This window comes from Ascaphus truei, chromosome 1, assembly GCF_040206685.1.
Source record: "Ascaphus truei isolate aAscTru1 chromosome 1, aAscTru1.hap1, whole genome shotgun sequence".
Taxonomy (NCBI): domain Eukaryota; kingdom Metazoa; phylum Chordata; class Amphibia; order Anura; family Ascaphidae; genus Ascaphus; species Ascaphus truei.
Window position 1 is genome coordinate 149723945 of NC_134483.1, and position 144179 is coordinate 149868123.

Consider the following 144179-nt stretch of genomic DNA (forward strand, 5'->3'; position numbering starts at 1 on the left):
AAGATTGCTCACCTACTGCTCCTGCAGCATTCGTGAAGCATTTTAAGTCCTGATTCAAACCTGACCTAACTGACACAGTGCCCTCCCATTGTATCTCCCCAGAAATGCACCCCCAAACTGTAAATCCAGTCAAGGACATTTGACAGCGACAAATCTCTACCGGCCCTACGCCACCAGGACTACTCACCGCATGACACCGTCTGCAACCAGGACATATTGCCGTCTGCAACCAGGACATATTTTGACATATTCCACAGACAGCATCAAATGTAAAAATGTGCCCTTGCTGCTGGCGGCCCCGCAGAGTATTGTGCCATTTGGTCCCATTCAGCTATAAATCATCTCTAATATCGCTCGACACCTTCTTGAACTGGCCCCTTCCACGAGGGCAGCAATTTTGCGCAGATAAAGGTGAAGCTAACAACCCATCTCAACTACTTTAACTGGAGTTGTCATCCTTCTGAGCAGTTTCCTGCGACACCTCCCTTAATAACTCTTCCTTTCTTAAAACCTCTAGATGCATTGTGACCTTCCCATGAGCAGGCCAAGCACTTGTGCTTGAAATGGCAGGATTTTTCCCACTTGTCCTTTCCTTCCTTAAATGACCAAAACACTCCTTGGCTAAGCACGGTGGACTGTCCTAAGAGTCCTGTGCTGCCGTTGCACATAAGAAGGGTAACTATAAAAAAAATCACAGGATACTTATCAGTCGGTGCTCCATATCATTAGGATATCCTGAGGTTCCAAAGAAATCAACAGCAGAGATTTGGACTGAAACAGGCACACAGACTTGCTAATCAGAAAAGATTAATTGTGCTAAAAGAAACCCTCACCTTGATAAAGGCTGATATATGCAGACAACATTTCTTTTTTTTTTTAATAGTTTTTTTATTGGGTTCATAAATATTTAACATTAAATTACAACATTACAATACAGAAAACAAAAACAAATAAGTAACAGAAAAATATACTTTTACGCAAAATTGTTTTTAGTATTGCTCATCAAACTTATGATCTCAAAATTCAACACATTGACACAAATAATAATAAAAAAAAAACATAATAGCATTTTCAAAGATTAACATCGAAGCTATCACCACACTTCCTCCTAACAAAATCTGTCAGAAGATTCCCCATTCACCATCTACCCCATCAACAATATACTATCATATTTCCGCAAGGGCGAAATTATCTGTGACCCATCATAATCAGTCTCTGGAGACCCCAAGGGGTATGCTCAAATGTCTGTATGATTGAATCCCTATCTTGTTGCGACATAGTATCAATAAACATTTACCATTTTTTAAAATAATTCTCGGTTCTTGATTCTTTATTCGTCTCAGGTTGTAATTTGTCCATCATCATTAATGTATTCAGATAATCGTTTAAAATTTCTAAAGTAGGGGGTTCAGGCTTTATCCATTTCACCATCACTGTTTTCCTTGCTGTACACAAGACAATCTCAGCTAGCCTTGGGACATTGTTCCTTACATTAACCTCTTTCCAACTTTCCATATTTCCAAACAGCAAGACTAAGGGCTCTTTTATTGTAGTTACCCCAATAACTTCTTGTATAATAGCAATAAGAGGAATAAACCTCAGTGTGTGGCGCTACTAGCCCAGTAGACACGCGTGCATCACGCGGAGGCATCCACATTAACCCTTGATGTACCGGAGTCCTGAGTATAAAGTGGAGACCTGTAGCGAATGAAGCCCATAAGCAATCACATAGGTATAGGGAAAAGCTGACCACGGCGATCATGAGGTCACCCGACGGGAACCAGCAGACACCCGCAATGCCAGGCCAAATCCCCTAGTGACAGACAATAGCGCAGCATACAGTTCAATGATTGGGGTGCTCACAAAATCAACCGCTGGTGAATCGAAGACATCCGGTAGCAGCAGCAGCGTGCATCCACAACTTCTTGTATATACTGCAGAATTTTATCCCAAAAATCAGAAATAACCAGATAATCAAACAAACAGTGTTTTAAATCTGCTCTTTCCTGGGAACACTTGGGGCACTTATTTTTAGATTTCTCAATCCCCTTATAATTGATATCGAAAGCATAGTAGGGCCTATGCAGTATCTTATATTGCATCTCTCTACACTCCTCAGAAATTATAGTTTTCCTAACCCGAGTTAAAACCCTTCGAGTTACAGATCAATGCCTTCAATTCCTGGGAAATCTTTTTCCCACCTAATGAACATTTTTCTTAGATCCTTCCCATAGTCCTTGTCCCTAATCCAATCATTTAAATCTGATATAGAATATTTGGTACTATAAGCATCCTTAAAAAAAGCATCAATAACATCTATTCCCAATAGATCTGATTTATTGCTTTCCATACTCTTGCAATAATGCATTACTTGTATATAAGGGGAGACACGTGTTTGAGGCAGTCCCATTTGTTCTTTCAGTTCTTGGAACGTCAAGAACCTACCATTGTTCACATCCATTAACTGGCCCAGAGTACTAATCCCCTTGTCTCTCCATATCTGAAAAGAGGTCTGCATCTTTCCCAGGAAAAAAAGTAAATTTCCTTGTATAGTTAAACATTTTGAGCAAGTATATGAAAGCCTAAATTGTTTTCTCAATAGTCTCCAAGTAGCCCATGTATCCTTAATTAGCGGGTTTAATTTGGCTTCCATTGGTATTTCTCTCCATTTTATATGTAAAATCCCCGGGAGACTCACTGAGGATAACAACTGCTCCTCTAATTCTAGGCATGAGTAATAGCTGTTTCCAGTTATCCAATCTCCTACATGTCTTGTTGCACAGGCCAGATTATATTTTCTGATATTAGGCAAATTAAGACCCCCCCCACTCTTTCTTCAGATAAAATTTATTAATAGCGATTCTATTTCTCCCTTTCCTCCAGATAAAACTAGAAATTGCTTCGAAGTTTCTTTTGGCACAATAAATCTTTTCTGATTAGCAAGTCCATGTGCCTGTTTCACTCCAAATCTTAGTCATGTGCTGCCGCCGTGAAAGAGAGATGGGTGCTGCAGCATCATTTTGATCACCACAAGTCCATATCTTTTAGATCCCACGTCCCAGGCTTAACTGCTATCTGTGCCCTGAAACCCTCATCTTATTTTCACAAAGGGCCCCCCATAAATCGTATATGCTTCCCAAATACTCTCAAAGTACTTGAAGAGCACTGAACAAATATGTGGAGCCTTCTCTCCCACTACACTTACTAAGACTACAAATGCCTCCAACTAATTTTCAAAAGTCTTGGTACCTGCTTCTTCTCCTCATTCCTACTATCCTTTCCTTACCACTTTCTCCATGAAATCCTCATACACTAGCAACAAAGTCCATATCTCAAAGTATTCTCCTGCCCCAATTCTTCTTTAGCTGCCAGTGGCAAATTAAAATCTAGCTGGCTTGCCAAACATAAGTATCACTTTTTTACGTTTTTATTAACAAATATCTAAAACCACCTTATCCTTTGCCCTTGCTGTCAGCTCAGCTGTATCTGCACCTAGCAAACTAGGCCCCAGTCCAGCTGCCACTGCACTGGCCTCAACCGATCGTTGGGCCACTCTGACATCCATTATGCTTTACACTGAGCTGCTCGGACCCTACTCTGCAGATCGTTGGACCTCCTCAGACCATCTTCTCTGCCACCAATGCTTCTCCCTATCCTCAGGGGTCCTACTCTCGCTGCACTGTCCTCACTTCTCCCATGTTCCCAGGGGGGACTTCATCAAGGGCATAAACCCTGTCTAACTCCCACTATCTTCCTGGTCAGCCACCCAGACTACATATTCCTCTCTGGTGCCTGCTAGGATCCTTGTTCTCCAGGCTCCTGCTGGTGCCTTCCTCTTCATGCAGAATTCTGGAGCCTTTTTATGGCCTATTGGAGACCCTGTCTTATTGATGCCTGCTGTGGCCTCTCCCTCCCTCTGGCTTTCTGGAGCCTCCACATCTTTGGGGCCTGCTGGGACAATAAGCCATAGGGTCTGCTGGGGCCCAACATATGTTTGGAGCTTGCTGGTGGCACTAAGACCATGGGGCTGCTGTGGCCTCCCCTGCCTTGGGAAATGCAGAGGCAATACACAAATGGGGAAATGGGTAAAAGAGGGGGAAGCTCCCGCATCAGCTTCAATCTCAATGAAGTGGTAAATGACAGTGAATATGATGTAAAAGAAATCATAAGGTGCAAATAGGGATATGGAGACTACTGACAAAACAAACAAAAAGATTCCCTAATGAATGCACTCAAATGAAAAAGTAGGCAATAGTGAATGATTTAAAATAACTATTTATTAAAAAAATGTAGTATAAAATATTTTGTACAGAGGGATGTGGTAAAACTATCCGAAACCACTCCCTTTTGACACACCAATTATTAATTCCAGATAATAAGTGAATTATTAGGAAAAGGACCTTAGGGAGACACTAATCTCTAAAGTGCCTAATAGCAAGTTGGCTATCAATAGAAGGAATACATCCTAAGGAAATAGATATAGCAATCAATATTGCGATACTATTTACTAAAATAACTGGTAAGGTATTGTAATACCCGATACCAGTGCTGAATCCTTAGAGATATAATTAGCTGCATATAGTATATGTCAATAATAGCCAATATGAAATGAGAGACTGCTGTGTCTTGAAAGGTACAAGTATAATGCGACGTAGAGTCACTATGCGAACACAGACTGGTGAAATATAATCACCTAAAAAATAAATAGCAAGCTGATTAGTGGGTGGAAACAATCTGCAAAATGGATCCTATAAAAGGGTTAGCACAAAATGTGCAGAGAAAAAGCCCTGAGGCACGGTTCAAGGACCGTATCCCGTTATAGCCTCCTATCTATTATATACAATATGTGATTTACAATAGACATGAATCAAACTAAATGCAGTCAGAGATAAAGTGCAGTTTAAGTATGTATATCACACCGCTCAGTGAGTCCCAAGGTGGATCTGCATATAATTAAATCAATGCAGACAGATATATATCCAGGGACAATCAGTCTTGCTATACAATCTGTATATCAATAAAGTATCTCCTCAGCTTAGTGAAATGTAGCTCACTAGCCGAACAGCCAGAGGAAAAGCTAAAGATAAAAATAGCACCTTGGTGTGATAGTATTAGCCTAAGGATACTATTAAAAGATAGATGTGTCAAATAAGTTCACCTAATCAGTGTTACCCACAATAAATGTAATTTTACTAGGTCTGAACTTGACTTTGTAATGATACATGTATTTGAAAACCTGCAACAATGTTGCTTAGTATTGCTTAGTGAGTATATACTAATAAAGCCAGCGTCACCTTAATGTTCCACACATATATAATGGTGACACAATTATTCTGTTTAGGGGAAGCATAGGCTAAGTCAACTCATCTGTATGCAGGCATATTGTAGCTTGACGCTCCGTCAGATGTAAGGTGCAGCTCCAACTTTAGTTTGAGAAGTGAGTGTGTCTGCTGGTGTGTGTGTGTCTACTTTTGCCACCCCAAAATGTTGCCACTCTAGGCCCGGGCTTAATGGGAAATCTAACACTGGGTACAGGGGGTTGAGAAGGTTGCTGTGTTTTAGATAGCTGCTTGTTAATTGAAGGAGTTGGCATTGGGGAAGCAGAAAGTGGAATTATGCGGAGAAAGAGCTGAGAGAGCAGTTAATGTGTGAAGATTTAAATGCTTCAATATACATGTGAAATATTTTACCAAAGACCAATAACAGAGCAGCTGTAACATCAGCAAATGTCGGACACCCTTTTGCTGCCCTTCGGCTGCCACTCAGGTGTTATTTCTAAGAGTCTGAGGTGAAGTGAAATCAGCTGCACAGCAAACAGACACCTACAGTTGAGATGAAGGGGGAGGTGGGAGGATAAGGTGACGATCTTCATTTATCTGACTTTTAATCAAATGCACATTTCATCAATTATATCAATTGATGACTGATGAAGCGTCAACAGAACAACTGTTTTCATAGATACGGATGAATTAAGAAATGATTGCGCCGACTTGAATTTAACTTTTACGTCAAGAAAAATGTAACCGATAATTTTGACACATATATGATACACCACAGTGGTGCATGTTGGTAGTTTAATATTACATATCATCTCCATATGTGCACCATAGATGTCATCTAAACTCTACCTCTATTTCTGCCCCCAATGTCGTTTTCTTCTTTTTGAAAAAGACGTTGACAGTGACACACACAACTTGGTTTCATACATTAGGGTTATTCTTCAGTGCATCTGCTTAACGACAAAAGTGACGCATGAAACATAGCTGCCTTTGGAACATAACTCACTATTGGGGCAGATTCATAAAAGTCCATTATGAGTTAATGCATCTGAACGTGCGTTAACTGCCATTGGCATGAACAGGAATTTACTTCCTTTCGTGTGCGTTTGTCCGTAACGGACGTTAAAGAATAACCCACTGTGAAATATACATATATATTACTAGCTTTAAAAGTGGGGCAAAAAGTGCATAAGATTTATTAACAAAAAACCTCTCCATTACTTTCAGTAGGATTTCTTCCATTTGATCAATCTGGTACCAATTCTTGCACAACTTTATTGCAGCCATCCAACTTTGGAGGTGATATATCAAGGCAAATTTGGAGCAATATGTACGCAAATTGGCTAATTTTTATCTCGTGTCACTTTTAATGTATGAAGGTGTTTGCTCCAATTTTTGCTCCATGTGCATCATTTTGTGATTTAGGAAGAAATATAGGAGTTAGGCAGGAGTTACATGGCGAACAGATTATAATGAGATGTATCAAACTCTGTTTCTGATAGTAGTATATTGCATTTGTTTTGTTTTTTAAATCACACTGTATGCTCATTTGCATGTGTAACATGGTAAGTCCATTCTACCTGTCTTTCCCCCTGTTACATAAGCCCCTAGTACGTTCAGGGCAGTAACAGGTTAATCAGTGGGCTTTCGTCCCCATGCAGACTCCTCTGTGATGGATAGAGGTAAGGTGGTGACTCATAGCCTGTGTAGGCCCATCAATATAGGTCTAGACTATGAGCCCGCCCCCTCTGAACCCTAATCAGGGGAGTATCCACAATTTAGTTAGTTTTGCTCTGGAGAGAAAGGAGAGAGCATGGGCTGTCAGTGTATCCCATTACGAGGATGAGCTGGCCCACCCCTGTGCGCAGGACTCATTACCCCTACTACCAGGGTAGGAACCCTCCAGAAGTCTGGGACTTCAAAGACTTTACAGCACTGTAGGAGGAATTGCAGTGGCTGTTTATCAGGATGCACAATAAAGATCCTTGTTCACTTTCAACTGCCTGAGTGTCAGTTCCTGGGCAGAGTGGAATAAGTATGCAGTGGGGGTGTTACGGTTGTGCTCGCCACAAACCGGGGCCGGACTGCGTGGCTGAGGCTGGGTTATGAAATCACCGACCTTACACCGTGCAGACTGGTCTGGAGTGCGAAGTTCATAGTCAAACAGGCCGGGCTCAGGATTGGAGAGGACAGAGTAATTGTTGGATGAGCCAGAGTCGGGATAGGAGATATCCGGGTAGTCGTAGTCCAAGCAGGGAGTCGGCAACAGGAAATCAAGCAGGTCCTCCTGATTCAGTGTATTCGCTGCAGGAAGTGAACAGGGTTTGTGCGAGTGGCATCCACGTCCCATGACGCCGGTCTAAAAGAGGGAAGGCAGACCAGAGTGGGGACACCGCCAGGCAGCACTGGTAAACCACTGCTTCAGCGCAAGAGTTCAAGCTGGCCTCTGCGAAGGGAGAAAGAGCAGCAGGCCACGGGGTCCAAACAGCAACCTCTGCTAAGGGTAGAAGCAGCAGGTTGCAAGGAAAGCAGGAACTAATGCTGGAACACATCCACAGGATTAGTCACGAGAAAAACAAGCAACGGCTTGTGGCTGAACACAGGAACGTCCAAGAAGGATTATGCTCGGCAGAGAGGGATTGTGGGAATGCAGTATTTAAAGGCCAGCGGGCCAATCCCTGGAGGAGGGTGTGAGGTCACTGCTCCAATGACTGAGTACAAGGCTAGGTTGCAGTGATAGCCACACAGCTGCTGTTGATTGCAAAGAGGGAATTAGTGAGAACAACAGCACCCTGCAAGGCTACGAGAAAAGCCAGGAGTGGATTCCTGAAAGTACCCCCCCAGGTGAGACCTCCGGGCGAACATGACCACTCATAGAGTTGGGGGACCTGGAATTGTTCCTGAACTGTCTAGGATTGGGGGTAGAGTCGTTGTCCAGCGACTCGTGGGCACTCCTTTGCGTACCCCCACCCCCCGGTGAGAACTGCGGCCAGACAGGGCCATCCATGGGTCTTGGGGACATTGAGTTGTTCCTAAAGTGCTTTAGGCCGGAAGGGGATCCGTAAACAAGCAGTTCATTGGTGAGTATTGTTCTAGGATATGAGAGTGGTGGCACAGACATCTTTGGTACGGGGCTCGCCACGCGAAATGACTTGTAAATTCAGAGCTGTGGAGAAGGAGGCGTTTTCAGAATAGAAACAGCAGAGGGATCCCAGCTGGGTGCCCAGTCCCTTGTAATCGTACCAGAGTGCGGGCCAAGAGGCACCGATAATTGATCGGGTATAACAGGGAGACCCTCCGGACAGGCAAAGTTTTTGCTGACATCTGCACGTAGGAATTTGAGAGGGTCTTCTCCCCCAGAGGTTTTCTGGGTAGTGGTCAGCGAGGGTATAGGGTGGGTGGGTGCATTGCCAGGTATTGGTATAGTAGATGACAAGACGAACAGTAAACCAGGCTTAGGGACCGAAATCTTGGGGTGCGAAATGAGTATTTCCAACACAAAGGAAACAGGCACAACAGAAGGTTCCGAGAGGGATAACCATGGGTTCGCTGAGGCAGAGAAGCAATTAGTAGTGGAGCTCCCAAATACTGTAGAACGCTCAGAGAGAGACAGTATAATCTGTGATCTCCACTTCCCAAAGTCCAAGCCAGAAACAATAGGGAGAGAAACCCTATAGTTAAAGTCATACTGAGGTACTTCAGGGGCCACAGAACGGTCAGTGAAAAGAAACTGCCCTCCTGCACCGGGAATTTGGAGCGCGGCAAGGGTTACATCAGATATGGCACCAGAGTCCGGGGAAGGTATACAGGTCCTTGCAGAGATTTGAACAACCGCATGGGGTGGACTGCGTACTGCGATGAACTCCAAGGGCATCGTACTTGTCATAGGAGTGGGAGTAGGAATAGGCTCTGGAGCTTTAATATCTGGAACTTGAGAATCAGGCAGTGCAGGGGAAGCGGAGGGAGGGGAGCTAGTGTTTGAAGCTGGTGCCTGGGAATCAGTGACAGACACTGGGGGAGTAATGGTAGGAGTTAGAGAGTCAATAAGCGGTAAGTTGGAACCGGGGAAACTCTTAAGAGCAGAAACCTTAGAAGAAAAAATAGTTTTATCTAAAACTACAAGGGCCCTAACAACAGGGGTACTTGTCATGACAAAATCAGAAATAGGTATGTTTACTAGTGTGAAAATTCTGATAACGGAACTGCTAGTCAGTGATGTGGGTGTCTTGGTTTGAATAGTGAGAAAATCAGATACAGTGGTAACTGACTTAGAATCAATCACGAAAGTTCTAGGTTTGCTGGACATGTGTGAGAAAGTACCCTTTAATACAGGAGTTTTCATTTTAGCCCCGAGTAACCCAACGAGTGCTGTAGCACATTTAGATGCAGTGCTAAGGGACTGAGATTTAGCAAGGGAAGGAAAACTCAATAGCTCAGATTTAAACACCTGAATTTGTAATGTAGGCAGGGTGGTCTCTGATTGTACTAAGGGGGTGATGACAGATACGCTGATCTCTGGAGGGGTTGCTTGGGCAGATACATCAGGGGGACCAAAAGCAAGAACGGCCTCTATGGAAAGGGATTCCGAATCTGAAGGAAGGATTTTACCTCTCTGAGTAGCGGGACCGACAAGGCAAATTTCAGAGAGGGGGGAAACTTTGTACAGGCTTCTAGCTAGCACATATGAAAAGGCATCACTTTTGAGTGGGAGCAGTGTGTCAGCAAAAATTCCTGGGAACTCAACAACTTGAGCCTCAGGAGGGGCATAAAGACCACTGTTCGCTTTTAACCCTAGGGTTTGAGAAGAGGAGAACACAGACAGTACAAGGGGGGCAACCACAACTGTGCTGGTCTCTGAAGTGGTTACTTGGGAAGGAGTGTCTGGGAACCCAGAAACACCTACAGATTCCATGACAAGGGGACTATTCGCTGAAGCAGGGATCTCAGCTCTCTGAGTGACAGACTGGGTCAGCGAAATACCTGGGAGTGGGGATTCTGCGAACAGGCTTAGGGAAACACCTGGTTCCTGAATACATTTAACTGGAATCATTATTTTAGCAGGTTTCAGGGGACACGGCAGCAGAAACGTGAGCTGAAGCAGGGGGATTATAGCAAAGAATATCCAAGGACTCCGCAACCTTAGGGAGTCATTCAGTGCAACCTCTGCTGTCAGACTTGGGGATTCATTCTCTGATGCAAGAAAGGACGCATTAGCCTGGGGGCAGCAAGGATTTACAGGGGTTAATGCAGATAGTACCTGAGAGTCAAAAAGAGGGAGATTTGCCTCTGAAATTGGGGACACAAGGAGGTCCTCCTCTGGAGCCAAGGACGTGACCTTGGCTGACGAACAACAGGAAATTACCAAAGGAGACTCATAGGGCTGCCCCGCAGGTGTTAATACAGGAATGACTTTGGGAACAGAACTTAGGGATTCGAACTTAGAAAATGGAAGTAGAAGGAGTTCCTTCTCTGACGGGGGGAGCACACAGAGCTGCCTAGCAGGGGTTAAAGCAGAAAAAACCTCAAGGGCAGGAATTGGAGATTCTGAGTTAGAAAGTGAGGGCAAAAAGGGTTCACACTCTGGTGCTGGGAAAGACACACTGACCTGGGAAATGCAGGGATTTACAGTGGGGAACTCATAGGCCTGACTAGCAGGGGTTAAGACAGGAATAACCTCAAGGGCAGGAGTTAGGGATTCCGAGTTAGAAATTGAGGGTAGAAGGGGTTCATTCTCAGACACTAAAGCCATAGCGTTGGCTTAGGAAATACACGTATACTTCACGGGAACCTCACAGGGCTGATTGGCAGGAGTTAACGCAGACATATCCTTGGGGTCTAAGCAATAGGAGGTGCAATTAGGGCTAGAAATCGTGGCAGCTTTTACCTTAGGGGGCAGTGATAGTGGGGTGGCTTGGCCATTTTTAGGAGAGGGAGGTACCCTCACATTTTTAGCGACAGGACTGACAGAAAAGGGTTTGTGAATCGTCCATGCGTAGGCGGCGAGGAGAGGTTCACACTCACTTATGTTCCTGTCAAATTCTAAGAATAATTTGTGTGGTGTCCATGGCCTGAGACGGTAGCCCAAAATCCGCAGTTTCTAGACCCGTAGTGGACATAAGAAGGAGCAGTTGGGAGTACTGGGCTTGTAACATCTTCTTTACCTCTCTACATTCCTGAGATTTGGTAGGATTTCTTTACGAGTCAGTCTTTCTGCAGGGGTTAACCCTTCATACATACAAGCAAGATTAGGTGGAGGCAGTCTTTCAAACAGATACTATTCTTCAAACAGGGACCGGTCCGCAGCCTGGGACGTAGGTTCTGTTACACATTTACCAACCCCCGCCACGGTGCAGTCTGGTTATGTGGGGCCGAGCATACTGTCACGGTTGTGCTCGCCACAAACCGGGGCCGGACCGCGAGGCTGAGGCTGGGTTATGAAATGACCGACCTTAGACCGCGCAGACTGGTCCGGAGTGCGAAGTTCATAGTCAAACAGGCCGGGTTCAGGATTGAAGAGGACAGCGTAATCGTTGGACGAGCCAGAGTCGGGGTAGGAGATATCCGGGTAGTCGTAGTCCAAGCAGGGAGTCGGCAACAGGAAATCAAGCAGGTCCTCCTGATTCAGCGTAATCGCTGCTGATCGGGAACGGGGTTTGCGCGAGTGGCGTCCACGTCCCATGGCGCCGGTCTAGGAGAGGGAAGGCAGTCCAGATTGGGGACACCGCCAGGCAGCACCGGTAAACCACTGCTTCAGCGCGGGAGTTTAAGCTGGCCTCTGTGAAGGGAGAAAGAGCAGCAGGCCACGGGGTCCAAACAGCAACCTCTGCTAAGGGTAGAAGCAGCAGGTTGCAAGGATAGCAGAATAGGAAGAGAAGATCGATGTCGCAGCCACCCAGACACAGGGACTCACCAGGAAAATATTAAATAGTATATTTATTGGAGTTACATTAAACAAGAGAAGACACTCAGGACGGACAAAAATAGAAGGACCTCCTCCTGGATTTCATTGCAAACTTTTAGCAGGGTAGTTACAGTGGAGTGTTTGGGGCGAAAGCCAGATTGGAATTGGCTAGGAATTGTTATTATTACTGCTCCAGTTTACTGCATGACCAAGGCAGGGGTTATTTACAACATCTACCAGCTGCAAAACTGGGGCACTGAAAAACAATCCACTGCTTTCAGGAGATTTTTTTTTAAATATACTTAATATTAATATTTTAAATATATATTTTTTTGGTGCTAGTTTTTTTTACACCTGTTTTACGGCCAGGAGACTTTGATAAATAGCCCACCAAGTGAATGAGTCAGAAAAGTAAAGACCAGTTTACCAAAGATAAAGAGATAAGGAGAGTCATCTAGATGTTAATTAGGTCAGGAGGGCACAATGATCTTCTCAATCTGTTCTAGAAGAGTGGCTACTATTTTCTAACACAGATCTACTTGAATACATTTTATCAGATCTCTCATATCGTCTATCACAATTTCCCACCGTTTACCTTCGAGGCAGCTTGCTTCAAAATAAATTAAGGGATTAGGCATCATGCAGAATTTTTTTTTTTTTTGTGACATTTTGCAAAATGTGTGACATTTTACTGGCGTTTCTAAGCTCTTTTTACCATTAATAAAATACATAAAACGAAATTGTGAATTCTCTATCAGTGTGCTATCAGCTTCAAAATTGCATGCTATATCAGGTTTTATGCAGACTTAAATATTCTCTTCTGATTCAGCAACTAAAAGTCAGTCAGTAATAAAGATGGGGAAAGTTTTTATTTTGTCATGGCCCCGAACACTGGGTGCATTTTAATTAGAAGTAGATGGTCAAACAGCAGTGATTCACTATCAGAAGGGAAAATCAAATCTTCCTAAAATTGCGGCAAACTTCCAAAACAGTTAAAGGGGAAATAATGGGCAGGATTCTTTTTAAGTAAAGTGTTAAATAATTTGAGGGTCATTTATCAGTCTCCCAGCTGCAAAGCTGAAGAAAAAGTCATGCATTCATTTCAATTTAAAATGATTGTGTGCCAATCATTATTTTAACCACAAACACTTAAAAAATACAAACATATCTCTGGAGTGACAGCATAAAAATAATAATTGCTGCAAGGTATAGAAATGGTTCTTTAACATTGCATCAGTTACAGATTTTATTAAGTGCTCTCTAACTGGCAAAAATAACTGTATTTGATTATATTATGTATTATTTATATTTAAATAAATGAGTACTTCAGAATTAGATGATACCTTTTTTATTTGGACTAACAATTGATATTTTAAGACAAGCATTCAAGAGTTCTCTCTCTACCTCAGGTCAGCAATTCTGATTTAAAGAGATACCATGAGCTTAGCACAGATGCAAAAAAAACCTAAGATAACACTCAATTATTTAAATAAATGAACTTTCTGAACATAAATAGAGATTGCTGTTTATGTTTTTCTCATATGTAGGCATTAACCATAGTACTACAGAAATATGTTCCCCATTTAAATGAAAACAAGAGGAAGTCATAGAAAATGGTTCCTGTAACCTGCTTACACAGAAGGATTTTCCAGTAAAACACCGGTGATAACACCAGGCTTCTACTCGGAAACAGAGGAAGCACATCAGACAGAGAACTAACAAATGACGTCAATGTGAATATTCCAGCAAGATCAAAAGTTCAACATATGCATAACATATCAAAAGAATACATCTTTAGGTGTCAACATTTTTCCGGAGAATTACCACACAAGTATGAAAATGTGAGTAAAGGGCAGTCTTTCGTTTCGAGAGCAGACAAGAACTGAACTGATACTTTGATATTAAATCCTAAAGTGGGCTCCAGTACAATCAGATAGATGGAAAAACGTAGAGAGTCTCAGAATAAGCCACAAATATAATAGCGTAAACAAATAGATATACGAAATTTGAAATGCTAACCGACTAATTATGCAAAGTATACAGCTCTAATTATCACACAAGGGGGGAGAGATACAAAGGGAAGGGAAGTGTGAAGTACAAATGAGGGTATGGGGAAAGGAAAACAAATAAACATATAAAGACGCTGGGGTAGGCTAAGAGGGGCAACGTTTCAGGGTAGAAACCCTTTCTTCTGGCCCGTTCCCTTGGTCCACAGGAACCTCAAGGTACTTCCCTTGACCCTTGTCCCCCCTGTAAGACACACAAATGAAAGCTAAGTGTAACCATGCTGTAAAAGGGATTACAGTCATCTCTCCTGCTGACAATAAGGCCTGGTAAGTTATGGGCATGCCAGCAGTAATTATGGAGGTTTGACCTCACACCCTGGTGAGGTGCCCTATGTATGGATGGGAGTGGCCACATACTCTGAATCCATAGTTAGTGATGTCAGAGTTGTGCCTGCCCCCAGAGTATACATAAGGCACAGCACTGCTAAAAGTTAGTTGTTGGAAAGTTGTTGGTGGGAGTTCAGTTGGTAGTTGTAGAAGGAGCAAGTCTGAGTACAGACTTGGGAGAATGCAGCTCATAAGACTGTGACCAGGGACCTGGCACAGGGAATATCTTCCTAAGGGGAGATAGGGAATCCACCAATTTGGGAAAGGACACCTTTCAAAGGGAAGTGCGGTGAACATGAGCGGCTGAGTACAACCGCTGTGAGGGGCAGCTGGCCCGCCGCAAGTCAATAAAGATGATCTTGTTAACTCATACCCTCATGTGTAAGTGTGCAGTGATTACACAGAGGAGTGCACCACAGAGGAGTTCCTCACCAGGACCATCCACAAGCGGACGCTGGGATCCTGATGAGGTGAAGGCGCTGCACTGGATATAGGTAGGACTCATGCACACTACCTCAGCTGCCTGTCTTGGTTGGCAATCCCCACAAAACATCATGCGGGAGACTCAGGAGTCCTGTTGCCAACAGGTGCACCACCAGACACTACACTGTAATGGGGGCTGGTTAGACAACAGGGGCCAATATGAGATTGGGTGGGTCAGGCCAGGCCAGAAAATCCGTTACATAAGCAAAGTCACAGAGTAATGCAATCATATAATTCTGCCGTGAACAGCCATCCGCAGTAAAGGTAAGTATATAGGGTAAAGCAAACCGTCCTTATTCTCAGTGTTCACAGGCTACTGGCAAGGGCTACAGGCAATCTTCTTGTCTCTAACTGCAGCTGCAGTTACTTTACCCCTATATACTTAAACTCAGAGAGTCTATACCAGATATTATTGGTCTTCCTGGTGGGTGGGAAATGCATTTATGCAGTTTTGGGGAGGAAATAGAATAATGTAAGTTTGGGATTTTCTTTCATCAGGTATTTAAATTCATTATTGTTAAGGACCTGAAGTTCTTCCCACCTTTCTAACAAAGCCTTCAGCTCTCTTTGAAAATCATGTGTGGGATTTTTATCTAATATTTTATAAGTGTCCTTTTCTCCCAATAATGTATTTGCTTCCTCCATATAATAACTTTTATTTAAGATTACCACTCCCCCCCCCCTTTGTCTGCCTGCTTGATAACAATGTCTTCTCTATCCTGTAATTCTTTAAGTGCATCTGGTATAGACTCTCTGACAAGCAACCTTTCAGAATACATAGATCATTTCTTACAGAAATATGTTAAAAATCTAAAATCCCATATTAGGGATTCAGCAGACATAATTCAGGTTTTGGATACCATTGAGTGGCAAGAGAATTTCTTACTGGCCACTGCTGATGTCACCTCTCTCTACACCTCAATATCACATGATGATGGGTGTAGTGCAGTGGAATTTTATTTAAGGAATGATGATGCTTTATTGACGGAGCAGGTAGACTTTCTTTTAAAGTCCATTAGATTTATTTTGGAAAAAAATTATTTCAGCTTTAATGATATAAACTATTTGCAGTTGTGTGGGACCGCCATGGGGACCAGATTTGCCCCTAGCTATGCTAATTTATTTATGGGCCATTGGGAACATAATTCCATTTGGCCCCAGCATGAGCTCGGGGCAAATCTGGTCCTCTGGCGGCGCTTTATTGATGACGTGGTTATTGTCTGGCAAGGGAGACCAACTATCCCTTGATTCCTTTCTTATTGGGTTAAATGAAAATGACCTGAAAATTAAATTTACCTCAGTCACTAGTTCCCAAGAAATTGTGTTTCTTGATTTGGTAATATATGTAGAAGAACGGAGACTAAATACGAAAACACACTTTAAACCGGTTGATGCAAACCATTTTATTTTGGAAACAAGCTGTCACAATAAGAACTGGATACATAATATCCCATATGGTCAGCTGAGACGTATTAAACAGAACTGTACCAATGAAAATACATATCTGGAACAATCAGAAATATTAATTGAAAAATTTAGAGAACGGAAATATGGAGAAATATTATTAGTAGAGCTGTACAGAAATTAGATCTGGTACCAAGAGGTGATATCATTCAGCCCAAAATTGTGACAAAAAAGAGAAAAAATGGAACCAACAATATCAAATATGGTATGTCCTTTATTACGGAATTTAATCGAGAGTCAGAACAGATTCAAAAAATAATATCCAAACATTGGCATGTACTTATGAACGACCCTATATTGCGTGGTCATATTCCAGAAAAACCTAGCATCATTTTTTAAAAAGCGCCTAATCTGAAAAGTCTGCTTGCCCCAACTGCCATGAAAAGAAAAACTGACAGTAGTTCATGGTTAAACAAACCCAGTGGTTTTTATGGTGGCATTTCATGCAAAGCCTGTGTCCAAAAAAGTGTGGAGAAATGTTCCTTCAAATCAAATGTAACGAATGAAATGTTCAAAATTAAACAGTATATAAATTGTAAATATTCCTATGTGGTATATATATAGGAGTGCCCTTGTGGCCTCCAATATGTGGGGAGAACGTCACGACCCCTAAGAGTACGTATATTAGAACACATGGGGTACATTAAGAAAAATGTATTAACCCATTGTGTTTCTAAACATTTTGGTATTTACCATCATTCAGATCCCACATTGGTAACATATAAAGGAATTGAACATGTCCCTGTTCACTGGAGAGGTGGTGACAGATTAACCTTTCTGGCCCAGCGTGAAACATACTGGATTCACAAACTTCAAACGCTGGTTCCAGAGGGGTTAAATGTCAGTATTGATATAGGAGCCTTCTTTTGATAAGCATCTCTTTCTTTCTTATACTACATTGAATTATAATAGATTGTTTGCATTATTATTGGAAGCCACTCATTTTGTTTTTTCCTATCTCCCCCCTAGGATCAAATTATTAGGTTAGTTTAGCAATGTATGTCATTATTAGATTAATCCAATTGGATCATTAGTAATGTGTATTTTCTATAAAAAATTTTTTAAATATAATGTTTATGTTTATTAAATTGATTGTCATTTTTTATATTATTATATGTTACATCTTTGGAGCACTACTATGTAATGAGTAGATGCGTAATAATTACCAATTTTATTATATAATTACCATATGGACTGCAATTAAGTGATTAATTCACAAATTCTGTGCCTATAAATATGCTAAGAAATGATAGGGCATTTAGATTCCTGAAGAAGTCGTACCGACGAAACGCGTAGAATCTTTGTTCAGTATTCAGCCTGTGCAAGTCTTTGACGCAAAGTCCTGGCAGTCGGAGATCCTCCCTACAGCACTTCTGCCCTTAACCCTGTGTCAACCGGAAGTGACATTGATGGGAGCAGAGACGCGGAGGGGAACAACACATTGTGTACCGGTGAATTGTGCTTACCTTATCGGGATTTCGTACGACTGTACTTATAGACCTTATGTGAGTGCATATCCATATGTTTTATTTATGATGATCTCCAATACATTTTAAGACGTTATTGCGCTATTTGGTGTTTCTTATTATTCCTGGGTATTCGTGTAATGGTGGAGAGGAAGTGAAAGGGGTCTGTACCTGTGGATATCCAGTTTCATTGCTCTAATCAGAGAGAGGAGTGGCTCTGTAATGCCTTACTAATGAGAAGAAAATTGTGAGTGGATTACCTTTACACTTGAAAGAAAGTCACACAGAGTTGAAATTATACCATACTACAGGCATACCCCGCATTAACGTACGCAATGGGACCGGAGCATGTATGTAAAGCGAAAATGTACTTAAAGTGAAGCACTACCTTTTCCCACTTATCGATGCATGTACTGTACGGCAATCGTTAAATACGTGCATAACTGATGTAAATAACGCATTTGTAACAGGCTCTATAGTCTCCCCGCTTGCGCACAGCTTCGGTACAGGTAGGGAGCCGGTATTGCTGTTCAGGACGTGATGACAGGCGCATGCGTGAGCTGCCGTTTGCCTATTGGGCGATATGTACTTACTCGCGAGTGTACTTAAAGTGAGTGTACTTAAAGCGGGGTATGCCTGTATGTTGCTTTTATTATTCTCTTACATATGACTACGTGAACACTGGCGCTCCCCTGAATCTTTGAGGGACACTGGGTAGCCCTGGTGTAATTCACCCCACGTACCGGCAAATCATGCCTGCTCGCCGAGGAGAATTAAACGACTACCGGTAACTTTGGGCCCCGAACTCCTGCAAACAAAATAATTGCATTTCCACACAAATATCCCACCTAAAACCTGTCACACAAGAAATCTCACAGTTCTAGGGCTAAGGGAACATGAAAACAGGAAAAAGCAGGGATCACTTTATTTTACACATGTATTATGCCTGGTACTTTGCTTATGGAGGACCCGGGACCCCACGGTTTCAGGGATAACCAGAGGGCTTAACCTTTATTGTATAGCCTGGTTACCCCTAACCGTCACAGGTGTGAAGTCTTCCCCATGCAGAAGTTTGGCTCCATTTCAATGGCACTGATCTCTCCCCCTGGAGGGGGAAGACAGCTACATACTGTAGTATACTGATTGCAGGGCAAAGTTAAGTCATCTTAAATGTACTGAATCTTCAATAAGCACAACATGCTTTCCTCAACAAATGTGTGGGTTTTCTTTAGGAAACGGTATTGTGATCTATCCTTACACGACAAAGTATAATGGGGGAATTTATAGCAGTCATTTATTAGGGGAATCATTGAACCATAATTATCACTATAAGGTAACCTTTGGCATGGCCGTTGTTGACATGTTACAACAGTCATGAATGAACTGTGTATTGTGTGTTGCTTCCGTCGAATACCATGGCTTTATCCAAGTGCATAAAAAGAGTACATAATAACAGCTAATGTCATGCTCTTGCACGTCAGTTGCAATGTAATTACATGCTTCTAGGCCACATGCTTATTTTGTATGAAGAGCTCAATACGGGTTTCGTGTTGAACAGAAAAATAGTGGTAAAGGGATTTTCTATATCCTTACAAAGACGTAAAAAGGTCGCTTTAGGTGCATCCAAAAGATCGTTTCACGAGATATACACAAACCAGTCATCTATAAGCCTACAGTACATACTAACAATTTACTGTAGTCTGAAATCAGTTTTTTTGACAATCCTTGTTTGAATGTTTTATTATTTACCCCAAAAAATGAAAAATTGATGATGTGTTTATTTTTGAGGGCCGAACTCATGAAGTTCTTTTGCACAAAACCAGGTTGTTATTTTTTTTTTTTTTTTTTTAATTCTCCTATTCCCACACCACAACTATCTTCACAAATACTGGTTGCCTTGCATCTACCATTTTTAAAATGTTTGCATATGCAGATGCTGGAATATGTGTACTAGCTTGAAAACTCATGTTATAATGTGTCTTTTTTCCAAGTTTGCAAGCAGGCTTCTTGTTTTTACAAAATCTATAATGTTATATAGCATATTACAATATAATGTTATAATTGAATATTTTTTGTTTATGTTAAACTCCATTTTCAGACATTCATAATATTGGACAACTTATTATGGCGAAATGTAGTTGACATTGGAGAAGTAAATGGATAGATATATTTTTTAGTTTTACTGAATTAATATGGGGCAGATTCATCAAGCTATAATGTGGGGTATCGTACCTGATCAAGCATTAACTGCCATTAACTTGCAATTCCCTATATTGGAGCTTGATAAATCCTGGCATATATAAAAAAAATTGGTAGATTCATAGACGTATTTAGGGTGGGTACGTTCATGTTCCAAACTTTTACCATTTTTAAGATATTTCATATCTTCTCCTCACTTTTAAAGCTTTACACTCTTCTGCCCCTCCTTACATCTCAGCCCTAATTTCTCATTATGCACCATCCAGACTCTTGCGTTCTTCTCAAGGATGTCTTCTTTCTACCCCCTTTGTATCTAAAGCCCTCTCCCGCCTTAAACCTTTTTCACTGACTGCCCCACACCTCTGGAATGCCCTTCCCCTCAGTACCCGACAAGCACTCTCTCTATACACCTTTAAGACCCACCTTAAGACACACTTGCTTAAAGAAGCATATGAATAGCACTGTGGATATTCTGAACACATGATACATAAAGCTTGGCCCCCTGCAGACGCACTTACCAGAACTCCCTCCTACTGTCTCTGTACGTTCTCCCTACCTACCAATTAGACTGTAAGCTCCTCGGAGCAGGGACCCCTCATCCTTAATGTTACTTTTATGTCTAAAGCACTTATTCCCATGATCTGTTATTTATATTATCTGTTATTTATTTGATTACCACATGTATTACTACTGTGAAGCGCTATGTACATTAATGGCGCTATATAAATAAAGACATACAATACAATACAATAAAAAATAGCATTTAGTGAATCAGCATTCGCAACCATCTTTAATTGCCCTTTTTGAATGGCATAACAGTAATAAGACAGCTGTTAATCAGTTCAAATGAGATTATTCATTAAACTGTGATAGTGCCTGTGAGAGATATGTGCAGAGGTATGCAATGGAGACCGTTTCTAGGGTTAAATTAAAATAAGGCTTTATTGCACCTGTTCCTTTAACACTGCAAAACATTCAAAATAAATCAAATAAAGGCCTACTCCGCTTTGGAGAATATCTACACCAGTGGTTCCCAATCTGTGCGCCGCGGCGCCCTGGTGCGCCGCGGCTTGCCTAGAGGGGCGCCGCAATTATCCTCCCCACCATCCCTCCGATTATCCTCCCCACCATCACTGCTTCATGCCGACCAGGCCGCAGGGGATTGGCTGCAGGCAGAGAGGAAGCTGAGGGCGGGGCTTTGTGCAGAGCACACGGTGAGTGTGTCCCCTTCTGCCCCGGGTGATAGGAGAAGGTAGGGGGGTGATAGGAGAAGGGAGAGGGAGGGGAGAGTTGTACATTTGCCTGCCCAGTGACTGTATGCAGGGAGCTGCCTGCACGGATCTCCTCTCCCCCTAACCCCCCCACCCTCATCTCTGTCGCTGCCTCTGCTCTCCACTGCTCTTCAATGTGTGTATCTGTGTGTGTATTTATTTGTGTGTGTGTGTATTTGTGTGTGTGTGTGTGTGTATTTGTGTGTGTGTGTATGTGTGTATTTGTGTGTGTGTGTGTGTGTGTGTGTGTATTTGTGTGTGTGTGTATTTGTGTGTGTGTGTATTTATGTGTGTGTGTGTGTGTGTGTGTGTATTTATTTGTGTGTGTATTTATTTGTGTGTGTGTGTATTTATTTGTCTCCTTCTCTAGCTGTCTGCATACAGTCCTTCTGTGTGCATCAAGACATCTTTTCCTCTGATCTGCCCAGTGGTGTTTCTTAGTTCAGGCTTTTACTAACAGTCCTAATCGGCCAGGGGGAGTCTGGTTGATTACCTGTGCAATTAACCAGCACACTGCTGGATTTAGAGACAGTTTTTTCTCAACAGTGATAAGTCCCTGTTACAGTGCCATTTAGGGCACTATCACACGGAAACTCCCATTGAAGTTAATGTAAAGAAAACATTAATAAGAGCACTAGCACTTCAAAATTAAGGTAGCAAAGATATGGGTGAACTGCTGTTCAGAAAAAAAGGGATATTAACTGTCACAGGAGACTAGTACTTTTAACACTTTTTACCATTCAGGATTAATTCACTAGGCAGAACAAGGTAGTGGAATAAAATTAGCTTTATTTTGGTGAGACCAGCAGACATACAAATGAAACACAAAATACAGGAATACACACTTAACTGGGGGTATGGGGGGGGAGACTCTAGCCTAACTAGGTGCAGGGCGCCAGCTTCAGAAGGCTTACTCTGTCCGATCCTTGTCCAGAAACTTCACAGTACCTTCCTCCGGGAAGATACCTGGCTGTACCCGCTAAACACGAGCAAAGCACAAATTAAAACTTGACCACAAATTCAGAACTTGGTCTCAGCTAGGCAGGCTTCTCTGACTAAAAACAAAGCCGTTTGCTCTGCTATTCACAACAGAGCAACTTTGAAAAGCCGGCAGCGTCTCACCAACCCAAGTCTGAGACTGTCTGCTTCTCTGATCAGCCAGTCCCCTTACATAGACTTTGGTGTTCTATGTATAACATGGAGCAGAGGCTTGCCACCAATCAGAGGATGGATTGTAACTCACCCAGCCAATCAGAATGGTGAATCGTCTGGCTGCTGACATCAGAGGAGGGGGGGTGTCAAGCCGGCTCAAAAAGCCGTGTGAGCGGGAAATATGAATTGGCCAATTGGAATCGTGCCTACAAGCAGTGGCTTGCCCCAGCCAGCCCATTGCCTCCCACTGGGAAGGCTCCACTAGGTCTGAAAAAGGAGAAAATAAAAGTGTGCAGCTAAATTTCAACCATAAAGTGATAAAACCAATATTTTGTGATCAATAACTAAACCATCAATTGCCCTGGTTGTCTAACACATAGTGATAAAATTACATAAATTGAAAAGCATACATAACCATGTTAAATAACAAGAGCGTCTGCAGCTGATGAAAATGGAGGGTGGCTCAGCACCCTCAAATCACTAAGGAAACGAAGACAAAAAACAGACAAAAAACAGTGCAAAGACGCAAGTCGTTAAGTATATCAAAATATTATTGATTAAAAAGGTAAGGTAAGTATTCTGCGTACATCAAATTGAAAGGATAAACACATTGTATGGTTATAACACAAAGGTTACCACACGGCACGAAAGGAACTGCAGGCAGGATCAGATCTCTCTGTTGGACCTCCCAGGCTGTATCCGGACGGCGTTCAACCTCCTTGCGACTAATGGCTGACTGCACAATCACTCAGTCTTGTGGTGCACGTCTCGTCAGGAAAAATTGTCCGCCCCAGCAGATGGTATAATAGCCGGGTATAGAGAGAACTCTCCTCTTAAGTGCCACAGTCCAGTCTTACACCCGATAAGGTGATAGTATACCGGCAGAGAGTAAACTCACTCACAGGAAGTGGTCACTGTCCACCATGGCTCTGCTATGGAAAGCCGCTCCTCCGCAATGAATCACGTTGGGGGAGTGACTCACCGGATATATTACCAGGAACATTGCGATATTACGGGAACAGTGTTAAAGAGGCAAATAATCAGCAAGTTGCTAAAATCACATAATAATCCTACGTGTTTTGTAGCTAAGATGCTACTTCATCAGGGAATAATTAAACATTAGTTCCCGAAGGCACTATATACATGCCCGGCCTCCCTCATTGGCTGGCTAACACAGCACCAATAGCCAATCGGGTTTGCCGCGGCAGCAATCATGTCAGCTGCGAACTAATGCTTAAATGACACACAAAAAATTTATGTTACCTAAATTAGGTTATACATATTACATCAAATTTATACATAAAAAATATGAAAGCTGAAAATAGAAAAAACCTTTGTTAGTACAAAATAAAATACGTATGAAATAACTCCTAATATGAGAAGTGAAGAAACATCTGCTCAACTATAAATACCCCATCCCAGCAAAGATCATAAATGCGCTGCAATTTGACAGGATAACTTTCCTTATAAAATGGAATAATAAAAACAATAAAAATACAATATTTATTGTATTCCAAGGTCTAAGGCAAACTTTCTGATTGAGGGCATACAATTTATACTCAGCCATAATTAATTTTGGTTTAATGGGAATTTCTTCCTCCAAAAATGTGGAACCGCCATGGGTTCCAAGTTCGCGTCGAGTTACGCCAACCTATTTATGGGGCTATGGGAGGACGAAGGACTCAGGCGCGAACTTGATACTCTGGCGGAGGTATATAGATGATGTTCTGTTTGTGGGGAGGGGAGATGATGCCAGTCTGGAGGAATTGATAGTGTATATTAATAATAATAATCTAAATCTTAGATTTACATGAAATCATAGTAAAAAAATAATTAGATTTCCTAGACCTGGCAATCTTTATCCAGGACAACAGGGTTAAAACAAAAACGTATTTCAAGCCGGATGACAGTAACAATTTTATTCTGCAATCCAGTTGCCACCACCCAAGGTGGATTAACAATGTACCTTATGGACAATTCAGAAGAATAAAAAGAAATTGTACTGAGAACAATGAATTTGAAGATCAATCCCATTTGCTAAAAATAATATTTCTAGAGAGAAATTATCAACCAAACAATGTAGAAGAAGCCCTGGATAAAGTATGTGGTATTGATAGAAAATAACTAATCAAAGTGAAGAAGATACAAGAGACTGCCAAGATAGGACATAACAACAATATGGCTTTTATGAGCAATTATAATAGGGATGCTGAAAAAATAAAAAAACATCATGACCTTTGGCACATAGTTAAAAAATGACCCAATATTAAAAGATGTTGTTCCAGATAAATCTAGTGTCATTTTCAATCAAGCCAATTAAAAACAACAAAAAAAAAGGATTAGCACCAAGTACACTACCAATTGTAAAAGAGCCAAGAAACAACTGGTAGCCCAAGTCAAGGTTTTTATTGGCTGCAAAATCTGCAAAGCATGCCAATTTAGAACAAAGGATAAAATCAATTGTGTATCCTATGATACAAAAAGCTAGTTATGTGATTGAAAAGCATATAAGTTGTAAAACAGACTACGTAGTATATTTATTGGAGTGCTCTTGTGGCCTCCAATATGTGGGTAAGACCACCAGGCCTGTTAAAGTTAGGATTTTAGAACATCGTCAGGACGAAGCACGTAGTGTGAACCGCGTAGAGGTTACGACAGGTCACTCTGCGCGTATGCTGTTAGGCTGAGGTGACACTTGCAGGAAGTCCGTGCGGTGGCAACATCTCTGCGGTGGCGTGGTCCGGACCTCCTTACGTTCACCAGCGGGACCTGTTCGGCACTTCAGTGTAAGTTTCCGCCTCCCCCTTTCAGACTTAGGCATATGTTTAGCCTTGCTACTAGCATTATCTGAGTTACTACCATCCACGATTTTGAGCATTCATGTCTTTTTATTCATTTGTAATTATAGTGTTTTTAGATCTATTCCAATAGTTAGATAGATCCACTCATGATTTTGTGTGGGAATTATATTGATTGTGTGTGTATACTGAGGTGGGGTATGATACCTCAGTTGATACTCCTTTTTCATTTTGTTCTATAAATATATATATATTTTTACTTATTCTAATCCTTGGTGCGTATTGTGTGCATTCTTTTCTTGTTTTCACAAGGTATCCCCTATCCTAGGGGTTACCTTGTTATAGGAGTTAGTTGGAGAGACGCTCCCCATATATGCTGCAAGGGGATTAGTGCTTCCAGCAAACTACACATCTGCAGCACGAGCACTGAATTTCAAATTTCTATCGTTTTGAAGATAAATATTATGCAAGATGTATAATTTACTGTTCTCCTTCCCCATTGGTTAATATATGGAAAGTTATCCCATCAAATTACAGCGCATTTATGATCTTTGCTGGGATGGGGTTTATATAGTAGAGCAGACGTGGGTGGGGGCTATCGACTCCTGACGAAGCTGCATCCCAGCGAAACGCGTAAGTCATCACAGCCCTGTCGGAGACTCGGAGAATAGGACCAGTGCCAGGGAAAGCATCCTCGTGGTTGCCAAGCGGCTGCTACCGGATCCGGAAATGACGTCACCGGAAGAGATGGTCACGTAGAGTGAGGTGAGAGTGTGACTCACCCGACCCGCGGGAGTCACGGCTGAACCTATGTCATTATTGTTTTAAAGATTTGCATGGGGCCATGGTTTATGTATGAGGTGTTAATTATCAGCCATGGAGCTACTCATATACTTTCTTAAACAGGTGTGTTTAGAGGTGGGTCTTAAATGTTGATAGAGAGGATGCTAGTTGGATATTGAGGGAAGGGCATTCCAGATGTGTGGGGCAGTCAGTGAGAAAGGTTTAAAGTGGGAGAGGGCTTTAGATACAAAAGGGGTAGAGAGAAGACATCCTTGAGCAGAACGCAAGAATCGGGATGGTGTATAGCGAGAAATTAGGGCTGATATGTAAAATAGCCTTTTTTCAGTACAATCTGCACCATTAGGATTTTTCTTCTCTGAGATCACCGGAACGAGTGTACACCATTCCCATCCACCACATCTACCACAGTTTTGGATATGCCCTATTACTCCTCGGGTTTGTGAGTATAATATTTGAAGGCCTAATATCTACTGACCCTCCAGTTATCAATGCAATACTGTTCTATGTCAGTTTCTGTAAGGATTCTGCCCAATCCGTGCCGGAGTTTGCTGCAGTTTGTGTGTTCCAGCTTGCCTGCCCTTTCTCCTCATTTCGGCCATTTTGGTTACTGGCAGCCTGCTACCTAAGGCTACAGTTCCCAGTGGGAGTAGCCGAGCAAAGTTCTGTTTGCTCCAGCTCCGGTTGGCCATCACTGTCACACATTACCCGTTCGCCTATTTGGAATCCCTGTTGCTGACCCCGGACTGTGACCCCGAGCTTGCTGCCTTCCGCCTGCCCTGATCTTTTGCCTGTCACTTGGATTCTGCACCACTGCCGCCTGCCCTGACCCTTTGCCTGCTTATCAATTACGGATACTCTAAGAGGACTCTGTCCCTTGGCTCTGGTCGGTTAATTTGCATCCCTACCTTAGCCCTGCGGGTCAGCTTCCTGATCGGAGACGAGCATCATCACAGTTTCTCTCCTTTGGTTGCATACTCCCGCTCCCCTGCTTTGTCGATACCGGTTACTCACATCCAGACCACTTGATAACAGGTTTCAGGTAATAACACCACCATTGCGCAAGACAGGCTTAATGCCATGTTATGTTAAGCTAACGTAAGGCAGTGCAAAGGCATTAAGCATATGCTAACAAGTTCACTAACACCTGTTATCTCTGCATATACAAACAAAAGACACACTGCTACATCCAATTGACAAAACATATAAAGTAATAAGTATAAAGTTTAAATACGTCAATAATAATAATATTTACTTGGTTATTTTGTTAAACTTTTTGGCCAAATTAATGCAGGTCCTAACACTAAACTGTGAACCCTTCCTTTTGCCTCTGTATGAGGGGAAACAACCACAGTGAGTCCTGTCCATTCAGCAAAATGCTATAACCTCCTAAGTTAAAAAGGTGGGGAGGGGTAAGCTCTGGGAGGAGGGCCCACTTACCTCCAAGCAAACGATACCAGTCAGGAACTAAATGAACACACACATTCCCAGCACGCTCTAACTCCAATTAATTTGGTTATACCTTGACGTTGGTATGCAGGCTTATGACGCTTATGACGCTAATAAACATGCTGTTGCAATGTTGGTTCATTCTCTCTTTAAGCATATGGGAGTAAATGGGAGGTTCCGTTTGATAGTGCCCTTATTTGCACCATTACAGCTTAATGAGCCCCAAATTAGTTCTAAATGTAAAATTTGAAACTCGCACCTACTGTAGTTAGCCATCCAAAGGTCTACTCATACACATACACCCACACAGACACACACACATAGCCAGCGTCGGAATGGCCTGCCAAGGAAACAGAGAAATCACCAATCGGCCTACTGTCTAGCAGGCATTCACACTCTCAGCCCCTCCCCCACCCTGCCTGCACTCCATGGCTGTGTTTTCTAGCCAAGGCAGGTGCAACCTCTAGGTGACTTAGTGTGATGATTTAGGGGATTCCTTCCCCTTCTTTTCCCTCTGTCCCATCTCCTGCCAATCCCTCTGCCCTTTTCCACTCCTGTCCCGTTCCGTCTACCTCTCCCCCACTACCTCAGCGCATGCCCCGCAGGTCGCGCGGTCTCCGAGCCCATGCAGTGACGCTCCCCGCTCCCAGACACCCGCTGTGCCCGCTGCTAGTACCTCACCTTCCCTGGTTGCTCCGTCCTCTACTCTACCTTCCTCCAGTGGGGTGCCCGCGGCACGGCGCGGCGCTCCGCGCGCATGGTGGCGCGGCCTGTGCGCGCGCTCCCTCTACTCGCAGAGGGCGCATGCACACGCTCCTCCTCTGGGTCTTGTCGCCCTTCTGCTCCCTCCTCTCAGTCCCTGCAGGCCATATCCCTGTCACAGCCTGTGCGCGCGCACCCGCAACTTACAGAGGGCGCGCGCACACGCTCCTCTTATTTAGCCTGTCACGTTCCTGACTCCTCCTCCCAATCCCTACAGGCCATTCCCCTGACTGCTCCTTCTGTCTCCTCCTCTTCTCTCCCTGACCTATCTCTGTTGTCTCCCACTTCTCTCTCTGCTCCTCCCCTCTCTCCTATTGGTGTGTCTCCCTTTATAATCCCTGTCTGTCCACTTCTTCCTCGCTCTGCATAGTTCCTGTTTCCCTGTGTGTGCTGACCTATGCTGTGCTCCCTCTGTGTCCCTGCTGTATCCTGCTCCTGTGTTTACCTTGGATTTCCCTGTCTTTTGACCCTTGCATGTCCTGGACTACTCTGCTCTCTGGTACCCCTTGAACCTTGCTACGAACTCTACCTCGCTACCCTCTGGCATCCTTGGACTTGGCTTTGTACCCTGACGACTCTACCCTCTGGACCCCTGGACATTGGCACACGGACACGACCATTCTTACGCTTACACCATCAGACGTTGCAAGTATATCTAACAACTCTCTCTACAGGCCCAGCAACGCTATACCACACTCCGGGCTTGCTCCCACTGCTGTGGGTGTGTGGTGTAATACCGTTCCCACCTCAGTACTGGGGTCTTGCCAGGTCTGCGGGCATACAGGCGTGATATTATGCAGAGGCCAAACAAACACAGACCCCCCTAAGGTGGGTACCAGTATTTCCATAGAGGCCCTACAATACGTTAGTAACCAGCTGTCCACGGTCTCCCAGCAATTGGCTAAATTCTCCCCTCAGGAAAGTCCCATGGCTACCATGACACCGGTGGCTACTAACTACGCCAACCCAGCGCCACAGATTCCTTCTCAGAATCACTACGATGGGGACCCCCTCGCCTGCCGCGGTTTCTTAAACCAATGTGAGGTACAGTTTGAGATGTCCCCTCCCTGTTTCCCACTGGTCGTGCTAAAGTAGCATATGTCTACGCCTTGCTCACCGGAGACGCCCTCACCTCCCCCCTATGGGAACGCAAAAGTGAACTAACGCAAGATTACTCTCTCTTCAGACGCGAGTTTCAACTTGTATTCGATACTCCTGCACGGTGTGAGACAGCCGCCTTCTCTCTTTTTCACATTTCTCAGGCCCGAAGATCAGCTGCCAAATACGCCATCGAGTTCCGTATGCTGGCCGCCGAAGTCCAATGGAATGATGAGGCACTCGCCGCCGCGTACTGGCACGGACTTTCAGATACGTTGAAAGATGACCTAGCTACTCATGCCCAGCCGTCTTCCCTGGAGGAGTTGATTACCCTGAGCGTACGCATGGATCAGCGTACTCAGGAGCGACGGCACGAAAGGCACTGTTCTCGCTCTCCTTCTTCTGTTGCTACCCACAGGTCGCCTGCAACACCTCTCCTGGCACTGGAGTCTCCGGAACCGATGCAGGTCGGCAGTCAGCAACTTTTGGCACTCCCAGTAAAGGTAGAGGGGCTTCTACTGTGTACTGTCTCTCCTTGCCCCTCTCGTCCCAAAGCTCTCCCAAAGAAGTTTCTGCTTCCTGCCATGTTGGAGGGTCCTAACCTGTTCCTGAAGGTTGAAGCTTTCATCGATTCAGGATCTGGTGGTAACTTCCTGGACCAGAAGTTCGCATCGGAGAATCACATCCCCATGGTCAGAAGGAATACCCCCATTGGCCTCGAGGCCATCGATGGCAGGCCACTCCAGCCGGCATTTATCATTTGGGAGTCTATTCCGCTTACATTGACCTTGGCTGATGGTCATAAGGAGGTAATCATCTTCAATATTTTTCAATCTCCCACGGTGCAAATTATTTTAGGTTTGCCTTGGCTTCACTCCACAATCCGCGCATTGACTGGACCGGCACTCTCCCTCTCCAGTGGCCTTCGTCCGCAGACGCCGTTCCTGTGGAGTCTCCTGTTGCGGTGCTTGCCGGCCTGGATTCCGTTTCTTCCAATCTATTGACCCTGCCTTCCGTGTATCATGAGTACCTGGATGTGTTCAACAAGGTACAAGCGGAGATTCTTTCTCCCCATGGTCCGTACGATTGTCCTATCGATCTCATTCCTGGGACCATCCTGCCGAAGTCTAAGTCATATCCACTCTCCGTCCCGGAGGCCGAGGCCATATGTCCTACTTTCAGGAAAACTTGGAGAAGGGATTCATCCGCAACTCTACCTCCCCTGCCGGGGCTGGCTTCTTCTTTGTGAAGAAGGATGGATCGCTCAGGCCGTGCATTGACTTCCGCGGACTCAATATGATCACGGTGAAAAACCGGTATCCTCTTCCGCTTATCTCAGAACTGTTCGATCGTCTCCAGGGGGCCTCTATCTTCTCAAAGCTCGACTTAAGAGGTGCCTATAATCTCATTCGTATAAGGGAGGGGGACGAGTGGAAAACTGCATTTAACACACGTTCTGGACATTATGAATATCTTGTTATGCCCTTTGGTTTATGTAACGCTCCTGCCGTTTTTCAAGAGTTTATGAACGACATCTTCCGCGATGTATTGGGAACATTTGTCATTGTCTACCTAGACGACATTCTAATTTTTTCTACAAATCTGGAGGAACACATTTCACATACCAAACTAGTGCTTTCTAGACTCCGTTCTAATCACCTATATGCCAAGATGGAGAAGTGTTTATTCCACCAGTCCTCTGATGCCTTCTTAGGCTATATCATCTCCAGCCAAGGCTTCTCCATGGATCCAGAGAAACTGATAGCTGTTCTCGATTGGCCGCTGCCGAATTCACTTAAGGCTGTGCAGCGTTTTCTCGGCTTTGCCAACTATTACAGGAAATTCATCAAAAAGTTTCTTCTATTGCTCTTCCCATCACCGCACTGACCAAGAAGGGCACCGATATCTCTTCCTGGTCTCCTGAGGCTATTCTTGCATTTGAGGTCCTCAAGAAGGCTTTCGTTTCTGCACCCATCCTTCGTCATCTGGATACCTCCCTCCCCTTCACTTTGGAGGTCGACGCCACGGACGTAGGAGCCGGCGCAGTCCTTTCCCAGAGGACTTCTCCCCATGAGAAACTCCACCCGTGGTTTTTTTTCACGGAAATTTTTATCTGCCGAAAGGAATTATGATGTCGGTAACCATGAACTTTTGGCCATAAAACTGGCTCTTCAAGAATGGAGACACCTTTTGGAGGGTTCCAAGGAATCAGTTGCTATTCTCACTGACCACAAAAATGTGTTATATATTGAGGGGGCTCGTCGTCTGGGATCCTGCCAAGCTCGCTGGTCGCTCTTCTTTTCCCACTTTAACTACACTATCTCATATATTCCTGGTACCAAAAATGTCAAAGCGGACGCTCTCTCTCGTCAGTTCGCCACAGAAACCGAAGCTAATGAAACCACGCAGCCTATTCTTCCTGCCAAATGAATAATTTCCGCTAACAACTTCAATGTGTTGGACGAGATCAACAAAGCTCAAGCTCACATTCCCAGCAGGTTCAGGGTACCAGAAGGACGCCTATATGCAGTTCCACGCTTTCGCCATAAAGTTTTACTTTGGGGTCATTCTTCTAGAGCAGTCGGTCATCCAGGCTTCAAAAGGACAGCAGATCTCATTAAACTGACTTTTTGGTGGCCAAAGATGTACCAATACATTCTCGACTTTACTTCTGCCTGTCCTGTATGTGCCCAGAGTAAGACACTCCATCACAAACCTTCTGGTCTTCTCTTGCCTCTCCCCATTCTGGAACAACCCTGGAAACATATTTCAATGGATTTCATTGTTGAACTGCCCATTTCCAAAGGGATGAACACCATTCTGGTCGTAGTAGACAGGTTCTCTAAACAAGCACACTTTATTCCCCTCAAGGGTCTTCCTAACTCGGCCAGGTTGGCTGATGTCTTCTCCAAAGAAATTTTCAGGTTACATGGCGTACCCATTTCTATTGTCTCTGACCATGGATCACAGTTCATCTCGAAATTCTGGCGGGCATTTTCCCAAAGACTCGGTATCTCTCTTTTGTTTTCCTCAGGATACCATCCTCAAACCAATGGTCAAACAGAAAGGATGAACCAGACCCTTGAACAATATCTAAGATGTTTCATATCGGACTCACAAGACAACTGGGTGGACCGCTTACATGGGCCGAATTTGCTATAAATTCTTTGAAAAACGAGTCTACTCAGGAGTCCCCCTTTTTCATCAACTTTGGTTTCCACCCCAGTAGCCTTCCTCTCTCGCCCTCCCCTTCGGGCCTTCCTGCGGCCGACTCTCATGTTGTCAATCTCCAAGAATCTTGGAAAAGGATCCTCAAGACTTTACAATCTGCGGTTGCCAAACAAAAGTCCAAGGCAGATCATCATCGTCAACCTGGGCCTTTCTTCAAACCTGGCGACCGGGTGTGATTATCCTCAAAAAATATTAGGCTGAAAACACCATAGCCCAAACTATCTCCTAGATCCTTTCAAAATTTTGGAGAAAATTAATCCTGTGGCTTACCATCTCGACCTTCCTCCTACTATGAAGATTCCGTCCGTTTTCCACGCTTTTCTTCTTAAACCTTTCATACGTAGTCCTCATTTTCCTGTCCTCTCTCAGAAACCCGATCCAGTCTCCACCCTAGGACAACAGGAGTATGAGGTCCAATCACTTATCGATTCCTGCTGGTCCAAAGATAAACTCCAATTCCTGGTCCACTGGAAGGGCTATGGCCCAGAAGAACATTCATGGGTACCTGCACGTCACATCCATGCCCCAAGACTACTCCTTCAATTCCACCAAAAATTCCCCCTCAAGCCGTGGTTGGATCGCTCGGAGATCGATCCTCAAGGGAGGATACTGTGACGATTCAGGGGATTCCTTCCCCTTCTTTTCCCTCTGTCCCATCTCCTGCCAATCCATCTACCCTTTCCCACTCCTGTCCCATTCCGTCTACCTCTCCCCCACTACCTCAGCGCATGCCCCGCAGGTCTCGCGCTCCCGCGCGGTCCCCGAGCCCATGCAGTGACGCTCCCCGCTCCCGGACACCCGCTGTGCCCGCTGCTAGTACCTCACCTTCCCTGGTTGCTCCGTCCACTTTTCTACCTTCCTCCAGCGGGGTGCCCGCAGCGCGGCGCTCTGCGTGCATGGTGGTGCGGCCTATGCGCGCGCTCCCTCTGCTCGCAGAGGGCACGTGCACACGCTCCTCCTCTGGGTCCTGTCGCCCTTCTGCTCCCTCCTCTCAGTCCCTGCGGGCCATCTCCCTGTCACAGCCTGTGCGCGCGCACCCGCAACTTACAGAGGGCGCGCGTACACGCTCCTCTTATTTAGCCTGTCACGTTCCTGACTCCTCCTCCCAATCCCTACAGACCATTCCCCTGACTGCCCCTTCTGTCTCCTCCTCTTCTCTCCCTGACCTATCTCTGTTGTCTCCCACTTCTGTCTCTGCTCCTCCCCTCTCTCCTATTGGTGTGTCTCCCTTTATAATCCCTGTCTGTCCACTTCTTCCTCGCTCTGCATAGTTCCTGTTTCCCTGTGTGTGCTGACCTATGCTGTGCTCCCTCTGTGTCCCTGCTGTATCCTGCTCCTGTGTTTACCTTGTATTTCCCTGTCTTTAGACCCCTGCATGTCCTGGACTACTCTGCTCTCTGGTACCCCTTGAACCTTGCTACGAACTCTACCTCGCTACACTCTGGCATCCGTGGACCTGGCTTTGTACCCTGACGACTCTACCCTCTGGACCCCTGGACATTGGCACACGGACACGACCATTCTTACGCTTACACCATCAGATGTTGTAAGTATATCTAACAACTGTCTCTACAGGCCCAGCAACGCTATACCACACTCCGGGCTTGCTCCCACTGCTGTGGGTGTGTGGTGTAATACCGTTCCCACCTCAGTACTGGGGTCTTGTCAGGTCTGCGGGCAGGAAGGCGTGACACTTAGGTGGTCGCCTAGGGTGGCACACTTTGGGGGCGGCGGGAGTGGAGGAGAAGGATGACGACGGCAGAGGCCAGTGGGTCTGGACAAGAACAGGGTGTCAAAAGGAGGATGGTAATGAGAGCAGAGCAGGGTGGCAGGAGTGGAGGAGGATAGCCAGGGAGGAGCTTGCCCCAGCGGTTCAAGTCATAATGAATTGTAATTGCTATTTCTCTAATTGAATGTAATCCACATAGGCGTCTAATTATCCAACTTGCAAAACGATGCTAAAAAAAATGGCACCCAATTTATCAAAGGGAAAAAAATTCTATTGCTCTTAAAGGTTAAATTGCAGCCTAAATTGCTTCATACAAAACTTCCAAGACAAGTTTATTCTTCTTGGGGAATGTTTTTTTTTTTGCTAGAACAGAAATAAACCCTGGGATGATAATTTGCAAATGTAAAAAGCTCTATCAGTGAGAGGTAAGACATAAGATTTAAATATTCAAACGTACAATGAGAGATTCTGAGCCTGCAAATTTGTGTCCTGTGTCACAATAGTAAGTGGCACTTGGTTCAGCCAAATTAGCAGGTAATAAAAATGAATCCCTTTGAAGTAAGAAGCAAATAATGACAAACGTATTTAGCTCAGATCAACATGACAATAATTAGCACTAATCATCACACTGTTTTGAAGCAAATGGCTGCCAACCTAATTGTTGATTGAAATCTCCAATTGAATCAAGCGGTGTGTGGATTACAAATCCTGGCACTGAGCTACCAATTATTGTCAAACCCAGCCTCAGAAATAGGTGTTTCTTTGAATCTTGCTGTCAGGGTTTGTGAGACTATAGTTAAAGCTTCAAGCCTTTTCTCATATAAACAAGATATTTAAAATGTTGTCAGCTTAGATTTTTCAACATAAATGGTTAGCTAGTAAAATGTTTTTGCAACTTTTTCAAGTTTAGTTATCAAGTGGCCAATGTCCTTTAGCAATTCAAGTTATCTTTTGATAAATATGACATGTTTTTCAGAGCCAGAGACAGAACATGAAACACAGACAGAGCTCCGTGCTACATCCATTAACACAGATACACGGTACAGTGCCCATATATATAAAGATATATTTTGAATAAAATGGTCTTTTAGTTTAACCCTTTGGCCAAAGTGTTGTAAGCCCTTGAGCCCCTCCAAGGCAGACCACATCTCAAGGGTCCTAACACTAAAATAAATTCTTAATAACCTGTACATTACCAGGAAGAATGATTTATAATAAATCTGTCAAAATTAGTTGCATAGTTCTAAGTCTGATTGAAGCTCTTATTAACCTGTACATTACCAGGAAAAGCATTCTGTATTAGATTTGTCGCAATCAAACTGTATGCAGGTTCCCATGGGTGTGGAAGGTGCAATGGAGTGAGCTTTTAACCATTTAAAAGTGGGAGGGAGTGAGCTTCAAAACTGGGAAGGAGGAGCCACCCTCCAAATCAGCCAGGACCAGCTGAACAGAATTGCAAAACATGTTTTTCAGAGCCTGTTTTCTGTCTGCTAAACAGCAACATCCTCTCCAACAACTTTAACATTTTGTTTCATAATGTAATATATATATATATTTATATATATATTTGGACTTATTGCTCACAATTGATGAAAATAGTCTTATTCAAACTAAGGTTCACTTCAAAGAAGTGGCAGTCAATGGATATATCCATGCAGCGAGTAGCCACCATCCCAAATGGCTGCAGAACATCCCTCTTAGCCAGTTTAATGTGCTTAGATGTAACTGTTCATCTGATATTGTATTCGACAAGCAGTCAAAACAGCTTGTGAGCAACTTTGTCCAAAAGGGCTATGATCTTGACCTTGTCCTAAAGTCGTATCACCCGGTTAGATCTATAGAACAAGCAGTATTATTAGAGAAATCTAAAAAGAAACACCTCACAGATACTAATATCATTTGCAATGATGATGATGCATCTAACAAAGTTCAAGTAAGCAATGCAACATTTATCACCAGATACTGTAGCCAATCCAATAAAGTGATCCATACATTGAACAAACATTGGAATGTGCTTTTCTGTTATCCACATCTTAAAAATCAGTTGACAAAATCAGCTCCAGTTTTCCCTAAAAGGGAAAAATATTAGAACCACAGAGGCAATTTGAGACAACTATATACCCCCGGGTCTAATTACATCTTGCCAAAGGGTAATTTTAGATGTGGGAGAACAAGATGCCTCATGTATTGGCATATTGTGTTGGATTATTCTTTTACACATCATATCAACAGCAACATAAACTGCCTCACAACGCATGTAGTATATGCATTATCGTGTCCCTGCCATATACAATATATTGGACGCACTAAGCGACCACTTAACGTTAGACTTCTCGAACATCGCCGTGCAATCATTAAAGGTGTGCTCACACATAGTGTTCCACGACATTTCTCCATGGCCCACTAAAAGGATCCAACTGGGCTTAGGATCATAGGTTTATAATTGCCTCAAAACTGGGAGGAGATAGATTCAGGGCACTTTATGTACGTGAGTCCTTTTGGATTTACACTCTTGGTACGTTGCCCCACTCGTTCTAAATGAATGCATAGATACCAGTATAAGCATTCATTTAGTATAGACCTGAGGAGAGCTTATTCAGTTCAATTCACTGTAATCCCTTTTTCATGTATTGTTATAGATTAGGTTCTCTCTAATTTGTCATTTGCTACATTTGCATTTAAAAACACGTTTAGTGTATCTAGGAACATTAATAGACTAATTCTCCAATAGTAATCGTTAGCTGGTAGTATATTATTGTAGCCCCCTGTAAACAGCACCGGCTATACCTATCTCCTTCCTACTGTGGTAAGTCCTGTTAAGGGCAGGCACCAGTAGGGATCATGGGTTTCCCCCGCTTCTAGCCCTGGCTTGATTGATGGAGGTAGGCCCCCTGACTCTGTGTTCAGGCAGAGACACAGGGGAGGGAAAAAGGTGAACAAAATAAAGGTGCGCGACTACAGTGGATAAGTGACGTGATAAGTGTAATACAATGGAATAGGTGACCTTATGTATATATTGATGTATATGGAGCGTCTGCAGCTGTGGCACCAGGGATGGCTCTGGTCCCCCCTATAAGCACACAAAAATACAAAAAACACAGCGCACAACGCTCATAGTGCATTAAATGATATCTTTAGTAACCAAAATAAGGAGGTAAGTATTGTGCGTACATTTGAATAAAATAAACAAGCATTTCAGGGTTATTGTTACCCAAACACCAACGGACGCCCGTGATAGTCTCGTGGCTCTCTCCTTCTCACTCCAACAGCCTCGGTGTAGGGTCTGGATAATCTCCACTCCAATCGCTGGTATTTCAGCCTCTCGCCTTGGGGTAAGGCTTGTACAGTCTCACGTTAGGTGAACAGCAGTCCAGAATGACCTCAGCTCGTGTGCGCAATGCCCGTCACAGGAAAAGCACTCTGTAATAGATTTGTCACAATCACACTGCATGCAGGCAAGTTCCCCTGATAGTTGGAGATCTCCAACATTATTCAAATGTACGCACAATACTTACCTCCTTATTTTGGTTACTAAAGATATCATTTAATGCACTATGAGCGTTGTGCGCTGTGTTTTTTGTATTTTTGTACACAGGGGAGGGGCCTGCTAACATCATGATAGGCGGGGCTGTCTCTATTTAGTGGGCTGCTCCTGTGAGTCTAGAGTTAGTTAGTGCTGAAGCTGAGTCTGGTTAGTGCTGAAGCAGAGTCTGGAGAGAGAGCTGAAGCAGAGTCTGAGCTGGGAGCATGCAAGTGAGAGGAGAGACTCATCCACCTTGAGTAGAGCTGATAGCACCATAGTTCAGGTGGACCAATGCCCCTCACCCCGATGCTGGGGTGATGGGGAGATTCCATCCCCCACCCAGAGGATACCCTCTGAGGTTGGCAGTGGGGTATTGACGCCCCAGCCCAGTCCATCCTGTCGGAGGGTAAACTTGGAGGGAAGGAGAGGAGGAAAGACCTGTACAGAGCGGAGGGTCGAGTGGTAAGCGGGACATTGCTGTTGTGGTTGTGGCTGCTTGTCGCCACTTCTGCTTGAGGCGCTGATCCGACCAATAAAGAGAGACATTACCTTTTTATCAAAGTCTGTTGTGTGATTCTGGAGCATCCACCTTGGGGCCAGGGTTCACTCTTCTATACAGGTCCTATCCCATATCCCTGGGAGTATAGAGGATGGAGGCGCTGCACCACTGAAAGCATGGAGGCTATTACCCCAGAAGCCTGGTCCTGTGATCCCCCACACCACCGCGGGAGACTCAGGCCCTCCTGTTCCACACAGGTACGCACCACTAAGTACATGTAATCCGCCCTCACACACCCTAGATATGTCAGATGAGTCTGGGGGGGGGGAATATGGGTTACATTTGGAGGCGCTGCTGAGATAAACAGAACAGGCTTATCGCAAGGCAGAACAGAAAGAGTGATGTGCACTCTCCGGTCAAGTGCTGAGGAACGTAGGGTGCAATTGCACACCGGGGGTAGTCAGGGGAGGGTGGATCGCCGCTCCCGCACAGTACGCCCTGGGCGCCTTAAGCGGGTGGCGTAGAGGGGTGCATAGCTATCGCTGCCCGAGTCCCTTGAGGCAGGTATTTTGAGGCAACTGGGGGGGTCAGCCTGCTAACTAGTCCAGGGACCATGGCCCAGTGCCCACGCTATGAGTGGCCAATAGAGGGACGCCCGTACCTAGGGAGATGACCGGTACTCTAGCTAGCACCACAGAATGCACCACAGAGCACTGGCCGGAACGAACATCGAGCACAGTACACACACAGAAGGAGTTCTGCTAAGCCTGGGGTACGCCACCTCATAATAGTGGGTACAAGAGTATCATGCAGAGAGGAGTGGAAGGTGACAAGGAGATTAGTCAGTGTCTAGGAGCAAAATACACCTAAGACATTGAGGAGAGTACACAATTACATGTGGTGGGCGCATCGAAGATGGCGTCCGTCTCTACATGTGCTCCGCGGAGCAAAGAACCCTCCAAAATGGCGACCAAGGCGTCATCAGCGGCCCAGCAGATAGCAGCCGAGCTAAAATGGCATTTCCCGCCAATCCTGGAGCGAGCACGTGAATCTAGCAAAAGAACTGTGTGAGAAATGTGGCGGGAAATGTGCAGGGGTTTGGCGACAAACCCAGATTCCCTGCAAAAGGAGCGGAGCGGCGCGAAAGCCGAAAGCCCACCCACCTGTGCTGTGACTGGTCAACAAACCAGGTCGCGTCACACTGAAAAAAGGAGGGCCCCGCCTCTGGATTCCACCAGAGGGAGGGGGCACAAGGAGAGCCAATCAGGAGCGTCCTCAGCAAAGGGAAGGACAGGAAGCGAGAGCGAAGAGCTTCACTTCTGTCTGGCATTCGACATGTTCTAAATACTTACAAAAAAAATTTCCAAAAGGTTTTTGAATTTATATTCCATTATTATTTCCTCATTAACTATTTGACCTAAGTGATACTAATCATTTTATGTGTATATGGTGATATTAAATATTCAGTGTTCAATAATAACTAAAGAGATATTTGAAAAATAATAACAAGGGGGGGAAAGGGGTGTTGGGTGGTGTGTTTGGTGGGTGTAGCGGGGAACTGTAGAAAACCGTACCTGAATAAATGAGCCAGTATATCACATTAGTGGTGAATAATAGATCCCATAGTGAGGCTACCACTCGTCACTGTGCAGCACACCAAGGCTACATGAACAAAACCATTACCCATTGAGATAATTAGGTCAATAGGAAGAAATTCTCTCACTTGTGACGGTTTACCTCCCCCTGGCGCCTGTGCCAATGGCTTTTCTGCCTCTCTGCAGCCTCCATCTCCTCCCTCTGACCCAGCCCGCCACTCGTTATTGTGTGGGATTGTGTGGGATTTGGGGGAATTGTGTCAGATTGCGGGGTTGTGGGGCATTGGAGGTGGGGGAGAGAGAAGTGGGGTTGAGGGAGAGGGAGAAAGAAGTGGTGTTGAGGGAGAGAGAAGTCTTGTTGAGGGAGAGAGGGAGAGAGAAGTGGGGTTGAGGGAGAGGGGGAGAGAGAAGCGGGGTTGAGGGTGAGAGAAGTGGGGTAGAGGGAGAGGGAAAGAGAAGTGGGGTCGAGGGAGAGAGGGAGAGAGAAGTGATGTTGAGGAGTTGAGGGAGAGAGAAGTGGGGGTTAAGAGAGAGAGAAGTGGGAGTTGAGAGAGAGGGAGAGAGAGAAGTGGGGTCGAGGGAGAGAGAAGTGGGGTTGAAGGAGTGGGGTCGAGGGAAAGAGAGATGGGTATCCTCCAGTTTCAAAGCACCGAGCCACCTGTCCCCCGGTCTCACAGCACCAAGCTGCTGGTCCCTCTCTCTCACCGCACAGCTTGACCCCCACTGTCCTGGTCTCACAGCACCGTGCAGCTGGTCCCAGGAGCATCCTGTCCCCTGAGTCACATCACAGCCCCCTATCCCACCGGTCTCACCGCTCAGCCCTTGCCGACGCCATGTTGTGAGATGACTATGTGAAGAACCTGGTGGATAAGAATTGTTAGGGTTAACGTTATACTTGCTGAGTCAGGGGTGCCAGAGGTCGGAGGGTAATGTCCAAGAGACAGAGTTCAGGGGTTGGAGAGAGCAGCGTTGTGATATCCGAAAGCCAGGGTTCAAGGGCAGGAGAAGGTAGCAGAGTTCAAGTTCAAACCAAAGGAATCCAAACAGGGGCAGGGACAGGAACCAGAGCTGAAACGGACAAGGGAGCTAGGCATAGACACTGCACACACAGGAGCTACAGGAAAGCAATGCAGAGCAATGACTGAGAGGACAGAGTGAGGTTATATAGGAAGAGGGGCCAATAGGGGTGAGAGGTGGAGCAGAGGTTTGAGTGGGTAATTGCAGGGATAGGTCAGAGTGTGCAGGGGAGGAGACAGGGAGGTAATCCAGGGTAATAGCTTGCAACCGACGGGGGGCAGAGCCAGTGCGTGGGGACGGCCGAACGGGAGCGCGGGCGCCTAGTGGGGGGAACCGCGCGCATGCCCTAAACGGGTGCCTGGGCGGGCAGGCCGTGCCGCAGAGGAACGGGTTAAAGAGGAGGAGGAGAGAGAGCGGGGACGTAGGGAAGTTGGACCTGGGGTGACGGGGACACTCTGGGAAGCGCGAGTCCCCCGATCCGTTACACCCGCAAACTCACACAATTCCCCCAAATCCCACACAATCCCTGCCAATCAAACACAATAACGAGTGGCGGGCTATAATACATATAAAAAATACCCCAAGCCCCCCAATAATATAAAAACATACACCAATACATATAAAAAAATACCCCAACACCCCCAATACATATAAAAAATACCCCAACACCCCCAATACATATATAAAATACCCCAACACCCCCAATACATATAAAAAATACCCCAACACCCCCAATACATATAAAAAAATACCGCAACACCCCCAATACATATATAAAAATCAGACTTACCTTGGGGGTGATTTCAGATCAGGCCGAAGGCTGCAGGGGGGGGGCACGGCGTGCCGGTGGTTGCGGGTAGTGGCGGTGCTGCGGGAGGGGGGGGGCGATACTGCGGTGGGGCGGTACGGGGGTGCCCGGCGGCTGTGGCGGGTGTCCGGCGGCTGCGGGGGGTAGCGGGATGGCCCTGTCCTGTGGGGGGGGGGGTTGCGGTGCTGCAGGGGGCCCCGCTGCAGCACTCCACGTTGCTGCTCCCACATGCGTGCCGTTGTGCTGCGGGGGCGGGGCCGATGCTGGCCCAATGCTGTGGAGGGGGGGGGCGGTGCCCCACTGCTGCTGCGGGAGGGAGGGTGTGGCGGTTTTGGACCGATGCTGCAGGAAGGGGGGGTAACGTGACAGTCCGGTGGCTGCGGGGGGGAGGTGGCGGTGCTGCGGGTACCTGCTGGCTGGTCACAGCAGTTGCCGCCAGCCCCGCTGGGCCTCCCTCTCACGCCGGCGCTTCGGAAGCTTAACGCAACCTAACCTACTACAGGCGCTGCCAACAGGGAGTCCCGGTGCTGGGTGATTTTTTTTTAAAATTAACTGGCGCCCGGGATGCCAGTACCCTTTGTCCCCCTATGTTTGGCAGCCCTGACCCCAACCCTACCCCAATCTCTTGCCCAACCCTGCCCAGACTCTTGCCTGCACCCCTTCCTGTCACCCCTGTCTCTCTCCGCCTTATTCCCCCTTACACACACACACACACACACACACACACACACACACACACACACACACACAAACACACACACACACACTCCCACTTAAATACATACACAAACACTCCCACTTACACACACATCTGCGAGAGAGCGTGTGCGTGCCCAATCCTCTCTCCCTCTTGTCAGTCGCGCTGACCGGAGGAGGCAGAGAGGGGAAGAATAGCAGTGACAAGGCTGCTGCTGGGTCACTGTGGGGATGCTGCTACGCTGCCAGGCTTGGGGAACCCCAACCCTCACCCTCGTCTCACGCCCGCCCGGTTTCCTCAGTCTCTTGCTCGCCCCCGTGTCTCTCGCCTACCCCTCTCCCATCGCCCCCGTCCCTCTCCACCTTACGGTCCTTCACACACACACACATACACACACTCTCCTACTTACACACACACACACACACACTCCCACTTACACACACACCTACGAGAGCACGCGTGCGTGCCCAATCCTCTCTCCCTCCTTTCAGCCGCGCTGACCGGAGCAGGCAGGGAGAGGAAGTATAGCATTGACAAGGCTGCTGCCAGGTCACTGTGGGGATGCTGCTGTGCTGCCGGGCTTGGGACAATATGGGAGACTTGTCCCGGCTCTACCCGTCCCCCCCCCCTATGGTGGCCACGGAACCCACGAAGGGTGCTCCCGGAACACCCGGGTTTGGCGGAACCCCGGTTGAAAACCACTGAGTTAGAGGCTGCAGGCAGTCAGCAGTGCCATCTTCCACCCCCAGGAGAGGCCTTACCTCCCATACACAGCACCCCTCCAAGGATGCGTCAGCAGAACTCCAGATTTGCGCGAGAGGAAGATGCCCATGTGAAGAGCGGAGGAAGGATGTTGGGAGGGAGAAGGGAAGAAGGACGAAATTGTGATGTCAAGTAGCGTCCCGTTGTCATGGCAGCAGGGCATCATTTGACGCTGCACAGCCATTTTGACGGGAGCTGAAGGGGGAGACACAGCACAAGAATGCCGGGAGATGCTGCACAACGCAGATGCACCCGCCGCCGGTAAGAGACTTGCAAGCGGGCCAAATGCACTCACCACAGGCGACTAGGCGAGTGCATTTGTCGAGCCACATATATATATATATATATATATATATATACAGACCTGAGTATGTAACTTCAGGGAGAATAAAAACAAATACCATGGCAGTTCTGCCAAGCGTGAACATTTTATTACAGTGTAATTGTGAGGAAGAGTGGATGCAATGCTCCACCAACCGGTCGCGGGCATTTTTTCATTCCGAAGAAAATTGCATTTGATAATGTTAGGTTCTTAGCACACAAAAAGTCACGTATTTTAAAAAAACAGCGAACCAATCTCTTGTAATTTTGTTCTCACTTGTGTCTTATACATTAAGGACAAAAAAACCTGGGGTCGTGTATCAAAGTCTCCCCGCTTCAAAACCAAGGCAAAGCTGGTGCAAAAACACTGTGTAAGATTTATTTAAAAAGAACATTCCATTGGTGTCACTGGGAAAATAAATTCTTAAGAAATACGGTGCAGTTTTCTTGGCCAAGATTTGCCTCTGGGAGACTGTGAGAAATAACCTCACTGTGTCCAAGGTGTCCATGAAAAAATGTCTAAGGTTTCTAAGTGTAGTTATGTTCACATCACAAATTACATCCCATTACATCACAAATTATATCCCAACTGAATATATTACCCAATATATAAAATCTGAAATCCATAGGGTGTGTAGAATATATATTTACATACATATATACATATTTACATTATATATGTACATATGTTAGTGTGGCCCTGGTAAGAAATGGGGCTATAGTTCTATCCTCCTATGTTTAAACTCTAAGGGCAGATTGCCAGGAGTTATCATGGGTTTTCCCTGCTTATGACACTGGGCTGTGTAAGTGAAGGTAGGTCACGTGACCCTGTGTCCAATCAAGAGACACGGGGATGGTGCCTACTGGAGGCTTCATAGAGCAGTGTCATTTCCTATTTAGTGACACACAGAGTCAGTGTGAGAGCACACAGTGAAGAGTGTGACAGTTTGGAGTTAGTGTTAGGGAGGAGAGGAGTGAGCAGCTCATGAGTAGAGCTGATAGAGAATAGTGAGGTGGACCAAATACCTCTCACCCTGTTTAGGGGGTGAGGGAAGCGCTAGCCCCACTCTGGATGGCCCTAAGGTCCAGATTGGCGGCAGGGACCATCACTAAGGAGAACAGCTGGTGGCATTGTAAATCAACTGTACCTGTCTGCTGCTGCGGGAGACTGAGTAATAAAGGAGTCTGCTGTTTAAAGAGAACCTTGTGTGAGACTGGAATCTCTCATCCCTGGGAGGGGGATTTCTGTGGTAGGGATTCCACCCCGTGTCCCTGGGGCTTACTACAGATGGAGGCGCTGCACCATTGAAGGAGAACGAAGGCATCCACCCCAGTAACCTGTTCCTGTTGTCCCCCATGTCATCGCGGGAGACTCAGGCCCTCCTGTTGCCAGCAGGTGTGCACCACACAGAGACATATAGCCAGACCATAGAACACCTTAGGGGGTCCGATCTGCGACCGGGTGGGGGTCCATGGGTTATATTAGAATGTAAGATCTTAGGGTCAGGGACTCCTTTTCCTAATCTTTGCTTTTATGACTGTAACTATTATTCCCATTATGTCTCCTATTACTTTGCCATGTATATTACTGCTGTGCTATGTACATGGTTGACTATACAAATAACGATACACATACATACTGTACACATAAGAAGAGTCCTGGAGTATGGAAAAAACGGAGCACAGCTGCAAAAATCGTAGGGCTACAATACTGGAGCTAAGTTAAAAACATTTTAATGAATGATAAACCACAAATGTTCCCAGCACTCAGATGAATAGATCAAAGAGTCAAAGGATCAGCCAAAATCAAATTTAATTATACACGTATGATGCACATAATAGGTCAAACAAAGACCAGGAGAGATAATAAATGCTGGGACAGGGACAAGAACAGGGAAGGGGAAGGAAAGGGGGGGGGGAGAGGGGGAGGAAAACACGGGGAATATAAAAGTGCAGGGCAAGGGGGGCAACGCAACGTTTCGGGGTATAAACCCCTTCTTCTGGCCCGTTCCCAGGTAGACCGTTGCCACCTGGTACTTCCCTCAACCCTGTAACAGGGTCCCTGAGGTACACAGTGACAGACTGACACTGAATCTCTAGGATGAATGTCAGAAGGCTGTATTGCACATGCCACAGAAAAAGTCCCTGAGGTACACCTTAATGGACCAATACTGGGTCTCAAAGCTAAATAGAGGTAGACTGTGGGGCACAGACCTAACACAAAAAAGCTGGTAAACAGAGTAAGAGCTATGTGTATGGCAAGGGAGTATAGCTGGCAAATCAGGATACTAAAGGGTTAATGACCCGCTGAAGCAGACTTTGAATCCAGCCAGTACAGGAAATGTTCAAAAGTGGATAGAGCTGGAAAAGCGAGCTCCTCAAGGTGCAAACAGCCCAGCAAACTATTGCAAACAATCTGCACACTGACAAGTGATTAGCTAAGCTGCAGATCGATCCGTTCTCCAGTAATCGACTGTAATAGATTGCTTGCTCAGGGTTATTTAATTCAGTTCTTGCACAGCATTTTGAGCAATGTATTTCCCACAATATGATTGACTGGGCAGTTAATAGGTACAATTGGTGGACTGCGAGAGAGAGGGCTGTGCTCAAGAGCCAGAGCCTATCAGAAGGGGGAGGGGGCTGTCACTTTGGAAATGCTTCCTACATTAGAAACATTAAAAATGTCTTTAAAACATTTTTTTTTTAAATGCTACAAGTATTTTCTCATAGTACAGAACTGATGTATTAAAAAAAACACATGTAGGATATTGGTTGAACTGCTACTTTAAAAAGACAATTGACAAGGCATATTACACATATTGTTGGACAACAGAAAAACTAAAAATAGGGATAGGAGAATGCACACAGAAAATGTGTTGGAGTCAAGCATACAATACACTGTAATACCCTTAAAAATGCTACACATTTATGGCTGATTGTTAAACGATTCCCCTTCCTCAGTATATTTAAGCGTCCTTAAATTCCATAGTGGTATAACAATGAGTAATATACAATATAATGGAGCAATTGTAGAGTGCATAAAAAATTAGTAGATGTGTATGTATGTATACAAAAAAGAAAATGTATGTGTCATATATATATATATACATATACATATATACATATATATATATATATATATATACACACACACACACATATACATATTATTTTTGGTGTGTATATGCTTTTCTCTCTGTTTATGAATTCCCTATTTGCCCAAATTGTCTTGCTGGTGCTAATGGAAAGGGTGTATTTATTGAGCTAATACACATCCAGGCTCCCTAGACTACAAATAAACAACTTATCCTGAGAGGGGGCAACACATTAACTCCTGTATGCCAGACATGAAAGGAACCCCATTAATACACTTTCACACATACCCATCAGGATAATAATAATAATAAAGGGTTGCATTAGCATGAATACCCTTAACCTAATTAAAAATCAGCAGTCAAGGTGCCACATTTTTTGCCTCCTGAAATAACAGAGCAATGGATACCTTGGCTGTGTTCCTTTTAAAAAGCAGCAGTTCCCACATTTAAGACATGTCCTGACCTTTGGAAAGAGTAAGAGGCCGAGAACAAGAATTTGGTGTGGCAATCTCAACATGTTTCTGCAAGTGTTTCAGCTTTTTATTTTCTCCTACCTTGTAAATGATGGAGAAGGAAGACACTCTGAAGGAAGAAGAAAGACAGGACCTAATTCCTTTGTCCATCAGAAACGCCTCAGAAAAGGCAGAGGAGGACCTAAGAGCATGTTACTGGCTAATACTGTGAAGTTTGAGGAGGCTCAGAATAAGCCAAGTGCTCTTGTGTTAATATCAGAATTTGCAGATGCCCTCAAGAATGAAGGTGGCAAGAATCCCAAACTCAACAAAGTTCCTAAGTCAAGTTCTTTATCTACAGACATCAAATTGGACAAAAGTGTAAGGAACAGGGGTCTCCCCAGGGCAATAGCCCCGAATGATACCATAAAGAAATTTTTCTTCCCTTATCTTTCTAACAAAAGGAATAGAGAATCAGCTATAAGGAAGAATGCCAAGACATTCTGGAACCACTTTATGTTTAAAATGAATGCAGCCTCACAGGACCTGATGCTTCCCATTAAAACACAGGCAGTACAACAAGAAACGTGCAAGGCTCTACCCTTCTCTCAGGTAAGTGCCCTACTATATTTACATATGACACAATATGTGTATACACACATATAAATCTTTATATACTGTACATCTGCATAATACACAGTAATATAGCCAATGGCATGCAATGCGTGACATGTACAGTATGTGGTGCCTAAGGGGCCATGCACCCCATGCTCTTAGCTATATTATTGTTTTGTTTCTTCTTTTCTGTCTATGCAGAGGAAGAAATACAAAAGACACTGTATAAATTAGGTAGTGTAGGACCTGCAGAGATGGGGTTACCGTGACGTGGTTGCTGCCTAAATAATTTTGGCTAAAGGATTGAACTAAATTACCCTTACTTATAAAGAACAAATACAGAAATAACATAGTAATGTACCAAATAATTTGTCATAGTGGATGTGCATTGGGGCTTCTTTATTTATTGTAGTATACTTGATGTCACTTTCCCAATCGCATTCGCATTCCAACTGACACATACTGTATAATCATTATAAAGTAAAGAAGAAACATTTGTTTTGTGTTTGATAATAAACCAGTTTTTTCTTTTTGTACTTCTAGAATATTGTACATGAGAACTGTGACAAGCTGGTGATACAGAACAATGTGTGCTTTGGTAAATGTAACTCCTTCCACATGCCGGGCCTGCAAGATCCCCTCTATACCTGCTCCCACTGTCTACCCTCCAAATTCACCATGAACCACTTGGAGTTGAACTGCACAGAATCTGACCATGTGGTGAAGGTCATCATGGTGGTGAAGGAATGTAAGTGTGAAGTTCAGAAGAGTAACCACCATCAAACAGGATTCTTCAACATGGACCTTAGCACTGGTGGACATGACTAGTGTACTGTCCTACTACAAGGAAATGATCAGTGTGCTAAAATTCTGGTTCTGCTCCAGAATATGAAAGTATGAAAGACTAACATTAATATTTGTAATAGGATCTTCACAGAACAGTGGCCCAAGTTCAAAGAACAGTGACACATACACTTGTTTTACGCAAATAAAAGGAAAAGCAAAGACGACAAATACAGGCGAATCTTCCTTTCTGCACTGTCCAATGGTCCAAATATCTCTATACACATATTTGAGACTTCCCAGAACATGTTGTCCAGAACATATAACTAAGTAAACTCTACTCTACATAGAAGGTGGTTTTTTTAAAGGCTCCCAGCAGCAAAACCGAGGCAATAAAATATTATCAGATATGCTACGGCCATACTACCCTGAAAGAGCCCGATCCCATCTGGTCTTGGAAACGAAGCAGAGATGCTTGATTAGAACTGGGTTGGGAGACCGCCTAGGAATACCAGATACTGTAGGCTTAAACAAATGTACAGCGCCCAAGATAAGGGCACTATATACATGTTGTTATAAATAAATATTAATGAGACAAAACCCCATTGCTCTGGGTTGGATTTATATGTGAAAATGTAACATTCTTTTTTGTAGCAGTTTAGCACCTGGAAGGCATTGCTAAATTACCACATCGTTCTACAAGACCTACTTTATGATGTTAGTCTATTGTGATGATACAAGTGTATAGATGTCTTTGTTTTTATAGTTGATGTATTTGATTCTCTTGCAGGTTTTTGATACCTTTTTATGCATCATTAAACCTTTAACTGTATATCTAGTTAGAACTATCATGTTGGAAACGTGATAGTTCTAACTAGATATACAGTAGGTTTCCAGGATCTGTTGAGGTCTCATACGTCTCTTATTCACAGTGAGTGATGAGGTATTAGGTGTCAGCAATGTGATTGATTGGCAGTGAACACTGCATTTATTGTAAAAGTAGAAAAGGAGTGTGCATTTGTACTCTAACCTTTATATAGCAGCATGGTAATTTTCAATATTAGGGGATTCTGAATATCAAGTACCATATACACGGCACTGATTGCTAAATCACTGTATTACAATTTAATTTAATCCGAAAATGGTTATATTCTGTATAATGTATTAAATGTATTGCATTTTGATATTTGTTTATAACAAAGTCATCCAACTGTCAACATTTTTGTGTATTTACATTATGGGGGAGATAAATTAGTTAAAACTCCAAAAATCAATGTACAGCAAAAAGATAAACAGAAAAAAAATGTACCTGACAAATTAAACATATAAATGCATTTAATCAGAACATACATACATAGTAAATGGCTACTGGACACATCGTTGTCAAATGCGTTTCACACAATGCAGTGCTTTGTCAAGGAAGCTCAAAACAATACCCTGCCCTAAGCCACCTTATAGAGTGTATGTGTCAATTCCCCCAGGAGCACGGGTAGACGTAAATCCTTTAATACAAACATTTAAAAAAAAGACTTAAGAATAATACAACAATAAAAAATATATACACGTGATGGTAAAGAGTTAGCCAGGCTCACTAATAAAGGTTAAGCCTGTTTGGTTACCTCTGATCCATGTTTTGGGGTTCATGAGTGTCAGCTCTTGGGCCCAGCTGTTGTAAAAACCATTACCTGTAATTATGTGTCTCAACACTAGGGGTCCCTGCTTCAGCAAAGCCCAGAAAGGTAACTAGGGCATAGGGATGTGAGGTGTCCCTGAAACAGTCAAGGGGTCCCTAGGTTAATGGGGATACCCAGTAAATGCCCAGGTCACCCAGAACCAGTATAGAGGTTCTGGGGGGTACTCCAATCATCTATAAGTTTGTTAGGTGAACTTTTAAAAGTCCAGCCCTAAGTTTATTGTATAGAGGGGGCTATAAATTAAGCTGCGCAATTTTCCGCCCGATTGGAAAAATTTTGCTCGTCCGTTACAAAGTGAAGCCAAAAGCGGGATTCACTAACAAGTTCAGCGCATTTTGTTCCGTCCGAGCAAAAATATGCCAGATCGCCCGAGCTTTCCCCCCCCCGCTATCGCACTTAAGCTTGTAAAGCGCGATAGATGATAGAAAAAAAATCCGCCTGTAAGAACTGCATGGAGATGCTGCGCCTCCATGTACGGCTCTTACAGGCGACCGTGAAGCATAAAAATACATTTTAATAATAGTGTACATGAGCAGGGGTCTCCTGAGCTGAACTGCATTGGTTTCAGCCTCGGGGACCCCCTACTTCCTTAGATACAGGCCCCGTTATGGGGTGCTAGTATCCCCTGTGCTTGTAAAGCTCCCGTGGACAAGTGACCGGGGGATTTAAATTCTGCAGGGGGATACCAGCACCCCATAACAGGGCCTGTATCTCAGGAAGTAGGGGGTCCCGAGGCTGAAAACAATGCGGTTCAGCTCAGGAGACCCCCTGCTTATCTACACTAGTATGAAAACACACACCACAATAAAAAAAGCTGTGTGTGCTGTGCACGCGCATAGTAAGTGTAACTTCTTTGATTTTTGTCACAGAAATAGTATTTGTATTGGTGATGCAAAAATATATATCAATGGAGCTCTACACTATTAAATAATAGACATATAATAATAGTAATGAAAATATACAACCAGTGGTGTGAATATTTCTCCTGGGAATAGATGTTCCACAAGTGATGGGAGACCATGTAAGGGAAAAAAATCACAACATAGTGTAATACTGTTAGGCATACATACAAACATATAACATAAGACTGACGCTGAGAACAACAGGTGACCAATTACAAACACATTTAATAAAGCATATCATTAAAATTACATAAAATACATAATATAGAATCTGTTAGGACTCTCCAACTCAGGTGGGGGTACCTGCTTACCAGAAGTAAGAAGGTAACAGGCAGTGGATATTTTAGAGTATCCCCTCTATGGATGGCTGCTGCTGCACTGGACTGCTGGGCTCACACGTTGGTTGTATACCGTGGTGCTTGCTCCCTCTGTATGTGGCATCCGCCTCTGTGCGCCGTGGACACTGAAGAATCTCGTGTCAGCCGGGGAATGGCAGTTCCCTTCTGCTCGGCTGCTGGAAGCGCGCCAAACGGAGCTACTGCAAGCGCGGATGGATATCCGCCCGAATTGGGCAGTCAACGAGCATCTGTTAGCAGGTTCCAAGGGGGATAGGATACACCACCGAGTCAGGAGGACCTCTCAGAGACACGTATACTACGTTTACCCCTGAGGAAGAAAGCTAGACTTTCGAAACGCGTAGGGTGTCTCTGAGAGGTCCTCCTGACTCGGTGGTGTATCCTATCCCCCTTGGAACCTGCTAACAGATGCTCGTTGACTGCCCAATTCGGGCGGATATCCATCCGCGCTTGCAGTAGCTCCGTTTGGCGCGCTTCCAGCAGCCGAGCAGAAGGGAACTGCCATTCCCCGGCTGACACGAGATTCTTCAGTGTCCACGGCGCACAGAGGCGGATGCCACATACAGAGGGAGCAAGCACCACGGTATACAACCAACGTGTGAGCCCAGCAGTCCAGTGCAGCAGCAGCCATCCATAGAGGGGATACTCTAAAATATCCACTGCCTGTTACCTTCTTACTTCTGGTAAGCAGGTACCCCCACCTGAGTTGGAGAGTCCTAACAGATTCTATATTATGTATTTTATGTAATTTTAATGATATGCTTTATTAAATGTGTTTGTAATTGGTCACCTGTTGTTCTCAGCGTCAGTCTTATGTTATATGTTTGTATGTATGCCTAACAGTATTACACTATGTTGTGATTTTTTTCCCTTACATGGTCTCCCATCACTTGTGGAACATCTATTCCCAGGAGAAATATTCACACCACTGGTTGTATATTTTCATTACTATTATTATATGTCTATTATTTAATAGTGTAGAGCGCCATTGATATATATTTTTGCACTGTTTAACACCTGACTGGGGTTCAGGGATATATCACAGGCTGCCTACATATAGGATAAAGCGCCACCAATTTGTTGTTCAATTTGTATTGGTGATGTTTTAATTAAAAATCAAAATACAATTTCATTGACAAAACGCAAATAAATTTGACTTATAATTAAAAAACAAAGACAAAAAACATTAAGCAGCATAAATAAAGTAAATAAATCTTGCACTCACCACTGCCAGGCTGCCACGATGAAGGCCGCCCTCATCCTCATCACCGTCCATGTCCTCCGTTGCTACAAACAATGTAGAACAATAAAAAAAATACAATCTAATGTCCCCTAACTCCATAATCACCTTTGCGGTTAGTAACCGCTATAGTAATTAAGGGGTTAACCCACCCTCCCCCACTACCCACCCGGTAGGCCAGGGGGTGGGGGGGAAGCAGTGCTACAATTGCAGGAACTGCTGAAATGTAGAACAGGGCAGACTTTCAGTGCAGTGCAGCAATGCAGCACAGAAAAAGCAGGGGGCCCTAAATCTTCACCAGGGACCCTGAGCACCAATTTCTAAGCTAAGGAAGGGGGGAACCTCTCTCTGAGGTGACACCAGGGAGGGGGTTGGCTAGACCCTTCCCAAAAATAAGGACTACAGTATGTTGGGGCGTACCCTGAGGGAATGTACCAGGGAGCGTGGATACCCATCATAAGAAACAAAAATGAGACAGTTGGGGCGTACCCTGTGGGAACTTCCAGGGAGCGTGTACCCTTCGTTTAATTCAAAACAGTGGTTGCGGCACATCCTGATTGGAAATCCAGGAGCGTGTAGCCTTCTAGCTGCCCAAAAATGTATTGTGCTGGGGCGCACCTTGATGGGAAATCCAGGGAGCGTGGTAACCCTCATCCACTTTATTCGGAAATATGCTAAGGAACGGGCCCCTGAGGCATTGCCAGGGACCCTGTGTACCTTTTGCCCTCATGGACTGTTCTATATGTGCTCAAAATGGCGTTCCCGTCTGAAAAACTGGACTGCATTGGCTTGCAAACCAAGTTGCAAGTGTTTGGCGGCAAGGTTAAGCCCCGCCCAAGACTGTGACTGGCTCAGCCGGAGCCAAGTCACGTCTTGTTCTTCTATGCCCCTGCTCCAAATTCCACCTGGGGGAGGGGGCACACTCAAGAGTCAATCAGAGGCAATCCCTGCTCTGGGAGGAGCCGACTACACCCTGAGTCATCTCGGTTCCACGGAGCTGAGTTAAAGAGAAGAGCTACAATGCCCTACTACTGCCTACACTACCTCAATTAAAAGAAAATGTCTGGATTAGAAATCACCAACTTTTACCTATCAGAAGGCTACCTGGTAGTCACTGTATCACTGTAAATGGCCAATGCCACCTGCGTTGTATCTGCCCGCAATGCCGGCTACCCGGAGGCAATGCTATCCCCACTGCGCTGTGCCAGCACTGTGTGGTCTTCTTCATGTGGCATGCCAGCCCTGTGCCAGAGGTACCTATCCAGGCCATCAGCCGAGCCTCCACACCAACCAGTGGGGCCCTTACAGCTGTCCCTTCTGCTGATGACATCGTGGACCTGTGTCCCTAGCCATCGCGCCCGGATGCCCACGTGGTCCGGTGCCAGAATCAGTGTCAACTGCAGAACCGCCATGCTGTTCCTGCCGGTTTCAGGACTGCTACCTGTATAATCTGTACCCGATGATCAGGAGGGTGAGTTGACATCCCTTGGGGTGTTGGGTGCACTTCCCCTGGCGGCGCGGAAGCCGGCAAGCTCCATGTCAATAGCCGCCAGGGAATGTGGTGTGCCCCAACGTGACTCCCCAGAGGATGTGTCCTTACCCTCCTCAGAAGAAGATGAGGCCAGACTTCAGAAACCTGTGGAGAGACCTTCACTTACTGGTAACTTGAGGCGGAGTCCCGATCCAGAGGCGTCCCTCCAACAGGCCGTGGTGCATCCGGAGCCCCGGAGGAGCCCCATGCCCGAAAAAGACGCCGGAGCAGTGAAAGACCTGCCTGCAGTGGATCCTGTGCAGCCAGAGGACATCTCCTACCTGCAGATTGGTGAGGCCCCCTGTTCGTATTTCAGCCTGGATCCGGTTGCAGCCTACGCGGACGAGGAGCCAGGCAGGGCCTTGTTCGTTGTGCAGAGGGGTGATGCACTTCCGGCACAGCTGGACGTGACATCATCCTCGGCACCAGACCTATGCCAGCCTAGGATCTCGCAAGATCATCCATCACTGACGTCAACAAGATGGCACCTGTTCAAGATGCGGAACCTCGGCTGGAACCGGTGGCGAGTGCTGGACTGTCCCCTGCTGACACTCCTCTACACTGACCCCGATCCAGAGGAAGGGGTCACCAGATCCCTGATGCCACCCCAATACCACCCCCATGGTGCCGTGGTAAGCCCACACCACATGGACTGGCCATGGACACTGTTAGGCCCTGTCCACTGGCCTTCACCACCCACGTCCCTTCCCATGTCCCCCTTGTTCAGGACAGTGTCATGACCACCCCCATTACATCTGCCCGTGCTGTGGGTACTAGTACTGCCCCTGCTGTCACCATCTATGTTTTGTTCCATTTTCCCAGTGATAATGTGTCCCCTAGTTTTTCAAGTGATTACCGGGACTGGGATTTTGGGGTGAATGGGGTTTGTGAGACGAATCTGAGGGGAAGTACCAGCTTCAAGCCTAATACCTGTGGTTAAATCCCTGGGGTCCTTCAAGTTATTTAGTGGGCCCTCATTATCCCAGTCATTTTAAATCCTATAGGGATCTTATTGTTCTTCATGTTGGGAGAATATTGTTTGTTTCATCACTGTAATCAGTGGATGACCCTGTAGTAATGTCTGCTATATTATGACAATGGTTAATGTCTATGCCATCTGATATGTAACCTTGTGTTGCGTTGCAGGCTCCAGGTTGATGGATGGTACTTCAAATTGGTTGCAGGTGAGATGGGATTTTTCACCTAGGGGAGAGTGTAGCCATGGCTGGTACTGGCTATCCTTCGGCCCCTCTCTGTCATGTAAGTTCTGATAGCTACAGACTGTGACAGGCTGTCATCTTTGGTTTTCCCCACCCTCACGCAGAAACTTTGAGTGACAGGGGTGGAGGTTAACTGGGTCTGTGTGCAGCCCTTGTGCCCTCCCCCTCTGTACTGGAGAGGATGCATGTCAAATTACGTCAGTCTGAGTCCCTAACGGCTGGGAGTGTGACATGCTCTCAGCCCCTTAGGGGGCTGAATAGATCTACAAAACACAAAACCCCAGCAAGCTCTTTTTGGGAACCCCTGAGCCCCCACAATATATATATATATAAGTGTAAAAAGGAGTGCTATTGAGCGTGGCATATGTATACAACAGACGACAGAGAAGCCCAATGCTACATCCAACATGACAAAAATACACAGTAAAATACTTATATATTCTCTTGAAAAAGGGTCATTTACTTTTAACCCTTTGGCCAAAGCGTTGTAAGCTTGCGAGCCATGACAAGGCGGACCATGTTCGCAAGTCCTAACACTACCAGATAAAATACTAATATACCTCTATTAGGATTAAACTTCTCATTTACCTCTATTAGGAAGGAGAAAGACCACATTGGATCTATATCCAGTAGATATCTGTCGTCCGGCTGAATAGATCTACCAGATGGCAAAGGCCTCAATTCTGAGAGAAGGCCAGACACCATCCAGAGGCCTAGGATCCTATGCTGATGAATGTATTCGCTGTAATAACACCTGCAGTGGATGCAATAAAGGATCCTGTTTTATATACACCTGCCTGAGTCTACAGTCTATTGAGAAGGGGTATGCAGTATGACTTTCACAGTGGGGACTGTCTCCAGCACACCTGGAGCCCACAGTGAATGGAGGCGTTGCACCAGACATGAGAAGAACCAAGCCTGATGACATCCAAAAGCCTGTCCTGTTTCCCCATAGCAAAACGGACCCTCAGCATCTCCTGGAACCTCACAGGTATGAAGCACCATGACACCGGTAGCAAAGGCCAGATCTCTCAGAGGGGGGAACTTTCTAATATATAACTGTCACATTTATTTATTTGTAGCCCTTGTTCTGCCCCCTCCTCCCCCCCCCCTAAGTGAGATAGGGGTGGGTATGCCATTATCTGCTACTTCTAGGTGCTGGTGCAAACCTGTAGGTAACAGGAGGGCTGAGCGCTCCGCGGTGGTGTGGGGAGAAACAGGATAGGAGGGACAGGTTACCTTGGTCTCAGTTGGTGCAGCGCCTCCAGCCAGCAGGGATCCTCTGGGGTTGTTTAGGGGATGGGCCCCTACTGACGTTCCTCCATACACAGAGACAGTAACAGACAGCCTGGTCTTTTCTGGGTGGTTTATTTGGCAGTCAGCTCACAGGACAAAGATCAGTAGTTCTCACATATTCATCATCATCTCCTGCTTCTCTCTCTTTACAAGTAAGAGCCATGACTCAGGCATAATTACCTTCCCTCCCAGACCCTCATGGGTGGGAGGGAGAGTCTTCTCTCTCTCTACTGTGCTGACAGACTTCTTCCTGAACACTCTAATTTGGGAGGATGTCACAATTTATCATCTTTGAGGAGTGTCTCTAACTCTGACTCATAGCAAGCCGGAACCGGATACAGATTGTCCCACACACTACAGGGGGCGTTCCAACCAGTATCCACCCTTCAGATTGACACCCTCAGAAGTTGCTAGGCCCGCCCTTGAATACTGATGCATCATTCAAGGCTGTAACACACACACACAGGCCTAAAGAAGGAATTAACCTTTCCACTGCCTGCACTAACAGGACTGACAGAGGAAAGGCCCAGGGAAAATAAGTAATTGCCGGAAGGCTATGTTATATATTTATAAAATGTTTTACCAGAAAGTAACACTAGGTTCCATCTTAAACCGAGGTAGAACGCGGGGATAATCAAGAGCTTGAGTTCAATACTGAGTGAACACAGCACAGTCACATAGAGCAACCAAACAGTTCAGTTTAGAGCACTCAGCAGGGTGTGTCTTCTTATCACACTTACCCACACTTTCTCTTAGCACGATACAGTCTCGGTTTCTGGTGCACAACACTTTACTTTAAAGTCTCTAACACGACACATGCACATAAACATCCCTCTGGCAAGTAACGCCAATTTCCTTCTATTGCACAACTTTCAGTTTGCTTCTAGAAATCATGAATTAAGTAGAAATAGCCATTTTAGTCCAGTTGCGATAGTGCAGACCAAATGAGTACTACAGTATTAGGTGATAACATTTTTATTTGGACTATAGATATTATAAGACAAGCTTTTGAGAGTACTTCCCTCTTCCTCAGGTCGGTAATACTGATTTACAAAAGATTCCATGAGTTTAACACAGATGGAAAAAAAAATACACACAAAAAAAACAAGATAATGCTATCTTGTTTTTTGTGTGTATTTTTTTTTTCATCTGTGTGATTTCATCTGTCAAAATGATGCAGTGAAGGAATAAATAGACAGGGCAATAAATGGATGAAAGGGACAGTGAGACACAGGACACTACATCCATCAGCAGTGTGCAGGGGGGTGGGGATGCAGGGGGAGAGAGAGGGTCAATTATAAACTTCATAGAGCGACCGGGAGAAACATTACAAAAAAATATGGTAGTGGGTTAAAAATCTTGTATCAGTATTAAGTCATCTTGTTTTAGTGTCAAAGAGTATTATCATTTTGAATGCAAATGTTTTCAACGTACGGCACACCTGTGAGCACGTGATCTGCATATGGGACAAGGGTTTATACACAGCTCTCTAACTGGCCCACTTTTCACCATCCGCAAAAGTTCCTCAAATATCTCCGCTCAATTCATCCCCATATACCATCTGTCACAGACTGCCCACATGTGAGCACATAACTTAGATATGCAACAAGGGTTAATAGATACAGCTACTCTAGCCAACTTACCTTTCTCCTGTGCAAGGTTCTTTCAATGAGTTAATATTTACCCTTTACACGATTGCAATAATACTCTCTTCCACCACCAAAGAAATATGCAAATAAATATGTATCTGCCAGGGTCTAAGTTCCCTGTAAAACTATGCACATAATAAACAAAAATCTGTTGCAGCAAAATGTGCCTAAAAATATACTTTACTCTATACAAAGCATGCAAACCGTTCATTCAGAGCATCACTTATTAAAGTTTTGTTTTGATACACAGAAAAATACAGTGCTTACTATGGGCTACAGCAGGGGAGCGCAAACTTTTTTCTTTGCGCTCTCCTGCCTGTTCTCCCCCCTATTACCTTCTCTCCGGCATCGGTGGTGTCATTTGACGTCACGACATCATGTGGCGTTGCGTTGTCATTTGACCCCGTGGCCTCATTTGACGCCATGTTGTCATGGTGACGCGTCCCCAGAAGCTGCCGGAGAGCAGGTAAGAGGCAGTTACAGAGTCCTCGCGCGCTCCCCTGGCATTTTATTTAAATGTTTTGGGAAGAGCGCAGGGCTTCTGTAAGCGCCACCCCCAGTTTGCGCACCCCTGGGATACAGAAAAAGTTTATTACAAGAACATACAGTTATAATAAATGCAGACCAGTTTCTTAAAAGGAAAGGATAAAACAAACAGAAATCCCTATACAGTACATTACCATATATCATAGGTCCTTTCCCAGAGACGTCACTGGAGTTGAACATGCCAACCTTTATGCCCAGATCTTTTTGCATTGAAACAGGTATAAGACCCACCCCTTGTCGTAAATCATCTCTAGGTGACATTTATGACTTAAGAACAAAAAACGAATTATTTTAGATGTTAAAAGTCTGACTAAATATATAACAGACCTCAAATCTTAATTTCTCTAAAACTTAGACACACAGGAGTCACATCAATAGGTTCTGGCAAGTTTGCAAAACATCAGCTTCTTGTCCATAAACTTGCAAAATACATTCCCTTGACTCAAAACACATGCAATCATTTCACTTGCTGCAGTGACATAAAAAAGGAGTTATCTTTAGCGGGAGAATGGATGGAATCAGTCTCTTGAACCTATTTTAGCAACAAAACAGTGTCTATGGGGAGAAACAAACAAAACTCTTCGTTATGCAAACGGTTCAAAACTGCAAAAATCACGAAAAGACTCTTCGCTCCAAAATGAGCAAAAACACAAAAACGTTTTTTTTCCATGCCCAGCTCCACGTTGGGCATCAAATCTAACCCTCCTTGCCCGGCACTTATGGAGTTTACATCATGATAAACTATTTATGTGGCTGTGCTCAGTGTCACATACCTTATCAGGGTGTTGGATCCGTGCACGCTGGGTATAGATATGCAGATGTTTGAATCAAGGGCGCTAAGAACTTTTAAACTACAAACAAAGACATTTCACTTCCGTTGATAATGCTCCACATGCATAGGACAAACTCACAGACATTAACTTGTATAGCTTCATCAATACCTATATATCTGGTGGAACATGTTTGGGAAGTCACACTATTCTTGGGGATCAATTTCTCTTTACTGTGGACAGCATTCTGTTTCTATACTTAACAGATTGGGAGGTTACTGAGGACCTGTCGGTGGGAACACACTATATCCTCACGGATCTGTAGCCCATAATTCTTCATATTGACGATCTCATCCATATCTATTGGATCAGGGCTTCACTAGGGACCTTCTCACTGGCCCGATCCAACTATCCTCCGGCATTTCTACTCCGAGAACTCCTTGCTGAACACTCGCCTGCTCCTCTTCTGGTTAGAGAACAATGTTTGCCCATTACTTGGGGCTGTAACTATAAAGGGCACGTTACTTAACCTGATTCTAGAATCTTCTAGCGCAGTATATATGGTGGTGACGTCACTATCACAAGACATAAAGTGGGTGTAGCTTAGTTTCTACTAAGTCACTCTGTATCACACGATAGGGAGTAAGTAATTCTGTGACGCCACACAGTTAACCCTCTCGGGTCTTTAACTACTATTAGTCCCTAGCTGGGGGCTACACATAATATCCTCTCTGTACAAAATGAGGGAACATGAGTTTCTCACGAGTCTAAGCAATTAACCCACAGTATATTGTTTTTAAGAAATGAGGGGTGGCAACTATCTTCAATAATGTATTACCAGAATTAGGCTTCCTGAATATATCACAGTGTATATTCCTTTCCAACGCTACACACAGACAACAAAAATTATGTGATTGTGATGAAAATTTCAAGTACATTTTTAATTTCAGATCATTATCATTCACATAATCAAAAATGACTTAAGTTTGTACGTCCCAGTGCTAGATAAGAACAAAATCATCAATGCAGCATTGTCTCTAAATGGGTTGTGTGTACATAAATAGTTGTGTGTTAAAGTTATGCAAGCACCTGGGCTGTTGGACAGTGTGTATTTGTATTATTCCAGGCAGCCTCTGCTTCTGTGTTGTCAGTCAGGATATGTATAGGAAGAGGTAGCCTCTTAGTGTATGCTATTGTTTAGTGTGTTTGTTGTCAAATGTAGGATACTATGTACCAAAGTATCCGTGCTCCAAAACACGAGGAAAAAATACACCATATTTATCAAGGCAAAAAAATCACATTGTATCCAATGGGACCTTATTGTTTGAACATATACAAGGTGATGCACAGCAGATAAAAAATAAATCAACCAAAAAATAAATAAATACTTGAGAATACCAGTGAGCTTCTAAAGATAGGCAGTATAGCGCCTGCCAAGCAGACATAAAAAGAAAAAAGTCAGTGTCAGCTCGATATTGTGTAGTGTAGTGTGTCTCTGTCCCTTGTTATACACAGTTAATCTGTGTGCGATGTCTGTTGTCCAACATTTAGCTGTGTGCTGATAACTCAGGACCCCTTTCCCTGTGTCTAACGCGTGCTGCCGTTACCTGTAGCTCACAGAAGGCCTGAGCCTCCGCAGCTGGGAGCCTGGGGTGAGCTCTCGTTTTCCTCGGTGCAGCGCCTACACCTGAGAGGATAAGCCCTTTCAGGACCACTTACAGTGAAAGGATACACACACGAGTATATAACAATTGGTTTACTAACAATAGAAAAACGATATAACAGTACGATACAATATAACACACACAGTACAATAATAACGACACAGGGTGAGTATCCCCTAAAGTACCTAGGGTGCGTGGCATCAATACCCCTGGTGTCCTCACCCATTGAGTCAGTCCTACCCACGTGTAGGGAGTAGTTGTACCCCTGTGGACCGTTGGTGGGTTGGGTACAAGAGATACCTCCCTGGTCACTCCTGTATCCAGGTACCGCTGGATGAGCAAAAAGGATCCGTCTGATCCCACGACGTCTGCTGAATCCTCTCTCTCTGGTCCGAACATGTCCGCCTCTTGAGGGAGCTCATGCTGGAGGGCATCCCTTAATGTCTAGAGTTGCCTGTGGTCTGATCCTAGACCACAGCTAACCGCGTGGCGTCTCTTCGCTAGTGTTTCACCTGACACTATAAGGCTAAAGGGTAGCGTCCCTGTCTGGGGTCTTCCCTATAGCAGCCACAATCTAAAATGGGACTTAAGACCTAGCTGGTGCCTAAAGGACAAAGCTAGTTAGTCCTAGTCCAGGGGAGCACTGCCTCAATGGACACTACCTCAACGGTTCTCACCTTCTTCCAAGTGCCAGCAACTCCAGTAACTGCCAAACTGTGTCAAAATTCTACTTGCATGTCCCTCAGGCTAATGGGACATTCAGAGCCTCTCCTAAGATGGCCGCCCCAACTCTGGGGACTGCGCATGCGCAAAGACTCCCCTGCACATGCGCAAACCTAAAATGGCCGCCGCAACTTCTGCTTAGCTGTGCATGCACATGTCTCATCCTGCGCAAGCGCGAACACTGAAGATGGCAGCCCAACTTGCCGGGTATGCCGCAGAGTTCCGGAGCTCCCGCTGACCGCAGCCGTCCCCCTCCCCGGCACCTGAGGTAAGACGGGACACGGCTATATCTACATATATATATATCCCTCTTTCCCTATGCCTAAGGGAAACTACACGTGCTGCTATTTCTGTTTGCTCACAGGAAGCCTAAACCTCCGCCACTGGGAGCCTTATTAATGCAGTGCCTCCACCTATAAGGGATCCCATCATTGGCAGGATAACCCCTCACAGGAACCAATCACAGTAATGAATGATACACACACAAGGTATATAATAAATATTTACTGAATACACTTACAATAACAATAATAACCGTAACTTTCAAGGTACACTCAATACCCAACACGTGGTGGTTCCCCCAAAGTACTGTGGGTGCGGTGGCACCAATATCCTGGTGTCCTTCCCAGTCAGTCCCACACAATGTTAGGACGTGCTACCCCTGTGAACTGTTGGGGCACTTTTACCTACCTGGGCACTCCTGTACCGAGGTGCAGCTGTCAGATAAGGTTAGTCAGGTCCCACGCCGCGGGGCCTCCGACATCAATCCCCTCATTCCTTAGGATCCTGATCCGCCTCGTGGGTGAGCTCCAGCTGAAGTGTCTCACTTTAATGTCCCAAAACCTGAGACCTGGTCCCAGGCCACTGGGCACCACATGGCCGTCCCGTCACAGGTGCAACAATACTACTAAGTACTAAGGGGAAAAGTCCCTATCTGGGGCCTTCCCTGCCACACTCCGCTGGGGTTACTCAGGGCCTAGCTGGGGCTTAAGGGGGCAAGCCTAGGCCTAGTCCAGGGGCACTACTCCGTGGACACTACCTGCTCTCTTTTTGCCCACCGTCAGACTGATTCGCGGGCTCTCAGCCCGCAGATGATATCCTGGCTCTCCTGCTCACATTAGCCCTATTAGCTGGGACTGCCCCATGTGATTTCCCTCCCCCTAGAGGATCCTGATACTGGTAGTCCCACGGCCGCATATGTGGAGCTATCCAAGATGGCTGCCGCACTTCTATCTCTGCACTTGCGCACTTCTTCGTTCTGCGTATGCGCAAAGCACAATATGGCAGCCCCTGCGCTCCCGATACGGTGTGGAGCTCCGGCAGCAACCCAGAGCTCCCCCCTCACCGGAGGTAAGGAGGCGGGTCTCTGCTACATATATACGGAGAGACTACCTTTGAGGCTATTGAGGACTGTTTTTGGGCTGCCGAGTTCCCCCTGACTGCGGATATATGCAGTAACTCATGGTGGATAGTGCCAGTTGAAAGAGCTGCTACCGGAGGAAATCTTCACATGGGACGCTGAGTGATGACATCATCCGGTTCCAGGAATATTCGTACATCTTTCTGAGTTACCTGTTACAGCAGAGGAGGCACCAAAGGAACGGCTGGCATGGACCCTTGCAGTCTATGGCGCATGAATATATCTCATATATGCTTTATTTTATGCTATGTTTGTGAGCGCGCTTTTTATATGATATAGTCCCATAAAATTTTTTTTATTTACCTTAATACACTAGGAGTGCGCCTGTTTCTTCAGTTTTTTTCAGATATCCTGGGGATTTGGTGATCCTTATACTCGGGCTGCAGATCTCCAGTTATTATATACATCTTTGGACTCTAACTTGTGGACTGGTTTATATATATTTTTATTATAGATTTTTTATTTTCTTTATAGTACAATATATGTTTTTATAGTGTAACGGGTTTCCCCCCCCCACCCCCAATCGCATATATGGCGTATGTAAGGGGAACCTAATGTTACCGGGTGTGGTGCTTAACCTGTTAGGCTCACAGGAGGGCTGAGCTTCCGCCACGGGGAACCTGGGGCAAGTATAGTATGAGTAACCCTGTACTCGGTGCAGCGCCTCCACCTGCGATGGCTCCAACCAGAGGGGGAGTGGTTCCTCGCAGGACAATATATATCACTCAACACACAGTATGGATAACAACTAATGCCTTTACTAGGGTGACCGTACTCATGCATCACAATTCAACAATTCAACAGGTGTCCCTCCCTAGAGGAGACACTAACTAATGCGTCTCGCAGGACGCTACCTCCACCTGCACCTCCACCGGATGATCCCACCAAGTGTCCAGTACCCCCACACAGTATCACCCCACCCTCAAGTGAGATAGTTATGTATGACTGCGCAGCCACTATGTCCCGTGTGAATGTGTTATGACTCGTTGGTGCACTTGTTTATTGTTACCTGCCGGGCACTCCGGTGCCCGGGCCTGCCACGGAACTTCACAAAGGATTCTGATGTCTGCAGACCACAGGAACTGCCGTCCGGGGCGATCCCACCCGGATGACTGCTGAAGCAACAACCAAACCTCTGGACGGACGCGCAGCGTCTGCTGAGTCCCTAACTGACTTTGAATAGTAAGGGGCAGGGTCCCTAACCTGGGACCTGTCCCTGACACAACTTACACTACTGGGTGGCTCAGGGCTATCTCGGGCTGCTGGCCTAGTGCAGGGAGTCACTGACTCCTGCACCCTACCTCCTTCTCCTGGCACTGACTGACTAGCGTGCTCCAAGCCCGTGAAATGTATCTATTCTCCCCTGTAGGGAGATGCTGTAGCCCTATTGACTCCCTGGGGTCACGTGGGGCGGTCCTAGGGCTCATGGGAGATGTAGTCCCTTCTGTGAGCCCTCCCCTGATTGGCTGCCTCTCGCGCGCTATCACTGCGCATGCGCAATGTCCCTGGCTGGCCGCCGCATGCAGGGACTCACTGCGCATGCGCGAACACATAGGGAATGGCGACGCCCTGCTTCGGGAGCGCCGGGAGGCCTCGGATACTAACTCTCACATTTCCACACCCACCCACACCATTTATATCGACTCCCACTCCACACACACCTTTTGTAAATCACTGTATATACTGTGGGCTCTCCATTCATTTTTATTCACACTGATACACATACACACTCTTTCATCACTTGCTTTCAGGAACCTTTTGACACCTCCAGCCATAAAACACATCCACACCGGGGGAAGGAACAGCACAGATAACATTCCAAAAGACACTGTTTTTAAGTATACCCCTTGCTTGCTTCATTCATTGTAACATCGCCGGAAGAAGAGATCAGTGTATCTCGAAAGCTCGCACAAATAAAAGCATTTCGTTAGCCACAGAACGGTATCATCTATTTATTTTTTGATTATATATATGTGTATGTGTGTGTGTGTGTCTTTTGTCAGTCGCTGTTCCTGCTGTGCATTGTCTGTTTGTCACTGTATTGTATAACTGACGACCTCCATGCTGCCAAAGACAGAGGTCATTACACTCTGCTCATATTACTCGACCTCTCTGCAGCATTTGACACCGTGGACCACCCTCTTCTCCTTCACATTCTCCATACTCTTGGCATTCGGAACAAAGCTCTATCCTGGATCTCATCCTACCTCTCCCATCGTACTTTCAGTGTCTCTTCTGCTAATACCTCCTCCTCCTCTATTGATCTCTCTGTGGGGGTACCCCAGGGCTCTGTCCTGGGACCTCTTCTCTTTTCTCTGTATACACTCTCTCTAGGTGACCTAATAACATCTTTTGGGTTTAATTATCACCTCTATGCTGACGACACACAAATATACTTTTCAACACCCGACCTTACACCTGCTGTACAAACCAAAGTTTCTGAATGTCTCTCTGCTATATCATCCTGGATGGCCCTCCGCCGCCTTAAACTCAACATGGCTAAAACAGAGCTCCTCATACTTCCTCCCAAACCTGGCCCTACTACCTCCTTGCACATTACTGTTGGAACTACGATCATTCACCCAGTAGCCCAAGCACGCTGCCTTGGGGTCACACTCGACTCCTCTCTCACATTTGCCCCTCACATTCAAAACATTTCTAAAACCTGTCGCTTTTTCCTCCGCAATATAACAAAGATACGCCCTTTCCTCTGTTGCTCGACTGCTAAAACTCTGACTCAGGCCCTCATTCTCTCCCGTCTTGATTACTGTAACCTCCTGCTGTCCGGCCTTCCTGCCTCTCACCTGTCTCCCCTACAATCTATCCTTAACGCTGCTGCCAGAATCACTCTACTCTTTCCTAGATCTGTCTCAGCATCTCCCCTCATGAAATCCCTCTCCTGGCTTCCGATCAAATCTTGCATCTCACACTCCATTCTTCTCCTCACTTTTAAAGCTTTACACTCTTCTGCCCCTCCTTACATCTCAGCCCTAATTTCTCGTTATGCACCATCCAGACTCTTGCGTTCTTCTCAAGGATGTCTTCTTTCTACCCCCTTTGTATCTAAAGCCCTCTCCCGCCTTAAACCTTTCTCATTGACTGCCCCTCACCTCTGGAATGCCCTTCCCCTCAGTACCCGACTAGCACCCTCTCTATCCACCTTTAAGACCCACCTTAAGACACACTTGCTTAAAGAAGCATATGAATAGGACTGTGGCTATTCTGAACACATGGCACATAAAGCTTGGCCCCCTGCAGATGCACTTACCAGAACTCCCTCCTACTGTCTCTGTACGTTCTCCCTACCTACCAATTAGACTGTAAGCTCCTCGGAGCAGGGACTCCTCTTCCTTAATGTCTAAAGCACTTATTCCCATGATCTGTTATTTATATTATCTGTTATTTATTGTATTACCACATGTATTACTGCTGTGAAGCGCTATGTACATTAATGGCGCTATATAAATAAAGACATACAATACAATACAATACAATGAGGATGTGTTGCTAGTATGTATGCTGTGTTTTGTGTATTGTGCGTGTGGTCAGTGTGTGTATTGCTGGTTAGATAGGTTCCGTCAAGCATTGTATTGTTAGTGTGTGTTGTCAGTTAACCTATGCATTGTTAGTGCATGTATTGTCAGTCAGGACATTGTTACTATGGGCATTGTTGTTGGTGTACATGTTGTCAGGCACTGAGTCAGTGTGGGGCGGTGCATGTTGTGTAGCAGGAAGAGGAAGCTCAGGGTGTATCAGGAAGAACTGATGAGTGAGCCGGTGGCTGCAGCCAGAGCAGAGGGACACACGCGGGGTCAGGGAACATCCTCCCAGCGCACCCCGGCACAGCCCCGCTGCTGCGAGCTATAGTTGTAGCCCATGCTGGGTGTCTGAGCAGTGTGTCAGCCTGGTGAGTTTGTGCCGTCATCTTCCTCGTTGACCCGTGTACTCGCTGCACTGTGTTTAAGGGGCATAGTGTGGGAATGAAGCTGGCAGTGCATGTTGTCATCACAGGGCAGCATTATCAGCAGCTCACAGGGGACAGGGAATAGGAAGTCGGGTACCGGGGGCGATTCCTTTTAATTTTAATACGTTACTTGTAGTAAGTGTCAGTCAGGGTGACTGATTGTGTCTCTTTCCTCTTGGCTGCTACAAAGGATATTGTGTCACGAGAAGGGCAGGACTGGGTCTGCATGGGTTGGGTGTTGAATGTTGATCATGCAGAGGCCACTACTAGGGTAACCCTTTCAGTGATGGGGGTTGCTATTGCATTGCCAAGATTAAGCCTCTCATGGCAATGAGTGTGATTCTAGGAATTAACCCTTGTGTTGCTGGGGGAGCATGCAGTGCATGGGTAAGAGAGTAACAGTTCCGGAGGGGACAAGGGGCCGCATGTACAATGCACTTCTGCCATTAGGCACCTTCTGGAGCTGTGAAGACACCTTGCAGCCTATTTAAAGCTGCAAGATGTGAAAAATCCAATGTGTTTATATATAATCAGTTCTGTAGTATTAGATAACTGCATTTTTAAAATGTTTTTGACTTATGCCATTTTAATGATTCTTTTTAAATGTACTGATTATCCTTTGGCTGCTACAGCAACCATTTAGAAAGTCACATCCACTTCCTGATTTGAAACAGGCTCTCACACACCGTTTTTGAGCTCTGCTTGTTGGCAACAAAGGATCACAAACAGATCTGTTGCTGTGTTCCAAATGGCAGACTGTCTCTTTCTCTGAAAGCTGTAACAATAATGTGTTCCACTTAGGCATATAATGTTACATACCGTATCGGCTGCAGCATTTCACTGACTGCGGCACAAAGTTAGGCGGCCATTTCGTTAGGCACACGATCAGGATTTTTATAGATTTATAACAGGAACACCAAACGATTGCCAGATTAGATAAGAATGATACATTGTCACATGCTTTACATATAAAAATAGGACAAAAAAAGCAGTATTGATGCTTAAAGTCAATGGGCTGTAAAGTGTATTAGGCTTTGGACTTGGTTAGGCAGATGGCGCTGAGGCAGCGGACTTACCCCTGGCACCCTTTTTGAGAGCGGCTTTAGGAGGCGCTTCCGCGTGCGGAGGAGACAGTTCAATTTAAGTTTTGCCGCTGAGGGGAGCGGAGGGCCGGTCATGTGAGTGGTTCGCCTAATGAGGGCGAACCAGCTCCGTGACGTCACTGGCCCGCCCCCGGACGGCGCATGCACTAAGGGCAGGGAAAGCACCCACTTTCCCTCAGCCTCTGCATGTCTGCAGTCTATGGACTCAGCCTTATAGTAGACGACTGCTAAGTACATTCAGACCAAAACGTTTGTAAACATTTTCAAATACGCGTTTTGTTTTTTTTAACCACGATTTAGCCATTAAAGGTATTACTTCTAGCTTACTTTTGTTTGTCACTACAGGTTTATTAGTTGATTTCTATACAGAGAGTTCACAATGAATTGCAAAGAAAGCCACTCTACATTAACCCTGGGTGGGAATGCAACACTGCAGAAGTCTTCTGAGCTTAAGGGGTTAAAATTCATAGTAACTGTACCCGGCGTATACTCCGATCTAGGAGATCTGAAAGGTTATTAATTAAACATTACTCTGTTTTAAGCCCTCCCTCTAATGCCTTGCTGTCTCTTGTCCCTCTTCCCCACCTTACTCTCTCCTCCATCATGCCCTGCTCCTCTTTGCACTCCCTCCTCCCCTCTGTCCGCTCCTCTGTGCACACTACACTCCCAACTCATCTGTCTTCTCCTCTTGCTGTCTCTATTTCCTCCTACTGACCTTGCTGTCCCTCCTGCCCGATGTGCACACTGCTCTCCATTCCCTCCTCCTCTCCTTGCTGTCTCTGTCTCTCCTCCCCTCTTTGCACTCCCTGCCTTAATGTGTCTGCTCCTACTCATCTGTCTCCTCCTCTCCTTGATGTCTATCTGTTTTCTACTCGCCTTGCGGTCTCTCTTCCCCCTCTATCATTCCCTGTTCGTCTTTGCACTCTCTTCTCCACGCCTTACTGTCTGCTCCTCTCTGTGCATACTACACTCCCTCCTTCCTACTCATTTAAGCTGTCTCCTCTCCTTGCTGTCTCCACTGCCAGTAAAATCTCCATCCCCAGGTTTTTCCTGGGTGAGTGAGAGGCCGCTCAGTCAGTCACAGAGGGGGAGGGATGTATGTATTTATTTATATAGTGCCAACAGTGTACTCGGCGCTTTACAAAGACAATACCGTACAGGGAATTAGAATAATACAATAAGCGCAGTAAAGTCAGATAAGAGGAAAGGAAATCCCTGCACCGGAGACCTTATAATCAAAGTGGTATGTTCGGAGACTTACAGAGAATGCAGGTGAGGGAATAAGTGCAGTAGATGGCAGTACCTAGCCTTGATAGTGGGTATGTGTAGTAGATGGTAGTGCCTGGACTTGACGGTGGGTAAGTGCAGTAGATGGCAGTGCTTGGCCACAATGGTTAGTAGGAGTGACTGTGTGGGACAGAACCAATGAGTGCAGGCCATTAGGATGCTTCTTTTGAGAGTTGAGTATTAAAACTGCAGTTCAAGCTGCCATTAAAAAAATATATATATATATATATATATTCCATATGTGCATTAATACAATCTGCACACTGACAAGTGATTAGCTAAATTGCCGATCGATCCGTCCTCCTGTAATCGATCGCTGAATATTCGGCTCGGGGTTTTTTTTATATCACTGTTAGGGCTGCAGAAGATTACCCAGGATGCAAAGTTCCTTGTGGAAGATCATGTGACCAGACAGGAAATAGGTACAATTGGTGCATTGCTAGAGAGAGGACAGGCCTCGAGCCAGAGCCTGTCTCAGAAGAGGAAGGGGATGTGACTTTGTAAATGGTTGCTATAGAAAAAAAATGTATTAAAAATACAAGTATTTTTTCATAGTACAGAACTGATTTATAAAAAACACATGTAGGATATTACTTGAACTGCAGCTTTAAGGTTGGTCAGTATTAAATTAAATGGGTGAACACCATTAGCAGGGAAAGAGGAGGCAGGCAGGTGTGGGTGAGAGCAGTGTGTATATGACTGGGTCCAGGATTAGGAGAGAGATTCCCAGCAGCGAGGAGGAGTGTAGAGAAAGAGGAGGTGAGAAGAGGATTTGTGGGGATGCTTTTTATTGAGAAGTGTAGAAGTTTTTGAGAAAGGTGTGTACATAGTGGTGCAGTGTATGGGCACTTGCATAGGTGGAGGGAAGGAGAGATGAAGAAATGTGGATAGGAGAGTGGGAAAGTTGGAGAGGACAGAAAAGTTTAGAAAGGAGCGAGGAAACAAAAAACAGGAAAAGCAATAGGGAGGGCATAATGAGTTCTAGGGAGACAGGTAGGAGGAAAGTGTTCCAGTTATTGGAGGATAAGAAGAGAAGGATGTGACAGAGCAGGTGTATAAATCAGGCATGGGAGAGCAGTGTAGTACTAAAGGTTAAACAGCAGCTTTTAAAGTTAGTCTTTAGATATGAAACAAATTGTCAGAGCATTTAGAAAGCCAAGTTTTCACAGTTGCAGGGTTGATAATGAAGTGCAGAGTCCAATTTGTGTATTCTTCACCTCCAATTCAACTACAATTTTAACCCCACAGACACTTCATATGTGGCACTTCATATGTGCAGTTCCATTGGCTGTCCCTGGGTGAGTGACAGGCCGTTCAGCCTATCACAGAGGGATGTGCAGACATCCTTAGAGAATTATATACTTATACACACACACTGATATGTATATGTTCATATAGTCCATATATTCTTACAAACTCTACTGATCTCAGATAAATTAGAAATAGCCAAGCCACTTCTAATTTCCTTGTAAAAAATCCAGTAGTAGTTTCACTGCCTTAAAAAGTAGTGGTCATTCTGTTGCGATTAAGAAATTGAAGACCTGCTAAAATTGAGGCAAAGATTATTTAAAAAAAAAATAATTTTAGAAAAGCATATACATTAGTAAAGTGGTGTTATTTTAGAGGAAGTGGAATTAAAAGTTTAAAACAAACAAGGGGTCCATGTTAAAATAGATTTCAAGCAAAAGGTGACAGTGTGATAATTTCCCAGAATTCCTGGCTGCAGTGGAAGCATTGTATGCTGAGAGATAATGGTTAAAAGTAGCGTTGCAGACCTGTCTGAGACCTGTGAGTTTTCTCACAAGTGATATTTTTATTCTAAGTTTTAAACATGGATTTGTAAACAAAATATATATATTTGTAACTGTATTGTTGCACCTGTACTCTTTCTAATATTAAACTGATCACTAGTAGAAATAAACAGAGGCACTGGTACTCTGTAACCGCCGCGCACCCTCAATAAAGCCTCGTGCCCCCCAGTTTGCGCACCGCTACCTTAGATATTAAAACACAGACAGAGCTCAGTGCACATCCAGTGAAACTCATACACGGTACAGTGCCTAAATATATATGTATAGATATTTATTAAATAAAATGGTCTTTTAGTTTAACATTTTGGCCAAATTGTTGTAAGCCCCTGAGCCACTACACGGCAGACCACATCTCAAGGGTCCATAACACTAATATAAATTCTTAATAACCTGTGCATTACCAGGAAGAATGATTTATAATCTGTCAAAATTAGTTGCATAGTTCTAAGTCTGACTGAAGCTTTTATTAACCTGTACATTACCAGGAAAAGCACTCTGTATTAGATTTGTCACAATCATACTGCAAGCAAGCAAGTTCTCCTGAGTGTGGGAGATGCCATGGAGTGAGCTTTTAACCATTTAAATGTGGCAGGGGGTGAGCTTTAATTAGGTAGGAGGTTGCCACCCTCCAATCAGTTAAGACCAGCTGAACAAGAATTGTAAAACATACATATTATGCAACAAATTTTGACAGATTTATTATAAATCATTCTTCCTGGTAATGCACAGGTTATTAAGAATTTATATTAGTGTTAGGGACCCTTGAGATGTGGTCTGCCGTGCAGTGGCTCAGGGGCTTACAACAATTTGGCCAAAATCTTAAACTAAAAGACCATTTTATTTAATAGATATCTATACATATAGATTTAGGCACTGTACGTGTATGAGTTTCACTGGATGTGCACTGAGCTCTGTCTGTGTTTTATGTTCTGTCTCTGGTTTTAAATATATATTGCCATGCTCAGTAGCACTCCTCTGTGACACTTATATGCTTATATATATGTTGTGGTTATTTTGGGGGTTCAATATGAGCTTGTAGGTGTCCTGTATGTTTTCTCTTAGATATTAGACAGAAAGAAAGAACGAGAGCTCCAATTCAACATAAAAAATCATATAGTAAAATACTTATCTGTTCTTTTCTCATAAGTGGGGGTCACTTAGTTAAATCCTTTGGCCAAAGCATTTGTAATCTCGCAGACGACATCAGGGTGTGTTCTTGGATAATGTTCACAGCTTTCTGAGAGTGGACACCCATTTTGTAAACTTTGGATGCTTCGTTTTGCACTTCTCATGTGTAAGATGGGAATAGTTCTAAACTTTTGTGGACATTATGAATTGACCTTTCTAAATGTAAGAACCCTTCAACGTTATTGGGCTTATTTAAGTTAGCACCTATAACTCCAGAGGGTTCGCAAGACATTGTAGTATTTTAACATTTTCTTCAGCATAAAGAAACAATCTTGTCCATTGACATGTACTTTGTTGTAAGTGCCTCCACCAGTGGGTCCTCTAGTATGGGACTACACTTTTTTTTTTCTTCTAAACCATACGTGACCTCTGATTATAATTACTCATTAGTTTGCAGGCACCTTCCTCTCAGCTCAAGAAATTGGGGGGGAAAATAAGTACATTGATTGGCCAGTACAGCTTATTGCTGGGACTCCTCTTCCGAAATGTTACTTTTATGACTGAAGCACTTATTCCTATGATCTGTTATTTGTATTATTTGTTATTTATACGTTTGTCATGTGGATTACTAATGTGAAGCGCTAGGTACACTAATGGCGCTATATAAATAAAGACATACAATACATACATAAATCTGTTTTGCTTGCACCCAATTTCATTGCTCTGCGTTTCGGCTGTCACCCAATGCCCCCTCAAAGCTAGGCGGCAATTGGACGTGTAACCAGTTCTAAATACAAGATTTTAGCCTTTGAATAGAAAATATCCAGTGAGTATTTTCAAACTTTATTTGCAATTAAAAGGAAGTTGCAGCACTTAACTGCAAGTCTTGTAACAGTCAAACTGTTGTGAAAAAAAAGTGTGTGGTTCGCTCGTAGCAGAGTGTAAAGCCACTATAAATTACCTTAACTTTTTCATTCACATTTGGAAAAAAGTAATGCAAATATATTTTTGTTGCATGTTAATAAAAACAACCACTACTGTTTTTCCTGAAAAACTGCTTTGGGATGACTGCTGCATTAGGTGATCAGTTATAAGCAACACACTAGCTCCTAAAGAAAGTAACATGTAATCAACACGCACAAGTCTAACCCACGCCGACTCTTCTCTGTCTTTGACTCCCTACTCAGACCACCCTCAGCTGCCTCTTCCTCCTCCTCCTCACCTCAGGATTTTGCTCACTATTTCAAGGAAAAGGTGCAATCCATACGTCAGAACATCCCCCGTTTCCTCCTCCCATCCTACACCTTTTTCTAACTCCTACCTGCCTATCTTGACTTTTTCCGCTGTTACAGAGGAGGATGTGGCAATGCTTCTCTCCTCTTCTCCATCTACTATTTGCCCTCTTGACCCCATTCCCTCCCATCTCCTAAAAACTCTTGCTCCTACTATTATCCCTATGCTCGCACACATTTTTAACTTCCCCCTCTGCTCTGGTACCTTTTCCTCCTCCTTCAAACATGCAACAGTCATACATTACTCAAAATTGGCAAACTTGACCCTATCTGTCTTTCTAACTATCGACCTGTCTCCCTCCGGCCTTTTGCCTCTAAACTCGTTGAACGTCTTGTATTCTCTCGCTTGCTCCATTTTCTCAACACCAATTCTCTCCTAGACACTCTACAATCTGGCTTCTGCACTGCTTACTCCACTGAAACAGCCCTCACTAAAATAACTAATGACCTCCATGCTGCCAAAGACAGAGGTCATTACACTCTGCTCATACTACTCAACCTCTCTGAAGCATTTGATACTGTGGACCACCCTCTTCTCCTTCACATTCTCCATACTCTTGGCATTCGTAACAAAGCTCTATCTTGGATCTCGTCATGCCTCTCCCATCGTACTTTCAGTGTCTCTTCTGCTAACACCTCCTCCTTTATCGACCTCTCTGTGGTGGTACCCCAGGGTTCTGTCCTGGGACCTCTTCTCTTTTCTCTGTACACACTCTCTCTAGGTGACCTAATCACATCTCTTGGGTTCCAATATCACCTCTATGCTGACGACACACATATTTACTTTTCGACCCCTGACCTTAAACCTGCTGTACAGACTAAAGTTTCTGAATCTCTCTCTGAGATATCACCCTGGATGGCCCTCTGCCAACTTAAACTTAACATGGCAAAAACAGAGCTCCTCATACTTCCTCCCAAACCTGGCCCCACTACCTCCTCCCACATTACTGTTGGAAGTACCATCATTCACCCAGTAGCACAGGCACGATGCCTAGGTGTCACACTCGACTCCTCTCTCACATTCTCCTCTCACATTCAAAACGTATCGAAAACCTGTTGCTTTTTACTCTGCAATATCACAAAGATACGCCCTTTCCTCTGTTGCTCGACTGCTAAAACTCTGACTCAGGCCCTCATTCTCTCCTGTTCCATTACTGTAACCTCCTGATTTCCGGCCTTCCTGCCTCTCACCTATCTCCCCTGCAATCTATCCTAAACACTGCTGCCAGAATCACTCTGCACTTTCCTAAATCTGTCTTTGCTCCTCCCCTGCTGAAATCCCTCTCCTGGCTTGCTATCAAATCCCGTATCACACATTCAATTCTCCTCGCTTTTAAAGCTTTACACTCTTCTGCCCCTCCTTACATGTCAGCCCTAATTTCTCACTATGCACCATCCCGACTCTTGCGTTCCGCTCAATAATGTCTTCTCTCTACCCCCTTGGTATCTAATGCCCTCTCCCGCCTTAAACCCTTCTCACTGACTGCCCCACAGCTCTGGAATGCCCTTCACCTCAATACCTAACTAGCACCATCTCTGTCCACCTTTTAAGAACCACCTTAAAACACACCTGCTTAACGAAGCATATGAGAAGCTTCATGGCTAACCCTATACACCTGATGCATAAAGCTTGGCTCCTTGTAGACGCACTTACCAGTATGTCCTCCTACTGTCTCTGTATGTTCCTCCTACCAATTAGATTGTAAGCTCTTCGGAGCTGGGACTCCTTTTCCTAAATGTTACTTTTATGTCTGAAGCACTTATTCCCATGATCTGTTATTTATATGATTGTCACATGTATTACTACTGTGAAGCGCTATGTACATTAATGGCGCTATATAAATAAAGACATACATACAGTAGTAAAGATTGTAGCTATGCTGGGCACTGCTGCCCATGTGATATTTTTTGCATATCTGCACGGCTTTATTTATTTATCCTCAGTTCAGGAGCTTTAACATCCTCAACGTTGTTCATCAACTAAGGCGTCGGAAAGAAGAAACAGGCCCGTCCCTAGGGTATGTGCCACCTTCAGGCACGCACTATTAACGACAAAAAGTTGTTTCAAATAAGCTGCCCGAGATGCCTGCCTTTTCATTTTAAACTTTGAACCAGTTCATGACTTGTTTTCACTTTATAAGGAGTGATGGTTTTATTACATTTTTATTGTAAGGAGATTCGGGGGGACAAAAATTAGAATAAAGGATCGTGCTTCGAAATCCTTCATTTCCCTTTTAAAATGTCTTTACAAAGAATACTGCTTACATTTCTATACTTTTACATTGTGTAAAGCAGAAAGACTTGTTTGTGTCAGGTCACCCACACATTTTGGACGAATGCCTTTCATATGAACACATTTTTTTCAAGGCCTGCACATGTGAGGTAATTTTGTAGACGAGGATAAATTGCTTTATGTGCTTGCCATTAGCATTAAGGATTCATTCTCTCTGACAAATGTATTACAGATAAAATGTATACATAGTTTTCACTGTAAAAGCTTTCCACCTTCATTTTACACAATGTGTAATAGTGTAAGTAACCTTGGAAAACTTTGCCCTCATTCGTAATACATATATTTCTGCACGCCCTCATTGCTTCCTCTAATGCTGTTTAAACACCCACTTCTTCTCTCCCCCTGTATTTTTGGTGATTGCATTGATAGTGATGGTTAGTGTGACTTACCCAGAATGCATATTTGACCATATTTACTAAGACACCTGGCAGCGCTGGAAGACTTCTTGCAGCCCATTCAAGTCAATAGGCTCTAAGCTAAGGTCTCTCCCAGTGCCAGAAGGTGTCTTGTGGCAGAGGAGGCCTTTGTTATGTTTTTCTTCCTTGGAGGGTTTTGTCTCAGAAGTGCAGGAAGTGACCAAACCATGCTGTTATAATATTTGTAGCATACTTTTTACAGAGAATCCCAGGGCTGCTACACTGGATCTGATCTTCTCCTTCCACATACAGTACATATTTGGGAAACCCAACTGGAGTTTTTCTCTTTGGACACCGATTGCAATTATTTTTAGGGGGCTTTCCTTGTGTATTCTTATTTTGATCACTGTCTCTTCGAAAGCGCTGCACATGTAGTCCTCTGAGCACCTAGCAAGCCCCTCGTGAAGCGATTTTGTACAGTGTTTTGTATGATATTTGTTGCTGTGCTTTTTGGCTTTTGAAAAGTGTTTAAGCGTATATAAAATGACGTAACAAATGTTAAAACTGGTACTAATGGCTTGTTATGTCAGTGCTGTTACCTTATTACAATTCATATATTGATGAGCAGGATTGCATGTTTGAGGCCAGATGATTATTATAAATATTGGTCTGAAGGGAGCTTTAACTTCCCCACTGACTTTTATAGAAAGTGTACACTAGCTACATTTATTCAAACAAAAGCAGAAAGGCCAGTGCAACATACAAAATGACACAACATATAGTACAATACCTCAGTGCTTATCTGCTCATGAGTAAGGGTCATTTAGTTAAAGCTGCAGTTCAGTCAATATCCTGCATGTGTGTTTTTTTGTAATAAATCAGTTCTGTAGTAAGAAAAAATACTTTTAGCATTTTCTGTTTTTAAAAAAACAACTTTGAAAGACCAATTTTCTTGTATTCTATTTTAACAAGCATTTGCTAAGGCACTGCCCCTTCATGTCCTGTCACAAGCTCTGGCACACCCCTTTGTCAGCCCTGCCCTCCCTCTAGCACATGTCAGTGCAGGAGTGCTCATGAATATTCATGAGCTTCCACTGAGAGAAAGAAGCAGAAGAAAAACAGATCCCTTCACTAATGATGTCACCAAATTTTGCCGATCAATACATGGAGAACGAATTGACCTGCAGCTATGCAGTTCTTTAGGTAATTAGAGATTGCCCACATGAAACTATTGAAGTAAAAAAATAAATTAAAAAAAAAAGACTGAACTGCAGCTTTAAACCCTTTGGCCAAAAGGTTATAAGCCTGCAGCCACTTCACGGCATGCCCAATCTGCAGGTCCTAACACTACCTGGCAGAATTCTCATGCACCTCTCTTTTCTGCTGGTGGAAGAAAGACCATACTGGGTCTGTGATACACAGGATCATGATAACAACTGCTAATTGAAAAGTAGGGCGGGTGAGCTTTAAACCATAGGGAGGAGGGCCACACCTCCAAGCAACAACAGCTGAAAAACTCATCAAGCTCCAGAACTCCAAAACCCACCCTCACATCATTTATACAGCATATATATTAGTGTCAAAAAACTACCTTATTGTTTCAAAACAATGGTTTGCTCTCTATTCTTCATTGTACCTTGGAATGTCCCTTCGTGCCCAAGCAGGCCAAGGACAATGGTTGCTAATTAGCCAGATAAGATTCTTGGCATAACTGGCAAATGCAGTCAAACACCACATTTAAACACTGTGCTTGCATATTTATTGGTTATCATACCGAGCTCGTCTTGATAGAGCAGGGGTGGCCAACTCCAGTCCCCAAGGGCCACCAACAGGTCGGTTTTAAGGATATCCCTGCTTCAGTACAGGAGGCACAATCGGTGGCCCAGTCAAATGACACGCGGGGTCATGTGACGTTACGTTGCCATGGTAACGTGACCACGTGGCGTCGTTTGACGCCTGGTTACCATGACGACGCGTCGCTGAAAGGGAAGGTAAGTGTATTATAGAGGCCTCGTGCAGTTCCCCGGCATTTAATTTAAATGCCTGCGGGGAGAGCCCGGGACATCTATAACTGCTGCGCCCCACAGTTTGCGCACCCCTGGTTTATAACATAATCAAAATAGAACTATTAAGATTTGGGTGAAGAAGCACAAAAATACTCTTATATGCTTCCTCGTTTAAAAAAATAAATACTATATATGAAAATAGAAATGCCACCTGCAATTTTAAGAGGCTATAGGTTGGCACTTACACCACTATTTAATAACCTTAATCAGACCTCTGGTTGTAAATAGTAGTCTTGTAATACAAAACCGGTTCATTATAAATCACCTACTAACTTCCGGGAAGGCTCAAGCAGGCAGGTTTACATGGGCTAGTATTTTATAGGAGAAAGCTCTAAAATATTATCTGTGTATCTGTGAAGATAAAGAGAATACATTTTTTTCTGGTCAGATCCTTTTGTACTCTACCTGGAAAACAGCTCTGTGCTGCAGCGTGGTGGAGTGGAGGAAGTGAGAATAACCAGCAGGCATCTCCATGTGAACACTCTAATGCAGGCCTTGGGCCTTCTAAACAAAAAAAAAGCAGCCAGGAAAAAAGAAATGAAGATGTCTGGCTTTATTAGTAGGGATTTTAATTAAAAAACATAGAACAAACACCACTGACTGATCAGTTTGCACTTCTGGTTAAAACGAGCATAATATCTAATTGAATTAGAGCTGTTGTGACTGAGCCAGAGAGAGGATACAAAGGAAGTATGGAAATACAATTAAAAAGTGCACAGATAAACTCTGAATTGAAAGGTGTGTAATGTTTTCCCCATTAACGCAGATAAACAGAGAATTTTTAAAAATATATCATGAAACCGCCAGAAAAACACAAACACTGATTTCTCAAAAAAAAAAATCAACAGCGAGAATCGGAGAATCAGAATCCCAATTTATAGGGCACCAAAGTGGAGCTCACTTCTAAAATAGGTCATAATGGGGAGAACTGCACCAAGTGCTGATTGAACTTGTTTTCATAACTCGCTATACAAATGGGATTGTTCTATGGACTGGGCGAAGGTTTACATGGAAATCACTTAATTTTGACATTAATCTGCTTTTATTTTGATGTATTATCACTTTTTGTAGCCATTGATCATTGCCTTCTATATCCTTTTTTTTATAATTACAACATAGGTATGCACATTTCATTTTTTCATTTATCCTAAACTATTCTACCTTATCATTTATTAGAGGTAATATATTAAACGTGGCTTTTGTTCTCTTTCGTGTCTGAACGGTCTTCAGTCTGCCTGTCAACTCATTGAAATCATTCGGTTACTGTTCTGAATTTGTGGCCTTGATATATGTGTCTATATTTTGTTTTCTTGTTTGTGTCCAATGTTATACATTGATCTTTGTATCGTATTTTACATTTAGCAATCAGTATCAAGTGTTTTTATTTCTTATGACGCATGCCCCCTGGTAACTTTTGAAATGTGAACTTGGTGAAGCGCGTTCTGTCACTTATCCAGTTTGTGATTTTGTTGCGTTCTGTCACTTATCCAGTTTGTGATTTTGTTGCGTTCTGTCACTTATCCAGTTTGTGATTTCGTTGCGTTCTGTCACTTATCCAGTTTGTGATTTTGTTGCGTTCTGTCACTTATCCAGTTTGTGATTTTGTTGCGTTCTGTCACTTATCCAGTTTGTGATTTCGTTGCGTTCTGTCACTTATCCAGTTTGTGATTTTGTTGCGTTCTGTCACTTATCCAGTTTGTGATTTCGTTGCGTTCTGTCACTTATCCAGTTTGTGATTTCGTTGCGTTCTGTCACTTATCCAGTTTGTGATTTCGTTGCGTTCTGTCACTTATCCAGTTTGTGATTTTGTTGCGTTCTGTCACTTATCCAGTTTGTGATTTTGTTGCGTTCTGTCACTTATCCAGTTTGTGATTTCGTTGCGTTCTGTCACTTATCCAGTTTGTGATTTCGTTGCGTTCTGTCACTTATCCAGTTTGTGATTTCGTTGCGTTCTGTCACTTATCCAGTTTGTGATTTCGTTGCGTTCTGTCACTTATCCAGTTTGTGATTTCGTTGCGTTCTGTCACTTATCCAGTTTGTGATTTTGTTGCGTTCTGTCACTTATCCAGTTTGTGATTTTGTTGCGTTCTGTCACTTATCCAGTTTGTGATTTTGTTCTCTGCAGGTCCCTGCACTCCCCCTCCTCATGCACAGACCGTAACCTGAGACTGGGAACCATGGCTCTGCCTATCCACTTTGTTGTTGACCCCCAGGGATGGTGCTGTGTGGGAGTCATCGTCTGTATCTGGCTCTACAACACTCTGTTTGTTCCAAAGCTTATCCTGTTCCCCCGCTTTCAAGAGGGACACGTTTCAGCTGCTGCCATATGGAGTAAGTGGCAGAAGTCGGTGTATAACTTGGGGTTCGTCCTCCTACATTATCCATCTGTAATGGGGGGAGGGGGAAGAAATGGCACGCTGTAGTAAATGATCCTTTGCTCAATCTGTGGGGCAGGAATACGCTCATGAATTACTTTTTATCTGTAACATTTATTTCTACATATACATGGTATTCAACTGTTACATTGCCTCCCTTAATGAAAGAGACAGAACGTAATCAAACATTAATATGGAATAAAAAATACATTGTGTATTTTAACTCTAGATGGAGATGTTTCTATGATGAATGCACCATTCAGAAAAAAGTGTCACGTGTATACAGCGCTTCATTTTTTAATATTTTGATCATTATATTTACTAGACCATTTTCTTTCTTACTGATAACACGTTTTACATGCAGTACTGCATTAAAAAATGAAATTAAAAACTATTTCCTATAATCCATATTATTTTTCCTCTGTTGGTCTAATATTATTAGAGGCTACAGGTGGATCATTTAAAGAATGACCTGTTATACTATGTATATATTGGTAAAGCACGACTTCTTTAAGAGACACCCAGAAAATTGTGGTCAGCCATTCCATGAACACACATGGAACGACACCATCAGTAACAGAAAATGTTGATGAAAAGACTTTGAGTTGGAATAGAGCTGTCACTCCTGGAATAAAAATGCAAAAGCTCCACATTATTGATATTTCATTGCATTAGTTGAGCGGTTATGCACGTGTCGTACCTCTTCAAATTCTCTCCGTGATGTAATTTATCTAAATTATTATACTGATTCCTGCAGTGATATTATCAGATGCATTTCTACTCATAGGATACTAGTAGTTTCAACTTTTAAGATTTGCACTTAAATTACTTTTAATTATTGATAAGGAATATTGAATAAATATATATGTAACTTAAGTGGCTGTCATTTTTCATGCATTTAATAGGGCAGTCTAACGCAGAGGATAAAAAATAAATAAATCAAATTAAAGAAATAAATATATATATATATATATATATATATATATATATATATATATACACACACACTATACACGTGATTTAAGTTATGGTGGGTGAAAAAGGCGACAAAAAGCCTCCACCGTTAGCATACAGCCAATAAAGAATATCACTTGTGAGCACATTCGCGTCTTAGACTGGTCTGCAGCCCTGCCTTTCAACCATTATCACCTAGCATACAGTGCTTCCACTGCAGCAAGGGATTCTGGGAAATGACATGCAAATGAGCACACAATGTGTCACCTTTTGCCTGATATCCATTTCTACATGGAACCCTTCTAAGCAAATGCTCGCGTATATATACATATATTATATATTATATAACAGCGAGCATTTGCCTAGAAGGGTTCCATGTAGAAATGGATTTCAGGATTTGGATGGATTTATATAATATATAATTTAACAAAGTGTTATTGGTAAAGGATTCACACTACTAAAGTAACTGTTTTACTTATGTTTATATGTTTTAATAATGATGGCGAGTAACAAATAAAGAGTCGAATGTAATTGTGGTTTCTAATGTATTACGCCGTTTCGGTCCAAACGCAGTTGACCTTGAGAAATATGTGCGACTGAATATATTTCATGACAGCCAATCTATAACCACACTGTTTAAATAACCACATGTTCCAGTGATGTCACAGCTCCTGTTAACCAGTAACCAACTATGTTGTTTGTTTTCTTATTGACCAAAGTTACCACACCCTCGCTGCCAGATGGGTCTTCAGTATATTGCAGAGCAATGCAAGGCCCTCTTGCTGTTAAGTGGATTAAGAGAATAGCCATGGCCATGATGGCTTTTTCTTGGCATGAGCTTCTTTTTTTTTTCCTGCTGCATTTATGGCTTATGTTTAAAATTATAGGTGATAACCAATTTCCTGATGCAATATCAAAAAAAATGGTGTGGATTGAGGAGCAAAGGTGTTCCTTTTAAATTGACACCAGCTAGACTTATTTCCAACTAATATCCCAATTGATTTATCAGATCCTAGAAGAAATGTGTTTGCAAGTGTGGATGCATTATAAGTCTTCTAATGGCCTGCGTTCTAACGGTCTCTTTCAGCTTACTATTTAACCTCCCTGTTGTGCGTGGTTTCGCTGCTGAGAGCCTCGACTGCAGACCCGGGCAAACTGCGAGATGGCCCAAAGGACCCAGTCATAGGTAATGTATGCAAGTTATTTTTCTTAGCCCTCTTTAGATGCTTCGCCGTATGCCATCTTACTGTACGTCTGCCTTCACAAAGGCAGTCCGATAGGCACTTTAAAAAAATAGTTTTAATACAGGCAGCCTTTGATTACCTTTATTGAAAACGAATTACCAAAGCGCCGATCGATTAGTTCTCCCGTGATGGATCAGCAACGATCCTACTTTCCAGGGTTCACTAAATGGCTGCCTTTCAGTTTCAATCAATACTTCAGTCAGTGTAAGGCCGCGATTATAACTTAGCAGCTACAATGAATCCTTATATTACTAAGGTAACAGTATCTATTGTTACCGTTTGCAGCTCAACCTGTTGGGAATATTGGCAACAAATTATCACATGTGACAAAAAAGGGGGAGTGGGGGATGGACTGGGCGCCTCAAAAAGTGATTATATAAGACCGTGTCAAAAATATTTAAGTAAACCACATAATGTGAAAAAAACACTTCAAAAACCTTTCACCAACCAGTGAAGAAATAGTCATAAAATGTGTATAATGCTGCTCAACTTCCTCAAGTGGAACTGTTCCAGGTCCCAGGATGTTGAATTTCTTTGCTTGGGGGAGAGGAGGAGCGCAGGGGAGTTCAATGATACATGTGAATAAAGCAAATATAGTGCAGGCTGTAGATAATGGTATATATCACCCTGTTAGCTGTAAAAAATAGCACTCACAAAACGTATCGTGATTTCAAGCAAGATCCATCTCTCTCTGACTGGAGCCCTTGCAATCCACAAATGTCAGGATATCCCTCAATGGATAAGTAAGGTATATGTAAAGAAGAAAGAGCCACAATAGTGCATACTGTTCAACCAATATATTCAATAAAAGTATCAGGAGTAAGTTGAACTCACATGTTCCAAATAAAAAACAGCAAAACACACAAAATCCAAGGGGAGCATGGGGGAGAAACAAAAAAACATTTAAGTGCAGCAGAATGGCAACGTGGAAATAAAAGCCTCCAAATGACTTGGCTCTAATGAATTGACTACTTACAAGATGTAAGAGTCAAATAGGCAGGGTTGACTCAAACAGTCAGTGGCAGATGGGTGTTGCAGTTTTCTTCAGAGTGGATCAGGTTTCATCAGAGTGGATCAGGTCCTCAGGATGAAGTGCCCCAATATTGAGAGAGAGAAACTGGCATAGCACAGATCACTCAAGGTAAAAAGATTTTATAGCAATAAAATAATGTACTCACATTCTAACGAAGTCGACGGTAACACGTGCCAAAACGCGTAGAGTGGGAGCCTCATCCAGAGCGGAGCATACAGCAGAGAAGTTGCAGGAAGATCCAGCCCTTACCGAGCGGCGAAACCGGAAGTGACGTCAGACGCCAGTGGGAACAGTGTAACAGCTGACCGGAGGCTAAGGCGGAGGAGTGGGGAACGTTGTGAGACGGTGAGCCTGGCTGGCTAAAGTCTTCCTACACTAATGCAGTGTGACATGCCTGTTTTTAATTGTTAGAATGTGAGTACATTATTTTATTGTTATAAAATCTTTTTACCTTGAGTGATCTGTGCTATGCCAGTTTCTTTCTCTCAATATTGGGGCACTTCATCCTGAGGACCTGATCCACTCTGATGAAACCTGATCCACTGATGAAAACTGCAACACCCATCTGCCACTGACTGTTTGAGTCAACCCTGCCTATTTGACTCTTACATCTTGTAAGTAGTCAATTCATTAGAGCCAAGTCACTTGGAGGCTTTTATTTCCACGTTGCCATTCTGCTGCACTTAAATGTTTTTTTTGTTTCTCCCCCATGCTCCCCTTGGATTTTGTGTGTTTTGCTGTTACTATGTGGGAAGAGTGAAGACTACCCCTTCCAGTGGGTTCCAGAGCAGGGGGTGAAACTGTATTAACTGTATTTACTTATTACTATCACTTTCTCACTTATTTAAGTTTTCAATTAGTCTCTTATTAACAGTGTCCACTTTTTATTTGTTTGCGCCTGTTTTCACTTTACCACTATCCAAATAAAAAACAGGCATGGGAGAGAACCGCCGAAATGCAGAAGGACCCCGTCTGCACAGCTTCACAGCGTCTCGCACCTCACAGTTGACCTCCGTGTACGTCACTTCCGTGGTCGCGTCATAGGTGAGGGCGGAAGCGCAGTCTGCCTCTGGAGTCAGCCCCAATCTTGCCAGTCCTTCAGCTCTCCGGGTTCTCAACATTAACTCTACGCGTTTCGCTAATTGCTTCTTGCTTCCTGAAGAAGCAATTAGCGAAACGCTTAGAGTTAACGTTGAGAACCGGAGAGCTGAAGGACTGGCAAGATTGGGGCTGACTCCAGAGACAGACTGCGCTTCTACCGTCACCTATGACGCGACCACGGAAGTGACGTACGCGGAAGTCAACTGTGAGGTGCGAGTGAGACGCTGTGAAGCTGTGCTCAGACGGGGTCCTTCTGCATTTCGGCGGTTCTCTCCCATGCCTGTTTTTTATTTGGAACATGCGAGTTCAACTTACTCCTGATACTTTTATTGAATATATTGGTCGAACAGTATGCACTATTGTGGCTCTTTCTTCTTTACATATACCTTACTTATCCATTGAGGGATATCCTGACATTTGTGGATTGCAAGGGCTCCAGTCAGAGAGAGATGGATCTCTGACATGCTTGAAATCACGATAAGTTTTGTGAGTGCTATTTTTTTACAGCTAACAGAGTGATATATATCATTATCTACAGTCTGCACTATATTTGCTTTATTTGTCTTTCACATGTATCATTGAACTCCCCTGCGCTCCTCCTCTCCCCCAAACAAAGAAACAAATTATCACAAACAGGAAAGTGTTGCAAAGATCTTGCACTGCTAGGGAGGTGGCTAAAACTGCTATATACATCAGAGGATGCTCAGTATATTAAAACGCAATAAACATGTCATTAAGAGGTTTATTTAAAAAAAAAATACTTTATACATTATTCTTATACAGAACTGATTTATTGTAACACATGTAGGATATTGCATGGATTGCTCCTTTAATAACCACAGTAAAGAGAAGTCAACATTTAGAAGTCAAATATAATTCAATATATTCTATGAATTGTATACTGGTTAGTGCCCAAATTGCATACTGACATAAGCATTGCAAAAAATACATTAGCACGCAAAAGCATCCAAATCACATACTTAAGTGCAAAAATCATCAAACAATTACAATTTTCTGCAAATATACACGCAAAGCAATTTTGTCGGAGCCCCTCCATGTGTCTACCACTATGCATTATTTAATTTTCTATCATATATATATATATATATATATATATATATATATATATATATATATATATATATCTCATACCCAGTATCGGACTCACTGCAACATTCCTACCCCTCCATTGGCTACGTTTTTTTTGATCTATCCTCTAACAGAAAGCTTTGTATTTTACATTCTATAACCATTTTCCATTGTTCTGTCCAGAGTTTTAAAAGGTAATAAATATATCGTAAACGAAAACAAACCATCAGAATTGTAGAGGAAGTATTTGATTTGGTACAATACAAATGCATGTAGGACTAGTGCTTTCAAGTACCCTTGTATACTGTAAGTCACAGATGTTATGTATGTGATCATTTAGGCTTTGTTTATAGGAAACTATACAAAGGGGTACTCAAATAACCACTGTAGCAGAGGCTACCAAACAATGAGGATAGAATGCTTCCATGTGCTTCGGCCAGTCTGAGCTAATATAGCACCATAGCAACCATAGAGTTTTCAGCTTCCTTACTTCCATTCCTCAAAAACAATCTATATTTAGAGTGTGTAATGCATTTGTGTATTCTGTGGAAACAATAGAACACTAAACAATACTTAAATGTTAAAATAAAGCATACATTAACGTTAAACTGCCGCTAGTCTCACTTAGCAAGGTATATACAGACAAAGAGGAGATCGCTGCTAATGACACTACAATACCTTCGATCCCTTGAGCTGACTTTCTAATCCAACTGACAGCTCTCCCTGTGGTGATATGCAGGTCACATTATCTCTTGTGATATATGCAGGTCACATTATCTCATTATCTCCCTGTGCCTCATGCATTTAAATAATGTAAGCTGTATGGGGCAGGGACTTGTGTCTGCAAAATTCAATGTATGTATATTTTTATTTATGTAACCCACCAATGTACACAGCTCTTTACATTGAAATAATACAGTGAACTATAATACAACAAACATAAAATCAGACAAGAGAAAAGTAAATCCTAACCCCAGAGATCTTACAATGTTAATTGATCTATGTACCAGGCTGTTGTGTGTGTGTGTGTGTGTGTGTGTGTGTGTGTGTGTATATATATCCCTCTGGTGTAACAGCATATAATATGTTGCCAAGTGCGTGGTGGCAGTAGTGGTACTTTGTTTTCAGAACGCGCAGTTCTTTATAAAGTGGAACAGTCGCAATAAAAACGTTTTTTTTTTACAGATCAAGTGACTTGGTAAGTGTTACACTGATCATAAACCAAATCAACCCCCATCTTTCCTATCACATTTAAAAAGAAATCCACACATCTTCATGTAAGAGCACTGCAAATCCTAACTCAAGTCCCTTATGATGCATTAACAAAACAGGAAGGGGATAGAGAATGGAAAACTGGGAAGCCACCAGCCAAACACTGAGTGGGGGACCCTTTACTAGCTGCTAAGCTTTGCAACCCTAATGCTACCTTCATATAGTATTTAAAAAATATTTATTATATATCACTGTTCTGTTGACTTTGTCTTCTCCCTGGCAGATAAAGAATTGTGGGAATTATGTAATAAATGTAACCTGATGAGACCAAAACGCTCCCATCACTGCAGTCGTTGTGGGCACTGTGTCAGAAAGATGGATCACCACTGTCCATGGTAAGGCCAAATCCATATATAGCTTCTGCGTCGCTTTCCTGCTACAAGCTGCTATTGTTGTGGCTTTATTTTCCTGCATCATTTGCTTGCTATCGAGATGTGTAGAACAAGAAGTCGTTTTTCCCATGAGGACTAATAGCTACTTATGAGTGGCAGATTTCCCGGAACACGAGGTGACGAGTCTCATTTATAGCTCTTTCTTTCATAGGAACATTTTATTTGATCACTAGCTGAGAGCCCCGGCGTTGCCCGGGATGTTTGTGGTGTGGGTGTGGCATTTGGGTGAGGAGTGGTCAACGCGGCCCATGTGCGGTGGTAGTGCTGCTGTGGCTGTACTGATGGTGATTGTATCCGTGTGCTGATTTGGGAGGGTTTGGTGCTGATGTGGGTGTGCCGATGGGGGAGGTGCAAAGGTGGCGATGTGTGGGTGCTGATGGTGTTGGTGGGGGCTGGGAATGGCGGGGAGCCGAGAATGCCAGTGTGCTCCCCGCATGGGATACCGGTGTGCTGATGTGGTGGTGCTGGGGATAGTGTGTGTGTGTATACATTGTATGTATGTGTGTGTGTGTGTGTGTATACATGTGTGTGTGTGTATGTGTACGTGTGTGTGTATACATGTCTGTGTATACGTGTGTGTATGTATACATGTGTGTATGTATACATTGTGTGTATGTATATATTGTGTGTATACAACATGTTTGTGTGTGTATACACGTGTGTATACACATGTGTGTGTATACACGTGTGTGTGTGTGTATACACGTGTGTGTATATGTGTGTGTGTATATGTGTGTGTGTATATGTGTGTGTGTATGTGTGTGTGTGTATATGTGTGTGTGTGTGTGTGTGTGTGTGTGTGTGTGTGTGTGTATGTGTGTGTGTGTGTATACACGTGTGTGTGTGTGTATACACGTGTGTGTGTGTGTGTATACACGTGTGTGTGTATACACGTGTGTGTGTGTATACACGTGTGTGTGTGTATACACGTGTGTGTGTGTATACACGTGTGTGTGTGTGTATACACGTGTGTGTGTGTGTGTATACACGTGTGTGTATACACGTGTGTGTGTGTGTGTATACACGTGTGTGTGTGTGTATACACGTGTGTGTGTGTATACCTGTGTGTGTGTATGTCTCCATGTGTGTACGTGTACATGTGTGTGTGTGTGTACGTGTCTACGTGTACATGTGTGTGTGTGTGTACGTGTACATGTGTGTGTGTGTCTACGTGTACATGTGTGTGTCTACGTGCGTGTGTGTGTGTCTACGTGTGTGTCTACGTGTGTGTGTGTGTGTGTGTGTGTGTGTCTACGTGTGTGTGTGTCTACGTGTGTGTGTGTGTGTGTGTGTCTACGTGTGTGTGTGTCTATGTGTGTGTGTGTGTGTCTATGTGTGTGTGTGTCTACGTGTGTGTGTGTGTATACGTGTGTCCTTTGGCCCGTCACTCCGCCTCAGGCCAATGAGAGGTGTGCGGGGGCGGGCCAAGGGACCAATGAGGTGGGAAGGGGGGGGGGGGAGGAGGTGGGAAGGGGGGGGAGGATGTGAGGAGGGGGGAAGGGGGGGGGAGGTGGTGAGGGGGGGGGGGAAAGGGAAGAGGGGGAAGGGGGAGAGAGGGGGGGGAGGGGGAAGGGGGGAGAGGAGGGGGGGAGGGGGGAGGTGGAGGGAAGGGGGGAGAGGGGGGAGGTGGTGGGAAGGGGGGTGGAGGTGGTGGGAAGGGGGGTGGAGGTGGTGGAAGGGGGGGAGGAGGGGGTAAGTGGTGGAAGGGGGGAGGTGGTGGGAAGGAGGTGGTGGGAAGGGGGGGGAGGTGGTGGGAAGGGGGGGAGGTGGGGGGAGGAAGGGGGGGAGGTGGTGGGAAGGGGGGGGGGTGGTGGGAAGGAGGGGGGAGGTGGTGGGGAGGTGGTGGGAAGGGGGGAGGTGGTGGGAAGGGGGGAGGTGGTGGGGAGGAGGGGGGAAGTGGTGGGAAGGGGGGGGGAGGTTGTGGGAAGGGGGGGAGGTGGTGGGAAGGGAGGGAGGTGGGAGGGGAGTTGAAGGGGGTGGGGGGGTGGAGGGGAGGTGAAGGGGGGGGTGGAGGGGAGGTGAAGGGGGGGTGGAGGGGAGGTGGAGGGAGGTGAGGGGAGGTGAAGGGCACTCCCTCAGCCGTCCGGTCCGCTCCCTCAGCCGGTCCGGACCGCTCCTAAGCCGTCCGGCCCGCTCCCTAAGCCGTCCGGGCCGCTCCCTAAGCTGTCCGACCGCTCCCTAAGCTGTCCGGCAGCTCCCACGTGGATCTGAGGCGGGAGGCAGCTTGTTGTGGCGCTCCCCCGCTGTGTCCCTGGCGCTCGCTCCCCCGCTGACTGTAGCGGCGCGCGGGGGGGGGGGCTGAAAGTGCGGGAAACAGGGAGACACGGGGAGAGGAGGTGGTGCGCGCGGGTGTGGAGGCTGATGTTCGGGGAGGAAGAGGCGGAGGCTCCGGGACCGGCGGGTATGTGAGCCCCACCCCCCGGGTTATACATGCTGCTAATGTACACCCACCCCTAGTGTGTGTGTGTGTGTGTGTCCCTGTGTGTGTGTGTGTGTCCCTGTGTGTGTGTGTGTGTCCCTGTGTGTCCCTGTGTGTGTGTGTGTGTGTGTGTGTGTGTGTTTGTGTCCCTGTGTGTCCTTTGGCCCCGTCACTCCGCCTCAGGCCAATGAGAGGTGTGCGGGGGCGGGCCAAGGGACCAATAAGATTTCCCCTAGGGACACCGGACATCCAGGCAGGCAGGCAGGCATGCAGGCATACAGTGCTTTCACTAATATAGTATAAGATTACATGTGATCATATTGGAATAAACCTTTTAATTCAGTTTCTGCTCAATTAAAATCATCTTGAAATTCCTTTACCATTCTCACTTGTGACGGGGAAGTCCTTGGGTCGAGTGCTTTTCTTTTTTTTTTTCACTCAAGATTTTGTAGTCCATCATCAATAAAAAATGTTTCCATGTTCTGCAACTTTTATTCCTTTGCCTGGGCCATTAAGTTTATGGCTCAGTGCTTGACCATAAAGGGGCAATCCTGCCTGGGGCCAAAGTTAAATCATTCCAGTGACATGTGGTCTCATACGGATAATTGCTATCTTTTTTTTACCCAAAATCGACACCTAGAAGTATATTTCATAAAAATTTTTTTTTAAAGGTGAGGTTGACTTCCTCTGGCTCCTCCATTTTTGTGGGATGTCACTGTGTGGTCAGCAAGTGGAAGACGGGTAAATAAAACACTTGATTGACCAAGATTTACCTTACCTTTTACATACGTAAAATTGTAATGCTTCCTAATATATATATATTATATAATATATATATATATATATATATATATATATATATATATATATATATTTTTTAAGGGGGGGGGTGCAAATTTGTTATCTTTCGAGATTTGAAGCAGGAGGTCTCTGGAGCTGAACCCTTTTTATTTCAGCTCCGGGGACCGCCTGCTTCCAGAGATAAAGAGCACCGGATTGATTGTGGTTGCGGCTGGGCTAGCTGAGGTTTAAACTTTAAAGCTTCCGTGTCACACGTGCCAATAGGAAGCTGTACCTGATGACGTCACAGCTTACTATTGGACTGCTTGCACGGGAGCTTTGAAACTCTGCCGTAATATGAAATCCTAGTAGCCGAGCGGAGTGGCTACAGGCTCCCCATACAGTGAGTATCTCCGGTAGCATGGGGTCACTGGAGCTCAAATTAATGGGGTTCAGCTTCGGAGACCCCTGCTTCAATATTCTGTTAAAAAACAAAACAAAATCGCCCCAAATAAAATCACACGCTTGGATTGCCTCCTAAATTCTGTGGGTATATCTATAGTAGGGTTACCATTTTTTCCCAGTTAAAAACACACATGAGCTAACGGCCCACGCCGGCCGTGGATGGGCAAGGGGCAGAGCCGACCGCGCATGTGCCAACGACCTACACCAATTGCACATACGCGGCTGATGTGCAGATTATGCAAGAGACAATCGCGTATGTGCCAGATCGGCTTTTGGCAGCAGTGCATTCGCGATCGGTGTGGGACATTTGCGCATGCGCAGCCGGCAACAGCCAATCGCACATGCACAGGATCAGCTCTTGCCTGTCGCGTATGCGCGATCGGCTCGTGCCAGCGTGGAAAAAACTGGGACGTCTTGGAACTTTTGAAAAAGTCATGGACACAAGTCCAAGAACAGGGACAAACTGGGACGTCTGGTCACCCTAATCTATCGCAGGGGAGCGCAATCTTTATTTTCCTGCCCACCCCTCTCTTCGCTCAGGGAAAAAAGATTGCAAGGCTGTCCCCTTCATCGTGTGTCCCCCCCCCCCCACCCTTACCTTGGCTCTCAAGTCAGGACGTCACATTGCCATGGCAACACAACGTCGCATAACCCTGCGGCTTCATTTGACGCCATGTTGTCATGGTGACGCTTTACCAGACGCCATCTGAACCAACGTAAGGAGAAGTTGACATTAATTTAAATGTCTTCGGGAAGCGAGTGGGGCCTCTGTAAACCCCGCGCCCCCCCCCCCCCCCCACTTTGCGCACACCTGGCCTATCGGATAATACAAACCTTACAAATGAGTTCTCTTCCTTCAGCACCTGAATAGGACTTCCGTACATAATTGGTCTAATAGACATTGCTGTTTTCTGTGATTTTTCTACAGGATAAACAACTGTGTTGGTGAAGACAACCACTGGCTCTTTCTTCAGCTCTGCTTCTACACTCAACTCCTCAGTGCCTACACGCTGCTTCTCGACTTCTGCCACTACTATTACTTCCTTCCACTGAAAAACATGAATTGGGTATGGAACATCATGTGCTCTAAACAAACCTTCCTCCTGCAGTGATGCATTCATTTTTTTTTGTTTTGGGGGTTATTTAGCCATTAGTAGCCCGAAGACTTGAGTAAATAGACCCCTTTGGCAGCCCAGATAATGATGCCTTCTATAACTTATTTTATGAATTGGCTTCTGTTTCCAGTCATGATTTTGCCACCTTTTGATTATGATTCTTGCTAAGGTGAAATGAATGCAGACTTCTAGTAGCCATATTTCTCCTTTAGAAATCTGCGCTTGCTGTAGCTTCTGACACCTTTTGATAGACAGGCTGCAGCTGGGGAAGAGACTTGTGAGGTTGCCAAAGCTGGGGTATAACAATCTAGGATTACCATAGTGACCACAGCCTGCAGTACATATGTAGCCCTTGTTCCCCGGTGACTAAAGGGGCTACCGGTACTGCTGTTAACTGTTGGCTCACAGAAGGCCTGAGGCTCTGCCACTGGGAGCCTGGGGTGATAATGTTTTCGCTTTGGTGCAGCGCCTCCACTGGATCCCAGCTTAGCAGGATAAGCCCCTCACAGGAACAATGTAAACAGTAATACCCACACACGTAGATAACAACCATTACTGAGCATATATCACAGTACCGTGTAACGCACAGTGTGTATGTGTGTGTATATATATATATATGTGTGTATATATATACGTATATGTGTGTGTGTGTGTGTGTGTGTGTGTGTATGTATGTATGTATAGGTATCAGTACTGTGTTAGCCGAGCTTCAATAATCAAAAAATAAATAGATGATACCGTTCTGTGGCTAACGAAATGCTTTTATTTGTGATATATACACATATATATATATATATGTATATACAGTGCTCGACAAACCCGGTCGCCCACTCGCCAGGTGCGAACGGAAATTGGCCGGTGGCCAGCTATTTTTTCCCCCTGCTCTGTCCACTGCTCTGAGCAGAAATTTTTTTTTTTTTAAATTAAATAAATAAATAAAATATTCTCCTGGCTGATTGGCCAATTGGGCGTGACGCGAAATGGAGCCATTCCTTCTCTGCAGGGTAAGTAATGGCTGCTGCTTCTCACGCGGTGTCCCTGTCTCACTCCCTTGGCTGCCCGCGCTTCACTCCCTTGACTGTTACCCCTGGTCTCCGCTTCCCCTCCGGTCCCCGCTGCCCCTCGGTTCCTGTGTTACTGCTCGCGAGATGACAGCTCGGGAATTCCCCCTGGTCTCGCCCCTCGGTTCCTGTTACTGCTCGCGCGGGTCGCGAGATAACAGCTCGGGAATTCCCCCTGGTCTCGCCCCTCGGTTCCTGTTACTGCTCGCGCTGGCCGCGAGATAACAGCTCGGGAGTTTCCCCTGGTCTCTGCCTCCCCTCCGGTCCCCGCTGCCCCTCCGGTCCCCGCTGCCCCTCGTTCCTGTTACTGCTCGCGCGGGCCGTGAGATGACAGCTCGGGAGTTCCCCCTGGTCTCCGCTTCCCCTCCGATCCCCGCTGCCCCTCGGTTCCTGTTACTGCTCGCGCGGGCCGTGAGATGACAGCTCGGGAGTTCCCCCTGGTCTCCGCTTCCCCTCCGATCCCCGCTGCCCCTCGGTTCCTGTTACTGCTCGCGCGGGCCGTGAGATGACAGCTCGGGAGTTCACCCTGCTCTCTGCTGCCCCTCCGGTCCCCGCTGCCCCTCGGTTCCTGTTGCTGCTCGCGCGGGCCGTGAGATGACAGCTCGGGAGTTCCCCCTGGTCTCCGCTTCCCCTCTGGTCCCCGCTGCCCCTCGGTTCCTGTTACTGCTCGCGCGGGGTGGGATATAGCAGCGGGGGTGTTCCCCTGGTCCCCGTGTCTGTCTCCACTTCCCCCCCTCTTCACTCCCCCCCCCCACAGAGTGTGTGTGTGTGTGTGTATGCGTGTATGAGTGTGTGTGTGTGTGTGTGTGTGTGTGTGTGTGTGTGTGTGTGTGTGTGTGTGTGTGTGTGTGTGTGTGTGTGTAGGAGAGAGAGTGTGTGTGTGTGTGTGTGTATGGGATATAGTGTGTGTGTGTGTATATATATATATGGGAGAGAGAGTGTGTGTGTGTGTGTGTGTGTGTGTGTGTGTGTGTGTGTGTGTGTGTGTGTGTGTATATATATGGGAGAGTGTGTGTGTGTGTATATATATGGGAGAGTGTGTGTGTGTGTGTGTGTGTGTGTGTGTGTGTGTGTGTGTGTGTGTGTGTGTGTGTGTGTGTGTGTGTGTGTGTGTGTGTGTGTGTGTGTGTGTGTGTGGAACACCAGAGGTACCCCCCCAATCAGTCACCCCCCACCTAGTCAGTCAAAGTCATCCAGTCAGTCACCTCCTCCCCACCCAGTAACCCCCCCAGTCAGTCAGTAGTCCCCCCCAGTCAGTCAGTTACCCCCCATCAGTCAGTTACCCCCCCATCAGTCAGTTACCCCCCGTCAGTCAGTTACCCCCCGTCAGTCAGTCAGTTACCCCCCCCCCCCAGTCAGTTACTCCTCCCCCCAGTCAGTCAGTTAATTATTCAAGTAATTTTATTTATGTATTTTTTAAAAGTGGGGGCGGGACTAGGGGTGGGATTGGGGGCGGGACTAGGGGTGGGGTTGGGGGCGGGACTAGGTGGCGAGTAGATTTTTTGGTTCGGCGAGTAGATTTTTGGGTGATTTGTCAAGCACTGTGTGTGTATATATATATATATATATATATATATATATATATATATATATATATATATATATATATATATATATATATATATATATACATACACACACACACACACACATACACACACACACACACACACACACACACGTGTGAAAAAGAAAGTGCACCCTCTTTAAATTCTATGGTTTTACATATCAGGACATAATAACAATCATCTGTTCTTTAGCAGGTCTTACAATTAGGTCTCCGGTAGGAGAATCCCACCTTTAAGAGTCTCTGTACGTAGGTCGTCTGGTCCCAGACCACAGGCCGTGAATCACTGCGCGGCGTCTTCACTGATGCCTATCACTATCAGGCTACTGGGGAAATGTCCCTATCTGTGGGCCTTTCCCTGAAGCAGCCACAACCTACACATGAGTGGGGCCTATCTGGGACCTAAGGGGGTACTCTGGCCTAGTGCCACTGACACTCAGACCCTATCTTCTCCTTCTCTGTCCTGGCTCCTACTGGCGTGGTCCCGCTGAGCGCTCCAAATGTATCAGTCTGTTGCAGGGGGATTTCGGGAGCCCTATTGGCTACTGTGGGCCTCGTGTCCTTACTTCCAGAGGCTCATGGGAGTTGTAGTTCCCCTGTTCAGCTATGGGTGTAATGGCCGCTGCTCCTTACTGTGCATGCGCCGGGTGTAGCAAGATGGCTGCCACTACTCTGAATACCCTCTTCGCATGCGCAGCACTTCTAAAATGGCGGCACCCTTACTGGTGTCCTGCCGAAGTGCCCCGGCGACTGGGTCGCCCCTACAACCTCCCTGAGTGCCCAGTTAGTTCCCCGCTTGTAGCCGAGGTAAGGAGGGCTAAAGTGAGGACCGAGCTACACATATAATATCTAAACATTGTAATTAATGAGTTTAAAAGGAACTTTGCTGGATGAATTGTACCTTTTATTTTAATTGATTAATTTTCAAAATATTTAACCAGAAACTATACATTGAGAGAGCTCTGTGTGTCGTGTAAATTTACAACGGGGGCATCATTTTTCCTTTGGTATAAATAAATACTGTAGGTGTCTAGGTTTTATTTATTTTTTCTTTAAATAACTGTGTGTTCCCTTCTCTGAAGACTTAGTAAAGAGCTGGTTTTGTAACTGGCTTTGTCTTGAATCCAAGTATTGAAGGGCCAGCAGAGGGAGCTCTAGTACAGTGACCATTTCAGGTAATAGGCCAGTTTATACAGCAGATTTCTTGGCTGTCAAAACCACAAGAAATCTAACTTCTTCTGGTGGCTTTCATAGCTATATGTTCAATTACATAGTAGGCACTGAGGCTTGAATTTGCCAAGTGCTGATGTGAGGTATCATACCCCGATCCAGTGTTCACTGCCATTGAATTGAATGTGGGGGGGGGGGATACCATGCATCAGCGCTTAGTGAATCTCCACCCCGGTGTTCTAATGCCTTATGAGAAAAGTTATAACATAAGCGTCCTAGAGTAAGATCACCAAATAATTCAAAGGAATAATCGTGATCTGGAGTAGCCACAATATTGGACATTAGCCAAGCGACTTAATTTCAGTGCAGATTAGATAAGTTTGTGTATAAAAGTTAAATTGTACTCTGATTTGATATTCATGTAGATACAGTTGGTTGTGTTTTAAGACTATGCATAACAAAATATTAACAAGAACAAAAAAAGGCAAACCATCAAAAGGCAATACAGTACTCCGGGCCGTATTTATCTGGAAACGCGCCGGAATAGAGTTCCCTTTTAATTTTTTTTGTAGATCATGCAGAAACGTAATTGAGTGATTACTAGAAATGGTTTTAGAATACTAACTAAGGGGGAATTTATTCTGCTCCATTTAATTATTTAATGCTCTCCCACATTTTTTTGTTATTTAAAGAAGAATTATTTATTGTGGTGGTTTGATTTGTCTATTCAAAAACATCACTGAATGTACTACGTGAGTGTCTATGGATTTCTATCATCATTTTAACTTTAGTCTTTAATCGGTATGACCTTCTATATACTGTAAGGCACTTGGCCGGCTCCTTGGCAGTTGGCAAATCATCAATTGAGATTTAACCAAGTAGGAAAACATTAGAGAAGGAAATCTAATCGGTTTATTCAGGTGGTGAGCCAGCATTTGCGTTATCCACACGTGTCTCGGATAAGGGTCAACAAGGTCTAATTGGGCATTCACCTGGTGCCGGGAAAGCAAGAACATCCCGCAACTGGATACAAAATATCCCAACCTCACCACCCTTCCAAAATAAATGGAAGTGGTGCCCTAAAGGCTCCACAGTCTGTGTTTCTGGGCATTGTACACTTATTTATTTTGGTAAGAAATAGTGCTCATCCAGAATAAAAGATTCCAGCATTATTATTATGCCAGATGGAGCAGCAGTCAGTGCAAGCTACACAATGTTTATCGAGACACAGATGGGGTTATATATCAGTCTCCCGGCTGCGAAACAGACAACAAAATGGCACCAAATGTATCAAAGAAAAAAAAATAGATTTTCATTTTTTTTCCCCCTTCTTTTGAAAGAGCCTAGTGCTGTTTCTTTCCCACTTTTAACAGTTTAGTAACTGGAGAAATGTTGTACGTGGCTTCCAGAGAGAGTTTACATGAATATCAAATTACTAGAAGTTTGCCCTTGAAGTACTAGATAGTGAGGCCCTAAATTTCATCCTATCTCCTGAATACACCTATGTTCCAATCCATGGAGCATTTCAATGATGCAAATGGCTGCCTCATCAGCAAGGATGTCCGTTATCTTATGCCAGGGAAGGAAGATTGAACGCACTACTATCTCCTGAACTGGCAGTCTTGCAAGAAATGAATGGAGCGATCATAGGGACCTGTAGGCACCTAGGTTAATAAAATAATGAAATAAGAAAACAAACAGTTGGGGTGGCACTTTTGAAGAAGAGGACATATCATTATATTACCATAATGCCAATCGTAACAAAACTAATTGCTCTCGAGTGACCACTATATCTGTTCTGTGTTAACGGATGGTTCCATAGGTCTAGGTGTCATAGTTTGCAATCGTCATTATATTCACACTTTGGGCAGCCATTGCTCATGCCAAAATGTTAGATTAGGAAGAAGATTGTGGCTCATAGAACATCCAGCTCTGACATAAACGTTTCCGTATATCTAAACATATTTTTGACACCTAATGACTAAGACTTTAAGTCTTAATGACCTCTGTCTGATCCCAACTATGATCAAACAAAAGGGGTTATGTCTAGCACACCTGTAAGAGTATAATAAAGCAGCAATATACTTGCAGTTAGAGGTACCGGTGCTCCGTGGTTCAGAGAAATAACCTGACTGTGTAATTTCAAAATATATGAACAAATGGGAGGATCCAGGGCACTACGGATTTTTAAGAAAATAAATTTATTCTAGGCACTCACAACGTTTCGAGCTGTACAAAGCTCTTTCTCAAGTGACTGGCAAAGAAGACAGCATAAAAGTCCAATATATATAGTCCAAACTAAAGTGATTGATTAAAGTAAACCCCCCTTGATTACCCATGTGATTCCCATAGTCTCTTGATTGCACTTCCGGTTTTACTTAAGTCAGATGACACCCTAGTCCTGGGTGTGTAATGTCCGCGTCTCCTGATAGGCTTCTGTTCCCTCTTCCATACCCTGATGGGTAGTCTGCTGCGTGTCAGCGTGGGATGTTCCCTCTGCTTTCATCGGTCTTCGTGACATCATTTCCGCGACGTCACTTCTGCGTTGAGTTCACGAACTCAGTCCTGGCATAATGGGCTTCTCCTTTCGACTGCGCATGCGCAGCGGTGTCCCTGTCGTCCTGATGCGTCCGTCGCTCCCGTGACGTCGGCGTCTGGTTCCCAAATGTAGTGCAGGCTTCCATTGGCTTGTGCGCATGTTCGCTACTCTGTGGGCCTGAAGGGGGGTGTCAAATCATCAGTGGTCATGCGCAGTGATGTCCTACTCATAGGAAATGGGGAGGCAGGATATCAGCCACTTGTCAGGATGTTGTACATATATAATGAAATAAGAGTGAAAGATTGCAATCAATATTAGGTCCTTAAGTGTTCCCACCACCTCTAAAAGTAACCTAACACTATATAAACTATAAAATTAAAAACATTGTAGGTTAGAAAAGTACTTGGTAAGAAAGGAGGAGATCTCATTCTAGCTTAAGTACCAACCTTCTATATGAAATGAGTAAGCAGCAGCATGAGAACACTGTGAATTACAACGTGATGTTAGTATGTGTTATCTGCTATCCAAAAAACTGCTCATGAATAAAAAATCCCAACTATGCACATGTAATTCTAAGTTTACAAGCTGCAGGGCCTCCTACTTCAAAATGTTTTATAATAAATTGTATAGCATATGTATGGCATTTATTCCCCTGTCTGAGTCTTACATTTGGTTAATTTGAAGGTAGCGGTATGTTCCACAGTGAGTGACCAGACACATATACAGTGCCATCTATAGTGTTGGCCTTTAGGTTCGTTGGAAGTATCTGTTCAGAATAGGATCGAGATTAAGTCCTTGTTGGAGAACAGGTGGGTTTGCAGAGGGAGATCCATGGTTGATTACTGGTAGGAAAGGGTTATGTAAATTAGGGCAGTTTGGTACAAACTTACTTGAATAAATGTATTTTCACGAATTCCTGTTGGGCAACGTCAAAATATGTGGTTCGTGTTGTGTTGAATGTGATTGTCGAATAGTAGAGAGAAGCCAGCAAACTATGTAATGAGATAAGTGGGAGGTGGAAAACGGTCACAGTGAAGATATTAATGCATTGATAAGGGGAAGATCGCTAATGGGAGGGTTTTTTTTTTTACAGCAGTGTAGCGTGCTGGTATCCTGTAGTGTTTGACGTTGTGTGTTCCTAGTCACACTTTTATACTCACTGTGTGCCAGTTACACACACCAATATTAACATAATACATTGTAGATGAATTGATGCCAATGTTCATGCAACCCGCACCAATGACACAAAAAAAGGGGTGCCCTAAAACAAAGCATACATTGACCACATTTTAATCTAATACTCGGCATATTAAGTGATGTTGGCCTGAAAATCCAAATAAAAAGAAAAAACAGGGGAGACCCCCCAAGCTGATGCTACAAAATACTGCAATGTCCTGTATCATAGGCTATAAATAAAATGTCAGGAGCCGGTGTGCATAAAGAATGTAGGCAGTGAGTGTCCCGTGAATAATGGCAACAATAGAGTTTTAATCTGTGTGTCTGTTCTTTTGGCTTATATGCCCAATAAATAGTTATTTTTTGCCCCAGCCCTTTGCTCCTTTTTGGCAGTGCTCTACCCTCTACTTCTATCTACTTTGAAAATCCAAATAAGTTATCACCTCAGAAATGGACACCTCTCTAGTAAAGTAAAAGAGGTTACTATATAGTCAGGTAGCTGCTATTACAGCACAGCAAATACACACAGAACATCTTTACATCTGAAAAATCCCCATTGTAGCATGTATAGAAAGCTGACTGTACTGGGTTTATCATAAGGGATGGATCTGGGAAGTGGTTATCTGGTAAAGGCACAGTCCTCGGTGTGGGAGCATGGCTTGTCCTACGTCTAGTTACGGTCATTTTATTCCCATAGCAAGGGATCAGAGGTCGTGTTATTTGGCTGAGAAAGGTAAGTGAAATAATGACCTACTCTGTGGGGCTTACTGCTACCTGCTTTCCAGTATATCATTACAAGGAGAAGTTAAGATAAATATTTATTTTTATTACTTTTTGGCTTGAAAGCAAATCTGGCAAAATGCACGTGGCAATTACAAGTAGAATACAAGCGTTACTAATTGTGATACAGCAATATGATCTGCTCACACCTGTATTATCTTTGAACTGGTTTACTTTGGACAAACAGAAGAAAACAAAGGCAGACAGGCGCACTGAGGGGTGTGAACGATTTATTAATCTAAGACAGTGGGTAACCATCCACTGATACAGGATAAAAACAACAATAAGTCTAAACAGTTATACTAAAAACGGGACTGGGAATTGACCAAAATAGTGGATGTGGGGTAGGGGGTGACCAAAGTGATCTAGCTAAGCACTACAGAGAGGGTCCGGACCAATCTGAGTACTTACCCTGCTAGAGACAAGGAGACTCGCTTCCACCAGCTGCAAATACTCCACAGGAACTGCCACCACGTGACCTCTACGCGTTTCGCACGTAGTGCTTCGTCAGGAGTTCTACTGGTTTACTTTGGACAGCTGCTTTTGTCAGCCTGTTTTAGTACCGTAGCTCAGAAAGCGATTCTGTAAAGCATGTTGTTTTATTAAATGTTTCTTTTATTTCCTAATTGCTTTTAATGTCCTTTCCCCAGACTTCTAACCCATTTTTTTGTTTCTGTTCCCTGTAGGATCTGTTTATATTTAAACATGAACTGGCCATGCTTCGGATGTCCACTTTCATGGGTATCCTCATGTTTGGTGGCATGTGCAGTCTCTTCTACACGCAGATTATGGGCATATTGATGGTATGTGTTATTTTCCATTATTTCCATAGGGTTTTTAGTCCTCCTGCATCACACCAGCTATTATGACAACTTTCTTGCTTAAGGCTGCACTTATAGCGACAGCGACACGACGGCCCGTCAAAATAAATGCATTGTCGCTGTCTCGAGCGCTTATAGTAAGCGCGACACGACGGCTTGGTCGCGATCGATGGAAGTCATCTCAATTTGATTTTTCCTGCGACCGCAGTCTGACGTTGCCGTCGCGGTGCCGGCACTATAAGCGTTGCCTAAGATAGCATATCTCACACTAAGCTCAATTGCACTTTTATTTTCTTCCTACGACTAAAATATAACAGTTGCAATTGGGTCGAACATTAATTCTTCATGTTGAAGAATTACCTATTACCTACACTATTCTTGGTCGGTTACATTTTTTTTTGCATGCATAGATGAGGGTTGTAATTTAACTTCGGTATAGTGGTGCATTTGATTTAAACCATATATGCACCCAACTCAACCACAGTGGCACATTTGAAGTGCAGTAATCTGATTTCTGTGCTTACTGGGGTTGGAATTATGGCTCTATACATTTGGTCCAGATTCCACTCTGCCCAGCCACGCCAGTGAGAGGATGCTTATGAAAGACTCGTATTGATTGTTAAGACGTCTGCAGACTGCAGACTTGTGGAGCAACATTATATGGAGCCCTGGTTTGTGTGTTTGTAAACCCGTACACCATGGTACCTTTTGTCACTTCATCTTCTTTTGTCTCCATTTACAAATATGATTTGGCATGTTTTTTTGGTCTATGCATATAGAATAGTGCAGGGTTGCGCAAAGTGGGGGACGCAACATTTTCTGTGGGGGCAAGGCACTTACAGAGGCCACGCGCTCTTCCCCACATATAAATTAAATGCTGGAAGAGGGCGCGAGGCCTCTGTAACTGCTTCTTACCTTGTTTCCGGCGGCTTCTGACGTCACGTCGCCATGACAACGCAGCGTCAAATGGCACCGCGACATCACATGACGTTAGATGACGCAGAAGAAAAGGTAAGGGGGGGGGAGCAGGCAGGGGGGTGAAGACAAAGTTTGCATACCCCTGGAATAGTGTATCCTAGAATCACTATTCTATGTGAAAATATATATTGTTCTAGACATGCTACAATCAACTTACATGGTCGAAACCGCTGTCTGTGAATACTGTAGATTTACTGGCTATGCAATTCTTTAACCCAGGTTGGGCTGAAAAGCTGGGTAATACGGCATTCATAAGTTTATAGGGCTCCATGTTAAAATGGATTAGAAGCAAAACGTGACACACTTTTGTTGCTCATTTGCATGTCATTACCCAGATTCCCTGGCAGCACTGGGAGCATTATATGCTAATAGATAATGGTGAAAAGCAGGGTTGCAGACCTGTTTGAGAAATGTGATTGTGCTCATAAGTGATCTTTTTATTTGCTGTATAGTGGAGGGTTTTTGTCACTTTTTATCCACCAAATTTTCACACATACTTTAATGATGCTAAGTGTACAAATCTTGTCTGGCGTATTCTGCTTGCCTATAGATCCCTCTGACTGGAACTTGGTTAAATAATGAACCATAAGGATAGTCCTGCATTGATTTATATCAATCCGAGTAATAATTTAAAATGAAGATAGGTTTAGGCTTTCTGTTACTCAATACAAATGTAAATTAAACATGCAGGACAGTGTGTGTGTGTGTGTGTGTGTGTGTGTGTGTGTGTGTGTGTGTGTGTGTGTGTGTGTGTGTGTGTGTGTGTGTGTGTGTGTGTGTGTGTGTGTGTGTGTGTGTGTACACATATACATCATGGTTATCTCCACTTTGTCGTGTGAGTATCTTACATTTCCAAAATGTTCTAATTATTTATATCAGCTTTAACCTCTTGCTATTAAACGGCACATTAACTTCAAACTTAATCTGCTCTTCACTCCTCTGCCAGCCCTTACATGTCAGCTTTAATCCCTCACTATATTTCTCTATACCCTGTGTCACTAGACCCATCTCACACTTACAACCGCACTCACATGCTACAAAGTAACTTCAAAACCCATGCACATTGGAACCAATGCACTCAAATGTACTCTTACTGTTTTTGTTACTGTCTTCGATGCAATGTCACATTTAGGTCTTGATGCATTTATACTACTTGTATTAATAATTGTACTAATGCTGCGCTTATAGTGACAGCGCTGCAAAGTCAAAACAAAGGCATTGCCGACGGAGCGACGGCTTGGTCGCGATCGCTGGAAGTCATCTCAATTTGATTTTTCCCGTGACCGTAGCCTGATGTCGCCGGCACTATAAGCGTAACCTAATTGTATTGTAAAGTTGTACAAAAAATGGGAAGCACATATATATATATATATATATATATATATATATATATATATATATATATATATATATGTTATGTTATGGATTTTGACCCCAAGGTTGTGAGAGCCAACCCATATGTTCTCCAGTTCTACTCCAGACTGCAGAAGGAGAGGGCACTACGACAGGCTTCCCTTGACCCTTTCCTTGAGCAGGAGAATTGATGTTCGACAGTCAGAACTAACCTGTGGCACTTTACCTGTGTATTCCATATGGGAACATGTAAATACTAGTGTATAGAACAAATTGTAGTGTATAGAAAAAAATGGTATATATATATATATATATATATATATATATATATATATACACCATTTTTTTTTTTTTTTACAATACACCCATATTCTCTGTTTCTCTCCTTCTCCCCTTGTCTATGTATGTCTTTATCTTTGCAACCTCCCTCTTTTACCTTTTGGGCCTTTTCTTCTTTCTCCCCATTTCCCTCTCTCCATCTCTCGTACTTCTCAATTATTCTCAGCCTCTCCCTCTTTTCTCATCCGCTCTCCTGTTCCAGGAAAATCCTCAGGAAGGGACGGCTTGCATAATTACTTGAGGAACTGTTTCGTATTATTGTGCGCAGTCTGCAAAAGCAGATTATCTGTGACCCAGATAAAGTAATTAGAATTTACTCAGACACTTCCACGGAAAGGATCTAGTAATCTCATTTCCAAAAGTTAAAAAAAAAGGGCCTTTCTAGTAACATGAGCAGATGTTTAAATTGGACAACATCATTCAAGCAAACTAATCTATAACCTAATTTGAAGGGATCATCTTGATGGTTTCTGCATTGGAAATATGTGTCCATGTTTCTCTAAGTAGTGCTTCACATAGCTTTAACTTTTGAAAGGGTTTTATCTGGCTCCTCTTCTGCTGCGATCTCTAACATTTTGTGTTGAAAGTATAGCTCCTCTTTCCTGCTCGTCAGACATTGCATATGTTTAATTTTTTTTACCCGGAGCGGATTGGATCTGTGTTTGAGAAACTAGGTCCTTTTGTGTTCTAATCACAGTTGGTGTATATTCACAATCTTTATCTAATGTATTTTGGTGAACTAGATGTGAATTAATGTTAATTGTTTGCAAAGTAACTATGAAATTAGCCAAACAGATAAACATATGTAGCTAACATTCTTGAATTCAACAGGCCCGAGAAAAGCGATTCACGTTCATTTTTAACAGGGTGCAAAGAATTAAAACGGTTACATTAAAGCGGACTGAATCTTATTGAAGAAGCAATTAGACTGATGCGATTTCTGTTTAATTTTTTTTGTCCTGCTTGTGGGACTGGCCCATTAACCTTTAGTTGGAAACTAATATAACTATGCATACACAAGGTAAAGACATCCCGTATTCGGTTCGCAAACATTTAGGTCTATTTTTTGGGGAAAGACCATAGGATTTGGCAAATGGATTGTGTTATACAATATTTTGCCAGCAAAAAAATAGTACTTTGTATTTTTCAAAATGTCGCCTGATACAAGCATTTGCTTTCCCTGAGGGCCCTTTTGTAAATTGTGGCAGAAATTACCAGATTTTGGCAAATATTGTTTTTTCTAATGGAATTTGGGGAGTTTTCTTCAAACACTGGAAAATTCAGGAATCTTTGGTTGGCAGAGAAGATCCATTCGTATAAAGTTCCAACCACCTTTTTTTTTAATCGGAACTTTGATTTGGCAGATATTAGAAAAGAGCAGCAACTGTGATTAGCTGTTCACCTTTATTGTAGATCTAAGAGTCTTGTCTCATTAAATAGTGCTGTGTTGACTAAATGAAAGGTAATGTGCCACTAATGTGATTAAAATAAAGCCCAGGTAGCATTAATGATCCCGTTAGAAGTGGATAGGGATTTATCCTTGTTTACTTTAACTCAATCCAGGGCTTCTGAACCCTTGTTTTTTCTCTTCCATTTCTTTTACTTTTCAGACATTAAAAAAGTTATGGTGGGTAAAAAAAAAAAAAATAAGTGACAAAAAGCCTCTACTGTACAGTGCACAGCAAATAAAAATACCACTTGTGGTACGTTTGCATGTCTCAGACAGGAGCGCAACCCTGTCTTTCCCCATTATCTCTTAGCACACAGTGCTTCCACTGCAGCCAGGGATTCTGGGTAATGACATGCAAATGAGCACTGTGTCGATCTTTATTTCTTATCCATTTTAAAAGGGGTTTATAACCTATAAGCTTATACCTGCCGTATTACACAGCTTTTTCAGCAGCTGTTTCGACCGATTGGGTATCACCAGCGCGAGGTTGGTTGCTGGCTATGCAGCGTGAAGCGGGTAAAAACACTGGACATTATAAAAGTTATGGTGGGTAGGTTTACTGGCTGGGCACGTCTTTAACACGGGAAGTGCTGAAAAGCTGGGCAATGCATCAGGAATAACCTTATAGAAGTCCATGTTAAAATGGATAAGAAGTAAAGAGTAACACACTGCTCATTTGCATGTTGTTACCCAGAATCCCTGGCTGCAGTGCAAGCACTGTTTGCTAAGCGATATTGGGGTAAAGATAGGGATGCGGACCTGTCTGAGACATGCAAATGTACCACAAGTGGTATGTTTATTTATTTTACTTTTAACACATTTAAAGTGTTTAACTTGTCTAGTCTAATGAATTGTTCTTCTTTTCTTCTCTCTGTATGATTTTCCACCAGTTCATCTCTATCTCTATCCACAAGTCTTTGTTGTCCTCGCCTATAGACATAACACACCCACTTTATGCTCCTTTGCCCTTCTTTAATAAAGAAGTAATGGATGAATCAAGGGATAAAATAATGGCCAGTCCGTCTGATCTTTCAACACTTGTGCAACCTCACCTTTTTGCTCCCTTTCTGCATTTATGATGACACTTACAGTATGTTGTGCATTGCGTTAGTGTGAGTTTTCTGACCGGTGTAAAGAAAATGGACTTCCTTATTCCATTGCCTAATATATACCCCAACCAGTTGACAGTTGCTCCCGTTATGTCTTTTGCCTTAGGTGATATGCTGGGGTTGATATTTAGGTTTGATCTCGTTAGCACAGTATAGGGTATTGTGTAGAGCAGCATTCTCATTCTGAGATATTGTTGACAACAGGGCAGAAACAAGCGAGGTATCCCAGGACAGCAAGGAATCCGTGCAGGGCCATATATTAATATGCATGTACACTGATGAGTTGTTAGGTTTCCTCCAGCTTCCTCCCTTTACACAGTATTGGAGCAGACTGGTACAGTACATTATTTACACGAAGGAAACATAGAGGGCTCTGCATTGACCTTTTATTCTTGTTACATTTGTCATTGTATTCTGATCACATATTTAATACATGATTTTATTGATTCTGCTGGTGAAGGAGAAAAGGCAGTTGTGAAGTATTTCGGGACTGGCAGGAAGCAGCACTGCACAGTCATTTTATCCCATGTACATTTTTGGGTCAGCTGAAAATCTCATATCAAATACATTTGAAACAGAAAATAAACTTCTAGTTAATTCATTTTAATTCTTATATCATTGCACCGTACGCAGCAAAATATACAACGTTTTTCAGGCACAAGAGTCTCCTGTATTGTAGTAATTGCTTCAGGGATATAAGTTAACTGGCCTATAATAATACAATGAGATACAAACCTGCTCTAGACGCATTGAACGTATTACTAAGGGGGTCATTTAATATTGCCCAACAGCCATTATTGGCCAAAAACTCCCAGGGAGTTTTCAGCGAATAACGACCTGGACAGCCGGTTTGCTCTAGAAAACGTTCCAAGCTCGCCACGGTTACCCATGCTACACTGCAGGACATGGCCAAATGGGATTTGGATATCGGGTTGTGACTATGTGCCGCCTCCCATCACATCTGTGATCACATTTTGGCTAATTTGTGGAATGGACCTACAGTTTACATAGTCAGTATTAGATGAGTGTGCATTGACCACCATCTTATCCTGAATATCTTTACATTTTCACCAATGTATAAAATACCCTCATGGGGGCACTGTTCACATTATAATCGGTTCAATACAATAAGTACAAATTCCAATTCAGTGAACATATTGGGCAAGGCATCATTTGTACACAGAACTATTTCTATCAATTCTTGCACTATGGTGGTTTATTGGGCTCAATTAAATAAAGCCATTTATGTTGGCTTCCGTGAATTAAAACGTCTGGAGGATATTGAGTGTAATAGATTGATAAATAAATTGCCCCTATATAGATTGATAAATAAATTGCCCCTGCCCAATAACCTATATAGATTGGGAGACACTGTTTTTTAATCTGTTAAAGGCTTCTTCAAATGACTTGATTTATTTCTACAAGAAAAGGCAATAAGTAGCCTCTTCTCTGGCGTTTTAGGGTTTCCCAAGTTCATTGTTGGAGAGCAACCAACGAGCCAGGTTTTCACTGCAACACACACACTGCAAGTTGTCTTGGTGATGATTAGAGCTGGGTTAATTAAGTATTAGAGAAACCTTTGAACCCTATCTTGTCGATTTGCCCTGTACGGTATTGTCGGCGCTTTTCTCACAACCTGTTAGTCGTTTATGCAAAGTAAGTAACAAAGGCAAAATTAGGTCACCGCATCAAAATGTTTCTCTTTCAACAGGATACAACAACTATAGAAAAAATGTCCAATTGCTGTGAAGAAATGTACGTATTGGTTAAGTATATCCTTCCTTATTTTTCTTCATGGCCACTGTTCTGTTCTCTCCTGCTCCCGTTTTTCCAATTGTCAATGAGAACTGTGTTTTTTTCCTTATGTCTACAATTATTCTTGTCGTTTTTTTTTTTTTTTCTTCATTGTGTGCTATAGCAAAAATGATATATCTGCTGGTATATTTCATGCTTTTGGGCAAATGCTGTCATTTTCTCTAGTAAGAATTAAATGTGTTTTATTAAAGACAAAGGATGACATGCCGAATTTATTTTGTAAAATGCACATCTTATTTCTTCGTCCATTTCTCCCTTTTGGAAAGCGGTTTTCTACTGTCTCTTTTTTTTTTTTGGTCTGCTCTTCTGATTAGTGAGGCAGCCAATCTGCTAAAATAGAAGCAGCAATCATCCCGAACTAATCGCTTTTTTTTATTTTTTACTGTATTGGGACTAGGAGATTGTTGAGAGTTCAGCCATGCTATTTTCAGCTCAGGGACCCCCCGTTCCCGAGATACTTAGCGGCGAAGTTACCAGTATTAGCTCCTGTTTTTTAAAGGTGATTTAAATGGCTTCCCAATAGGAAGTCACAACTGATGTTGCGGTTTCCTATTGGACAAGAAATTTGGCAGCATTTTTGCTTTCCCCCGGTCGGAGATTTAAAACCAGTATCTTGTAAGTATTTCAGGAACTTGAGACACCTCCCCTCCCCAGCTCCCACCCTGGTCCAGCATGGTATTATTAGCCACGGCCGTTCCTTCGCACACCACTTTGCCGCAGGGACACTTTGTTGCATGGACATTTAGCAGGAGAGGACACTACTGCACACAAAACAATAATTGCACTTCCGGTGACCGGCTCACCTTTGAGGTTACTATATAAATTGACGTTTCCCCTTCATTTAGCGAAAGTTGGTATTCATGTCTCCTGTCCTTTAAGATATTAACTGCAGGGAATAATGTCTGATCAATTTGCCGAGGATATTGACACCTCTGTGCAGACTGCTGGGTTACATGAATTGTTCTCTTTTTCTCTCCTCAAAGGAAATCAAACCAGTATTGGGCTTTCTTAAAACAGTGATATTTGGGCTCAAATGACTAGCAATGCAATTGAATTTTCCCTAACAATTATTCGGCATTTGGTATACATTTGTGAATATATCATGCTGCAGGTGTCCAAACTGCTAGTATGCCACTTTCTGATCATTTTTAATAACATGCTTTAGCTTTCTGACACATAGTGGGCCATATTTATTTATTTTGTTTTTTATTTTCTGTTTTGAGGGAAGTAGTTGATGACGAGACAACAAGGCATTGCCAGGGATCAAAGCCGAAAGGAAAAAACTTGCTACTGTGTAGCTGACATGAATTCTTGTCATCCGAGATTGTCTACAACTTTAGAAGTTGCCCTCCGTTGATTGACAATCCAGTTATGGCCCCTGCTAGGTGGTGGTAAAACGCAGCTGCATGTCACCATGAAAGGAAAGCTGCATTTGTGATGCTAGGGAGCACAATTCATCTGCGCTTTCTAATAGATCCCCAGCCAACCCTGTATTGTCTACACTGACTGAAGTGCACCATGGGAATGCTGTCTTTCACTAATAATGCTGTCTTCTGTAGATCGAGAGCTCGTAAACCATGGCAGCAGACCTTCTCAGAAGTTTTTGGCACTCGCTGGAAGATCCTGTGGTTCATTCCATTCAGGCGGAGGCGACCACTGCGCGTCTCCTACTACTTTGCCAATCACGTCTAAACAGATGGATGGTGGGCACAGATGGCTCCGCCACGCTGGAAGCAAGTTACAGGTTTTATCATAACAGAGCTATGACAGTCTTCAAGTCAATTATAATCCACCCACCAATCTTCGACATCACAAAGTGCCCCAGGCTTTGTTTTAATAGTGATCTCAATGCTGTGGTGGGCAAGGTACAAGATATGTATTTATGTGTTGAAGGGTATATTCTATCAAGTTGTCCTTTTCCCCTCAGGACACGTGAACTCTTCCCTCAGGCTAAGAACTAATATCATGGATTAAGATATTGTTTGACGTGGAAAAAGTTTTAAATTGTATAACTTTTTTTTCCCTTCCGTTTCTCTTCTTAATAATGCACTGACATGAGGAATCTGTTTTATTTTATTTTAATATTTTTATTACCTAATGGATCAAATAGTATTTATTTTTTTTATAAAGGGAAACAAAATCGTCCTTCTCTTCTGCTAGCTTTTTTTTTTTTTCTTCATCTGCCAAAGCTTCCCTGGACCAGTGCTGTACATAATGTGTCACATACAAATTCCCTGGAGATCAAATAATGCTTTTAACTTGAATGAACAGTTTCTATAAACAAAACCACCCCACTAAAGGTTATCATTATTTATACTCTAGTGTGTATATTTTGCTACTTTTTTTGTGTGGAATATATTATGCCTATTAGGAGGTTTTTTTGTTGTTTTTTTTTTAACTGTGTAACCATGTATACTCGTATTGTGTTGAAGGGAAAATGGAATAAGGATATATAGAAATGGTATTTATTAACCAAAATGTATAACTGCTAATGGCAATCTTTTTTTATTTCTGTATATATGAAGATGTTATGATTATATTTCTGTCCATAGTTATGATCGACTATATGGGCATGTAAATAGATATTTAATATGTTGTACTTGTGTCAGGTCACGTTACTGTTTATATATCCATACAATTTAGAGCAATGGCAGGCATTACGTATGTGTGTATGTGTGTATGTGTGTATGTGTGTATGTGTGTATGTGTATGTATGTATATTACACAAATTTACATACACATATACAAATGCATGTACATATACATACATTCACATATATACACATACATATATATATATGTATATATTTATACGCACATACCTATACACACACACACACACACACACACACACACACGTGTGAGTGTGTTTATGCATGTATATTTATATATATATATCACTTGTGAGCACATTCACATGTCTTAGACAGGTCTGCAACCCTGCCTTTCACCGTTATCACCTATCATACAGTGCTTCCACTGCAGCAAGGGATTCTGGGAAATGACATGTACATGAGCACACTGTACCTTTTGCCTGAAATCAATTTTTACATGGGACTTTTATAAGCTAATGCTCACTGTTCACACAGCTTTTAAGCACAACACGGGAATCGGATGCAAAGCCAGAGATACCACTCAGACATGTTTCGACCTTAATGATCTCATCAGTGGTAGGTTGGTTTTACTGGCTTTGCAATTTTCAAGGCTGTAGGATTTTCACCCACCATAACGTAAAATGTGATTGTGTATGTGTATAATATATATATATATATATATATAGTGCACAATTGATCAGGTGTAAGCAATATGAAGATGGTCCCTATGTGCAGCCACGGTGTTCCTGATCTCACACAGATACAATTAATATAGCAAAAAGAAACAATTGAACATAGGGCGCAACTATTAGACAATTAGTGGATAATGTGATACATAAATGCAATAGCTCGGAGTGTGTAAATAGAGAGAGCAAAAAAGTCCCAACTTTTATGGATCCTGTGATTAACAAAAGAGAGCCAATATGGTGAAGTTCCCGCAGTAGGAACGAAACGCGTAGGGTTTTATCTTGAGTAAAACCTGTAGCCCATCACTCTGATTCACCTGCCCTAGTACTGTTGACTTGAGAGGAGGAATAACAGTGGTGGGACCGGAGCAGCTTCAAACAGCTGACAGATTTCCCCCACCACCTTCTGACATTACTGGAACGGGACTATGAGCAATCATCGCGAGATCTGACTACTGGAGTAGTAGCCTCACATACAGACACACTGGATGAGAGGGAGACGCCGGAATTTCCCTTCCGAATGCCCGTGCGGTGGCATATACCCACAATACACAATTTATCTGCAACATTGTAAGTAGCCACTTTTCGTTTCCGCATAAATGTTATATCTTGAAGTACTTCACCATATTGGATCGCTTTTGTTATTCACAGATTCCATAGAACGTGGGACTTTTTTACTATCTCGATTTACACACTCCTTCGAACTATTGCATTTATGTATCACATTATCCACTAATTGTCTACTTAGTTGTCCCTATGTTCAATTGTTTCGTTTTGATATATAGGTTTGTGTGTGTGTGTGTGTGTTCGCGTGTGTGCGCACAGGCAGAAGGGACGTTGCAGCTGTGATTAGGAGCTTCTCTATGCTCCTGTCAGCACCTTAATGCTGGCACTGTCCTGTACTGCCCCGGTCCTCTTCCTACACAGGGAACTAGTGGTTAGCATTGGAGAGGAGCAGTGTTTGTCTTTCGCAGTATTTATCATTAAGCCACTGAGGGAGGGGGAGAAGCTACGAACCAAGCCAGCAACATCACCGCTCCCTCTGCACTGGAGAGAGAGGGAGAGCAGGCTGCTGGGGGTGGCCAGAGGTTGCAGGCCGCAGGTGAAGCCCCCGTGGGCCATATATGGCCATCAAGGATTTCAAGTTTTCACAACAAATACCATTGATTGATAATACCATCACTCAGAAAGAACTAATATTCCTTTTTATAAACCCATTCCGTGAAATTGTGGGGCGTTTGTGAGAAGACACTTTATAGCCCATGCATTTGAAGAGGTCATGATGTGTCTTCCAGCACCAAAAAACTGTCTTATGAAATAGAAATAGCATAACTTAGTAAATATGCTCCATTATCGCCTACATTTGAAGACAAAGGAATTCCGTGGGTGACATTGTAGAGGGTTTTTTGTCTTTTGAGAACCATGGTGGCCATTTTATCTTTCTCTTCTCCATTTGCACATTATGATCTGAATCACAATTAACTATCCCTTATTCACACTACAAAAGCAGGATTCCCATTAAATAAACCAAGATATGTGCTTAAGGAGACCTGAATGACAATCTGAAGGTGCATCAAACTACAGAGATGGCAAATCTAGATGGGACGAAAGACTTATTGTAAAGGGTACTTTTTCAATGTAGTAATATTAAAACATTTCTGTTAAATTGTGAAACGTTGATGCGGTCAAAATAAATAAAAATGATTCACAATTTTTGATGCACCAAAAATTAGGTAGAAGTCGAATCAATAAGTATATGTAGGCCTGTATGTGTATACATACACATTAACTGCAATGTGGCGTATGGATTGTAACGGTATAGCTGTGAAATGCCACTTTAGTAAGTGAAGACTGGCGCCTAGATTACTAAACTAGATTTATATAGGTTTTTTGTCAAATTAAACATTTGTTTTATGTGCCATGCACTTAATTTAGTGGCATGGCATTAACAATAATGCATTAACTACACACGTTAACATATTGGTTTTAAAAATACAATCTGGAAAAAAAGTATACAATTATATTTCCAGAAAACCGTAATATATAGCTTTATCATTTTTACTGAAATGTAATGTTCAGAACAAATTTACAATGTTCCACGAAATTCTGACATCGTCGCCACCATATATCTGAAGGAGCTGTGCCTAATGAGTTTATAAAGATGCAATCACATTACACGGATAATCTTGAACTGTCAATTATTTTTAACGTGTACTATTAGTAATTGTTGTGCAACTTTTTATGTCACTTGTTTTGTTACTTTGAACCCTTCTCTTTGTAATACCATCACTAATAATGCTGGGTGCCCATACAATATTGACCGTTTAGCAAAATGAAATTTGGTGAGCTCACACCTATCAATATATCAAAATATATTAATAACACTATATATACGACATATATTATGTCTCATGAGTGCTACTAAGGAAAGAGAATTGGGTGTACAATTTTGGGAAACAAATACATAAACCCTGTGCTAATTCCTGAGTTGCCTTGCAATTGATTAGTGGAATTGTACATTTTTGATCCCAAGTCCATATCAACAAAGGAGTCATTTAGTTGCATTTGTGGTCAATAAATTATTGAATCCTGCTAAGCACATTTGTACTTCAACAGCACACTATTTCCACTTTCCATTGAGTTCCACGGATCAGCATAGATTATTTTTGTCTGCTTCTCATTGTTTTTGTGGAATTCGATTAATATGAGCAACATTTTGCATTATTTAACATGGTATTATTAGGATAGAGTTGTTCCTTAGAAGATGTTTGTATTTGGATGATGCATTTGTCAAAGGAGGTTGACATATTTCTCATTTTTAACATGGGGTTGGTTCCCTTTTTCCATTGTTTACATAATTTTAATCTTTACCTAATTTAATGCAGCATTTCATTCAAAATCCTGTTTTTTTTTTTTTATATATAAATAAATCCGTTGTGTAGTATTTGATAATACTGTGGTTTTTTTTCTGATTTTTATTAATATGTGAATTTTGCGCTTTATGTATTAAGCTTCTTTTGGTTGCTGTAGCAACTATTTAGAAAGTTACACCACTGCCTCTTTTGAAAGAAGCAGCCATATCGCGTGCCCTGGGGGAAGCAGGATCTTCGCCAATCAATCGGGGGAAAACCAATAATTACATTGCCGTAAAGGCAAAAGGAACTGTTGCATTTATTAAAACATAAACATAAATGTAGTCATGAGGAAATGCCTCTTTAAAATTTAGCAATGAGCAGGACACCCACATATTTGTTTTACCTAGTAATAAAGCTGTATTCTTTCACACCTCAACGACATATAGAATATATTAAATATTACAACCTTTGCTTGGCAAAAAGATCCGGCTGTTTTTGATATGTCATTCTAATTTGTTGCTACATGGAATTCCATGCGCTGGAACTCGCCAGTGTTCTCAGAGACGCGCTCGCTCTGCATCCTGGCTATTTTCAGTCACGCAGTTGACCAGTTATTCTGTACTTTCTATGGTTAAGTGAAGCAAACCTTCTTTTTTTTTTTTTTTTCTCTCTTCTGCATCCTAGGTAAACAAATGCTTTAAAGCAGCAATCCACGCTGCTTCTAATTGTTTTTGGCATTTTATTTTCTTACTTTGAGATCTTATTGCCTTTTCCAACACGGTTTCTATTTTTTAGCATTTGATGCTCCGTTCTGGAGATAGAAGTGTTTGAAATATTAAGTAAAATGAAGCTATTCCCGGAGCCCAGTTCCGATTTAAAAGGTTACCATGGTTATCCCAGATGCTAGAGTTTAATAAAATAATGGTTGTTAACCAGACACATTCTATGAGTTAAAGCCGCAATTCTCCCCAGAAGCCTATATGAGTTTAACGGGTGCAATTATTTGCTGTGAGTTGGCCCTGTTAGATGTATGTAGGACATTCTGGAAGGTGAACACATTCTAGAGACCTCTTCGCGGGAAAAATTTATTTTAGCAATTGGGAGCATTGGAAGATCACTTCAGATTCTTTGGCTCCTCTTTACAAAATATTAAAGTCGTCTTCCCAGAGCTGGTGAAGCTTGTAGGGCTATTTATTGGAGTGGAGCTGCACTAGGGAAGGGCCTTAATATCTATTGCCCCCCTGCGGCAAAACATGGGGTGTTTTGTGTGTGACAGATGTATACCATTGATAGTGTATTACAGTGTGAAACCGGAGCTGGGGTGTCTACACCACATTGGAATACAGTGCAGGGTGAAGTGCTTCCTTTGTCTTCCAATCACCAAGATCAAAACAGTGAGTGCTTTAGACTCAATTGCACCTTGTTATAGAATTTTTGCCCCACGGCAGAATTGTGGATTTAAAACCCCACTAATGATCACACAGGCACATTGTGACTGTACAGTACAAAAAAATGACAAACCGCTAGCTGCCTTTTGCTGCCCGCTTATTTTATAGGCTTTATTTGACAGACAATCAGTGTGTAGACGAGGCAGCAAAACACAACCATTTGAAGATCAAAGAGACCATTATATCACTTTGCTGCTGGGTGCAAAATGTGACCACACTATCTTTTTACTCCATTTTGCAGTAGAACTGCCCACTCCTGCAGTGTTTCTAGAATCCCTAATTTTTGTTCAGATGAAAATTAGCATACATGATTGTGTGTGTGTGTGTGTGTGTGTGTGTGTGTGTGTGTGTGTGTGTGTGTGTGTGTGTGTGTGTGTGTGTGTATGTATATATATGTATGTATATATATATATATATATGTATGTGTATATATATATATATATATATATATATATATATATATACAGTGTTCGACAAACCTATACATTTGCTCGCCCCGGGCGAGTGGATTTAACCCCCGGGCGAGTAAATATTGGCCCAAGCAGCACACGTTTGGTACTAGGTGGCGAGTAGATTTTTTTGTGTGGCGAGTAGATTTTGTGGTGATTTGTCAACCACTGTATATACATATATATATATATTCACTCAAAAAGAATGTGCTGGCCGGTCGGTATGTCTCTAACATAACTCAATCATGTTTGTGTATACAGTGCACATTACCATATAAGTTACCATTTTTCACGATCTGTTTTAATAAAAAATACCTTTAAACTAAAGCTTAGCATTTTTTTTTCTTTGCTGTATTAGGACAGATTGCATATTACATTATTTAAAGCACCATATTGTTTCATTAAATGAGAGGATCAAGGAGTTTAAACATCTTTGATCCACTCATCCTACGACAGAGCTTGTACCATCTCATCTGGGGATTTCTTTTTATTATCCCCCCTGCCTCTGATCTCAATCTTAGTTGGTCATTCTTGATGAGCTGTTTCATTATCCTGTGAAGCTCATGCCTTGTGCATTGTGCACTTTTCTTAAAGATGTTGTCCCGCCTACTTGTTTAGCTGAAATGATCGTGGATCAGCTCTGGAGACCTCTACCTCCCCCACCGCCCCTCCCACCGCCCTGCTGCTTCACAAACATAAAAAAATAAATAATAATAAGACTATTGGATTAAATGCTCCTGCAGCCCCACTTGGGAGCAACTTGGTAGGAGAAAGAGTGTGCATTCCCAGTCATACAGCAACACTTTTCATGCCGGGGAAATCGGGCACATGCTGAAGCAGTCTTAAGAACTTTTGTGACCCTGAGCTAAGTGTAAATTGGGGACCCATCCACAAAGATCACATATAAATTCAAATACAGTATTATGTTTTTATTGAACAGTCAAAATGTGTGTTGAAATTCTGCAAATGTTACTACAACCATTTTATTTATCTACACGCGTCTGTTTCATGGTTTTCTTTTATTTGCAAAGTCACAAATAACGTCATCAAATTCGATTTCACGAAGTATATCCGACTCGATTGTCATCAAGGAAAGAGTGTTCAGTCTCAGATGAAGCCGCAACTGCGGAGGAGCGCATTCTGACTACGTTTCCGCTTTGCAAAAAGAGCTTTGTTTGTGGCTGACGTTGATAGGAAAATATGCGAAGCCGTTTCAATGTTCAGAAATGTCCACTGCAGTTGGTCATGCTGTAATCGTGTGAATTTTGAAATACATTTCCGACAAATAAGAAAAATTTAAAAAAAAGTTAGGCTCTATAATATGAAAAGCAATATTTATTGTTGTAATCACATAATTATAAAAATAAATCAATATATTTTTTTTTTAAGTAACGTTCGCTGCGTTCAGAACTACGAATTCAAATGTTTATTTTGTGCCATAGTATTTGTGAAGGCTCTGAAAGTTTTTGGGGCCCTGTGCTACAGCCCAGTTAGCCCATGCCTTAAGATACGGGTGCGCAAACTGTGGGACGCACCCCCCAGGGGGAGCGCAAGATTTTCCGGGGGGTGGAGTTGGCCTGAACATTTGTAATGGGGGGTGTTTGAAAACCAGTTATACAGTAAAAAACAAAGAACAAAAACACATTTAAATTAAATGCCTGAGGTCACGTGAGGCCTCTGCAACTTCCCTTACCTTGTCTTCGGCAACACAAAGCCATGAAAATGTAGCATCACATGACCCCGCAGCGTCATTTGACGCCAGAGAGAAAATAAGGAGTGGTGGGGGGGAGAGCAGATGGGGACGCAAAGGGAAAAGTTTGCCTTAAGATGTCAGTGCAGTACGTTACTACTTGTATTTCTGCAATCATTCTTGTGGTAATAGAAAAAAAAACTATTGGAGATGTGCCTGCGCGTAGAAACTGCAATAAGTTCATTTACAGGGAAAAAGGGTCTCGAACAAACATATATTGCACCGTCCAAGCGGAATTCTCTGTGATAAATACACACACACCGTGTTTTTTTCCCCTGGTTAATTGATATGTTTTCGACTGATTTCTCGGTTTGCAGCACATTGTATTTCATTGTCCTGATTTTTCTTAAAGCAGGAATCCTGCTCAAATAAAATGATTTGGTTTCATTTTGTTTCTTTTATGAAACGGAACAAACAGGTTCTCCTAAGTTAGAAACTCTCTATTTAAAACTCTTGAATTGTCTGCACTTCCTGCAACAAAGACGTTAAATTGGTGGGGTTAATGTTTTAACGTTGCTATACTGTTCAGAAACAGCGACGTAAATTTGTACCATGAAGCAGAAAGAGTTACAAAACGAACAAAATATCTTTCTTTCTTTTGTAGGAAGTTTTTACCCTGTGTGCTACCATTTCCCTTCTGAGAAATTAAGCTGTAAATATTAACAAAGTTGCCTAGATTTGTTTACTTTTCTCAGTGGCAGTAAATGTGTAATTCATTTTTAAGTCCGTCAAGTGTCTGTTCTTTTGAATAAAAACATAATATAGATGGTTGTATAAATCACTCTGCAGATACACCCAATTCATTATACTCTGTGTACCCTGTAATCCAACTGTGTGATATCAGGCATGTGCACAGAATTCTGGGTATGGGCATGAACATCTATTGATAACAGCTGTGTAGGGACATTTTCTGACACTATGCTGTATGTCACAGATAAAAGCTGATGTGTACAAAATGGTGAACCCTTACTGTATGTGTCTGAGTTCTGTGTTATTTTCTAGTAATTTGGTGCAGAGAAAATGGTAGCTAACATCTGGACACTTGTACTGCATCATTTAACTGTGTTAAATAATTTATGCGCTGATTTGCTCTGTATTTTTTTTTTCCTTCTACACTCTGTAAAATTGGATTTCATGGGCGTCAGTTCAATTTCAATGAAGACATCTCCTCTTACACCCACTGGGGTGGTTGGCAGATATGACTGGAATGGCCTTTGTTGATTATTTCACATTGTAACTGCAGAGGGAGGCAGACTACTCACTCAGAATAAATCTTGTCAGAAAAGATGGTCTTCACAGGGTTGTAGAATATGACACAGAAGTGCATTAACACTATATTAAGATATCCTATAAATAATCAGATATTTATATAGTGCCCAAACATATCTTGCCTCTATTGCATTTTTAATAAATATATGCCATATCTTAATATTGTATGTGATCCAATGACATGTCTCCTTATATAATAAAACAGAAATACAAATTACACATCATTATGTATGTTGCATTGCCAACGTGAAGATCTTTAAGCCATTTATTGCGTTTCCAGTATTTTTCACTTGTACTATGTCCAGAAGAGTAGCCTTAATTGATTTTGTCTTTGTGACCCGAGAGAGGTGTAGCAGGAACAAAATCACTAACCACTTAAACATTTTAAGTTTCCTATAAACAAAAAAAAAAAATGAAACTAATAAATGAAATGGTGTCCTTGTAAACTATTCCCCCTCAGTTAAACGCTGCGTCCCAGAACTTCTTTCTTATTCAACATGCTGGGGAAGATTTGATTCTTATTCATTGAAACTGCATTCATTTCAGCTCTCTGGGACCCCATGCTTCCTGAAAAACTTACCGGAGACAGTGCCTCCGGGACTTAATGGAGGTTTAAATCCTCTGCGTCTCATAGGCCAAAAGGAAAGCTGTGACGGATGATGCTGTGGCTTCCTATTGGTAAGGTGACCAGACTTTCAAAGGTTAAAACCAGGACACATTAAAAAATTATTTATAACACAAATTACATCACCACCTACTCCCCCCCCCCCCCTTTTCTCTCTCTGTCTCCCCCCACTCCCTCTCTTCTGTCCTTTTTTCTCTCACATGTACACAACCTCCCCCAATATCGCTCTCCCTCCCATCCCTCCATTATCTCACCCCACCCCGCCATTCTCTATATCCATTCCGCTTTAGGATAGTCGTGGCCTCGTCTGTAGTAACATCAATTTTGTGACCATACAAAAGACAGCATCATAGTGGTTTGAAAAAGCAAAGGCATTACTTTACCCTGTGGATTTTATATTTGGGCCATAGTGCCAAGCATTCAACAACTAGGAAATTCACTGCCCATCAGGACATTTGGGAATAACAATTTAGTTCACGCAACAATATTGCATTTTTTCCATTAGTCCTTTCCATTTCTGGATTTTTCGTTTTATGGTATACAGTGTATTGTAATTGTAGATAATGGATTAAGCTTAATCAAGGTATAGGTTTACATTATTTTGTGTTCTATAACATTAATGTTAGTATTCATTTAATTGTATTTTATGTTGTATTTTTATGATTTAAACTGCACAAATTTCTTCTTTAGAAACCTTGGTTATACCAATATTGCTTCAATACTACATGTATCAGATTCAATTTCCATGCGCCATGGTGTCTTTTCCTTCTCTTGCACATATAAAAAAAAAGAATATCCACCGGAAATTACCTCATAGTAATACAAATCCCAATTTAGGCCAACATCTGCTTATTAAAAAACAAAAATCTTCCTCTGAATCTTTCGTTGTTGAAATAGACATGCGTCAATCATAACTTGCAAAAGCTACACTGTTAATGAGATCAATGTTAGGGTCAAACGTATCTCTCGCAGCTAAATATATGACTGCAGTGTTATCTAGTTCAGTAAACCTGCTCTTAATCGCAATTGAAAAAAAAAACATCTGCATATATTTAACCTACAGCTAACTTATTATTATTTTTTAGTTAAGATCAGCAAAAAACCACCACAACTTTTTATGTAGTAAGTTCAAAGAACATAAACTAATCATAGAAGCAGAAGAAAACAATCCAGAGATTGGAGCGGAGCACAGCTGCGAAAAATGGGGCTAACACCAACAAAAAACGGTTAAAAATGTATATTTTAATAAACATGGTATACGGAGAACATCAGGTAAACACTCTGACGCGTTTCAGGCAAACGCCCTTTATCAAAGATAAGAACCTGATGTTCTCCGTATACCATGTTTATTAAAATATAACTTTTTAACCGTTTTTTTGTTGGTGTTAGCCCCATTTTTCGCAGCTGTGCTCCGCTCAAATCTCTGGATTGTTTTCTTCTGTTACTGACTGGCGTGATGCACGCAAAAGGGATAAGCTGCCTTCTATGTGAGTATTATTGTGGATAGGAGAAAAACTCAGCCGGTGCATCTGCTCCCAAGAAGAAATACTGCAGACCAGGACTTCTTACTGGTCAAACAACTTTATTTGGCACATAGCAGCCGAAAAACAGAGTGTGTTTTTCGGCTGCTATTTGCCAAATAAAGTTGTTTGACCAGTAAGAAGTCCTGGTCTGCAGTATTTCTTCTTGGGAGCAGATGCACCGGCTGAGTTTTTCTCCTATCCGCAATCTACGTCTATCCCGGTTGGAGCACGCTGACGTCCAGGAGCCCTTTCTCAGCTAAACAGTGAGTTTGTTTTATTCATCAGTGTACCCCATACAAGACATTCCTCGGGTCAGAGGCTATTGGGGAGACTTCAACACTATCGTTTATTTGTGAGACAACAAGGGGTTAAATTCCACATATGGGACGTCCCTGAGAAGTGCAATAGTGAAATATTCACATTTATACTTTTGCTGGATTCGGTTGAAGTGGCGCCGCTAGGGAGCTTGGTACTCCCATCTCTCTTTCAATATGTGAGTATTATATTTCCTCCATTATTCAGTTGGGGAGAAGCAGACCATTACCAGTGCGATTATATAGGAACATTGTCCTGTGGAGTAGAACTACTGGATCATCACACACCTATACAGGTATCTGTCTCCACTATTTGGACGGTTATTGCATTTAACCCCTCACAATATATGTTTATGCACTGGGTCTAATAATCTCACCAGGCTTGATTAGAGCTTATCCAACACACTACTATGTGTTTTATTCAGGACTTTATTTGAAATATATGCTTCCTTTGTGTATTGAGCACTGTTACTTGGAACCTGTTTCTAACTACTTACCTAGTCATAGAAGCCATTATTTTATGTTACTAGGCACAATTAAAAGTAATCCGTCAATATTGTTTCATACACCAAAAATGAATAAGCAATGGGAGTTGTTTATTTAAGCTTGTAAATACATCCCAGTCAGGCAGCATAGCTAGAATTGGCCATCATATTCATGGAAGCATCAGTGTTTTGTGATCCCTAATATTCAAACTTCAAAATACATACAGTCCTTAGCATGGTTCACGATGCCACCAGTAGTCTAAAACAATTGCAACATATAAAGTTGATTTAATGCCTTTGTACTTTTTCTGCAGTATTGACATATTTCCACAAGGAGGGGCTCATTACTTGTGGTAGGCCAGTACACTTTGGTTTCAAGCTTGTCAAACATATCTGTAAAGAAGGATGTACAAAACATTTTTCTTGGGTGTTCTCAGGCTGTGGCTTTCACATCTGTGTCCACATGTTATCTACGTTAATCCCTTTAGTAGAGGCCATTAAAAGGTTACAGTGCATGTGCTATGAAACATTCAAAACCCTTTTTAAGGTGATAGATCATTTGTAAACCCTTCATTGCAAAACAAAGATACAACAAATCAAGAATCTCACTCCACGTGCATAACACTGGAAAAGGCTGCTAACTGCTGAAAAATTCATGCGTGTTAGGAGCCCACTATATCACTTATTCTCCTCCCAGCTGGCTCCAGCAGACCTACAGTGACACTTCTGTGCTACAGGTCTATTACGTAGGTGCAGACCCCTCTAAACTAAGGAACCCTTCTATTGCTCCACCGGAGAGAAGCTATCCTGCTCCCAAACGCACCTAAGAGTCTCCTTGTGGAGCTGGCACGCAATACAATGCCTCTGCCAGCCAGCCAGCCAGCCAGGTCCTTCCTCCCTCACTCATTGCAGTATGGCCAGGAGCTCCATCAAAGAAAGCTGCCTTTGCATGCGGGGGGGGGGGGGGGGTCCCAACATCCTTCTGCTCTGGTGGACCGTGTGGGATGTGACCCGACTCTATGCTTCCTTGCGCTATGTCACCTCCCATAACCCATGTCATCAGCTTCTCCCACATGGCTGAACTTCAGAGCCGCCGGCGGGGAGGAGTGCAGCGGAGGGAAGAGGATGTGCAGGCAGAAGCAGCTGAGAGAATGAGGGGCTCACACCTGCCATAAGGCCCCTGCCTGAGTGCTGGGGCCGAGTTTAGTAATAACTCCTTTGTGCCAGATTGACATAAAACCAGGGTCCACATTTAGCCAAGGCTGCCGACGGGGGGAGCTGGGAGAGTGTCCCGGGCCTGGTGGCTGTTGGAGGCTCTGCTGAATAAAGCAGTTCCAACTTCTTTGCCCGACTGCCGGGCCTCTCGTTGCCACTGGGACCCGGCTCTCCCAGGCTGCGGGCCTCCCTAACGAACACTGTCCTACGTTAAGACACTGATGTCAATGCACGCCGGGCCTATCTGACGTCGGCCTGCTTGGCCCAGCTTCAGGCATGGACTAGCATGAGAGGGAAAACCAGTGAACTGGCATCAGAGGCTCGGCCTGGGACAGTGTCAGTGAGGGAGGCCTGCAGCTTGGGAGAGCTGGGCCCAGCGGCAACGAGAGGCTTGGCGCGGGACAGTGAGGGAGAAAGGCAGGCCCATACAGCGTGGGTGAGTGGGAACCTGGCAAGAGGCCTGCAGAAGTTGGGGAGAGCCGGGGCAGCAGAGGACTGAGATGTAAGTCTGTAGTTTGTATTTATTTTGGGGGGGTATTTAAAAAAATATATTTGGGGGTGGGAGGTTTTTTTGTATGTATTTTGTGGGGGATTCTGGGTGTGGGGCTAGGGAGGGGAATGAGTGTGAGGTGGGGTAATTGATGGGGGGATTAAGAGAGGGGGTGAGGGAGTGAGTGAGACGAGGGGGAGACATACATGGGAAGAGGGGGGGAGATAGAGGAGAGCACTCGTGAGGTGTGAAATGGGGGGGGCTCACATGACCACCAACACGGGAAGGGGGGGGACAGGTTGTAACGTTAGTCCTGGGCTCGGGAAATCTGTCTGCGGCCCTTCATTTTGCACAGCGGTCATCAAATTTTCCTTATTGCGGACCATGTCAGCATGAATGATCTTGTGAAGGGTTATTAACTTACGTTAATATTAATGCATCTGGGTTTGACAAGTAGGTATAGGTATAGAAAAGTTTTCAGACGAGAGCTGTTTGAATTTAAAAGGGGTTCCAGGAATTACTTCCAAATTTCTGAGACCACAGAGACCGCAGCCTGACAAGATGTCCGTGGTTCTCTGGGTCAAATTGGTCAATTTATGCATCTGAAGCGTATTACCCTACAGACCCCTGATTTGAAGGTAAAATCTCCCGTAAGGCCAAAGTGAATTAACAGTTTTAATATGTTTAATAAGCTAAAACCAGTGGTCAAAGAGAGATGGTATAGGTGGTAAGGACTGCAGTACCTCTGCTATTTTATTCTCACACTCCCACAAATGTTTTATTTGCAAACTAGTAATTCCACTTCTACAAGTATTTATTTTTTTAAACTGCATACATATTACACAGTAACATACTGTATATATTACAGATGTAAGCAGACTTACTTTCCCCATTACTGCGGTAAGCCACTAGATTCCACAAGAAGCATTCTAACAGTCGCTCTGCAGCTGTTCATGCCATGGGAGAAGTTGTACAACTAATACATTAATTTCGATCTGGCAAACAATTGTAACTTATGGTCATAATACCTTTGCCTTCATGTTTAATGTTAACGTTCTAGAGTTATGTACATCATGTGGGAGTCGCTACCCACCCCAAACACCCCACCATCCGCCAAACTACCCCTATCCCCCAAAGAGCCCCAATACCCTCTTTTCTCTAAGCAGCACCCACCTCTCCCTACTCACCCCAAATACCCCACATCCTCAAAACTCCCCCTTTCCCACTCAGAAAACTACTTTCAACATTGTTAATGTCCCTCATATTGCAAGTTGCTTCTTCATATTAACATTCTAAGGCCCTGATCCACAAAAGGGTGCTATGCTTTAGCACCCCTTTTGTAACATTTATATGAATAGGAGTAAAGGCGTGATAGAGCTTAGCATCCTTTGTATTCTGTGTGTAAAACTCCAAAGAAGCTAACCACTCACATTTAGTGTTGTACCGGGTCGTGCGAATGGCCGGGTACTGGGTACTCGGGGAAAAATAGAACATTTGCTGGGACGTGTACCTGGTACCCATCCGGTTAGCTTTGAATTACCTGCAGCAGGCGGCGGAGTGTGAGGAGGACCATGTGGGATCAGTGGCAGACATCATGGTGGCGGTGGAAGCTGAGGACGTCATTGTTGAGCCTGTGGGTGCAGCGGAACACATCCTATCATAGCCGGTGCCGGTGGGAGCCGGGGAACATGTGACAGGAGCAGGAGCATTACTATTGACAGCTGGGAAGGACAACCACCAGGATGTCTGCTGCTGCTCCAGCGCTGTCGTCGTGGTCCTCACCGCTCCTCCTCTCCCTCCAACGCCGGCTGCATGTACAGTGGTGTGAAAAAAAAAGTACACCCTCTTTGAATTCTATGGTTTTACTTATCAGGACATAATAACAATCATCTGTTCATTAGCAGGTCTTAAAATTAGGTAAATACAACCTCAGATGAACAAAAACACATGACATATTACAACGTGTTATGATTTATTTAACAAAAATAAAGCCAAAATGGAGAAGCCATGTGTGAAAAACTAAGTACACCTTATGATTCAATAGCTTGTAGAACCACCTTTAGCAGCAATAACTTGAAGTAATCGTTTTCTGTATGACTTTATCAGTCTCTCACATCGTTATGGAGGAATTTTGGCCCACTCTTCTTTACAACGTTGATTCAATTCATTGATGTTTGTGGGCATTTGTTTATGCACAGCTCTCTTAAGGTCCAGCCACAGCAATCGGGTTGAGGTCTGGACTTTGACTGGGCTATTGCAACACCTTCATTCTTTTCTTTTTCAGTCATTCTGTTGTAGATTTGCTGGTGTGCTTGGGATCATTGTCCTGTTGCATGACCCAATTTCAGCCAAGCTTTAGCTGTCGGACAAATGGCCTCACATTTGACTCTAGAATACTTTGGTATACAGAGGAGTTCATGGTTGACTCAATGACTGCAAGGTTCCCAGGTCCTGTGGCTGCAAAACAAGCCTAAATCATCACCCCTCCACCACCGTGCTTGACAGTTGGTATGATATGTTTGTGCTGATATGTTGTGTTTAGTTTTTGAAAAACGTGGCGCTATGCATTATTGCCAAACATCTCCACTTTGGTCTCGTCTGTCCAAAGGACATTGTTCCAGAAGTCTTGTGGTTTGTTCAGATGCAACTTTGCAAACCTAAGCCGTGCTGCCATGTTCTTTTAGAGAGAAGAGGCTTTCTCCTGGCAACCCTTCCAAATAAACCATACTTGTTCAGTATTTTTCTAATTGTACTGTCATGAACTTTAACATTTAACATGCTAACTGGGGCCTGTAGAGTCTGAGATGTAACTCTTTGGTTTTTTGCAATTTCTCTGAGCATTGCATGGTCTGACCTTGTGGTGAATTTGCTGGGACGTCCACTCCTGGGAAGATTGGCAACTGTCTTGAATGTTTTCCACTTTTGAATAATCTTTCTCACTGTAGAATGATGGACTTTAAATTGTTTGGAAATGGCCTTATAACCCTTCCCAGATTGATGGGCAGCAACAATTGCTTCTCTAAGATCATTGCTGATATCTTTCCTCCTTGGCATTGTGTTAACACACAGCTGAATGCTCCAGACCAGCAAACTGCTAAAACTTCGGCTTTTATAGAGCAGAAACACAGCTTGAACAGTGTGAGCTAAACCAGCTGATGGGGTGGAGTGCACACTATCTACTAACAGCATACCTCCAAGAGATATCTATTTTGTTGATTGTATTTTAACCTTGAAAACACTTCAAGCACAAATTAATAATATGTACTGAGGCCAGGTGACATGAGATAAAAGATTAACAGAACATTGGCAACCTCACTCTACTGGGTTAGAAGAAAATGGGTGCCACCTCTGCTGCTCTAGGGATTATATAGTTATAACTGCGGTTTGGCAAGAAAGCAGTGTTATTATTTGTAGAAGAATATTCTTGGTGCTATCTGGACGTTACACATTTTCATCTTATGAGATCTGTGCAATCTCATTTACATAGATTGTACAAGGGGCATTAAATCCCTTCTATGGGCCTATCTATGTAAGCAGATAGGGTCTCTTTCAGGGTGACTGCACCTCTGAAGAAGCCAACGTGTGATTTAATGCATTTTGATTTTTCAATCTGCCTTAGCAAACAGGCTCTAAATCAGAAGTTTTTTATTCTGCAAATTTAAATATACAGGCTTAATTTATTGCTTATCATTTTGCTTAAATTATCACCAAGTACTAGGTCTCACTACTAGGCCCAGTACACATTGTGGTTTGATCACCCTCAGATCTTGTGCTTTTTATAATTACATTTTCTTGTATTATTCACGTAATTCTGTCTCTTAATAAATGTATAACTTTTTAACTCAGTTAGGTTAATACATCACGGATACATTGTATGACGTTAATGTATCCTCTATTTTTCGCTTTTTGGAGGTCCTTTCTCATTCATTTAATTGTATATGTATTAAATGTTACGTTGTCCAGGTCTATATACATCTCTAAGGGCTATTTTGCCCACTTATAGTATTTAGGTGAACAGCTCATATAAAAGATTGCCTTTCCTCTCTCTTGATATTCTAAAAGAGATGAAATAAAAAAAATACAAAGCAAAAAAATGGCGCAAGAGAGAAAACAAAAACAAAATCAATTACAATATAATCACATTTATAAAAAAATAACAATAAAACATACATTAAAAAAAGAATCGCATAGATTCAGTCATCCGCTCATCAAAATAACACAACCATAGAGGTTTGGATCCTGAAAAATACAGGATCCCTTGAACTCAAAAGTCTCAGATCTAAACAATGGATACAGTTCTCTTGACAGATATTATATGCAAAGAACTTAGCTTAGTGTCGGCGTCCTCGTGGAAGCGGAGGGATGGCAGCTTCCGGATATCCGTCGTCATGGTATCATGTAGTTGCGTGATGACCTCACCACAACGCATTTCGCGTCTTAATAACGCTTTATGAGGGGTTGGTCTAAAAGAAACAAAGAAGTCCAAAGCAACATCCAATGTGACAAAAATACACAGTGAAATATCTATATATCTTTTGAAAAAGGGGTCATTTAGTTAACCTTTTGGCCAAAGCGTGTAAGCCTGCGAGCAACTTTCAAGGCATGACCATAATATCGCAGTTCTAAAAGTTCCTAAGGCAGGGTTTAAATATCAGAAGGCTAATACCTTCATGCCAATCCAGATCGCATCAGGAAATTAATAGCATTGTGCTGATTGGTTGGCTCACTATGTAAACAAGCATGAAAGCTACATACATATCAGTACAAATGATACATAAATCAACAACTAAGAGGTATTTTGCCCACTTATAGTACTTAGGAGTACATCTCATCTAAAAGGTTGCCTTTTCTATCTTGATATCCGAAAAGAGATTAAATAAAACATGTTTTCTGACACACACTGTCAAAGGAGACAAGGACTTTTTACAAATGTATACCGGGATCATTCACTAGACAAAACAAGGTAGTAGAATAAATTGAGGTTTATTCGGGTAAACCCGCGTACACACAATGAATACACAAAATACAGACAAACTGTGGAGATCATCGGCATTCTCTGGAGCTCCTCAGGTCATCTCACCCTGGCCTTGTTGTGGAATCACATGACAGCTTACTGTCATCCAGGCTGGGGTCAGTTTTGGGGGCTCTCTCTCCTTCTAGGTCCACGGAGGTGTGGTCAGAGGCGGTAGCAGGCCCAAACTCTTCAGGCAGGCTGTTGTTTCTGATGGGTCTCTCATTTAGACTTTGGTCCATTGTTTAACACTGTGAGTCTGAATAGGAACCCACATCTGTAGGGTACATGAAGCTCTCAGAGAACATCCATAAAAATGTTTAAGCTCTTTCTCCGGGTCAGGGTCATCTGGGTAAGATCACTGTAGATCTGGAGTTGCATGTTTTCAAATTCAGGGTTCTTCAGCTCTCTGATCTTAGACAGTAGGGCCTCCTTGGTTTAAAAATAATGTAACCCCACAATTGTGTATCGCAGCGGTGCCTCCTCCACTGGTCTCATATGTGGGCTTGATCAAGAAGAAGATTCTCAGCAGGAACGTCCAGCAGCAGTGTACTGACCCATCGCCGCAAGAAGTTCTGTAGGTACACAACCATCTCAGGTAGGTTACAGATCCTAAGCTCCACCAGATTAGCCTTCAGCTCCTGATGCTCTTCCGATCCCTTGTTTTGAGCAGAGACCATCTCGTCAAGATGCTGCTTAACAATACTTTTTATAGTGTAAAATGAAGAGAGAGAAAATACAGAAATCCACGTGGATATTACTGAATGTGCAAAACTTTGAATGTGTATACATAGTGGAAGTACTGCAATATAAATGTCTTAAAGTTACATATAAAGTAGGCCTTCCATTCTGCTTGATAAATGTAAGTACTGTGAAGATAAGGAGTATATTTGTGTAGGCTTTTCTTAAAAATCAATAAGTTTAACCAATTTATGATCATTGAACTGAATATAGCCTGCGGTTCCTGAAGTACACTTATATTCTGAGCTGGAATGATTTAAACCTGGGCAGTTGAAAAAAATAAATGAACACTGTCAACACTAGAAAAGCTAAATCTTTAATTCTGTAGTAGAGTAATTCTTACTTCTTTTTTTTTTTTTTGCTTGGTCACTGAAATTAATACCAAACAAGTGGAAGACTAACAGGCCTATTTTAAATGTGGGACAGGTTTAGCAGGGGGATCAGGTTGCAACTATTATTGATAAACTATACCACATGCATATGAAACATATACAGTATAGATACATCCCAAGATGTTAAAGCTGTAATCAGTAAGCTTTGGAAGAGCAATCATGTAAATCTCCTGCATACATTGGGAAGTTGGGGTTTTTCTGTAAGTAGCAACATTATATATTTTTGGCTAAATATCACAGAGACTCCCTGATAACAAGGTACACTTAAGATGTATGCCTATAATTTCTGTGCAAGTAAGTGCTATTTTAAATTAAATAAAAGTAGGGCAAAGCACATGTCTGTGGTCTTTTTTTTTTTAAACTCTTTTGCCCTACTGAAAACACACACATCATGCAGTTCACTGAAAATGAAGCATGCTTCATTAGCAAAAGACGATCTGCATGCATTGTTTTGCCCATGGCTCCCTGATGATAAATTTCATTTTCATACCCACAGCCTTGTCCTCCTTTAGGCATGTGTACTCATACATGTGCATACTAGACCGATTTTACATCCCTGGATAGGCCAAACTGATACACATAACAAATTGCAATGACATGTTTAAGCTATTGCTTCACCTGCAAGAGTAAGATTGGGAAATTTATTTTTAAGCATATTTATTTTCCACATCTTAAAGGTTTGGGAAATTTGATCAAAGGCATTTTAATGTAGGCAATCCTTAGGTTATTTCATTCAGTTTTTAGGAATTTACATTTTAATGAGTTATTGTGAAATATATATACTTGCCTACACAAAGCACTCCACTGAGCCAAAACGAAATATCAGCAAGAATATGATGCAAGGTAACACGGAGGGACTTCAAACCTCCTAATAAAGTAACATGTGGATAGGGGGTTCCCAGCACGCAAGGTCATGAAATAATGACACAAAAAGGTTAAATGCTAATTGATAAATAATTTGTATTTGTGAACACGATATAATGCTGTACGCAGTGCCAAATAATAGGCTACAAATAGCATAACCAATCAACAAGATTGTACACTATCAGGCTACCCCGGAGGACTGACTTACTGCTGAGACCCAGAATCATTGTGGATGCATATGACTATCAATACAGACCTTATATTCAATTCTCTGCAGTTTTTGTGCCTTATGATATTCAGCTGTTTTGGGCATACTCCCTAGTGTGTGCCGTTAGTGTGGTTTCTCTTATATTGAACATTTGTGTCTAGTTGAAATTGTCTATTCACAAATTCAGTTGCAACCTTTGTTTCATTTGCTCCTCTGGTGGTTATCATATTATTAGACGTCTGCCTCAATATCAGTGTAGCTTCCTTCAGACCTAACGAGTTTCGTTTTTCCATTTTCCACAGTTGTCCTAATTACACCGATATTGGTTAGGCTTATACCAGTTTTTCAATAGAGGGGGGAATATTTGGAGGAATTGAAGGGAAGTACTGCAGGCCCATTTGGTCTGTGGGAATGGGCTTGAAGAAGAAGCGTTTTTCCCTCAAAACGTTGCCCCCCTTGTATCCATCTCTCCATTATCCCACCATTGTTTTTATGCTTATTTCGTTTTCCCTTTTCCCCTCCTTGTCTTGCTTTCTTGTTTTGTTTGTTTCCCTTTCCCTCCCCCATCTCCCTCCGCAGATAGTTTACAATCTTGTTGATTGGTTAGGCTCCTTGTAGCCTATTATTTGGCACTGTGTGCAGCATTATATCGTGCGCAGATCGTATCGTGAGCAGATAAGCACTGAAGTATTGTATTATATGTTGTGTAACTTTGTACGTTGCGCTGGGCCTTTCTGTTTTTGTTTGTATATTTTGCTACACTCAGTAGCACTGCTTTATGGCACTAATATATATGCTGTATATATGATGTAAGGGAAGGTTTTGGGGTTCTGGAGCTTGCTGGGTTGTTGCAACTGTTGTTGTTTGGAGGTGTGGTCCCTCCTTCCCAGGGTTTAAAGCTCGGCCACCACACTTTCCAATTAGCAGTTTTTATCATGTTCCTGTGTATATCAGACCCAGTATGGTTTTTCTCCCTCCAGCAAAAAAGAGAGGTACCTGAGAATTTTACCAGGTAGTGTTAGGACCTACAGATTGATTATGCCTTGATGTTGGCTGCATTCTTATAACGCTTTGGCCAAAGGGTTTAACTAAATGACCCTTACTCATGAGCAGATTAGCACTGGAGTATTGTACTATATGTTGTGTCACTTGGTATGTTGCGCTGGGCATTTCTGTTTTTGTCAGCATTATATCGTGTACACAAAAACAAATTATTTATCAATTGGCATTTAACCTTTTTGTATCATTATTTCATGACCTTGTGTGCTGGGAACCCCCTTATCCACATATAAAATTCCCTACTTTTACTTGATTTTTTTAATTCTCTAGCAATCACATTCTAAAGGGAGTTAATCAAAGTTGTATGTTGTTTGTCAATGTACTCTGCTAGGAGATTCCAGTACACAAACTCCTGAAGATTCATACATAGCAACAGATCTTGCTATTACCAGTTTTATAAAGTATTCTGTGGCAAATATTGTTATGCATATTTCCTGTACTGGTGAAGTCGTGTAGAACACATCCTCCTAAAAATAAAAGGAACCGGCACTTTGTAAAGAGGCTGTAATCCACATAGATCAACGTTTCGGTCAAACACACTGACCTTTGTCAAGATCTTTCTCCTGGTGAAGTAGTGTACACTGAAACTTTGATCAATGAATAAATATTGATAAAACGAGTGTTACCTACTGTAGGTATCTTGTTACGTGTAACCCTGCAGATCCCTGAGCAGCTGTACTAATCAACATTTTACATGCGCCACAGCGTTGCTTTCATTTGTATTGTGTTATTATTGCTCCAGACAAATACTAACTTTCCCTTCTGATCATCACTTCCCGTTCACCTATGGTGATCACTGTAAAAGTAACAAAAACATGATTAGAGCCCGGGAATTACATACAGTAATCACAAAGTTAGAATATTGATGCATTTGCTACATAAAATCTCTTACATTTAATAAAAACAGTTCAACATTAACGTAGCTGACATGCTCAGGGGCTAGACTGAGTGATAATTCGGATTGTGTACTATCATTTAAATAGAAAAATTCTGACTTTAGAGGAAGAAAATCCTTCTAGAAGACCAATGATGATAAACGTGTGTAATTTGATTTTCCAGTGGGCCACCATTCACAGGACTACAAACAATTTCAACCAATCCCAATGAATGTAAGTATTTATTTAGTGTGCTACGAGGTAGGGCCGCAGGCAGCTTTCAAGGGGCCCAGGGCTAGAGTTTCCACCAGGCACCCTTCTCCCAGTGTCGGTGGCCTTGCAATGCAAGTCCCCCCTTCTTTCTCTTACACTCCCCCCTCACACACACCTCCTCGCTCTCTAACCCTAATCTTATCCTGTCCCTCCCCCCTCTTACACCCTCTCTCTCGCTCACTCACCCCCTCCTCCTCTCACTCCCTCTCTCAAATCCTACTACCTCACAATCAAACCCCCTACACTCAATACCCCTCCTCTCTTCACACTCAATACCCATTCCATCCACACACTCAATGCCTCCTCCCCTCACTTCCCTCCCACAAATAACTCAATAACATCCCCTCTTTCCATCACTTAATAACACCCCTCACTCAATAACAAACACCTCTAGTCACTCAATAACACGCCCTTCCCTCAATCAATAACACCCCTCACCTCACTCAATAACTTCCCCCTCTCCTCAATCAATAACACCCCCTCACTCAATAACCTTCCCTCATTCAATAAAACCCCCTTCCCCTCATTCAATAACATCCCCCTTGCCCTCACTCAATAACACCCCCTCCCTTCACTCAATAACACCCACCCTCCCTCGCTCAATGACACACCCTTACCCAACAATCCCTTCCCTCAATCAATAACACATCCCCTCCCATTATCTCAATAACACCCTTCCTCTCACTCAATAACACTCCATCCCTCCATTCAATAACCCCCCCTTACTCAATAACCTCCCCTCACTCAACACATCCCTTCCCCTCACTCAATAACACCCCCTCCTCCTCTCACTCAATAACACATCTCCTCTCCTCACTCTAACACAGTCCCTCACTGAATAACATAAACACACACAGAGTTTTAATACAGCTCAGGTTTTTGGACACACAAGCTTAATGAGCAATGTGTCTCCGTATCACTGCAAGGGTGTGTGTGCAAACATTAACCCTGAAGCCACTGGCATAGCCCGGCATGCTCTGATCAATGCTCTGATCAGTGAGGGAGTGCTTTCTTTCCGGAGAGAGGGGGAGATTCCCATCATCTCACAAACAGCAAACACATAGTGATATATGAGCAACACGGCATTCTGCGGGTAAACTTTACCTCCAGCTTCCTGTGCAGAGACAGCATCCCAGAACATGCTGCACACAACATAGTGCTGCACAATCCAGAAGTCGGGCACGACTTCCGGCAGTGTCCATGGGGGAGGGGCTTTGACAGTAAAGGCCAGTAAAGGGTTTGGCAGCACCTGGAGGCCTGGCAGATGGACGTGGAAGTTCGGGCCAACCTCTGGCCAGGCCCAGCTACCAGCACCAGCCAATCGGGCCACCCTACAGCCACTAGGCCCGAGACAGCTCTCCTCCCCACTGTATTGTATTTCACATTTTTATAAAATTGATTGATATGTCAAGGCATCAAAAAAATGTTGGCGTTTAAATAAATAATATCAAAATAGCTTTACTCTAAGAGACTCAACTATTTTGTATATTTTTGTTGAATGTTTAGAGGCCAAAAAATGATAAATGGCAACTGGCCATTGGGTAAAACTGAAACTCCAACATTGTTGAAGTGCGTTCAAGAGAAATTAGTTGTTGCTGCCAGGGGTGACTGCAACAGATTGCAAAAAGGGACATAAACATTTCCAGTTTCAAAACTGCAGAGCCAACAAACAACTTATGCTCAATAGTCCAAAATATGACTTAACTGTCTATGGGTGGATGGTTGGCTGTGTATTTCCTTAATACTCTGTCAGTGACATTTCCTTTGTCATGCTGCTAAGCAGGAGACCTTGCCTGGCTTCCCAGAATTAACCTCTTTTGGCTACTCTGGTTTTCCAAGGTTTACCACTCTCTGTCCAGCTCAGCTGCTTCCTGTTTCCAGCTCTATTTGAATCCTGCACTTCACATACCTCATGGAAAAATGGAAACCAGGTCCTTAAAGAATATATCGATGAAAACACACGGATAGGTTTTATACGGCATTGCATGTCACCTGCAGGGGCACCACTGGTTTTTGTAAAGAAATGATGTAGTGAGAGATATTGCTGAATTAAGAATTTCTAAATCACTTTAATCTGGGATAATGTCACCCTATTCTAGAAGAATGTTTTGTTAAAAAGGTAATGTTATCTTGTTTGCATAGGGATTTATTAAAGTTTAAAAAAAAAAAACCTGTTATCGACTTGTGATCTTCATGTCTATTACCAAACTTATGTTTGGATGTAGTAGCTTTAGGTGCATCTCTAGTTTTGAATTTAGTTGGCAGCATTGTGCCTGCTTTATTGCCAAATGTATTAAATTAACATATTTGCCTGTAAAGTAAATCTTTCTTATGCATAGTGAGGCTAACCTGTTTTGAGCATCGGTGAGCTTTGTTTTGTTAATGGACTTTGGATATATGTTATAAGCTGCAATGAGCACATCATTTACATTACCTTTGTAAAAGTTAAAAAATAGAACAATATATTTTTTCGACAAGCTACATGTGAAGTAATCGTGCCTCTGAGGACAACTTCAGAGGATTCCCAGTGTTTTGGGTTCGATTTGTGTGTTTCATTGAAGTTTAGTCATGCATCCTTCAACAGGACTCTAAAAGAGGGGTCTGTAATTAGGAGGGAGGGAAATATCCAAGAGGGAGAGTCTGAGTGGTAGGCACCCAGAGGGATAGCAAACCGTATGAGGGATTAGCCTGACAGATAATATTCTCTAACTTCACTTTCAGAAGATTTCGAAGAAGTGAGTGGAGAGGATATATCTCCAACATATTCAGTGGAGAGTCTGGTATCTTTTAAGCTACATTAAAGTCACAGCCTGATATTATGTGTGCCGTGTAAGCCTTCATGATCTTGGAAATTAAATTGCTATAGAAAGATTTGCTGAAGATGCTTGGGATATAAATGTTGCATAAGATTAGAGTTTTATTGGAAAGTTTCACTTTGGCTATTATGAATGTCCCTATGGGGTTACTCTCCTGTGAAATGAAATTAATTGGGATTCTCGTCCTGATTAGTATATGTACCCTTCTTTTCTTTATTGAAAAAGAAGGATGCTAGCACATTTGGACCCATTGCATTTTTTTTTTTTAGCTTTTTTGTGTTGTGAGGAGGTGAGAAGTCTCTTCCAAACTCTGAGTTCAGTCTTTTAAGATGAAGTAGTATTATTTTTCTCACCAGTACAAGATCTTGTAGGGCTTCTAATAAGTGACACATAGAAGATTTGTAGTTAAACATAAGTCTAATAATGTTTTAACTAAAAGGATAAATGCAGTGGAAATCTCAATGCCCTAGGATGTAGCTAGGATTTGCAGTGTTCTGAAAATCTGCTCTCATGGAGTTTATTCTGGCTGCAATGTTGCAATTGTTCACCAGGCGTAAGCCCCAAAATAACTACAACCCCCAGAAGCATTGCAAATGGAGGACTCTCCCACTTCCTGCTAAGCCCTATTTAAACTTCAAGAAGTTTCTCCTTCCTGACATTTCAACCTTTGATTTTGATAGGCTCCACAGAGTTATTAACTATACAAGAAAGCAACCATTGTTGCTTATTTTCTTCATGTCCCAAATCTCAGAGATTAGCTGGGGGTGCTATTAATAATGTTTCCCTAATCAGGTGACATAGTCCCAGGATATTATGACAAAACGTAGTTTCGGTAATTACTGAACATAGTCAAATGGAAATCTTAGGAAAAAGGTTCACATTGGTTTCAAGTGAATGTTTAATATTGTACTGGGGAGTTAGCTCAAGTATTTCTGATGGGACACTCTGGTATATATTCATGGCCACTCACCCCAGTAGTTGTGAGATGGGGAGGGGATATGTGACATACTCCTAGGATATTAGGCAGCTTTCTGCCCGATTTAGGTCAGAAAGTGCAGGAATAGTGCAAAAGGATCCATTCCACAGCTTCACATTTACTCAGGCTGGTGGATGGAAAGTCCAGACTACAGTTTACAATGGGTATAGTTCTCCCTCACCTGCTCTCCTAATTAAGAAACAGGTATTTATGGCAGATAGTTTTGCTGTTTCAGTCACTCTTCTAAAGCCTGGAGGCTGGGGGTATCGCTGCTCCCCTGTATCCAGTTCGGGGAGGATGCCCCCTTCATGAGTTGAAGTGTCCGGAAGAATTGCCTGGACTGTTGAGACGCTGTCCCCATCTATCAGATAAGAACACAATGTATATTGCTGTGTCTAAAGACTGTGAATATTATTGAGTATATGATAACCCAAAATGGGAATGTGTTATTTAAGCTGGGAACCAGGTTTATTTGCCAGCAACAGAAAGGTTAGAAAGACTTATGATGCTGCATAGTTAGTTTCCCTAAAAGTGATAGGCTTTACTTTTATGGTTTCATTTTCTTAAAGTGACAGGCTGTATAGAATATTGTGTCACTGATATAAGAAATAACCACTGAAGGTTAATGGCTGAGTGACTCCAACATTTATCTATTGAAACTGCAGTCCCCTACTGGGACAAAATAAAAAAGGCAGAAGCCTGAGTTACGCACTATAATGCTACGTCTTATTCTTGTGTTTCTCTAAATAAACCCCAGAAGATCGTGTCGGGAAGAGCCCAGACAGATGTCAGCGTCTGTCAAGGGTGGCATTTGTCACATTTGGTGGAAAATGTGGGTCAACACTAAAAGGTCTGTGGGTTTGCAAATAAATGCAGGGGTTTAAAATGGCCGCCCAGTGGAAGTAAAATACAGACTCTGCGAGTAAAGTCTGTCCCACTGAGTATGACTACCAGTTGTGCCTATAGCATACACAAAGAAAGGTGTGAAGTATTGATGTAATAGTACCTCCCAGAGTTCAGGGTGGAGAAGACACCTGAAAAGTGAAAATGTATATGTTAACCCGAAACGGGAGTGTGTTATATAAGCTGGGAACCAGGTTAGTTGGTCAGCCACAGTTAAAGGAATGAAGGGGTTAATAGATTAACCAAGATTCATATGTGTACTCTCTATGACCAATTGAGGGCTGGGAAATATTCAATCCTAGGGTGACCCCTAAATAGCCTCTCACTAATGTGTTAAAAACTTGCTTTATTAAACATGTATACAATGGACAACAATGCTGCTGTGTAGTTAGTTTCCGTAAAAGGGATAGGCTTTACTTTTATGTTTTCGTTTTCTTAAAGTGACAGGCTGTATAAAAAATTGTGTCACTGATATAAGAAATAACCACTGGAGGTTAATGGCTGAGTGCCTCTGTGATGGGTGGTGGTAACCAGGCTACACAATAAAGGTTTAAGCCCATCTGGTTACCCCTGAAACCGTGGGGTCCCTGGCAGCTATGTAGCACCATAAGCCAGGGACCAGGGATTATACATGTGAAAAATAAAGTGACCCCTGCTTTTCCTGTTTACATGTTCCCTTTGCCCTAGAAACGTGAAACTTGTTGCGTGTAAGTTTTATGTGGGATATTTTGGTCGAAATGCAATTATTTTGTTTGCAGGAGTTCGGGCGCCAAAGTTACCGGTAGTCCCCTAATTCTTCCCGGCATGCAGGCACCATTTGCCGGTACGCAGGTTGAATTACACAGGGGCTGCCTAGTGTCCCCCAGAGTCCTGGTTTTTGAGCCCAGATATCCTAGTCCCATGTCCCACATATATATGGGTCTCCACATATATATGGTTTTAATAACATTTATTAAAATATGCTTTATGATGTTTTGTGCTTTTACTATAAATATCTGTTCAGTCAGCCCAGGCATCCATATAGGTGCCGGGGTGTCTAGATAGATATTGTAGTTCAGAGACGGGATGTTGAGATGTGTCGGGGTGCTAAGTGGCCAGGGCAGGGTGAAGTACAGAGTTCGGAGAACAGAGACCAGTGAAGCCTGCCCAATAGGTGGCAATGAGTTGACTGGGGGAAGCGGCAGAAAGTTAGTGCATTTCCCATTGGTCAATTGGTATGTCCCACCCACGGGGCATCCCGAGCTGGCTTGGCGTGCCCCCTCCTCTGACGTCAGCCAAAGGACAAGCCCCTATTCCTATTGGCTGGTGGGGAGGAATTCCAAAGCTCTGGTCGCTCCTTCTACTTCCATGCTGAACATAGAACAGCGGGGTATGTAACGAGACGCCCCAGTCAAAGAACCAGACCATCTTGTGGCTTGAGTATGATCTGTGGGCGGGCTTTTCAAAGTTGCTCTGTTCCAAATAGCGGAGCAACCGGCTTAGTTTTGAAGCTAGGAAAGTCTGCCCTGCAGAGACTAAGTCAGACGTGAAGTCCAAGTTCTCGTTTTGGAACATAGCGATCGCGGCTAGGAGCTTTAGCCGAAAAGAGGACCAGGAAGCCCGGATGGATATCCTGGTCAGGGTAAGTCTTCCGAAGCAGGCGTCCTGCACCTATTTTAGCCCATATTTCACCCCCAGCGCCCCTATAAGTGTGTATATTTCCTGTATCTTTAAATTTCAATGTGTACGCGGGTTTACCCGAATAAACCTCTTTTTATTCCACTGCTGTTTTTTGCCTAGTGAATGATCCCGGTATAAATTTGTTAAAGGTCTTGGTCTCCCGTAACAGCCTCCAACATGTATGTATTGAAACTGCAGTCCCTACTAGGATGAAATAAAACAGGCAGAAGCCTGAGTTATGCATTATAATGCTACATCTTATTCTTGTGCTTCCCTAAATAAACCCTAGAAGACCGTGTCAGATGTCAGCGCTATGCAATTGTGGCATTTGTCACACAGGTTATTAATGTAAGGGACAGGAAGAGCCACAGATTGACTGTTCAAGTCTATAGAAAATGGTCACCTGGGTGCCTGTGGTGTGACTCCAATAAAAGTCCTGTCTCCCTCTATCACCCAAACCCCATCTGGGTTGGCAGCAATGTTCAGCGGTACCAGTCACCGCCGGATGCGGTACCCTATAGAGAGTGCCAGTCTCACACATCAAAGGCCCATCGGTGGCTAACCCCCACTCTAATTCCTAATTGTGTCATCCGGGCTCCAGCAATGAGGCCCATCCCAGAATTATCTGCACTGTAGAAGTTGGGCTCACTGTAACATGGCATGCTGCACACTCCGGCAGGTTACTGGACCACAGGAGGGGAAATCAACTGGGCCAATATGTGTCCCTTCTGGTAGAACTCCCTCGGTCCTATTCTCTGCTGGGGAAGGAGCAGACCCCTTGGGCCAATAAAGAGAGGATGGCAGCAGATCCAGATTGGTCAGGTAGGGAGTTGTTAGGCTAGTTGGCATGCTGCTGGCTCGCCTCCCGGAAGTGCCACACAAAAACTTTACAGCATCAATCTACAATTGATGGTCCTGGCCCATTTGACCATGTTAACTGAACATTTGTGTTGGAAATATATGATCTGTAAAAGAGATGGTATTTCTCAGGTGATTGATTAGAACAGTAGAAATGATGTATTTACTGTTAGTATCTGATAACATCAATTAAAAACAACTGATTTATCTCTTAAACATCTGCAAAGAACTTAAGACGTTCACCCTTTCAGGTGTTAATATTAATCATGGTAAATGAGGCTCTAGACATACATTTTCTCTCCCATGCCATAAGCTATTGAAATGATGTTAACAGTTTTAGTAGAATAATTATGCCTTGCAACATCTAATGTTTTTATCACTAGAGAATATAACCAACTATATTGTGCTAAATATCTAACATTTATTGGCTCACTAGTCAAGAGGGATTTAGAATGTTGGAATAAGTATAGCATTTTTGGATTGGCAGAATTGCCATGTTTATGAATTAACATATTATCTGGCATTCTCGACTGTTTTCATACTTTCCCTTCGCTATTCTGAGCCAACATTTACAGAATTTCCCAAAAATGATGTTTTCTGTGTGTAGGAAGGGTCCGTGTTAACAGGATCAGTTCAAGACTTACCAGAAGAAGTGAATGGACATTCCCAGAAGATGCCACATTACTTAGCGAACTGTGCATTGTGGGGACATGCTGGTTCTGAACCTTGCAGTTGCAGGTCCAATTTCTTTTTGCACTCTGGCATATCAAGTGAAGCCTTGGTTATCACACAACTTTGCTATACAGTATCTAGAGCATGGGGCCTGGAACTAAAGGTGGGGGGCTGGTGCAGTCCCCCGTGGGTTTATACACTTTTACATTATGACAATGTATGTATGTTACTGAGTTTGCATGTACAGCACCCTCCATCCCCCCAAAAATGCCTGCACTACTGTCTAGTGCTCACCTGCCCCATACTGTACTTACATGTACCATGTAGATGCTTATATCGGCTGCCTCATACAGTCAGTGAATGTTCTGATTTTGGAGAGCTCCATGTGATCTTGAAAAGGTGCCTGGTGTCATGACACTTAGTGGATCCAGACTTATTAAATGGAATCAACATGTTAATAAATAACAAAGAGCAGAGTCGGCTACTGGTGTGGGTGAGATCACCTCTACTTTAGTCAATTATTGTGCATGTTAATTTAAAAAAAGTTAACCGGTTAAGCTATTTGTTTCTTTCCATCCATGTAATCATGCTTTTGGCCATTGGATGCTTGCAGTATCTTAAAAGCATTTACAGAGCTTTACACTGTGACGGTGCTCGTCTCAAATCAGGAGGCGGACCCGCAGGAATGAGGTAGGGATGCAAATAAACCGCACAACCCAGGGACAGAGTCCTGTAAGAGTATCCGTAGTCGGTATAAAAGCAAGGGTCAGGGCTGGCGGCAGAGTTGCAAAGTCCAGGGGACAGGCAGAGGTCAGGGCTGGCGGCAGAGTTGCAAAGTCCAGGGGGCAAACGGAGGTCAGGGCAGGCGGAAGGCAGTGAGGTCAAGATCACAGTCTGGGGAAAGCAACAGGAATTCAAAACAAGCAAGAGGGTAAGGCGTAACTGCAAAGACCGTCAGGAGCTGCAAACACACAGAACTTTGCTCGGTGACTCCCTATGGTAACTGCAGTCATACTGTATAAAGCAGGCTGCCAGTACCCAAAATGGCCACAGAGAGCAGAAAGGGCAGGAGAGACAGTAAACCTGGACCGTAGTGAAAACCCGACACGGATAAAGTAGAATCCTTACAGTTCCCCCGCTTGAGGAGATACCTCCAGGCGATCTAAGACAGTTTGGCAGGAAATTTACGATGAAACGCCCGGACCAGGTTGGAGGCATGGACATCCCTGGACCTGATCCATGATTTTTCCTCATAACCCTTCCAATTGACCAAGTACTGTTGCCCGCACGGGATCTACAAAAATCCAATATTTGGCTCTCTTCAAATTCCTCCTGGCCATCCACCAAGAATGGTTTAGGAGGGGGGAAGGTAGGAGGAGAGAAGGTGTTCTGGACAAACGGCTTGTGGAGGGAGACATGGAACACTTTGGGTATTCTTAAGGTATCTGATAGTTCCAGTTTGAGCTCCACCGGGTTGACTTGTTTCAAGATTTTATAAGGTCCAATGAATTTGGGACCGAGTTTGGAGGAAGGTTGTTTCAAGCGGATATTTTTTGTTGCCTGCCAGACCTGACTTCCCACTTGAAATGGAGGTGGTAGTTGTCGACGTTTATCCACCTGGGTTTTTTTTGCTTGAGAGCGGCTTTGGTCAGATTGACCTGAATTTTCTTCATGAGTAACTGGAGTTGTAGGATTTTGTCATCCACTGCAGGAACTCCGGAGAGGGGACTGGAAAGAGGAAAGGTAGTGGGATGGTACCCGTAGGCACAGAAAAACGGTGATTCCCGTGTTGAATCGTTCTTCTTGGAATTACGGGAA

At 43.3% G+C, this 144179-nt stretch overlaps 2 protein-coding genes and 1 long non-coding RNA gene across 5 annotated transcripts in view; 2 read left to right on the forward strand and 1 right to left on the reverse strand.

Annotated features, from left to right (window-relative positions):
- Positions 1–46807: 46807 nt before the first annotated feature.
- Positions 46808–49342, forward strand: CER1 (cerberus 1, DAN family BMP antagonist). The gene is made up of 2 exons (XM_075576459.1): positions 46808–47857; positions 48404–49342. The coding sequence occupies exons 1-2, from the start codon at positions 47309–47311 to the stop codon at positions 48686–48688; spliced, it is 834 nt and encodes a 277-aa protein (XP_075432574.1). The 5' UTR covers positions 46808–47308; the 3' UTR covers positions 48689–49342.
- Positions 49343–67391: 18049 nt separating this feature from the next.
- On the forward strand, positions 67392–111948 carry ZDHHC21 (zDHHC palmitoyltransferase 21). 3 transcript variants are annotated; one of them, XM_075595910.1, is made up of 9 exons: positions 67392–67561; positions 76184–76257; positions 81080–81285; positions 83371–83469; positions 88246–88357; positions 93007–93145; positions 102173–102289; positions 109248–109291; positions 110911–111948. In XM_075595910.1, exons 3-9 carry the CDS (start codon positions 81132–81134, stop codon positions 111041–111043), a joined length of 798 nt encoding a protein of 265 aa, XP_075452025.1. In that variant the 5' UTR covers positions 67392–67561; positions 76184–76257; positions 81080–81131; the 3' UTR covers positions 111044–111948. The 3 variants fall into 3 exon arrangements, with proteins under 3 accessions (XP_075452025.1, XP_075452036.1, XP_075452014.1); XM_075595899.1 differs by lacking the exon at positions 76184–76257 and having other exon boundaries at positions 67393–67561; XM_075595921.1 differs by lacking the exons at positions 76184–76257; positions 81080–81285.
- A 10807-nt stretch (positions 111949–122755) lies between these two features.
- LOC142492867 (uncharacterized) overlaps positions 122756–144179 on the reverse strand; it is a 67531-nt gene continuing 46107 nt past the window's right edge. The window contains exons 3-4 of the long non-coding RNA XR_012800921.1: positions 126595–129517; positions 122756–123742 (exon numbers count right to left, since the gene is read on the reverse strand). This is a non-coding gene — a long non-coding RNA (uncharacterized LOC142492867). The remainder of the gene's footprint in view (positions 123743–126594; positions 129518–144179) is intronic.

Bases quoted from the DNA above. Each gene is read 5' to 3' on its own strand.
- ZDHHC21 (XM_075595910.1), top strand. From the start codon at position 81,132: ATGGCTCTGCCTATCCACTTTGTTGTTGACCCCCAGGGATGGTGCTGT. The intron at 83,470-88,245 runs GTAATGTATGCA...TCTCCCTGGCAG, and splicing joins CCCAAAGGACCCAGTCATAG to ATAAAGAATTGTGGGAATTA. The intron at 93,146-102,172 runs GTATGGAACATC...TGTTCCCTGTAG, and splicing joins CACTGAAAAACATGAATTGG to GATCTGTTTATATTTAAACA.
- CER1 (XM_075576459.1), top strand. From the start codon at position 47,309: ATGTTTCTGCAAGTGTTTCAGCTTTTTATTTTCTCCTACCTTGTAAAT. The intron at 47,858-48,403 runs GTAAGTGCCCTA...TTGTACTTCTAG, and splicing joins AGGCTCTACCCTTCTCTCAG to AATATTGTACATGAGAACTG.